The following is a 140,996-nucleotide window of genomic DNA, read 5'->3' on the forward strand; positions in this document are numbered from 1 at the left end:
CAGGTCATGACCCTGGAGTCCCGGGATCGAGTCCCGCATCGGGCTCCCTGCTCAGCGGGGAGTCTGCTTCTCCCTCTGACCCTCTTCCCTCTCGTGCTCTCTCTATCTCATCCTCTCTCTCAAATAAATAAATAAAATCTTTAAAAAAAAAAAGAAAAATAACCTTGCAATATCCTACCCACTTTAAAAAAAAAAAAAGTCCATTGGAGAGAAGCAAGAGTTCAGGGTGGTGATGTTTTTCCATTGGCTGAGTTGCAGGGGCCATTGATTTCTTATAGGAGATGCAATGTACACCTTTCCCTGTTGGGCCCCTTAAGGACTGATTCTTTTCTGTTGAGATTCTTCTGTTAGGTGTCTGTAATTGACAGTTTTTCCTGTTATTGACATTGAGTGATAGGGCTCCCCCTACCAGCCTCCCCTGCTAGCATCTTGAGGCCACTTTAGTGAGATTTCCCTTATTAATTTTCATAATTGCGTACATACTGGCCACTCGAGAAATAACCATGTAGCACATGCAGAAACACACATGGTCTAATATTTGCTTATTTAGTTTTAATTTTAGCTTTTCTGGCCTATTTGTTGCCAGGGAGACCATTATAAATAGACACTCAAGGTCAAACTTGAGGAAGTTTTAAACTGCGTGTTAAACAAACTCAGTTTTAACTCAGTTTTTATTTATTCTTTTTTTTTTTTTTTTAGATTTTATTTAAGAGAATGGGACCAGGGATCCAGGGACCCCAGGATCATGCCCTGAGCCGAAGGCAGTTGCCCAACCAACTGAGCCACCCAGGCGCCCCTATTCATTTGTTTTTTTAAAGATTTTTTTTTTTATTTGAGAGAGAGAGAGAATGAGAGAGAGAAAGCACATGAGATGGGGGAGGGTCAGAGGGAGAAGCAGACTCCCTTCATTTGTTTTTTTTTTTAAGATTTGTATTTATGTATTTGAGAGAGCGAGAATGAGAGAGAGTGCGCGCACCTGAGAGGGGGGAGTGTTGGAGGGAGAAGCAGACTCCCCGCTGAGCGGGGAGCCCGATGCGGGACTCTATCCTGGGACTCCAGGATCATGACCTGAGCTGAAGGCAGCCACTTAACCGACTGAGCCACCCAGGCACCCCTCATTTATTTTATTAAAAAATAGGCTTCATGCCCGACGTGGAGTTTGAACTCATGACTTTGATATCAAGAGTTGAACGCTCTACCGACCGAGCCAGCCAGGTGCCCACAACTCAGTTTCGAATCAAAGTTTATTTTCAGGGCGCCTGGGTGGCTCAGTTGGTTGGGCGACTGCCTTCAGCTCGGGTCATGATCCCGGAGTCCTGGGATCGAGTCCTGCATTGGGCTCCCTGCTCGGCGGGGAGCCTGCTTCTCCCTCTGACCCTCCCCCCCTCTCATGTACTCTCTCTCTCTCTCATTCTCGCTCTCTCAAATAAATAAATAAATCTTAAAAAAAAAAAACAAACTTTATTTTCATATGTGAATTGTACCTTTTGTTACTGTATAGTCAGGGTCAAACCTCTTGGACAGTGGACTTTCACTTTACCAATCTAGAGAAATAATGATCTGAATGTGGGCTGTGTCGTGTGTTGGCTTAAAACACACGTCCTATCAGGATAAAGTCCATACTCCAGGCAGCCTGTGATTATCTCTCTGGCTTCTAGACCTGGAGCAGCTCAAAGGTGTAGCTCCCTCCGAGTCACATCTGAGGATGGCCCTGAGCCTCTAACTCCCAGGACTTTGTTCTCCCTGTGCAAAACTCTTTTCTTCTCATTCCATCAGGACCCACCAAAAATCCTACCCACTGCCAAGTTTCCATTTTCATCTTCTTGATAAAAGACTTTTTAGGGGCGCCTGGGTGGCTCAGTCGTTAAGCGTTTGCCTTTGGCTCAGGTCATGATCCCAGGGTCCTGGGATCGAGTCCCACATCGGGCTCCCTGCTCAGCAGGAAGCCTGCTTCTCCCTCTCCCACTCCCCCTGCTTGTGTTCCTGCTCTCGTTCTTTCTCTCTCTGTCAAATAAATAAAACCTTAAAAAAAAAAAAGACTTTTTAAATTAGTGTGAGTAGAGTGCTTGCTCCCTGATTGACACTATATTTGTACCCCACTTACAGCACTGAGAACAGTGGGCCTGGTATCCTGGAAACCATGTCCCTAACTGGTTCATTTACTATCAGTCCATTAGGCAACAGCAGCACTCAAATGTTTGTTCCATTGAATTATTGACCTGAGGCCCCACCCTTTTATTTGCGCCTGGTCTAGAAACATGAAGGTAATTATACTCAGTCGTTTAGGTTTGTCATAGATTAACTGGAAAATTTTTTTTAAGATTTTATTTATCTGAGAGAGAGTAGAGCGATCAAGTGAGAGAGGGAGCACGTGCGGGGGTGGCGGCAGAGGGAAGAAGGAGAGGGAGAAGCAGACTCTTTGCTGAGCAGGGAGCCCGATGTGGGGCTCAATCCCAGAACCCTGAGATCATGACCTAAGCCGAAGGCCGATGCTCAACCGACTGTGCCACCCAGGTGCCCCGATTCACTGGAAATTTTTATCAGCAAAGGGGACACTGTGGCTCTATTACCCTTGAACTTTCAACTCCTCTTCAAGGGAGATCTTTATGAACAGAGCAAAAAGATGTCCTTTGCCCTGGGAACATATTTATTTTAAAATAACTGCAAGACAAAGATGCTTTAAAAACAAAACAAAACCCGTGTAGAGAACGTCTGATTTCAGAACACTGTTAACAGTACTGAGCAACAGAGCAAATCCCAGGAAAAGAACCCCTACAAGATGAAAACGTCATTGGAAATCAGCTCCCCTGGAGGGTCTACTCTCAGAGCTGATGGGAGTGGGAACTGGTTGTTACCTTGCAGGAGGGCAATGCAGCAACAGGTATCAAAGCTTTAAAAGCGCTCACCCCTGATACCCCCGTAACTCCATTTTGGGGCGTGTAGTCTAAAGAAATCAAGCTGTGAAGATTCTGGTACAAACATCCTCAGCCCAGCATTGTTTCTCAAATAGGGACAACTCAACTGTCCAGTAACACATACCCCGGTTAAGGGCCATGTGCATAATGGGAATGAATAGTAAACGACCATTAAAAACGTCCTAAGGATTCGGCATTTCTCCATTTTGTTTAAAAGATGTCATTACATAATAAAGAAACAATCAAGAGGGACCTCTGGCTGGCTCAGTCCGTGGAGCATGTGACTCCCTGATCTCAGGGCTGTGAGTTCAAGCCCCAGGGTAGGCATGGTGCCTACTTAAAAAAACAAACAAACAAAACAAAACTGACAGAAAATACACCAAAATATTGGCACCTTAATGGTCTGCTAACAGAACGTCATCTCCAGAAGTTGGTACAAAGCGTAGGACTAGTAAATGCTCAACGCACTGGAAACAGAAAATGCATAGGTAAAGGAAGAAATTTCAACACATTTTTGGCCTAATGAACAGAAGTTATCTTTATTTATTTATTTATTTTTAATTTTTTTTAATTTATTCATGAGAGACAGAGAGGGAGAGAGGCAGAGGGAGAAGCAGACTCCCTTCTGAGCAGCCCCAGAAGTTATCTTTGAAAAATGGTACAGTGTCGGGGCGCCTGGGTGCCTCAGTCGTTAAGCATCTGCCTTCGGCTCAGGTCATGGTCCCAGGGTCCTGGGATCGAGCCCCGCGTCGGGCTCCCTGCTCGGCAGAGAGCCTGCTTCTCCCTCTCCCACTCCCCCTGCCTGTGCTTTCTCTCTCGCTGTGTCTCTCTCTGCCAAATAAATACATAAAATCTTTAAAAAAAAGTGGTACAGTGTGAAGCATTTCCTTCTTTAGAGTTTCAGGTTCCGAATTTTCTGTAAGAATCTCGTCTTCCTGTATCAGGGAAGGCTAGTCTTAGGCCCTTCGCCAGGAGGCACAAAGATGGCGGTCGGCCCGCCCCCGCGCCCTCCCTCCTCCCAGCCGAGCGCTCCCGAGCGCTCCCGAGCGTCCCCGAAGCCGGCAGGAAGCCCGGGAGCCGCGCGGGCAGGAGCGGCCCCGCCCGGGAGCCTGGGAGCGGCGCGCCGGCGCGGGGGAGGGGAGACCGGATGTGAGTGGAGCGGCCATTTCCTGTTTCTCCGCAGTTTTCCCTCAGCTTTGGGTGGTGGCCGCTTCTGGGCTCCGGCTTCCCGTCCGCGGAGGGCTAGGCGGCGTGGACAGCGGCCCCGGCACCCCGCGCCCTGCCGTCCGCAGCCGCGCGCCCGCCCGGCCGCCGCGCCTCGAGTTCGCCGTTTCTCGCGTCAGCGCCCGGCCGCCGCCGCCGCGGCCCAGCGAGCGGCCCAGATGCAGGCCATCAAGTGTGTGGTGGTGGGAGACGGGTGAGTGCGCGGGCCGGGAGCCGGGGCGGGGGCCGGGAGCCGGGGCGGGGGCCGGGAGTCGGGGCGGGGGGCGCGGGCCGGGAGCCGGGGCGGGCTCGCGCGCAGCGGCGCGGGGCGTGGGGCGCGGGCCGCCACTCACTCGCTCCGGGACCGGACGGCACGGGCCTGGTTCCGGCTTTTTTTTTTTTTTTTCCCCCCCTTCTTCTTTTCTTTTTAAAATTTTTGGTGGGGGAGGGAGTGGCCGGCCGGCGGCCGAAGGGAAAAGTGAACTCCACCCTCCCGCCTTCTTTCGGGCCAGCCGCGCCGCCACCCTCGCTCGTCGGCCCCTACCTCGGTGGGCTTGCAGTTGCCTTTCGTTAAAAAAAAAAAAAAAAAAAAAAAAAAAAAAAAAAAAGGACCCTTTCTGGGCTTTTACATCAATCTCTCGAGCCCGGTGAGGAGCTTCGTGTGTCCCGGCGGTCGGGTCGACAGGACTGGACGAATATTTGCCTGAGCTGGTTTGGTGACCGTAAACTGATTGACCACGGGGTATCTTCCGTTGTATTTCGCCGCTTTAAAACAAAACAAAACAAAACAAAAAAAATTGGAGGGGTGTGTGTGTGTGTGTGTGTGTGTGTGAGATAATTTTTGCTCTTTCCGTGGAGAAACTTTTGAGATCCGGGCTGCGAGGAGCTGGGTGTGATTAAGACTGTTCTTTTCTCTGAAAGTGGTGCGGTCGTAAAAAAAAAAAAAAAAAAAAAAAAAAGAAAGAAATTGGCTTTCGCTTCTTGCGTGAGGTATGGGATGTAGCAGAACAGGCTCCCTGAGCGGAGCTGCCCTGTGACTCAAGGCATTTCTTTTCATTACTGTCTGTGGTGGTTACAGGCCCTAGAGGAAGACAAGACTTGGCTTATGCAGTTTTTTTTCTCCCGTGGAAACAAGAATCTCAGTGTAATCCGAGCAGAATTGTGTGTCTCAGCAGTGCGCGAGGAGTGTTGGGTGTTAAACAAGGAAGCTCCGAGGATTACCATCAGTTTCATCAAACTCAGTTTGCAGTTGGTACATTTTTCAGGTCCTGGAAAGTCGAAGGAAGAGTTCTGGCGTCGCTCTTCCTTTTGATTAATAGTCCCCCAAGTTGTCATTAGAACTGGTGTGGCCTTTATGCCTCCCAAGTTGTGAATTAGCTTGTTTAGATGGTCGTAAGTTAGACATTCGAAATTGTTTCTACAGCTAATTCAGCCGCAAGGACAGTTGAGCTGATTTTTAAAAGATGCCCATCTGTGTGATCTGTCAGGGTCAGCGTGTGAAACATTAACACTTAATGGTTCTGCGTGTATAGCTAAAAATGAAAACTTCACCTTTTTAGGAATATGTATGGTTTTTTTTTTTACACCCCCCCCCCTTTTTTCTTAAACCCTTCAAAAGAAAGCTTTACTTTCATTTGGGGCAAAAAATATTCAGCTAATTAGTTTAGTACGGAAATAAGTAAATTGGTTAAACGAAATTTGATCCTTTTGTGTAATGAGTTAACTAAACGTGTATCATATTGTTTTAGGAACACTGAATTTACTTTAAAAATTAAAAATACTTAAAGAGTATGAAATAATACTGTTTTTTTAGCCAAACTGCTGATAATTCAATATCTAACTGTAGTATGTAATATTTTTTTTTAAAGATTGTATTTATTTATTCATGAGGGACAGAGGGAGAGAGAGAGAGAAGCAGAGGGAGAAGCAGGCTCCCAAGGAGCAGGGAGCCCGATGCGGGACTCGATCCCAGGACTCCAGGATCATGACCTGAGCCGAAGGCAGTCGCTTAACCAACTGAGCCACCCAGGCGCCCCGACCTCTATTTGTATTAGCTTGTTTATCTAGTTAACCTACTTGTTGAATGCCTACTGTGGGATCTGGATCCCTCCTTCAAATCCCCACCCCACTGCCTAGGGGGAATCCCTGGGCAAATCATCCCCCAGGACAAGGGGCCTCAAGTTGAAGTTGTGAGGATTAAACAAGATGGTGGATACTAACTGCCTCCCCGGTGCTTGGCCCCAGCTGAGTAAGTGCCTACAGCCAGTCTTATTGGTGCTGTTTCTCTTACTCTCAGGCACTGCTGGGCTCTGTGAGGGGAGTGCAAGGCATAAAACACAATTCGTGGCTTTAAGTTTTCAGCTTTTTTTGTACTGGATTTGACATTGTTGTAGACTGGGGCTAAGCCCTGTTAGAAGTGGAATAAACAATTTAAGCTCTATTTTTTAAATATTTGTTCGTTTATTTAAGTAATCTCTACACCCAATGTGGGGCTCAAACTCATGACCCTGAGATCAAGAGTCGCATGTTTCTCTGACTGAGCCAGCCAGGTATGCCCTCTTTTACTTTCTTTTTTTAATTTTAATTTTATTTTTTTAAGTAGGCTCCGTGGCCAGCGTGGGGCTTGAATTCATGACCCTGAGATCAAGACCTGAGCTGAAATCCAAGATTCGGATGCTTAACCGACCAAGCCACCCAGGCGCCCCCTCTATTCCTTTAGGGGACTACGTATAGCAGACATCATTACTTCAGTGAAAAATTTAGATACATAATATTCCATACCAAAAATATTTTTCTGCTTTTACCCAAACAAAGCATGCCTGATGGTATAACTGGAACGTTCTTTTATTCAAAAATTGTTAAAGCCATAAATGTGGCTCTAAATTTTGTGGGGCAAAGAACTCAGTGCTATGGAATTTGAGGCAATTAAGGGCAGTTTAAGCAATAAAGGCAAATTGATTGAAGTTGCACAAATTGCAAGCTCCCTTATCTAAAATACATTCTTGGAAAGTATGGTTAAAAGCTATGTTACAATCATATAAGTAGGATCAGTTAGCCTATATTCTTCTTACGGATTTTTTCCTAAATTGCAATTCAGTTGCCATTGAGTATAAAATATGAAATGAAATTTTGATACTTTTTAATTCTGCAAATCCTTCTGTTGGTCCTAATTCTGTTAGTCCTTCTTGAACACAGGGTCTGTCACTTTTATTTGGGGGATCTCTGCCCCCAAGAATTTCTCCCAGCTTTACTTAGGTAAGACAGCATCTCACGTTCAGATATTTCTAAACCATTTTTTTTTTTTAAGATTTTATTTATTTATTTGACAGAGAGACACAGCGAGAGACGGAACACAAGCAGGGGGAGTGGGAGAGGGAGAATCAGGCTTCCCGCCGAGCAGGGGGCCCGATGCGGGGCTCGATCCCAGGACCCTGGGACCATGACCGGGGCCGAAGGCAGACGCTTAACGACTGAGCCACCCAAGGCGCCCCATTTCTAAACCATTTTTAATAGTGTTGTTTTGACTTTGGTTGACCAGAAGGCTGGGAGTGAGTGACTTGAGCCCTCCAACATTCACTCCAGATTGGACTAGTGGTCTCTTCAGCCCAATGTCTAATTTAGACGTTGCTGTCCAGGAATTTTTTTTAGTTGAGTGTGAAAAATACCTTCCGTGATGATGTAGGATTCCTTTTTAGGAATGTACACTACTTACTCCCCACTCACGTCCATTGAATAATCAGTGAAGGTATGATCCATGAATTTAAGTGCTTCATGAAATGTCTTTGTGTATTTTTGTCTTGAGGCATGGGGTTCCATATTTTTGACCTGTTGTAAAGATGTTTGAATTCTGCACTGGCTTCTAAATTTGGGTTTGTTATTTGACTCTGATCTTGGTGGTTAAAATTATACTTAATGTCTTTTTTTTTTTTTAAGGAATCCTATTGTTTTTGTTTATTTTTTGTTTTTTGAAGATTTTATTTATTTTTGACAGAGAGCACAAGCAGGGGGAACAGCAGAGAGAGAGGGAGAAGCAGACTCCCCGCTGAGCAGGGAGTCCGATGCGGGGCTCGATCCCACGACCCTGAGATCATGACCTGAGCCGAAGGCAGACGCTTAACGACTGAGCCACCCAGGCGCCCCAATGTCCTTTTTTTTAAACTTTAAAATGATAATCCCAGTAAAAGTTTGAGGTTGGGTTCCGTACAGGAGTATCAGTAGTTTTTAGAAATCTTAAAGCCGCTTTTTATAATCTTTTGCATTAATCATTGAATGTATTAGTACTTACTACTTTTTTTTCACCTCAGCATCACCCACCAGGTAGTTCTTGTCATTTTAGTCTTACTAAAAAGGATATGTTTTACCAGGAATCTTGCTACCAAGGCAGTTACCACATGTCATCAGAGGACGATTTTTCCTGCCACATCTTAATATGAAAAGTTTCACACATACAGAAGAGTTGAAAGAACTGTGCAATGAACACCTTCCAGTTAGATTTCATAATCAATATTTTGCTCTATTTCTGTATCCCATATCTTCCCATTATCAGGGGTTTTTTAAGATTTTATTCATTTGAGGGGCGCCTGGATGGCTCAGTCATTAAGCGTCTGCCTTCGGCTCAGGTGATGATCCTGGGGTCCTGGGATCGAGCCCCGCATTGGGCTCCCTGCTCTGTGGGAAGCCTGCTTCTCCCTCTCCCACTCCCCTTGCTTGTGTTCCCTCTCTCACTGTGTCTCTCTCTCTCAAATAAATAAAATCTTTAAAAAAATTTTATTCATTTGACAGAGGAAGGGAGAGCACATACAGGGGGAGTGGCAGACAGGGAGAGGGAGAAGCGGACTCCCTGCTGAGCAAGGAGCCACGCAGAACTCAATCCCAGGACCCTGGTATCATGACCTGAGCCGAAGGCAGACACTTAACCGACTGAGCCACCCGGGTGCCCCTATCGGGATATTTTAAGAGGATTTGATTTTGAGGGAGAATGAGGGTGATAAGTAGATAAAAGTTCTTGTTTTTGAACTCTGTCTTCTGCATATCCAAATATCAAGTACTCCAGGGTTAGACTTGGTGGTTCTAGAAGGCAGGGGTCTATAGACTGAAGGCTACTTCAGAATTGAACTCTTAGAGATAGCATCTTCAGCTTCGGGGGTTTTTGAAACTACATGGGTTTTTTAATTTTTTTGAAGCCTACAATGGTGATAATAGTTTTCTGTAAGTTGGTTGTGGTGTCCCTTGTTAGTGACAGAATATCAGATTAGAGTTTGTGGTTTTGTAGCACTAAACTACTCTTCATTTTCTAAATTTATTCTCTGCATGGTTATGCATTTACTGAAGGCCTACTGTTGGAGAGTTCCCAAACCCCATTTCACAGGGCAAATTGAGGACTTTCATTCAGGGTCTTTCATTTATGCAGTAAACATAAATACATATTTGGGGCGCCTGGGTGGCTCAGTTGGTTAAGCGACTGCCTTCGGCTCAGGATATGATCCTGGAATCCCTGGGTAGAGTCCCACATCGGGCCCCCTGCTCAGCAGGGAGTCTGCTTCTCCCTCTGACCCTCCCCCTCTCATGTGCCCTCTCTCTCTCATTCTCTCTCTTTCAAATGAATAAATAAATCTTTAAAAAAAACATAAATACATATTTAATACATGTAATTCACATTTCAGTACATTCTATTAATTGATTTTTTTTTTAAAAGATTTTATTTATTTGACAGTGAGAGAGGGAACACAAGCAGGGGCAGTGGGAGAGGGAGAAGCAGGCTTCCTGCCGAGCAGGGAGCCCGATGCGGGACTCGATCCCAGGACCCTGGGATCATGACCTGAGCCGAAGGCAGACGCATAACGACTGAGCCACCTAGGTGCCCCTAAAGATTTTATTTTTAAGTAATCTCTATACCCAGCTTAGGCTCAAACTGACACCCCTGAGATCAAGAGTCAAATCAGTCAGGCACCCCTCCTTTACTTTTCTAACATGAGGAAGTTGCCAGTTTTCCAGATTTATTGATTGTATGTGCTTTTTTTTTTTTTTTTTTTAAGATTTTGTTTGTTTGACAGACACAGAGAGAGGGAACACAAGCAGGGGGAGTGGGAGAGGGAGAGGCAGGCTTCCCGCGTAGCAGGGAGCCCAATGCGGGGCTCTGTCCCAGGACCCTGGAACCATGACCTGAGCCGAAGGCAGACGCTTAACGACTGAGTCACCCAGGGCACCCTATTGTATGTGCTTTTAAAGTTTTGGCTTATAGATTTTGGCAATATTGAAATCTACCCTCCAAATTTTAAAAGTTTCCTTAAAGTTCTCCTAATGGAAAAACAAAGAACATAATAGGAACATAAATTATTGGGTTTAATCTTGGTTATTTCTACAAGATAGAGCAGGACAGGCAGATAGGCTAAAAAAAATGTGCTCATGTGAACTTTCTTCCAGTAGACTCATGTTCATTTTTTTAACGTTGTGGCAGCCTTCAAAGATTAAAAAGAGGTTGAACTGAGCAGTTAAGTATATATATAAGTTGGAAACTCCAAAGCAGATAGTAACTTCCAGCGATTCTGCTGCAGCCTCAGGCAAGGCTGTGACCAGATGTGGCTTCCATTCTCCGCGTGAGGAGCTCTGGTTGCCTGAGCCTGTGTGTGTTGACTTTGGCCTCTAGAGTTAGTTTGTGGAGTGTGTTTAAAAGGAGTGAATAAGTAACACTAATGGGAGGTAAATAACCGTTTCCTTTTTCTTTTTATCTTTTCTTAAAAACTAAGTAAATATTTAAGTCAAAGGTTGGATGTGTACTTAATTAAAAAGACAGAATTTTGGGGCATCTGGGTGGCTCAGTCGGTGAAGCATCAGACTCTTGATCTCAGGGTCAAGCCGCACATTGGGCTTCATATTGGGTGTGGAGCCTGCTTAAAAAAAATAAAATAAAAAGTCAGAATTTTATAATTTAATAATTTCTTACAGAACTTAGATTTATAGCAAATACTGTAATGATTGTTAAAAAAAATTTCAGTCAGTGTCAGGTTATGCCAGTACCTTGAATTCCTTTACAGTTAAACCTTTCAAAAGATGATGCGTCAGCTAAAGATGAAGTTTCAGGAAAAAAGTTTTAGAGCATTTTAAAACAGAGTTGGTCATATTTTTTTTTTAATTTTTTTAAGATTTTATTTATTTGAGAGAGAGAGAGAGAGAGCGCGCGCGCGCATGAGAGGGCGGAGGGTCAGAGGGAGAAGCAGACTCCCCGCCGAGCAGGGAGCCCGATGCGGGACTCGATCCCGGGACTCCAGGATCCTGACCTGAGCCGAAGGCAGTCGCTTAACCAACTGAGCCACCCAGGCGCCCCAGAAAAAAACAGAGTTGGTCATATTTTTAAGTAATGGCTTTGTTCTTCATACATATGGAAGAGATTTAGGGAAGTGCTACTATGACGTTTTAACATAACCATTAAAACCTTCATAGCTGCTTATTCTTGACATTAAGAGGCAATAAGTATTTTTTTAAAGATTTTATTTATTTGAGAGAGAGAATAAGGGATAGCACGAGAGGGAAGAGGGTCAGAGGGAGAAGCAGACTCCCCGCTGAGCCGGGAGCCCGATGCGGGACTCGATCCCAGGACTCCAGGATCATGACCTGAGCCGAAGGCAGTCGCTTAACCAACTGAGCCACCCAAGCGCCCAAGAGGTAATAAGTATTAACATTTTTACACACTTGTAATTTGGAAAGAGGTTCACTGATGATGGCTTTAACTCCACTCTCCTCCCTCAGCTACCACATCCAACCCATGGCTGAGCTGTCTTGTTCTGCCTTGTGCCTAGGAAGCTCTTGAAATGGCCCACTTCTCTTCACCCTGAAGCCCCCTCGTTGGTTCACACCACTCTGCTTTTCCTGCCTCCAGTCCCAGCTTCCTTCCTCTGTCCTCTTTCCACACTCAGTCAGAGGCTGCTTCTAAAAATGCAAATTTAATGGTTTCTCGGCAACTAAAAATCTTCTGGGACTTCCCGAGTAGGATCAAGTCCCATACCCTTAACAAGAAGAGATGACAATTTCCTCATTTTCTTTTGCTGCTTCCCCCTTCTTTGTTCTTCAGGTATACTGGGCTTCCCCATAAATGCTGTTGTTTTGCCTGGAATGTTCCTTCTGTCACGGCCCCACTCTTCTAAGTTTCAGTATACATTGCAGCCTCCTCTGTGGGCCTCCCAAGACTAGGTTAGATCCCTTTGCCGTACATTTCCAGAGCATCTTTTTTTTTTTAAAGATTTTATTTATTTATTTGAGAGAGAGAGCACGAGAGAGAAAGCGCACCAGAAGAAGCAGCCTTTCAGCTGAGCAGGGAGCCCGACGTGAGGCTCGATCCTGGGACTCCAGGATCATGACCTGAGTCGAAGGCAGCCGCTTAACTGACCTGAGCCACCCAGGTGCCCCTCCAGAGCATTTTTAATACACTTATCACACCTATAATTTTATGTAATGACAGCATTCTTCATTTTTTACTTTAATAACCTCACGGATTCCATGAGGTCTTGTTCACTGCAATATCTTCAGCACCTACTATTCTTCCTTGCATAGCATACACTTTGTTGGTATAGATTGAAATAGAATTAATGCCTTCAGTAGTTTTGTGATGGAGTTGGTAGTCTTGCATCCATTTTACAGTTGTGAAAACTGAGTCATAAGGAAGTTGAAACTTACTAACAATTCCAGCCAATAAGTGATAAAGTGATAAAGTGTCTCTGGGTCTCAAATCCAGGGTAACAACTGCAGATCTTAGCCTCCTGCTTACAGGGGTTTGACATTGTAAGCTTTTAACAAAACGTTTGGCCAGGGAGTCATTTTGTTTAGAAAGCCTTTAGGAGTTGGAAGCTACTTCCTGATGATGTAATGTTTGACTCCGTGAGGTCTTTGGGGGTGGGGGAGTTCCAACTTTTAAGCCCTTAATAATGTTATGAGTAAAACAAGTATTGGCAAGACTGGATGGGCCTGTAATCTCTCTTAGCGGAGAGGTTTTTGCCTTCAGCTAAGAGTGCTACAAAAATAGCAAAGCACTTAACTTCTTTATTGTGAATCCTAATTCATAGTAGTTGAGATTGAATAACAAAACCTTACAGCTCAGAACTTCATTGTGTGATAAACATGACCTTGGTAAGGCAAGAGAAGACAGCAGGAGATGGGCTCGTTTAGGGAGCGCATTTAGTGAATCCTTAAGCCAGGGACACAGGCTTTCAGAAGCCCTTGAAGTCACCATAAGAATGTAAAATTTGGAAACCATTTTTTGGCTAAGGGTGCAGTGATCTTAATTTGTAGTGGATATTCTCATGAAAAAACATTTCAAGCAGTTGGGAGACTTTGAACCACCACTCTGATCTCTGCCTGATGGTACACTGTACCCACTACCAGTTGTGCAGGAAGCCCTTCTGTCTCTGGAGGATTTCTACACGATTCTTTTAAAGACTTTCTCCTCTTTGCAGCTGCTTGGAAGTTTATGCCAGCATCCCTGAGCCATTAATTAATTGTCTGGAATATATTGTTTTAGTTGCTCTAAAAGCTTATGGTGGTATGTGAGGATGGGGGTTGGGGAGGTGGCAAATGAATACAGATGAATTAAAGCGAGTTCTGTGTGGCTCTTTGTGGTTCACAGTTTGTGTGGTGGTTAGTGACTAAGCACTCTATTAAGAGAACAGTCATTACTGATGCCAGAGGGAAGGCTTTAAAAGGTGGTGGGTTTGAGCTACCACTCTGAGGCAGCAAAATATATTACTTAGCAACCAAGTGGAAGTTGTAGAGGAAGGCTGTGTTCCAAAATGATTTGAGGATAGAATTGAAGGTTCTTGGATGAAAGACTGGTACAGATGTTCACAGAAGAGACTTTCAATTTAAAAATCTTGTTCCTCTTCAACCTGGCTTATTAAACAGCTGTTTCTGACCATGAATGCTAATGCTGTACACCTAAACAGAACGTGAAGCCTCCTTTTTGAGAAATTCGAGTGTGTTTACTATAAATTTCAGGATAAAAATGTGTAGTGTTTAACTAAAAGATTATAGAAACCGTTCAATGCTAAGTACTTGGTGTATACTCCTTGATTTTTCTATAAATTTAACAGAATAATGAAAGAATTACATTCATGTTGACTGAGCAACTTACACCATTTTTTTCTCTCTCTAGAGCTGTAGGTAAAACTTGCCTACTGATCAGTTACACAACCAATGCATTTCCTGGAGAGTACATCCCCACTGTGTAAGTATCCAGTTAAACTGGGAATTAACTTGTCTGTGATGTGTTTTTTTTTTTTTTTACCTTTGACCAATGTTTTCGCTATAAAGGCATTCTTAATTTGTGCATGAACAGAACTAATTAATTTTCCATCCAAACATTCACCAAAGTCTAATTATAAGGTATTTGGGCTTTTTAAAAAATAATCTAATGTAAAGTTTCTATATTGTGACAAAACACACAGCTTTTCTAATTGGTTTGTAGACATTCAGGAAACAAAGTTAACTAACTGAAGTATGAAGACTGGATAATAGAAGAGTCTCAGATAAATTTGGCTCTCTGGGCTGTGTGTGTGAAGGATCAAAGAACTGGAACATGAAATATGCTGTTACATTGTAATTGGCCTTTTCTGGCAAGGAATCTGATGGTTGCTTGTCACTGTTGAGTTATCAGGCTGTTGAAATGAAACCAGGGTGTGTGTTGGGGGCAGTTATGGGAGGACAGAATTGGCTACTGAGCTGCTTAAACCCTCTTGGCAGCAGAATTGAGTGGAGATGGAAAAGTGCTTTTCTGATGATGGGGTTACTAGGGAGCCCCATGTAGCCGAGCCTCATAACGTATCGCCCTGTAGCCATGGTGTCAGTTCTGTCTTGACGGCTGCCATGCTGGTGGAGAGGGAACAGCACAGGTCCCACCTGTGCTGACCTCGTCAAGCACAGCACTGTATGCTGCAGAGGTCTCCACAGTTGTGTAGAAATGGGATCATACTGTCCATGTTCTGGTCTTATGGTGGGGACTTTCCTAATCTACACATAGGGTAGAGTTAAATCATTGTCAGTTGTCAGTGACTTTGAACTACAATACCTGGTAACACCACTGGTCGTTAGGTCTTTTTTTTTTTTTTCCTGTGTTAAAAACATCATTGCACATGTCTTATTGCACATGTGATTGATTTTTAGAAGTGGAAGTGTGCCAAGTCAACAGGGAATGGATATTTAAATTTTTGATAGATACTACCCAACTGCTGCCAAAAAGGCTGTCGCTTGGACCAGCTGTGACTGAAGTGGCCCCCTCAACTTAGACCATGGGCAACAGGTGTTAAAAGTTACCTTTTCATTTGCATTTCTGATCATCAATGAGGTTAAGGTCCCATGAATGTTCACTGTCCATTTGCAGTGTTCTGTGAATGGCCTGTGGAAATCCTTTGCTTGTTTTTCTACAGAAATTTTTTCTTACTGGTGGGACTTTTGTACATAAGGAATATTAACCCCTTTGTCTCATTTGTCTGTGAACTTTGTTATATGGGGTCTTTTGCCATAAAGAAGTTTGGCATTTTTATGTAAATATGCCACTCTGCCTTCATGGAGTTTTAAGTCTTACTTAGGAAGACCATTCCTACTTCAGTGATACAAAAATATCCTCTAGTAGTTTTTCTAGATTTTTGTGGCTAAAGTTTAAATTTGTTTAGATTTGATTTTTTTTTTTTTTTTTTTTTTTGGTATAGTAGGACACAGGCATCTGATTCTTTTTTCCAAGATGGAAAAAAGTCATGATACTGTTTACTGAATGATTTTTCCTTTTCTCACAGAAACAGAATTGCAAAACAGGCTTTTTTATGAAATCTAGTTGACATTCCGTTCTGTAAGCTACATTGCAGGCTTACTCAGACCATGACTTTGCTGTTGCAGTGTAGCAAGACCCTAAGTTTTAGTGTTGAGAGTATGTGAAAATGAATTCTGAATTTTATCTTACAGGCTGATGTATTGTGTCCTGTTTGGTACTTGCCCAGGTTTGAATTGCAATGCTAGATTTTCGTTTTAATGAAGTGCTTGGTGGTACTTCAATAATTTTTTTTTTAAATTTTATTTATTTGAGAGAGAGAGCGTGAGGCAGTGCATGAGTGGGGGGTAGGGGCAGAGGGAGAAGCAGATTCCCCTCTGAGCAGGAAGTCCAACTCCAGGCTCAATCCCAGGACCCCGGGATCATGATATGAGCCCAAGGCAGACACTTAACCAACTGAGCACCCAAGCGCCCCACCCCTTTTTGTTTTATTTATTTATTTATTTAAAAGATTTTATTTATTTATTTGAGAGAGAGAGAGAATGAGAGATAGAAAGCATGAGAGGGAAGAGGGTCAGAGGGAGAAGCAGACTCCCTGCTGAGCAGGGAGCCTGATGCGGGGCTCGATCCCGGGACTCCAGGATCATGACCTGAGCCGAAGGCAGTCGCTTAACCAACTGAGCCACCCAGGCGCCCACCCCTTTTTGTTTTAATGTCCGCCTTATTTTCTGCCCATCAGACAGGCTTTTCTGGACTGTCTCTTCTTACCAGTAACTACTTTTTGTGTAGCAACTTTAAGTTAATTTATGTGTGTAATTCGGTACACTCACTCTGGAAACGTTGTACTATAGCTTTTCAAATTAGGTTTGCTCTCTGTTACCATGTCCCTTTGGTTGCAGGCCTGGATGACCAGGGCTTGGTTAATTTCACCCTATACTCAGTGCGGGTGTTCTGGAACACTCGGTGTGGCCTGTGTGCCACCTTGTTGAAGATGAGTCCGATACGTACACAAAAAAGTCAAGTGGGGTTTGAAAGCGGGACTAATTTTATACTTTATTTCTTCCTGGGGAGAAAAATTCTTTTCTTTCTTCCTTCCTTCCTTCCTTTCCTTCCTTTCCTTCCTTCCTTTCTTTCTTTTCTTTTTTAATTATTCATTTGAGAGAGAGACAGAGAGCGCATGAGCAGGGAGAGAGGCAGAGGGAGAAGCAGGCTCCCTGCTGAGCCAGGAGCCTGATGTGGGGCTCGATCCCAGGACCCTGGGATCATGACCTGAGCCGAAGCCAGACGCTTAAACATCTGAGCCACTCAGGTGCCCCTCTTTCTTTCTTTTTTAATTGACTAATTATGTATTTTTATTGGACAGAAAGAGAGCATAAGCAGGGGAATGGGCCGAGTGAGAAGCAGACTCCCCACTGAGCAGGGAGCCTGATGCAGGGCTCCATCCCAGGACCTGGAGAGCGTGACCTGAGCCAAAGGCAGACACTTAACCAGATTAAATTTATGTATGTATGTATGTATGAATGTAAAAGATTTATTTATTTGACAGAGACACAGAGAGAGAGGAAACATAAACAGGGGGAATGGGAGAGGGAGAAGCAGGCTTCCCGTCGAGCAGGGAGCCCGATGCGGGACTCGATCCCAGAACCCTGGGATCATGACCTGAGCCCAAGGCAGACGCTTAACGACTGAGCCACCCAGGCGCCCCCCAGTTTAAATTTAAATAAGCTAAAAACTGAGCCACCCAGGCGCCCCATGGGAGAAAAATCTTAATGTTCTCTTTATTAAAAGCAAAGGTTTTCTATTGCTGACAGTAATTTGTTTCAGTTAAATGTAATAGCTTGTCCTTTGTTTCTCGGGCATGTTTCTTCAGGTGCATGTTTTTCTCCTTACACTGCAGCCGGTTTTCCCTCCACTTCTTAGGTCCTCAGGCTCCTCATGCCTGCGTGCTGGTGCATCTGCTGCCCTGGAAGCCTCCAGGCCACTCCTGGCCTTGGCACACCTCTGGGACCCTCACCACGACAGTAACTCAAGCCCCCAATCTGTGCTTAATGTTCTGGAGCTGCGGACTGACTGTTTTCTCTCCACTCTACAGCTTTGACAACTACTCTGCCAATGTTATGGTAGATGGAAAACCGGTGAATCTGGGCTTATGGGATACAGCTGGACAAGAAGATTATGACCGATTACGTCCCTTATCCTATCCGCAAACAGTAAGGATCATGACTGATTTTTAACGTGTCCTTCGGAATGTATTATTTTGCCTGTGTAATTGGGTATTGCCTATGGGTTTGCTTATACAGTTGGCACTTAAACACACAGGTTTGATCTGCAGAGGTCCAGTTAGACCAGGACTTTTTTCCATAAATACATTACAGTACTGTAAGTATATTTCCTCTTCAAAATTTTCTTAGTAATATTTTCTCTGGCTTATTTTAGTATAAGAATGCAGTATATTTTACACATAACATACAGAATATATATTAATAGACTGGTCATGTTATCGGTAAGGCTTCCAGTCAACGGCAAGCTGTTTATTAAAAGTTTTCAGGGAGTCACAGTAATACACGGAGTTTTGACTACATGGCAGGGGGGCAGTGGCCCTACCCTCCTGCGGTGTTCAAGGGCATAAGTAGTAGCAAGGTTAAGTTCAATAGTGAATGTCCTCCTAGATGCGTGCGGACCAAGGATTTGTTTCCTTTTTTTTTTTTTTTTTTTTTGGTAGCATTACCAGTTACTTACTGTGGTGCTATGCTTTTAATTTCAGTTTCAGGACAGCCATATGAAATAGGTACTGTTTTATTCTTGCAAACCAGTTTCAACAGTAATTAGTTTCAAGGTCAGTTTGCTTTGTAACAGTTTGGTACCATAGAATCGAATCAAACAGTTAAGATTAAGGTTCTTAAAAATCAAGTTAATGACTTGTCTTTTGGGTTTAATATTATTTTTCTTAAAGATTTTATTTATTTATTTATTTATTTGAGAGAGAGAATGAGAGAGAGCGAGCTTGAGAGGGGAGAGGGTCAGAGGGAGAGGCAGACTCCCTGCCAAGCAGGGAGCCTGATGTGGGACTCGATCCCAGGACTCCAGGATCATGACCTGAGCCGAAGGCAGTCGCTTAACCAACTGAGCCACCCAGGCGCCCAAGGTTTAATACTATTTTTCTATAAAACATGCTCATCTTTTATGGCTTTAGTACCTAAATCTCAATGTGGATTCAGGTCTTTTGTAAAGATATGTCCACTGTGTCCAGTCAGAAAAACTTCTAGATTAGTTTTGCTTCCATTTTAGACAATTAAATGATGTATATACCAAAGCGAATCAGATCAATAGCTGGTGAAAATATGCTTAGAAGCCCTTTTCTTGAAATAAGCAATTGTCTTATTTGTACCATTTGCTTATCTTGTTACATGTTTGTTCATCATTTTAAAAGTATTTTAAAGACTTTAAAGAGATTCAGGTGAGATTCAGGTGACTCACTGGTCAAAGGAATACACAGGTGACTCTGCGCTCAGTGCAGAGCCCAATGTGGGGCTCCATCTCATGACCCTGAGATCATGACCTGAGCTGAAACCAAAAGTCAGACGCTTAACCGACCAAGCCATCCAGGTGCCCCTAAACTTAGTTTGCATGTGCACAAATAGGGGAGAGGGGCACAGGGAGAGAATCTTCAAGCCGACTCCCCACTGAGTGCAGAGTCCTATGTGGGGTTCAATCTCATGATCTTGAGATCACAACCTGAGCCAAAATTAAGAGTCGGACGCTCAGGACACTCAGGACACTCTGGACTGAGCCACCCAGTTGCCCCCCCCCCCGCCCCTTTTTTCTCGTTTTAAGCTTTTGAATACAGCTTTTCTATCCAATAGTCATTGCCTTTTGTTATTTATTTCCTGCTGGAGGAATTACCAAATACAATCTCTTTGAGCCGTGGATTTTTGTTGATTGTCCTTTAGCTGAATTATAGTAATAGTGTTAAACAAAGACCAAGACTATAAAATGGGAGGTCTGAATGAGTGATGTCTCAGTTAATCTCTCCAGCTAAAAATTAACTGTGATTAAGTTTTAAAAATCAGCTCGTAATTACCAAATGGTGTGAGGTCTTCAATTATTCTAACCCCAGTGGGTGCTTGATAATTCCAGATTTTAAGTGGATTTGCTAACCTATTGATTGGTAGAGTAGGAGTCTGCAACCCACTGGATACATCTAGAAGGGCGGGGTGTCACTTCTGAGAAATGAGAACCACCTCCTGTGACTCAAGGGGTCCAGGCAGGGTGCGGCCTTTTTCTCTGAGGGAGTCACTCACAATAAGTCAAAGGTGACTTGGCAAGATTCCCACTCTGTATGCTAGAGAACACACTAGAGAACGCGTAGATAAAATAACAGACTGAAGCAAGCCGCAGGGTATGAGGCCTGACAGCCAAGCGGGTGGGGTGTTATCCTTCTGGGGCAGGACTTAAACTATTTATGTCCCATCTGTGTAAGGTGCTATTTTCCTGTCAAATACTTGGCCGTCTAAAAGGGGGTAAGGCATGATTCTTGCTCAGGTGGCTCCCGCATGTCGTGTGTAACAAACCACGCACCAGCACGGGGGGGTGTCATGGTGCTTAGAGCAAAGAGGGGAGAGCAGCCATCTGGCAGTTAAAGATGCGCCCGCTGGGGATGAGGAAGTTTTCTTGGCTCCTGGGGGGCAGGCCCCAAATGCCATCCTACCAAGAGGAGCAGGCTTGGTGGTTCCGGCTGGCACCTTGGCAGAGGGGACGCCTTTAAACTTTGCACTAACTGAAACATGGTCTCCAGTTGTTGACTCTTTGGTCTACAGGCCTAGTTATGTTTTGCTTCCATTTTAGACAATTAAATGATGTATTATATTAGCTCATCCATGTATATAGCTCAATATGTATTATTATAGCTCATCCATGACTGGGCTCAGACCCTCTCCCGAAGGGATCTCACCACTACTTAGGGCTTTGTGACCCAAAAACAGACATTCTATTTCCTGTGGTCATTTAACACAGCATGCTGTCCTTGTTTGTGGGGTGGCTCTGGGGAGCGGAGTTAAATCTGTGTAAGGCATTTGTTTCTACTTCTTCTCCAAAAGATAACGAACAGGTGGTACTTTTTAGTAGAAACTGTTCACATTTTTGTTTTTTTCAATTAAGTAATTCTTCAGCCTCTTCCATCCTTGAATAAGTTACCTTTATACTCTTTTTTTTTTTTTTTTTTTAATACTCTCTTTTTTAAAAATACCCTGAGTTCTGCACACTCATCTTCAGTGGCCTGCTCCCCATCACGGTGTGGTCCGAGCAGTGCTCAGGCCCAGCATTGTGCATTGTGTCCGGCCCACCGTATTTGTCTTTTTGTTCCAGGATTTAGTGGTGTGAAGGGGAACCTAGGTGACTTGCCAGAGTCACAAGGCCTGAGCTCTGTGTGGGTTCTCAGAAGCTCATGGTGCCCCACCTGTCCGCCGATACACTGGGCCTCTCCTGTCCTGGGCAGCCGGGTTCCTTCTGTGTGAGCTCAATCTGGAGAAAGGGCTAGACTGCTCCACATTGGTCAAAAGGAAAAACAATAGCATTTAGCTTGGCTGCTTTGATTTGCAAAGGCTTTCTACAGTTGGCTTTTACAGGATCTGTGTCCCCTGGCCAAAGGTCACTAGGAACACACCTGTGGCTAAACCAAATTGGGTTTGTCCTTGTGTCCCCAGTGAGACACACACCTTCGGGGCTCTGGGGTGTGCGATTCGGGTGAAGGCTTGAGGAGGCAGGGCTTGCTGTGGATGGGGTGCTCGTGGGAAGCAGGGTAGTTTTAGGGGTGCTCTAACCCATATCCTCTAGAAGGCGGGGATGAAGTGTGGCCAGAGCTGTGACTGGTGCAGACATAAGCACACAGTCTCGTTGGCTGGGAGAGGGGGATGTTTGGTGTTTTTAGTTTGCACGGTGACCTTTCTCTGTAGTCAGACAAGATTGTGAAGTGGTCTTCTATTTATTGCTTTACTTTTGGTCTCATTCCAGCCTGGTCACAGGCTGCCTCCCAGGTGTCAGGCTGCACCTCTCTCTCCAGAGCTTGTTTTCTTAGCAGCTCCCCATGGATGCCACAGGCACAGTGTCTTTGCCCTGTTTGTATGTATACGTTCCTTTTCCTGGTTTGTAGAATGCCTGTAGTGAAAAATGTTCCAAGCCTGAAGTAAAACCAGGTGGAAGGTCTTTGGAAGAGGAGAGGAGAGGAGAGAGCAACGCTGGGTAGTATGTTCAGAGCTAGGAGAGCCCAAAGTCTGCCCGCTGCCATTCTGCTAGGAGCTGACTTGTCTCTTGATGGTGCCCTCCACACATTCAGGGAAGGCAGTGGTTTTGAGTGAGGGAGAGCTGCCTTGTGATACACAGGTAATAAAGTCACTGAAGGCATGGTGGGAGCCTTTGTGGTTGGAAATGTCCTGCCAGCTTGGGGAAGGCGGCGTCCCAGCCAGAGGAAAGGTGAGCCTGTGACTCAGGTGGAATAAAGAGGCTCCAGGACACACGGTGACCCCGGGAGGAAGGCTGAGCAGGCCAGGCCATGCCTGGCCCCAGTGGCCTTGTGGCGGAGCTTGGGGGTTTACCAGGATGGGCGTAAACCTGGAGATGCCGCGTAAATACTGAGCAGCACGGACTCTTTGGGGTGTTGGGTTAGAAGGCAAAGGTTGGAACGAATTGCTACTGGAAGAGATAAATATCAGAAATACAAGGCATTTTATTTTTTAATTTACTTTTATTTTTTAGAAGTGCTAGTTTGTGTTTGTTTTTGTTTTAGAGGGTGGGGAGGGGCAGAGGGGGAGAGAGAATCCTAAGCAGGCAGTGCGGGGCCTGATGTGGGGCCCGACACGGGGCTCGATCCCACGACCCTGAGATCATTACCTGAGCCACAATCGAAAGTTGGATGCTTAACTGACTGAGCCACGCAGGCGCCCCTAGAAGTATTTTTTAAAGCCATATTTTGTCTGGGGGAAGAAAGGAGAAAGGAACAGGCAGATGGCATGTTAATGTAGGACAGAAAGTGTGTTTCTTCATCAAAAAAGATGTTCTTAAAAAATGAAAGGGGTAGAACAGATGTCGTTGGAGGGTATTTTGAATTGAGGCTGCATTTTTGTAGCCGATGCCCATGAGTCTGTGTGTCACAAAGATTTGGCATCACGTCAAGGTGTCGGGGGCACAAATCTTCAAAAACAGCTCATAGATTAAACCCAGATAGTTACAGCAATTTTAAATATTCTCACAATTGCAGATCACAGAAGCTTGAGTGAGGTGAAATTAAAATAATTTTTTTGTCCGATTGTCTCTTAAAAGAATTGTAGGTTTTAATGTTGCTTGAAGAGCAAGTCTTTCGATTTTTGTTGGAACAAAGAAAGGAATTGAAAGCACTGTGGTAAACACTAGAAATGCTGTCCCTCTGGGCAGTCCCGTCCAAAGCTGGGGGGTGGGGAATGAAAGGTCTCAGTGCGTCAGTGCTGTTCACTCCAGTAACGCAGGTCCCGAAATTCAAACCGCACTCCCAGCGTGTGGGGGAGGAGAGGACCAGCACGTCTGTACGGGAGACTTGCGGCGTTCAAGGCTCTCAGACCTGGCCGTGCTCCTGGGGAGCCTTTCCTCTCAGAGGCCTGTTTTTACAGACAGATGCTTTCCCATTTGCGGCGGCTTCAGCTGGACTTAGGTCTCAGAGGTTTTTGATGGAGGTCTTTGACAGGTGTGCCTGTCGCTAGTGGGTGTCAGTGACAGCCTACGGACGCACCTTCATTAAGGACGCTTCCTTCACATTTCCTGACTGGCTGTGACCTGTGTGCTTCCTCAGGCATGTCGTAGCGCCTGCTGGACAAGGAGCACTCTGTGTGCTGCCATGGGTGGGCTTGAGTGCCTCCGTCCTGCCCCTCCCCCCAGCATTGGCCTGACCTCGTGTCTTCACCATCGTTGACCTTCACAGGGTTTGATGGAGTGCTTGGTGGTGTTTGACATCATAGATGTTAGATAATCATCTGCTTTCAGATCCTTTGGGAGGGTTGAGACCGAATTCTGATGAAGAAATAATGGATTATATTGACTTTTATCTTCCTCAGTTTTTACTAAACTCAAACAAAGTTCTCATGCATTACTAGGTTGCAGAAACGTATGGTAAGGATATAACCTCCAGGGGCAAAGACAAGCCGATTGCCGTATGTAAAACTTTCAGTCGACTTCAGTTTCAAGCTTTATCTGTTCTCTCGTTTCACTTAGTTTTCCCAGGATTTCCTATTGAGCCTCACGTTCCTTGAGTGTTCTGTATTTAATTCACTCAGGGCTGGGTTTTGCTTGACCAAATGTGCTTTCAGTAGAGCAAGGCAGTTTACCTATTAGCTTGAATTAAAGCGGTTTGTGAACTGCTTGCTCCCCTCCTGAGGGAAAGGAGGAACTATGAAGGGGCCTTTCTGGGCGGGTTGGAGATGGAGGCGTGGAGGCTCCACCCCGGAGCCTGTGCTTGAGCCGGAGTGGGACTAACCGTGGCTGCCGGGCCCTCCTCCCCCCGCTTTGGTGTCCCGGTGCAGCGGGCCTGTCTGGGGCATGGCTGTGTGGTGCTGGGGAGCTAACCCAATCTTGCTTTGAAATGACGTAATCAGGTGCCCAAATGCCATGGTGATTCTTGGACAAGCCTGTGCATGCGCCAGCATTTTTTAAATGTCATTTATAAAAAGCTGTTGTGTGGGATGTTTCTCTCCCTTTCCAGGTACAAGATATCAGCTGGATGATTGAAAGTGTTAGCTTGGGAATTGGGTACATTTCACAAAGTAGCATAGTTGCCTTTTTCCAGGAAAATGTCTTAAAAGCCTAGCATTTTAGAAAGTCCTAGGCATTTTAAAATATAGGTAAATCTTTAAATTCAGCTTTTTATACAGTACAGAGTGGGACACATGGTTTCCGTTCAGTCAGAAATTCTTCCAGGTATTTACTCTGCACCGACTTTTCCTTTGAACCTCTACTTCAGCTGCAACTACCCTGTGCTGCAAGTCCTCCAGAGACCCTGCTTGGGTTTGAGAAGCTGACAGCCAGGAAGATGCCCCTCACACGCTAGACCATCCTCCTTCACGGTGGAATGTGCTCACGTAGCAAACAGCTGAGCCCCACTTTGTGCCAGGGACTCTGGTGGCAGTTCTTAAAGAAGCAGTTTAATTGCAACCCAATGGTCAACTAAACGTGTATTGAACGTGCACATGGGGAGCTTACTGAAAAGCATGCCATTGGTAAATGGTTTTAAAATAGACTCTGCTTTTGATAAACTGAGACCACATTTTACAGAAAAATCGCAGTGGTATCTTGACACTTGATTTTATCCCTATATGTAAATAGGGCCATTAAGTTCCTGGTGGGAGTTGGGAATGATGGAAAAGAAGCCTTTTGCGGGTCTGATTTGAGGCCTCCCTGGCCTCCAGTAAATTCTAGCACATTCCAGTAAATCTCCCTTCTTCTCCCAAGTAACTGGCTGCTTCATGTGCTGGCCCTGCTTTGGGAGCCTTCTGACAGAACTGAAGGGGTAACGAGGGGGTAAGCTTTAGACACAAGCTGCTGGTACATAACATGCATTTTGTCTCATGATTCATTCCCAACAGCATTTACAAAGCAAAGTGCATTTGTCATTGTAAGGCCATTTCTAAACGCCTCCCTGTTTCCTTTTTATAGGATGTATTCTTAATTTGCTTTTCTCTTGTGAGTCCTGCATCATTTGAAAATGTTCGAGCAAAGGTAAGCGGGGATGTTTTAGAGAAAGATTTTGTTACATAATGTCATTCTTGGGAGGCAAAAATACCATTTAGTGATAGGAGTTTTAATTATTTAAATTGATTTTGTAGTTCTATTTAGGTAGCGAATCAATTTTTGAAGTATAGGACTTCGTTATGTAGAGTTCTAAAGTTTTAGGGTCTGATTCAGAAATGCTGTGTCCCTTGTTAAAATGACAAGCACTTTGGAGTCAGTCTGATGGGGTCGTCTAATAAAAGTGGCGACGATGATTTTGCACTCCTGCATCTCACACGCTTCCTAGTGAAACAAGACACGGGCAGGATGTCCTTAAGTTGTGATCAGGGATGTGTTCGGTGGGGGTCATGGTAGCAGAGCTGAGACTTCAGTCCAGGTGGAGTTGACTCTCTTCACTGGATTTAGGAAGGATTCTCGGAGATGATCTAAGAACTTGACTCATTTTACCAAAAGGTAGTTGTTTTGGGAGGGGGACCTTCACTTCTCCCCTTGCTCTTGTTGATGAGTAGGCTCGTTAGTCTTGGGAGTCCCAGCTTGCTAATTGAATGCCCACAGGTAGGCCTGTGGTTCTGGAAGGTATTGCAAGGGGGGGTGAGCAGGGCTGGAGGGCAGGGTGCCGTGTCCTGCTGAGGGCTCTGCAGGGACTAAGGTGGGGTGGCTGACACAGTTTGGCGCCCGTAGAAATGGAATTTAGGCGAATGATGTTCAGGGAGGGAGTGTGTCATGACTTTTTTCCTCTCTTGAATCTAGTGGTACCCCGAAGTGCGACACCACTGTCCCAACACCCCCATCATCTTGGTGGGGACTAAACTTGATCTCAGGGACGACAAAGACACGATCGAGAAGCTGAAGGAAAAGAAGCTGACACCCATCACCTACCCGCAGGGTCTAGCCATGGCTAAGGAGATCGGTAGGAAATCCGCATTCTCACATCTGCTTTGCACATGCTTTTATTTCTGTGGCAGAGATGAGAGTCTAGTCTGGGCAGGTAGAAAGTGAGTCTTTCTGACTCAGGCTCCTGTTGACCTCTGGGGAGCCAGCGAGGCAAGGCCCTCGGTGTGAGCCTTCAGGAGCCGGGCACAGGTCAGGGGTTGCTCTGCTGCACCCAGTGGGTCAGCAGGAGGCAGGGCCTGGGGAGCCGCTTCCCGCCCTCGTGGTGGTCAGAAGGGTGGCTCTGCACGTGGCCAGGTGGCTGTACAAGGCTGTGTTTCTCGGCAGGTGCGGTAAAATACCTGGAGTGCTCGGCACTCACGCAGCGAGGCCTCAAGACAGTGTTTGATGAAGCGATCCGAGCGGTTCTCTGCCCCCCTCCCGTCAAGAAGAGGAAGAGAAAATGCCTGCTGTTGTAAATGTCCGGGCCCGCCCCCGCCCCGTCCCCCTCGGAACCTTTGTACGCTTTGCTCAAAAATGGTGGAGCCTTCGCACTCGATGCCAAGTTTTTGTTACAGATTAGTTTTTCCATAAAACCATTTTGAACCAATCAGTAATTTTTAGGTTTTGTTTTAAGTGTAAGATTTCAAACTTTCACGTTATATTAAAATTTAGGCCTAAAATGTCAAGCTTTCTTAAAGCCTTATTTTTCAAAAGCCCCTGTTCTTGCTCAGATTAAGAGTTGCCAAAATACCTTGTGAACTAAGTTGCGTTGTGCTGAGAACACTAAGCACTAAACCGTTCGAGAGCTGTGTCTTTCAGAAGAGCCGGCAGCTCAGGTTTGCCCCGCACACACTCCCACGCTCCTTTCTGGTAGGAAAGAAGCACAGCCTCCTCCCCCAGCTGCGCCAGGAGGCCATCTAACCCCGCGCCCTCCCCTAACACTGTACTGTACGTCCTCGTGGAATGAGTGTAATGGCTCAACTCTTCGAACCAATCTTTTTGATTTTGTAGTGAGATTTTTTTTGAAAAGTTAATGTATTCGCTTTTGCTGAGATTTTGAACAGACCTCTTCTTCCCGTGTCCCTTCGGCGAAGTGTCCACTCCAGCTGTGGGCGCCCGGGCCAGGGGGGTGTGCAGCACGTGACGCGATCAAAGAATGAAGACAGTATTTTGACAAAATACAGAGGTTAATTTACACTACATTGTACACGTCCTAATTAAACTGAGTAAAAGTGTCACGGGTAAAATATTAAAGGTTAACTTCTGTCCAATGCAGTAAATGACGAAGGTCGGTATTATCACTGTTTAAGCTTTTCCTTTTTCTTAGACCTGCCATCCCTCCTGAAATTGGGCATTTAATTCATCTTTGAACTGGTCGTTCCCATAGTTGCTAACTTAGTGCTTTTCTTATAGAACCCATTCTTAATGAGCAATATGCCTCCTTGTATTATAAAATCTTTCTGATAATGCATTAGAAATTTTTTTTTTGGTAGATTAGTGAAAGTGCATTTCTGCTTCCTTGTTACTTTATTCAGAGCTAATAAGCGCTTTCCTTAGTTTTCTAGTAACTAGGTGTAAAAATCATGTGTTGCAGCTTTACGGTTTTTGAAATATTTTAGATATTCCTAAACTATGAACTTTCTTAACATCACTGTCTTGCCAGATCACCAATACTGTACCCTGACTAATGCTGGCCCTCCTCTCTGCCTCACCTCCCTGGACACACGCTTCCTCTTGCTCTGCCTGACCATGTTCCCTTGGGTCTGTGAGGTTCTGTAAGCCCGTGCTTGTGCTAACGAAGTTCTGTACAACTTACCCACTGGCAAGAATATAAGGTTGGACCTCTCAACCACTAGAACATTTTTTAAATTGACAGTTGCAGGATCGTGGAGTGTTTTTACATTGATCTTTTGCTAATGCAATTAGCAGTATGTTTTGCATGTACGACTTAATAAATCCTTGAATCATATGACTGTAATACTTGAATTCTTGAGAACAACCTCCTGGGGTATGTGTTTGGTTGTCTCACCTGAAAATCTTGGGTTGTTGGAAACAATTTCTAGTGCATGTTTTTCATGCTGGGGGGACAGGGAGGGCCCCCCAGGGGGGGAGCTGGAGGAGTCCGCAAGCACTGGTGCTGGGGGGCAGGTTGGGTTTTGCACCTGTTAAATGCTGGGGAGATGGTGACATGCGCACAAGGGTACGTGTGCATGCACATCTTGGGCCCGAGCTCTGGGCTGAAGAGGCAGATTTTTGGGAGGTAGGGAGGAGGCTGAGTAGGACCTTAAGATCCTTACCAGAGCCTGAAACTGTACTATGAACTTGTCATGTTAGAATCAATTCTCTAAATTATCCTTTTTATTGCTCTGAAGATTGCTTTAGTTTTGAGCATTTTTTTTAAAGATAAATACGCAGTTTAAAGACCTCGTAGTTCCAAAGGTTTGCTACAAAAACATCAGCCTTCTCCCTTCACACCCTCCCCAAAGGCAACCAATTTGAATTCTTTTAACTAATCTTTGTTATTTACCTCCATATGCCTAAGTGACATCTTTTTTTTTTTTTTTTTTTTACCTACTAGATCACCAGTTTGTTTTTAAAGGATAGAATTCGAACAGCCCGATGGAAGAGATGCCTAGGGTCAGGTATGGGGGAGGGACACAGAGCCTCCACACCCTCTCCAGGAGCCCCCTCCCCAAATCTCCACATGTTCACCCACCTGCAAGCTGCACTCCCCACCGCGCACCCCCCCCTTTTCTTTCCCTGCAGGCTTTGTTACATAGCTGTGCCTATTAAATGACAGGCGGTTTGTTTGATTCAATCTCCAGCCCCTCTCCCCTCCCTGGGTGTCAGGCTAAGTCACTTTATTGCTGGTTGCATTTTCAGTTTTGGCTGTTACCACAGATAATCTGTGCATGGCAGTACCCGCACCCCGCCCCCCTCCCCCGACACAAGAGAATGATTTGGGTTGGTAGTCACTATTGAGTATGTTACTGTGTGAATATTCCTAGCCGAGCCATGGAATAACAATTTGGCTGCACAAACTTCTGGTTTCTTTAGGGATAATTTGTACTTTATCTGCTTCATTTTCTGTGTGCTTAATGATTTAAGTGAACTTCCATCTGCAGTCTAAATCTCTCAAGATGATTGTATTATGTATTTCACCGATTTTTATTTTCCTAAAGTCTCAGAATCCTCTGGCCACCATTTCCCGATGTGCTGATCTTTAGTATAATCCCCACGCCTAACCTGGGGCTCGAACTCACGACCCTGAGATCAGGAGTCGAATACTCTACTGACCGAGCCAGCTGGGTGCCCGACTCCTTTTTAATTTGCTTCATCTTGAACAACAACTCCAAGAGTTTCCTGAGAAGTGTGTGGGAATCTGTTTCTCAGCCCTTGTGTCTTTGAAAAGAACTTTGTTCTCCCTTGGTCCTTTCTGGCTGGTTGGAAATTCCGGGGTGGAAATGCGTTCCCCTCAGTTTGGAAGGCAACTCCCATGGATCTTCCTTGGCCGTTGCTGTTACGTGGGGTGAACTTTTGTTGACAAGTTCTGTGGGCTTTTTTTCCCCCGTTTTGCACATCCTGGGCTGCTTTTCTCCTTTGTGCTTGGGTGGGCTCCGTCTGCCACCATGCAGCTATCTACCGCCCAGCTGCTCTGGAGGTCCACCTGTCATGCTTTTAATTTTCAGGCATTCTTTATTCTCCACTTTTCAGGCTCACGCTCTGTTTTGTGGTTACAACACTTTCTCTGTTCCCAAGCTGTGGCCAGGTAGTTTCTCCCAGTCCCTTGTACTGCGTGTGCCCAGCAGTCATTGGCCCATGCTTAAGGTTGAGAGCCCATAAAAGCAGATTGCGGGGGCGCCTAGGGGGTGCAGGTGGTTAAGTGTCTTGACTCTTGGTTTTGGCTCAGGTCATGATCTCAGGGTCCCGGGGTCGAGCCCTTGCGTCGGGTTCCCTGCTCAGCATGGTCTGCTTGGGATTCTTTCTCCTCCCACCCCCTCCTCCTCATGCTTGCTCTCTAAAATACCTTAGTCTTAAAATTGGGTGGGGGCGAGAATGGAAACTGGGCACCATGGTGGTGTCAAGGGGCGTCCGAGAGCTCTTAGCTTTCTGCCACTAGGAATGTACAGGAATTGTGTTTAGAAACAAAACTTGTGGCAGTTGGACGCCATGACATTTCAAGAGTTTTTTAAATGGGCTTTTGCAGGTACTCAAGAGGCTAAGGTGGTATTGGTGTGATGGCCGAGAGGCCCCGAGGGAGGGGTCTCTAGAGGTCAGGTTGCCCTGGAGAGTCTTAGATGTCTGGCATCTTCCCTCAGTGTGAGAAGCTGAGGAGCACCATCCCCTTGCCTCCCACCGCGCTGCTGTCCAGGGCCCCCTCCCCCACAGAGCAAACCAAGGGCCAGACTTCCTCCAGCTTTCAAGTAAGCCATCTCACTTTCACTCATCCCCTGCTCTGCTGGGGGGGAGGGGTCGGAGTTGTAAACCAGGGTAGTTCTGGTCTTTCCTCCTCCACTTAGGATTCTATTTACCTCTAGTCAACCAACTGTTGCTTTTCTTCTTTCCCCATCCTTGTGGGTTTATGCTTTTAAAGAGATCCACTTACGGGGGGGCGCCTGGGTGGCTCAGTTGGTTAAAGAGATCCACTTACTGTCATTTTCTGGCACTTCAGTGGGGTTAAATCAGATGCCCGTGTGATCTCCAACCTTTGGAGATCTCCAACCTCTTGGAGCCCAGAGCTCCAAGAAAGCTTAAGGCTGCATTTTTGCTTACAGTAGATAAAAAACTTCTTTTAAAACAGGATTGCTATACAAACTACCCAGTAAAATAGACCTTCCTGGAAAGGTCCAGTGGACGAGTACATCACTGTCCAGACACGAAGGACACATGTGAGTGCTTTATTAACTCCCTCTGAATCCACTGGCTGGCCTCCAAGAGCCAGAACACTATGTGCAAATGAAGCAGTGAGCTTGATGTGGAGACAGTGTTCAGGGGCAGGGGTCCCAGTTCCCAGCCCGACCTCAGGGCCACCCAGGAGAAAGCCCATCTGTGCAGCCAGGAAAATCCAGTTTGCAAAATAAATTGCACAGCTGTACGCGCAGGTCAGACTCCTCTCAACAATGGTAAGACCCTGTCAGTCAGTGAAAACGTGGTGTCGGGGTGGGAAGCTGATCCATCAGGGTCTTAAACCTGGCCTTGGCTTCCCACCCTTTCCTGGGGGCAGTTCTCAGATCACCAAGGAATGGCCCTGGAGCTTCCTGGAGCTTCCCGGAGCTTCTGGCGGGAGCCCCATCCTCCGTGCTCTGTCCTGATAACTGATCATGTTAATACTGCGATCAAAAGGACTTCCCAAATTATTCAGTGACTTTAGAAGACCATCCCATTCCTGCCGGTGGACATCCAAGGTACTGCCATCACGGGAATCACTGATTCTGTCAGTTTTAAGAAGTGTCAGTCTGTCGTCCTGGAGCAGTTTGCATGAGCCCCAGTTACACCACGTCCACATTCAGGCTGCCTCGGGCTGGGCAGAAGACGGAGCCGGCCCTGTCCGACACCACGCTGTCCAAGGCTTTCATCAGGACATGGGGCATGTGGTCTGTCAACATCTTGGGACCGATGAGTATTTTGCTGAATTGTGATTCGTGTGACCACCTGGCACTGTACTGGGCAGCAGAACGCCAAAACCTGGGAAAGACAGAAGGTGAACTGGCAGAGCGGCCCTTTAGGCTGAAACCTGTGCATTTTCGACCTGTGTGGACTGAGCCCCGTCTGCTCCGTGCCCATGAGGCCTGCACTTACCTCCCTGAAGCACCTTCTTCCTCCAGGTGGATGATCCTGCCGGGAGGGTAGAGAGGCGGGTACTTGGTGGGGGACTCCAAGGGGGAGTCACTGGAGAAGCTGTAGGTCGGGGACCCGTGCGTCAGCAGGCTCTGCTCCCCCAGAAGCGGCTGCGTCAGGTCTCCCTGGGCGCCCCCGTCCAGCTCCGTCGGAAAGTTATCCGGGCTTCCTCCAAACAGCTCGTACCAACACCCGTACAGCAAAATCTGGTACTGGCCGAGAGACCCAAGAAGGCAGCCTGCTCGTTACTCTGTGACGCTTTCACTGTCAACACAGACCTCTGCCCCAGAAGCTCGTGCCGGAGGACGGTGACCCTCAGAGCTCAGACTAACGGTCTTTCTAAATCCTGGATCTCGGGGGCGTGGAGGTCAGTGGCCTAAACTCCTGCGTCTCTTGGGCCATGAAGCCGTATCAAACATGAAGCAATATGTAAAAACCAAATCCTGCCGACGAGCTTTACTCTTTCCCTTCACGACATTTATTAATTTTTAAAACTCGGTGGCGGGGGATAGTTGGGGGTAAGGAGAAGCTTATTTTAAATAAAAAGAATTTGAGTAACAACCATAAAAAATGTCAGAAAACTGGTTAAAGTCACTTCTAAAAACTCTATATCCCCTCCCTGCCTTAGGGGATATATCCCCGAAGAATCATTTTTAAACCTGTCCTTTAAAAAAAAACAAACTTTTCAGTACATCACTGCTATCTTTCTCTAGTGGTCAACGAAAACTTACGTCACCATTTTTAACGACTATAATATTCCACAGTACACACACACTCGTACTTCTTCAACTCTGTTCAGCAGCCTTATTTTCTAAGCTTTGGGACCAAAAGCATCAAAATATTGTTGGTCACAAGACAGGGCTAAGAGAGTATGACAGAAAGCAAATCACATAACTAGAACAGGGATGGTTCTACTATAGTATTTTCTAACTGTGGCATTTCATGACTGACAGCCATTTGCTTTCTTCGGCGTCATCTGTAGAAGCACACGAGTCTGTGTGGAGGGTCAGAGAGAGGTTCAGGCGACGGCATCAAATGCCCCGCTCGAAGAGGCTGTGAGTTTACAAAACTCTCCTTGGCGCACAGCCTCAAACTCCTTAGACCCTCTTACGGGGCCCCGCAAGTTACCTTGGGCTTGTTACAGTGAGCAATCACTCGCAAGATTCTCTTCTTCAAATCTTCCAGGTTAGTCACACTTAACCTGTTTGTTAGCAAAAGACCAGATTGAGCCTCAGTACTTGGTCTTTCAGCTGCTGCAAGCCCAGATGAAGCATCCAGTTGACTCACCTGGGAATGACATCCTTGCCTAGGACAAGTGACACGATGAAGTTCTTAGAGTATTCATAAAGGGATTTGCTGAAATTTCAGGGAAAAAAAAATTAGTGAAGTTTCAGGATTATATTGCCCACAAAGAACTCCAAAGGGAAATGAAGTAACTTTGCCAGGTCAGTGAGCTAAGTTTTCAGAGTATAAAACTGTTCTCTACCCTTTAAAGGAAAAGAGAAATAAAATGGAGATACTCTGATCACAGCAACTCGTTTGCCAGATTCTAGTAAAGCCACAACATGCACCAACCAGATCAAGATGGCAGACCGAGCGAGCCTATGCTTGCATCCTTTGACCCAGCGACCCCTGCTCGGAGGAATCTAACAAAGACGCTCGAGACGCAAAAGGCTATTCACTGCAGCTCTTACTGCTTGTCCTAGCAGAGGCTCCAACCCCAAATATCCTTCTGTGGAGAACGGTTCAATTCACAAACCCCGGCCCGCCCGCAGAGTACCGAGTCCTTTGTGCTCTGGGGGGTGATCCCAGGATGTGTGGTCAAGTCAAAACAAGCAGATGCACAAGGGCATGAAGTGTATGCTACCTTCTATCTAAGAGGGGAAGGGATGCAAAAATAAACATACTTGCTTTCATATATAAATGAGAATAATGGAAAACTAAGTCAAACACTAATGGCTACCTTAGGGAACAAGGACAGAAAGGGACATTTCTGAATGTAACTTGTTTATAGAGTTATCTGTGGAACCATGTCATTGGTTTATTTAATTGTAAAAATTAAAAGCAATTCCTAAAATCAAAAGCCAAATGAAACAAATGAACCTAAACAGTGCCATTAACCAAATAAGAATTATTTCAAGTGACTACAACAACAGAAATCTGGCTGTACATCCCTAGTGGGAATATCACGTAAGAACAAAACGGCAAAAAAAAATCTCAAACTGCCTTCAGCAATCATTCTGAAACTGATCCATCAGTCTGTTTTCTAGGACATACAGCCAACAGTGCAGAGGAACGTGTTAAAAGTGACATGGTGAATATGCAGGAGAAATCCAGAATGTGGATTCTCCAGAACTAACCTGGTTTCAGAAATAAAGAGGGAACTGAAATATCTATACATTAAAGGAGAGTTACATAATTTCCATGTGTGTGTGGATCCCTTGTACACATGCTTTTAAATTTGATTTAAAAACAAAAATACAGTTCCAAGACAAACCCACCGCTGAGGGGTGGGGGGGGGTGGAAGGAACCAGTGGCAAAGGGACACAGGACATCCAATCCAACCTTGTTTGGAATTTAAAGAAATTAACTGTAAAACATTTATGAGATAATGAGGAGAACACGATCAATTATTGGAATTAAATTTTAAGTGCTCTATGCTTTAGAGACACATTAGGGTATTTACAGATGAATGACAGGTCTCAGATTTGCTTCAAGGTACTCCAGCCACAGGGATCTGTGGGAAGTACGGTGGGGTACACTAAGATTGGTCATGTTAACAAATTATTGACGCTGATGAAATGGTGGCTTTTTATACTATTTGGTTTGAATTTTTAATTTTTGTATGAAAATTCCATTATAAGGCAATAGTTTTAACAGATCATCATAAGCACTGAAGAGAGAATCAGTGAACTAGTAAACAGATCTGAAGAACTATCCAGATCGTACCACTAAAAGCAAAGAGACAGAGGTGTGAACGAGAGTTAGAGATGCGAAATAAGAGCAAGGGGCGCGATGCCTGATGGGAGGCTCTCAAAGTGGGAGAACGGAGAAGAGGCAGTCACATGTGACTAGGCCTTCACAGATTTGAGAATCTAAAACTTTGAATCGAGAACACTGAAGACGATACACTTCAGATTAAAGCAAGCACCCACATAACCTGGATGCATCTTACTGAGTAAAAGAAAATGCAACACAATCCTGCATACTGTAGGATTCCATTTTTATGACCTTCTGAAAAAGGCAAAACTACAGTGACAAAAAAATCCTTGTGCACCTGGGGGGGGGGGGGGTTGTGTGTGTGGAAGGGCCGGATGGCAAAGGGACACAGGACATTTTAATGGTGATCCTGTCAGCCCCGAAAGGCAAAAAGACAAAACTGTCATTCATGAAATTATACAGTTTAAAAAAAAAATCTGCAGATGAATTATAATTAATAAGCAAATTTAACAAGGCTGTTGGATACAAGATCAAAAGACAAATTTCTATGAGATTAATACATGTCAGCAAAAGATGTGTAAGACTGGAGAAAATCATTAAAAATTGAGATATTCAAGAGTCCCTAAATACCTGAAAACTGACTTCATGTTCAAAGGTGGGAAAACTCAATAATACATCACTTACCTCTCAACTAGAAAATAAAGGCAGTTGAAATAAAAAGTCTAAGCTTTTTGTTTATGGAACTTGCAAAATGATTCTTGGGCTAAGAATAGCCAACAAGGCTTTTTAGCCAAAAAGAACATCACAAAAGTGGAAACTCCACAGCCAATAAATACATGAAAAAAGCCCCAATTTCATTAACCATCATGGACACGCAAATCAAACCACAATGAAACATCACTGCACACCCATTGCACTGGCAAAAAAGTTTTAAATCTGAGATTAACTGTTGGTGGGAATGTGGGGCGTGGCGAACTCAAATACACTGCGGGCACACGTACGCTGGCGCAGGAGCACGGGTGTGTCACACGCGAAGGGGGGGCATGTGCACACGCGTGCTAGTAATTCCCACCTCGATCTACACCCAGAGGGGATCAAACAACCGACGTCCCTTAGCAGCGACACAGACCATTTGTGATCCATGTACGATGAGACAGAACCAGAACGGACAGAATCATGTCTTACAGGTATCAAACAATGGGGAACAAAAAAGGAAAGTCACAGAATAAAATTAAGTACAATTCTAGTTCTGTAAATTAAAAAAAAAAAAATTTTTTTCAAAGCCAAATTATTATGTGGAGACCTGCATATACGTGGTAAAACTACCTTAAAGCAAAGGAAGAATTTTCAAAGATCAGGATGGTAACGCTCTGTGGACGGGAGAGGAGAGGATGCTCGGGGAATTTCGAAGGCGCTGACTGCTCTTGTTGCTCAACCTGGGTACAGAGTTGTTTTGTTTTGTTTCGTTTTTGAGAGAGAGAGCACGAGCAGAGGGAGAAGCAGACTCCCCACTGAGCAGGGAGCCCCTTGTGGGGCCTGACCTGAGCTGAAGGCACATGTTTCACCGACCGAGCCACGCAGGTGCCCTGAGTGTGTATATTTTTAAATCGGCCTTACTGAGGTACACACCGCAGAACCACCCACTCTTAAGCGTACAATGAGTTCTGACAAATGCATATAACTGTTTTAACTACCAGCACCATCAAGATAAAGAGCGTTTCCATCGCCCCCAAAAAGCTCCCTGTGTCCCTTGGCAATCAATCCCTCCCCCAACCCCAGACAACCACTGGTATGCTTTCTGTCATCATGTACTTCTGTCTTTTCTAGAAGGTCACATAAATGGATTCTTACAATAGGTCTTTTGTGTAGGGCTTTTTTCAGACAGCAAAATGCATCCAAGCTGTATGGATGTTTGTTGCTTAGTTTCAAAAATATGTTTTATGTTGTTTCACAATTTATAAATTCAGGTATTTTTAAAGTCACTCATGTCTTTTCATATGTACAAGTATATATTTTAAAATAGAACTTAGGGGCACCTGGGTGGCTCAGTGAAGTGTCTGCCTCTGGCTCAGGTCATGATCCTGGGGTTCTAGGATAGAGCCCCACATCAGGCTCCCAGCTTAGCCAGGAGCCTGCTTCTCCCTCTCTCTGCGCCTCCCTCCGACTCTTGCTCTCTTGCACATGTTGTCTCTTGAATAAATAAGATCTTTAAAAAAACTTAAAAAGAACTTCTAAAAATTTAAAAAGTACACCAATATTTATATATAACAGATTTACAATAATGAGAAAAATGAATGTAAATATGCATCAGTACACTAAATAAAAATGCCATAACCAGATGATAGAATACTAAGCAGCTCTATAAAAAACATGTTCTCAAACAATATTTAAGGATATAATGCATACAGATTATGTTAATTTGTAACACACACAGCTGAAAGTAAACAAATAGTTACAATGGTGAATTCTGGGTAGAAGATCTTTGATCTTTCAACCTTTTCATATTTTCCAAAATTTCTGTGTTGGATACAAATTTATTTTTTCCTCCCTTTTTTCCTTCTTTTCAATTGTAGCACAAATTTCGTTTAGAATCAGGGCAAAGATTATACAAGATTAAGTATGTTGAGTAAGAAAGGAAAAATGTACTTTTCAAACTTAAAATAATCAGTAAACAAATTCAATAAAGTTGTAGGACACAAATCAAGAGAGACAGCTTGGGGGGTCTTGCAGGGCCAGCCCCAGACCGCTGCGGTGAAGCAAAGACTGCAGCACAGCGAGGCAGATGGATTGTTTGCTTTCCCAGGTGCGCGTAAGGTACGTTTACACCACACTGAGGTCCGTTAAGTGTGCAATGACGTGTCTAAAAAGCCAATGTACATACTTACATTAACAAATATTTTATTGCTAGAAAATGCCAACCACCATCAGAGCTTTCAGCGAGTCAGTCATAATCACGGGCCCCCCCAGATCAACATAACAAAATACGAAATAATGAAAAAATTTGAAATATTGCCAAGAACTATTAAATGAAACAGAGACACAAAGTGAGCAAATGCTGTTGGAAAAATGGCCCCGACAGACTTGCTTTTAAGGCAGAGTTGCCACGAATCTTCAATTTATTTAAAGAAAAAAAGAAAAGAAAGAGCAGTACTTGCAAACCACAATGAAACAAGGTATGCCTGTCTGCAGAAATCTGCATAATGAACTATCAGAAAAATAAGACATCAATCCCACTTAACAGTTGCACCAAAAAAATATGAAGGAATAAATTTAGCCAAGGAGGTGGAGACCTGCCCACAGTAAGACGCTGATGAGACAAACTTAAGACACAAATGAATGGAAAGATGTTCCGTGCTCATGGACTGGAATAACGATACCGTTAAAATGTCCAAACCACCCAAAGCAACCTGGAGTCAGTGCAATCCCTATCAAAATTCCAATGGCATTTTTCAAGAAATAGTCGAAATAATCCTAAAGTTTATGTGGAACCACAAAAGGCCCTAAATAGTCAAAGCCATCTTTAGAGGGAAGAACAAAGCTAGAAGCCTCATGCTCCCTGACTTCGAACTAGATTATAAAGCCACAGTAACCACAACTGTATGGTACTGGCAGAAAAACAGACGCAGAGCCCAGAAATACACCCACGTAACTGACAACAGAGGAGCCAAGAATATACGATGGGGAAAGGACAGTCTCCTCAATTGATGGTGGTGAGAAAACTGAAGCCACGTGCAAAAGAATGAAGCCGGACCCCCAGCTCACGTCACACACGCAAAAATTAACTCATGACACATTAAAAGACCTGAATATGAGACCTGAAACCAGAAAACTCCTAGAAGAAAACAGGCAGTAAGCTCCTTGACATTGGTCCTGATGATGATTTTTTAGATTTGACACCAAAAGCAAAGGCTACAAAAGCAAAAATAAACAAGAGGGACTGCATGCAACTGAAAGTTTTCTGCATGGCAAAGGGCACCCCCAACAATAGGAATGGGAAGAAGTGTGCAAATCCTCTGACAAGGGGTTGATACCCAGAATATATAAGGAATTCACACAACCCAACAGCAAAAAACCAGTAAGATTAAAAAAATGGGCGGAGGATCCGAACATTTTCCCCAGAAAGACCCGCACGCGACCCACAGGGACGTGAGAAGGTGCGCAACATCACTACTTAGCAGGAAATGCAAATCAAAACCACGGGGAGATCTCACCGTCACACCTGTTAGAATGGCCAGGATCAAAAACAAAAAGCCCCCCGAGCCCAGAAATGTCAAGTGCGCGTGAGGATGTGGGGAACAGGGAACACTCATGTGCTGCTGGGGAGAAGAGTACGCAGGTTCCTCAAAAAGGGAAAAGTAGAAGTACTGTAGCAACTGGCAATGCCACTTCCAGGTCTGCACCTGAAGGAAATGAAAATACCGACTTGAAGAGCTGTCTGCACGCCCATGTTCACTGCACCATTATCTGCACTAGCTGACGCATGCAAAGCACAACGTAAGCGTCCGTCGGCACGTGAACGGATCAGACAGGGGTGTGTGCACATACGTACACGATGGCCATGAAGCAATGAAAACGGAATAAAGCAGAAGGAAATCCTGCCATTTGTAACAACGTGGATGGACCTTGAGGGCATTATCCTCCACGAAATAAGTCACACAGACTTCTTTATCCTTACGAATACTGTAGGATCTCACTTACATGTGAAATCTAAAAAAAAAAAAAAAAAAAACAAAACCCAAAACCCAGCTCACAAATCTAGAGAATGAGGGTTGGTGTTGGCGGCTGCAGAGGTGGGGCTTGTGGGACAGAAGGGAGTCAAAGGGCACAAACTCCCGGTTATAAATACAAAAGTCACAGTCACTGATGGGGACAGAATACACAGCTTGGCAACGCCAGTTCACCTGCTGTGCATCTGAAAGTTGCTAAGAGAAAAAATCTTCAAGGCTCTTACCACAAGAAAAAAAAAAGTGAACCCCGTCACCACGAAAAGTGATAGATACGCTCTTCTGCATCACTTGCAATCACGGCGCCGTATGCAAATTCCAAATCGCTGCCTCGTGCAGCTGGCGCTGCTGCCAGGCCATATGCCCACCACACCTCCGTTTACATTAGAAGCTCGGCACCCTCCGCACCGTGTAGGAGAGCAGAGTTCCGCTCACACAGACCTATGAAAGGCTCTCCAGCGTGTCTCCAACCGAACAGGGCCTGAAACAAACCGGTGCCGCGGACGCGCGAGCAGAATGAAATCACAGAGGCAAGAGCAGCGCGGCGCGCGTGCCCCCGGCCCGCACGTACGTACCTCAGCAGGCCCCTGGGCGGGGAGAAGGCGTAGCAGCGGATCTGCGGGTACGAGCTCCGGAGCATGATGGCCAGCAGGGCCGCGGCGCCCGCCCCCAGGCTGTGCCCCACCACCACCAGCCGGTACTCCTGCAGGCCAACAGAGAATGCGGCACGGTGAGGGCAAAGGAGCAAACTGTGGACACGTGACAGACAATGAGAGAAAAGACAAATTAGAATCTCACGGGAGCAATGCTGAATGCTTGGCTCAAAATCCCATCGTTGACGAGGCGCTGGTAAACGTATCTGGCGGCTTGAGAAATCCCCTAAAAATGCAGACAAGAGAAGGCGGCTGTTGGTCATAGGACGAGGGAGGTTCTGTCCCATGACAGGGGTACGCCGTGCATGCTTCTGCGTCTCCCCAAAGCCGAGGTGAGCATCAGGGGATCGGCGGCCGCAGCTACTGCGCCCCGCCGTGCTCCTGGTCCCCGGCGCAGGGTTGGGCGTGGAGCAGGTGCTCCAGGACTAGTTCTGGGGACAAAGGAATGGGTGACATCCACACCTTTCCAGCCAGCAGATCTTTCTGTGGCTTTTCTGTAGCCACACGGTATTTTGCTGTATGCACGGACCACAGTTTACTTCAGCCAAGTCCCGATGGCCGGTCCCATTTAGATGATAAATGACTGATCTTTTAACAAGATGTTAAAACATAAGGTTCTGAATTGGTGGTAACTGATTAAGCATCCGGTTTCTGCAGAGGCAAAACGAGGACCACTGGAAGCTGAGTTCTAGGGAGGTTAGGTTTTAATTTCAGAGAATAAATAAAACCTAAAACCTAACAAATACAGCTGCCCTGAGAACCAGGCTTCCTGAAAGTGAAGCCATCTGCACGGAGGACAGAGCACCCTGTGGACGAGATGGGCCTGTCTTCTCTCCCAGCACCGAGCGGGAGCGATCCTGGGCCGAGATGGGAGACTCATGGCTGCCTCAAAAACTCCTGCCAATTCCCGAGTCAGTCACTACCGAGGTCCATGGGAGAAGGCTGACCCTGGCCACATCCAGGAGAAGCTAAGAGGAGGTCTGACGTGTTTACCGTTTGGGAAGAGCACCTCTTGCCGGACCACCGCGCTTCCCGGCCTCCCCTGCGGCCGGTTGTGCAGCCACCTCCCACCCGCCGCGGGGACCGACCACATGTCCGCCTCGGGACAGCTGAAGCCAAAAGGGACCTGGACACAGCAGCCGTGGCGGAGGCCCTGGCCTGCATCCCACACACAGACAGCCCCCCCGCCACCCGGAAAGGCCAAGACTGCGTTCAGCGGCACAGCTTCGAACTCCGGACTGCTCTGGCCGGGGTCAGAGGCGGAGCTCAGGCCCGCCGCCACCACTACCACCGCCTTCCCGGCCCGAGGGAGCTACCCCCCGTGGGAACCCGGCTGGAGGAGGCCAGGCCCAGCGCGCACCTGGTGCACGCACAAAGCCTCGACCTGCGGGCTGATTCTAGGAACACAGCCGCAGCCCAGGCCACAGGATCCTGCCGGGTATTGTGTGGTTGGCGAGTTGATGTGTCGCTGTAAGAAAGTAGAACATTTCTCTTTGTTTTTCTTCACACGTGCCCAGTAGTGACACTGGAGTCTTCGGTGACTTGAGGCCCAAAAAGACAGTTAAGGGTTAAAGGGGAAAATTCAGATTCCCAGGACTGTCCCACTTCTAACTGGTGGCAGAACGAAAGCCTCCAGTCTGGCTCCAGTCCGGCCCCGTCCTGAAAACCGTCCAGGTGGGACCCCGGGGCTCCATCAGCTACGCTCTGGCTCTGACACACGTTTTTATAAAGATTACACATTTTACTTAAAAAACGATCACCACAGAAGTAATACGGGTTTTGGTTAAAAAACAAAGTATATAAAAACAGCACAGGCCCACTGCCCTCCACCCCAACATCCCTCTCCCCGGAAGGAGCTGCTGGAACCTCTGGGATCAAATCATTCCTTCAAATGTGCAAACGCTCTGCTATGCAGCCTGATTCATCACCCGGGAGACGTGAGCCCAAACCACAGTGAGATACTGCCGCGCGCCCACTGGCACGTCCGGCTGGAAGCACCAAAACCCAGAACGTAAGCGGCGACGAGCACATGCAGAACGAGGGCCTGGCCACTCGCTGGTGGGATGTGAGATGGTGTAGCTGCACTGGAACACAGCCCGGTGGTCCCTCAAAACGCTAAACGCGGCAAACACCACCAGACACGCAACCCCACTTCTGGGCAGGTTCCCTAAAGCACGGGAAGGAGGGACTCGAACAGCTGTCTGTCCATCCCTGTTCTCAGCAACAGCGCTGACAGCAGCCAACGCCTGGGCGTGACCCCCACGTCCATCCGCAGACGAACGGATCAAGCAGAGGTGGTCCCTGCACACAGCGGGGTGTCGCTCAGCCAGAACGGGAAGGGGGCCTCTGACACATGCTACCACCTGCATGCACCTCGAGGACACTGTGCTCGGTGAAAGGACAAATAGCTGCATGACTCCACCTCTGGGGGGTCCCAAGAACGAGCGCCCTGGGGGGCACTAGGTTACCAGGGGCTGGGGGTGGGGTGGGGGCGGGGCCATCACTCACGGATACGGAGTTTATGTTTGGGGTGATGAGAAGGTACAGAGCCTCCTGCGTGTCTCCGCCGCCACCGAATCAGATACTTACAAAGGGAAAGGGTTGCAGTGATAAACATCACGTCACATAATTAAAACCCTTTTAAAAAACAAGTCCACCTGAGGCAGGCCGTTTCTGTCCCGCACAGTAAGACTGAAAGGAGAACCTTGTGTTGTTGACACCAACGGAGGGAGCCGGCCGGGCCACAGGGAAGTGCTGGGGGCGCCTGCTGCTGGGGGGTGGGGGTGGGGTGGGGATGTGGGAGGGGCTCCCGGGTGGGGGGGCCTGTACTCAGCTGAAGCTTCTCTTCTCCACAATATAGGACTTCGGTCAAGGGAAGAGCGTTCGACTGGGGTTCAAATGCCAACTGACACTATTGAATAACTGTGTGGCCTCTGGCAAGTCCCTCGATGGTTCTGAACCTGCTTTCTCTTAAAAAACCAAAGCAACCTCATGAGGTTGTCATGAGAATTTCTACGAGAAGAATGGAAAGCACTTACTTTGCACAGCACTTGGCACCTGGTGGCTATCTGCTGTGTGGTTTTAGCATTCCCGGGAGAGAGTCAGAGTTGGAAAAATCCTGACCCCTTTAAGCTTCACCTTAATGGAACATTCCTGAACACACACCCCAGGGCTTGTACCTTGTGTGCCGAACAGTCTTGCACCCCACACTCTAAGTTGAGGGTCTCATTCTCCGCTGACAGGTCCGTGAGGATGTCCTACAAAGAGCGCATTGGAAGAGACCGTCAGGACGAGCTGCGCACGGCGGCCAGGGGGCAGGTCCCTCTGAAGGACCGCGGAGCGCTCCGGTCTCCTGGGTCAGACTGCTGAGGACTGAACCTGACACCTGACCTTGGGGGGGAAACCCAGGTGGCTAGGAAGCTCCTGAGGGACCCACGGTCGGCAGGGAGGGGGTGTGGGACGTGGCTAAGACACACCTGCTGCCTTCCCTCACTGCACACCTCTTCTAAGTACCCATGAAGCACAGAGCCCTGTAGCTGGGTTCTGAACAAAGCATGCTTCCTGTCCTCAGGGGGCTATCAACAGCTCACTGAAAGCTAAGGGAGGGTAAGAGATGCATCAGAGGGGAGAGGGGTGTGTACTGCAGGGCGGAGATGGGGGTGGGCTTCCTGGAGGAGGTGGGACCTGAGCCAAAGACTAAAGGGAAAACTTGATTTCAGGGAACAGAGAGAGGTGGGCAACCCCACCTAAGGGGCCAGCAGGACCCGAGGCAGAGCGTCTGAGCACAGGAAGGAGACACAGGGCCAGGCACATGGGTGCTCAGAGGGGCCGCGGGCAGAGCCCGAGAGGCAGGTGCGTCCCCAGGACCCAGTACAGTTAACCCGCTGCGGATGGGACTCCATAGTAATACCCTGCAAAGCTCAAGGGGACTGCGGCCCATTGGAGAACCACCAGCAGGCTGAGCTCGGGGCGGGAACCAGAAAGGCAGGCTGGGGTCAGGTCACAAAGCATCAACGGAGCTGTGATAAGACACGTAAATTTTCTATTAAAAAGTAATGGGGGGGGCACTTGGGTGGCTCAGTTGGTTAAGCGTCTGCCTTCAGCTCGGGTCATGGTCCCAGGGTCCTGGGATCGAGCCCCACATCGGGCTCCCTGCTCCGCAGGAAGCCTGCTTCTCCCTCTCCCGCTCCCCCTGCTTGTGTTCCCTCTCTCGCTGTGTCTCTGTCAAATAAAAATAAAATCTTTAAAAAAAACACCAAAAACTAATGGGGTGAGGTGCCTGGGTGGCTCAGTCAGTTAAGCATCTGACTCTTGATTTCGGCTCAGGTCAGAATCTCAGGGTTGTGAGACTGAGCCCCGTGGCGGGCTTCGGAGTGGGTGAGAAGGCTGCTTAAAATTCCCTCTCTCTTAGCCCTCTGCCCCTCCCCCCGCTCACACGTTCTCTCTCTCAAAAATAAATAAAATCTTAAAAAAAAAAAGTAATGGGGGGGCCGAGGGAGGTTTCTAAGAAGCACTGATAACATCTGATCCATGTTCTAGAAAGAGTTCTCTGTGGACGGTATGAGGACTGACCGGAAAGATAAGAGACCAGAGACAGGGACCAAGGTAGAAAACTGCTTCCCAGGCCCGGGATGGGGGATGGGGCCACAATGGGGGCCGCGGGGGCCATAAATGGACAGACAGCCGGAGGGACGGGGCCGGAAGCCAGGAGAGAAAGCGAGGATAACTCCACGGTGCCTTCAGGGGCTAGCTGAGGGATGCTGCAGAATTACTAGAAACGGGGGCCAGAGAAGGTGAGGTGTCTGCTTTCCTCGGTGCCCCGGGCAGAGCCCTGGGCAGGTGCAAAGTCCCCGCCAACACCCCGAGCGGCAGGCCCTGCCCCGCAGGGCGCCGAGGGCCCACACTGTGGTGTCTCGCTACACTTTCTGGGTCAGCAGGGAAGTGAGGACCAGAAAATGAGATGCAGCAAGGGCCAAGAACAGACCAGAGAGCACGACACGGAAGGAGGGCAGCGGCTGCCCACTCATCTGCACGGGGCCGAGAAGGTGGGGACAGGCCAGCTGGCACAGGGCTGGCTGGCGGGTGGACAGACAGACACGGCAGGCCCCGCGCCCCTGAGAGTCAGGCGGGCGCCTCTGGAGGAAGTCCTCCAGCGGGGAACCCGAGCCTGCTGGTCTGTTTTTTTTTTTTTTTTTTAAAGTTGAGTGTGTTGGTTCATTGATTCTTTTTTTTTTTTAAAGATTTTATTTATTTATTCATGAGAGACGGGGGGGGGGGGAGAGGGAGAGAAGCAGAGGGAGAAGCAGGCTCCCAAGGAGCAGGGAGCCTGATGTGGGACCCGATCCCAGGACCCCGGGACCATGACCTGAGCTGAAGGCAGACGCCTAACCATCCGAGCCACCCAGGCGCCCTGCTGGTCTGTTTTTGACACTTCTCGGTGAAAAGGAAATGACTCCCTCCATTTCTCCAAAGGCAGCATTTCACAGCCCTGGGTCTGCTTCTGCACTTTCTATCCCGGTGTTTCTGGCTACACCTGCTGCTCTAACCAATGAGCGCTCTACCCTCCGTTCCAGCAAAGGCGGGTCTCCTGGCACCTGTGGCTTGCTGTTCGCCCTGCCCCTCGTCCCCGGACCTCGAGCATCAGGCCCCTTACCTGCAGAGACATGGTTCCTCTCACGGCTACCACGACAGATTCTTTCCTGTGGTCCAGAGCCACTAAAAACGGAAGCTCGTAGACCTGAGGGCGAGGGAAAGAAGCATGAGTTCTCAACAGAGAGAGCGCGCAGCTACGGGGCCGAGTTCAGCCGGCCCGGCGGCAGTGGGGCTGGGCTGCTCTACCACAGAAGGTGGGCTGCGTAAGAATCCAGGATGTATCTCTACAAAGATTTCCGGCTCCATCTTGTGTTAAACCCATGTGGGCTTCAGGGGGCCTGGGAGCCCCCTGAAACAGCATGCAAACCGTGCGTGTGTGTGTGTGTGCACGTGCGTGCATCTATGCTCATTGTCCTTGGGGAGATAATTTATAACTTCCATCACACTCTCAAAGGACCCTGCGACCCCAGAGCAGTGACGAGGCACCGCTGTACCGACCTTGTCATGAAAGCTTATGTGAATGAAGTCCCTGTACTGCAGGCCCGTCGTGTGCAGGATGGAGCCGAAGTGACAGTGGAGCTGGTCTCCTCCGACCAAGTCGTATTCTGTCGTCCTGCTTCGACAACTAAACACACAGGCAAACGTGTCAGTTATGGTACTGACCGGGGAACATCAAGCTCACCCCCCGCTTCCCCAACAACCATGAGCACCGAGCTCACAACATTCAGCCCTTCCTCTGGCTCCCGTATAACGGCCTTTACTATTTCCGGGCACACCTCTCACTAGAGTTCTGACTTCTGAGGTCGTATTAATGTTTTACATATTCAAAAAATAAATCATATTAAGAACGGGAGAGACTCTAAAATCTCCAGGAATGGGACAAACTGGCATCTTGTTTCCTCCTATGATGGACCAAGAAGGGCAGGACGTACCTCCCGAGGAATTCCTGCCAAAAATGTGTACTCGACTCCAACCCAGAAGAAACCATCAGACAAATACAAACTGAGGGCCATTCACAAAATACGTAGACTACCGTGCAAGGCAATGTCACTAGCACGCAAGACAGAAAATACCATGAACTGTTCCAGACAGACAGCCAAGCGCTATGCGTGAGCCTCACGCGGAGGAAACCTTGCTCTGAAGGCTCCTACTGGGACAAATGGGAAACTGTGACCAAAACCTAAGGGAGCTACTGCGTAACGTGAGATGTGCTGGCGCAGGGCGTGCGGAGTATGTCAAAGGAGGCCCTCGATCTCAGGAAACGCGGGCGGGGGCGTGCCCTCTGCGCGGGAAGCCAGGCAGGAAGCGATGATGAAGCAGCACAGCTCCAGATAAGCGATCCATGGGCCTTCTCGGTACCGCACTCACAGTTTTGATATATTTCAAAACAGAACGTTTTTGGGAAAGGGGAAACGGGATTATTTTTAGAAACTACAGTGGGGCGCCGTCGGAGTGACGGGTGAAAGGCGGGTGGGGGCCCAGGCGCGCCCACCTACCAGTCCCCGCCAATCTTGCAGAGCCCGGTGAAGGGGTTCTGATAGATGTAGAGAGGCCACCCATAGGCCGCTGCTGCAAACTGCATGTAATGGTGACAGTTGGCTAACTCGGCGTCCAGATCAGCTTCCTGAAGAGAAGAAAAACAGCTTTTTGTTTCAGGGAACGCATTGCGGACGAGACCAACTCACGAAGATCATAAACCTGAACTCGAACTCCTGATGCCTTTCTTTCCTCACGGAACAGACCTCAGCAGACTTCCACAGGGGAAACTCGTCTTTAAACATGGACTAAAACAGACCCCTCACTTTACAGGAATGCCGCAAGTACGGTGGAAATGAACAGCAGGAATCCCTGCTGACTTTTGGGGCCCCTGCTGGAACGAGCCAGGGACTGAGTCGGAAGCGCATGAGGACAAGCGGAGCGCCAGGTCCCTGCAGCAGCAGAGCCGGAAGGCCCGGGCACCTGCGTGAGGGGCAGAGAAATCCATCCACCCGCGTGCAACCTTCTCCTTCAGAAGCCTGAACAGCTGTGGCAGGAAAACTCCTCCAGCAAAACCCAACTGTTCTGCTCCCTCGTTCCAGAGAAGAGAGCAAACATGCCCACGGGGAATCAGGCCCATCCTTCAGCCAATTTCCTAAAAGAGAATGCTTTAAAAATACAATGGAGGAGGGGCGCCTGGGTGGCTCAGTCGGTTAAGCGTCTGCCTTCGGCTCAGGTCATGATCCCAGGGTCATGGGATCGAGCCCTGCATCGGGCTCCATGGTCCGTGGAGAGCCTGCTTCTCCCTCTCCCTCCTGCTCTGCCTATCTGTGCTCTCTATGTCTCTGTCAAATAAATAAATAAAATCTTAAAAAAAAAACAACCCCCACAATGGAGGGTGAAGCGGCCAGGAATGGGCTCCCTCTACCTGAGGGACCACAACTAGCAAAAGCCACACATCAGATTCCAAGCCAACTGTCCTGAAATTGTTGCTGGCCAGTCTATTTTGTTTTTTGAAGATGTATTAATAGGAGTAAATGTCAAAACTGTACAAGGCACCAGAAAGACACTTACCTGGGGGTGCCCCGGGGAATGGCCGATCACCCCGTCCGGCTCCTGGCTATTCCTGATACTGTCCTGTTGCTGATGGAGAAGGGTGAGGCCCGCTGCTATGTCGCTGGGCACCAGGTCTGTGTCCTGGATGTGAACAGTGGCTTGTCATAAACTCAGCAGGGATGGCCCATGAGTTCCTTTTTAAAAATCCAGTTTTTTTACAGTTCATACGCACTCACACACAGGTATGTGTAAAGAGATTCCTTAAGAGTATTTTCCTTTCAAGAGTCCTTCTATATGTGAGCTTGATGATTTTTACTATCCTGCCCTCAGACAAATCCACTAGAGAACACAGAAATGTTGCTGAGCTTTTATTTTCAAATTTCATTTCAAGTAACTTAACTGACTTCACAGCTTTTGTATAGTTGGGAGCAGATGGCTAAGTAAGTTCACCATCTTTGTAGTAATGGCCAATTTTAGCCCAAGGTTAGCCTCTTGCTCAAGATACCCTGGTTTTGTTCAAAGAGTCCCTAGTAGAGATTTAAGAGACTGAACTTAGAATCACTGGCTACAGCAAGCCTCCAGAAGAACCTCAAACTAGGACAGCAACAGAGGGCGTCTCCTGTGCCTGCCTTCCCCCTTCTCTTTCAGGCAGGACTCCTCGGCTGCCTCCAGGCACTTCTGGTCCACAGGCACGGACCAGGCACTGGCCACTCGGCCTCTGAGCCAGCGGTTCTCCCAACTGTCTTAAGACCAGACTGAAGCACTCCTTGAAGGTTACTTTAGGGAGACACACTTCTCCAGCCCCTCCACGGAGGCTGTTGCGGCCACTGCTACCAGCCTACAGGGCCAGCCCTGGGCCCTGCAGACGCAGACACTGCACAGAGCAAGGAGGGACCGGCAGCCGTGCAGGACGTCATGAGAACGCCTCTCCCTTACCTGGTCTCAGTGCTGAACACAACAGTTTACCAGAGAACATTACAGGAAAACGCTGGATGTGAAAGGAAAACGAGTATTTCCAAATCACTGAAGAAACTGCTCTAGAACGAAAATGCCTTCCTACATTGTAATAACATATTCAAACTCTCCTCCAAAAGCAGAATAATCTATCATTTCTATCATGCTATAAAATAGTAAACAAGGTCTGATACCACCCTGGATGCATGACACTGCCCATACCTGGTGCCTGCAGAGGACCAGCTGGATGGAGGACAGACGATTCAGACAACTGGCAAATCATCCCCAAAATATGCAGGTTCCATCATTTAGCTCCTTAAAAATGAACTAAAGGGTGCCTGGGTGGCTCAGATGGTTAAGCGTCTGCCTTCGGCTCACATCATGATCCCAGGGTCCTGGGATCGAGTCCCGCATCAGGCTCCCTGCTCCTTGGGAGCCTGCTTCTCCCTCTGCCTCTCTCTCTGTCTCTGTCTCTCATGAATAAATAAATAAACAGTTTAAAAAAAACAATGAACTAAAAATCCTGACAGTGTAACAAACAGGTGGCAACACCAGGACGCAGAGACCAGAGAGACGGGGTCTGCAAGCGCAGGGTCCTGGGTTAACGCCCCCAGTCTCCCCCCGACTCCGTCACACCACAGACCACACGTGGGCAAGAGCTCTTTGACGTGAACAGGGAGATCAGCTCCAAACAGAGTATTCATCTTTTTTTTTTTTCCCAGAGTATTCATCTTAACATAAGAGACATTTACTTAGGAGAAAGAGACGAAAGCAGACCCCCTTCAGCTTACTGAAAAGTAGGTTGAGAAAAGCTCTGCCGTACTCGAAAAAGCAACTCGAGTATGGTCGTCTTTCCCGACGCAACAGCACAGGAACTTGATTCTGGTTTCCCACACGCTGGTAGCTGCTGTCTTGAGGCTGTTAAGTAGCTGGCTCGAATCATGACTATCCAGGTGGTTGGGGCCAGAGGAGGGATATGGAGCCATTTTCCCCCCGAGTGGGTCAAAGACGATGATGATGGTGACCACGGTGGAGACGATGATAATCCAGCTGCAAAACAGGGAGAGAAGGCGTGATGACCCTGGTCCCACATCCAGATGCGGATCTCCCAGAACCAGGTTGAGGTGAGCAACTTGTTTCTTCTAGAAAGTTTTTTTTTTTTTTTTTTAAGATTTTATTTATTTATTTGTCAGAGAGAAACAGAGTACAAGCAGGGGGAGCGGCAGGCAGAGGAGAGGGAAAAGCAGGCTTCCCACCAAGCAGGGAGCCTGATGCAGGACTCGATCTCAGGACCCTGAGATCATGACCTGAGCCGAAGGCAGATGCTTAACCAACTGAGCCATGCAGGTGTCCCTAGAAAGTTCTTTATGAGCCTGTGGCTGACCCATGCCCCACAAAAATCAGAGCCTTAGAAGTGAAGATCACAAAAGAAAAAAGGAGATGCCTGGTAGGCAGAGTTGCAGCCTGGGCACAGAAGTAGCTGGAACCTGTTCTCCATGGTCCACTGGCCATGACCTAGGCCCTTAATTCCTCAGTGCCTTGGGGTTCTTCTCAGTAAAACCGAAAGAACTGTGCCACATCGTGGGAAACTCTGATGGGTCTTTCATTCATACGTGTGAGGCACAACATGCCAGACACTGTGGTTCCTGGATACGTGTGCCACGGGAAGACGCGCCTCTGCGAAGGGGCTCTGCTGCCCATGCGTGTGCAGCATGGGCAGGGCGACATCAGCACAAGTCTCCAGATTGTTCCTAAGACTGTGAGCCTGGAAACTGTGAAAACCCGATCCCGTGCATTAGTCCCTGTCACGATTCCTGACACCATGTTTCTTCTCATCCTGCCTTTAGTTTTTGCCCTTGAATTGGTCTTTGGGTTTTCTTCCTTCTTAAAACAGAAGGGATAGAATGCAGAAGAATGAGAACCAGCAAGAAAGAAAATGGTATCAATAAATGCGTTAACGGGAGATGAATTGTTTCTTATATATAAACGCATGTCTCTCAATTTTTATGATTTACTCAAAAAGGTCCAACTTCTAATAATTTTAGGAAGCCCGCATGACTTGGGGCTATCTGCAGTGCCTCAGAAAGGTCTGCTTCCTCACATCTCAAATGCATCCGAGACAAGGAACCGAAAAAGACAAAGACCTCACCTGATGATGACGGTGGCAATGATGCCACTCACCACTGTCCTGTCACACTGCACGTCATCTGCTATCCAGGCAGCCCCCAGAGAAGCCCAGACCATTTCCGGAAGAAAGAGCGCGAGGCGGAAGTAAAGCAGTTTGGACATAGATTTCCGTGGTCCGGGATTACAGATGGTTCCTGAAACACAGAAGATACTCAACCCGGGCACCTGGCTTCCTCAGAGACTTGCTTTCCACAGAAACAGAGCGCGGAGAGCATCTGTGAGTACTGTAGGCGCGCCTGGTGGTTTCTACTCATAACTGGAAACCAAGGCCCAAGGGAGGGGTGGAGACAGGACAAAAAGCCTCAGATTCATTTCCTAGACTTACTAGGGTTTCAAGATACTTCAGGGTTCAAACTGGGATGACCATCTAGTCACTGTCCAAATTGGGACACTTCTGAGAGAGGAAGGGGGTGCTATTAAAAATTATGCTGGGACAACCAGCACAAAACAGAGCTGTCCCAGGCCAACAGGGATACACGGTCACCTGAGTTCTAGGACATAACTCCACCATCTGGTGAGACCTATGGCGTTCAGGCACCATGTGAAACACTCTATACCCATTATTCTGTAATCCTCACGACTCCGAAGATAGTCACCATCCCATTTTACAAATGAGGAAACTGAGGCTAACTGGGCTTAGTAACTACTTTCTAAAACCTCACCCAGAGGGTGCATGATGGGCGGTAGGGTTGATTAAGCGTCCGACCCTGGATTTCAGCTCAGGTCATGATCTCAGGGTCGTGAGATCGAGCCCTGTGTCGGGCTCTGTGCTCAGTGGGGTGTCTGCCTGAGATTCTCTCTCTCCCCCTCTCTCTGCCCCTCCCCCGGCACTCTCTCTCTCAAATAAATAAATAAATAAAATCTTAACGACAACAAAAAACCCCACAATCCAGGTCTGCCATAGTCCCGGCTCTCTGCCTCCCCAACGTCTGCACTCTTGGGAAGTGAACAATTCTGACGCGTGAGAACGCTTGAAGAAACCTAACATGCAGACACAACCTTTTCACCGTATGTCTCAAACAAACCCAAGTATCTCACTGAGATCTGTGTGCTTTAATTCCTGATGTAAAACATCAACTCTCTCCGTCTGTGAAAAAGTTGTGATAAATACTAATTGAAGCAACATAAAAATGCCACATGGTTAAAACAAAAACAGCGAAAAGAACCCCAAAACCCGAAACAATGAGTGAAGACATTTCTAAGATGTAAAGAATGATTTGGTGAGGAAGCAGCTTTTATGTTCCAAAAATCACCTTCCATTAAAATGGATTACTTAGGGGCGCCTGGGTGGCTCAGTCGGTTAAGTGTCTGCCTTCGGCTCAGGTCATGATCCCAGGGTCCTGGGATCGAGCCCCGCATCGGGCTCCCTGCTCGGCAGGAAGCCTGCTTCTCCCTCTCCCACTCCCCCTGCTTGTGTTCCCTCTCTCGCTGTGTCTTTCTCTGTCAAATAAATAAAATCTTAAAAAAAAAAAAAAAGAATGGATTACTTAAGAGTCACGTTTTAAAATGTTAAGACACTCTCCAGTTTCATGTTTGGCACAAAGACAAAATACAAGGTAACCAAAACACCACTCTCTCTCTGAGGGACAGTGAGTGCAGACATAAAAACTCGGCGCTATCTGGAGCCTGCTGCTAACAACAGCCGATCACCCGCAAAACAGGCAACCCGACCCGGGCGGGCGCCGTGAACACCGACAGCACCTGGGCCCAACGTTCCAGGAATGGGATAAAGTCGGAAATTAGGAAGCACAAAACGGAGTTCTAAGATTCCAAAAAGAAATCAAGATACTGAAAAAAACCTCCTTTATATAGTCATACCCGCCAACGAAAACATTGTCATTTACTTAGATAAGAGATTTTCCTCTCAAGGCAAAGAGGGGACCGGTGTGCACCCAGATGCTCCAGGGGGCACGGTGACACTGAGAACCCAGAACTGAGGAGCTGGACGGAATGTCCTCAGCGCAGCCCGGGTCTTCATCAGGCAGAACCATTCGGCCAGAGACCACAAAAGGCAGGCCTGCGTCACAGAATCTTTGGTTCAACACCCCTACACACTGCAGCAATCTTCCCCGGCGTGAGATGAGCAATGAACTCCTAATACAAACATGGAGGTGATGCAAGGAAACATCCCAGAATCACGATCAAACCCAGCGAATGGCACACCCTGGAGGTTGAGGGTGTTGTGCCAGGAAAACGTGGTAGTCATGAGGCTGGACCTTCCCCTAATCAAACCTCCTACATGGTAGGAACAGTAGGATTTCACCAGGGAGGTTCTCAAATCAAAACTAGAAACTGCCACAATATCAAGACTCTTCCCAACTATGCTACACTGATGACCAAGAAAAAGAGCAGAGGTAATTACACAAGCATCAGTGTCTGGGGTAAAGATGACTGACCCCCACTGGTCCCAAACGTGTGCAGCCTGTGGTGTTTCTTTTAGAGAGTAATACCAGTGTAAAGCTACAAAAACATGGACTTTCTGCATAAGTGACAGGTTAATTACTGAGATGCCTTACGGAACAAAAGGGGCAACAGAAGTCATCCATGGATCAAGAATAAAACTAACAAGGACGCCTGAGTGCCTCAGTCAGTTAAGCATCCGACTCTTGATTTCAGCTCAGATCATGATCTCGGGGTTGGCACTTAAACTAACATAATTTATAAAATATTGTTTTTAGTTCAGTTGTGGTATCTCTAGCCACAAGTAACGAAAGTTTAAAAACGGGAAGGACCTGGGACCGCCCTGACTTCGGGGACTGGAAATGCAGAGCTGGCACAGGCGTCATGGCTCTCCGGCCCCCCCACGGCTCCGCCCTCCTCTGTGTCGGCTCATCCTGGCGGTGAGCGGAGATACGGCAGGAACTCAGCAGCTCCTCCCTCCACAGAATCACCCAGACTGAAAACAGCCTATTGCTTCTGGATCTTTCCTAGAGGAGCAAGGAAAGACTCCCCAGAATTTTCCAGAAAACTCCTGAGTTTCACTGGCTCAAACTGGGTCACACGTCCATTCCAGAACCAGTCACTGACACATGAGGATCATTCCTGAGCTGGGTGGAGAGTTGGCTTCTCTGACGCACTTACTTCATATGTGAGGGATGGGGGATGTCCCAAATAAAACTGGGTTCTGTTTGGAAGAGGCTGCTGGACAGGCAACCCACCCATAACACAAACAACTGGCACATGACGCCTAACACGTACACCGTCAGATGTTTTCTGAGCTCTGACCGTGAGTGTGAGATGGGGCAGGCCTTAGCAAGTGCTTACAATAGGGAGCCTCAGTGAACATGGCCATCCATCATGGCGTACATGCCCTGACACCACCAAAAATACCTGAAGCAAACCATTTAAGGGAAAAAAAGCTTACATTCCTGCTTCAGATCTGAACCCACTATTATAGCGGCATACTGGGTCTCCTAACCAGAACGGGACATGAACAGAAAAGGCCAATAAATGACATGATACCACAGCTGCAGGGACACCAACCAAAGACTCCATGGTGCTGGGGCGCCTGGCTGGCTCAGTTGGTTAAGCATCTGACTCTCGGTTTCGGCTCAGGTCATGATCTCAGGGTCACGAGATCAACCCCTGCATCAGGCTCCATGCTCAGTGCAGAGTTTGCTTGGGATTTTCTCTCTCTCCCTCTGCACCCCCCACCCCATTCTCTAAAAAACACCACCGTCCCAACACCAAAACCACAACTCCACAGTGCTAAAGCCACACAGAGGGCACTGACACAGATCACAAAACTGGGGCCTTCTTCGCTCGAGACAATTCACGCATGCGTTCCTGTTTTCAGGGGCAGGCTAAATTACACAGAGCTCTCTTTCCATCTATTTCTCTTTAACTGGGCACACGCCACACCTCTTGGTCGTCCAGAACCCTGCGGTCTTTCTCATGAAACACTTGGCCACTAACATTTCTCTATCAGTCCCCATGAGCTCTCCCCATCTTTTCAGTTTCAGCTGGTCATCCCACACCGTCAAGATCATGACTCTGCCGCCCAGTGTATCGGCTATTCCCTCCCAGTGCTTTCCCCATCGTCTGGAGTATGTGGGCGGGCCTCCCACAGCCCCACGCAAGCAATGAGGAAATGTGCTGGAGGGCGGCTTGCCATTCAGCCCTGCCTCTGACTGCGCAGTTGTTGTTTTGTTTGTTTTTTTTTTTGACAGAGACAGAGAGAGACAGCACAAGTAGGCAGAGAGGCAGGCAGAGGGAGAGGGAGAAGCGGGCTCCCTGAGAGCAGGGAGCCCGATGCGGGACTCAATCCCAGGGCCCTGGGATCATGACCTGAGCCGAAGGCAGCCGCTTAACCGACTGAGCCACCCAGGCGCCCCGACTGCGCAGTTTTTAGTTACTAAGGCACCACGATGCTCGGCTCCTCCTATGAACCTGAGCACTCATATAGGGAGGCTCCCAACATTTTCAGCAAAGTGACTGCAGAAAACTGTAACATGGAGAAAAAAGATATCATTAAGAATAGACGAACTGTTACAACTCATTAATAAAAAAGGACAAATAACCCAACTTAAAACGGGGCAAAGGATCTGAGTAGACACATCCCCAAAGATGATATACGAATGTCCAGTAAGCATACAAGAGGATGCTCATCAAGGAACTACAAATCACAACGACAGTGAGATCCACCAGGACCGCTAGGATCGGAAAGTCAGACAAAGGTAAGTCTGCTGACGATGGGGAGAAATGGAAACTCTTTATAAACTGAAAGAAAAATGGTGTAGCTGCTTGGAAACCAGCCTGCCAGTTCCCCGGAAGGTTAAACACAGGGTTACCACATGACCTAGCCATTCCACGCCTAGGCACACATCCAGGAGAAATGAAAACCTCTGTCTATACAAAAACACACATGTGAACATTCATAGCGGCTTTATTTGTAAAAGTCCAGAAGTGTTAATAACCCCAATGTCCACCAACTAATAAATGGATAAGTAAAAATGTGGCAAACCATTCGATGTAATTATTTATTTTTTTAAAAGATTTTATTCATTTATTCATGTGAGAGAGAGAGAGAGAGAGAGAGAGAGAGAGAGGCTGAGGGAGAAGCAGGCTCCCAAGGAGCAGGGAGCCCGATGCGGGACTCGATCCCAGGACCCTGGGATCATGACCTGAGCCGAAGGCAGACACTTAACCATCTGAGCCACCCAGGCGCCCCAATGTAATTTTTTAAGAAGATTTTTTATTTATGTGTGAGAGAGAGAGAGAGAGCGCGTGTACATAGGAGCTGGGGAGGGGGGTTGGGGCAGAGGGAGAGGGAGAAGCAGATTCCCCACTAGGCAGAGAGCCTGACGTGGGGTTCGATGCCAGGACCCTGGGATCATGACCTGAGCTGAAGGCAGACGCTTAACTGACTGAGCCAATATTATTCAGTCATAAAAAGAATCAAGAGCTGACACACACTAAAAGGTGAACAAACCTTGAAAACATTATGCTAAGTTTATGAAGCCAGACCAAACGGCCACATAGTGGATGACTCCACCTGTATGATCCAGAATAGGTAGATCTACAAAGTAGATTAGTAGATGGCTGGGGCTGAGGAAATTGGGGAAAAATGGGGAGGATTGCTAATAGGCATAGGATTTTTTTTGGGGTGATGAAAATGTACTAAAATTGTGGTGATGGACGCACAACTCTGTGAATATACTAAACATCACAGACTTGTACATTTTAAATGGGTGAATTGTATCGTACATGAATTATATCTCAATAAAGCAATTAAAAAAGAACAGATATCAAATAGAAAAGGCTACCCCTTACCTTTCATGCTGACACACACAATGGCGGACACCGTACATATAATAACTGCTAGGAGAACAAGAAGAACGATCAAGTAACTGCTGAGCAGGGTGCCGCCTGCACAGTCCAGCTTCCCTCTGTGCATGAGGTACAAAGTCAAAATGCCAATCCACCTGCCGAGAGACAGGGAGGGTCAGAAATGGAAACCAAGGAACTACATTATAAAACATTACAGAATGAAATAAAAGGAGTTAATATTTAAAAAAATTTTTTTAGTTAAAAATTTTTGAAAAGCTAATATTTCCCAAAACAAGGCGAAGTTTGCGTTGGAATATAATTTTCTTCGATAAAAGATCTACTAAAAGAAAACAATAAAAAATCTACTAAGTCAATTACAAAGCGTAAGCTTTTTTAAAAAAATGAGTTTTATCCTTTCTGTGCTTACATGATTGTTCCTAATTCTCCGCCTCCTTTAATATCTAAGAGGCATTTAAATGCCATAAGCAGGCAACTATAATGTGGGCTGATGAAAAACAGCAGCCCTACCATGACTCAGAAACATGCAAGCGTAAACCAACAAAATACACGCTTGCTAAAATATTAACAAGATAATGTTCACTTCTGGGGATTAACAAGAAACTGACAAACACACTCTGTCATCTGCTGTGTGTAATGCAAAAATCAGGAGGTGGTAATCAAGTTATGCCAAGATGTTCCACGGTGAACACTGATAAGCTTGAAAGGCCCCGTACTGCAGACTTACATATATTTTGTAATTAGGTGCAGAACAAGGAAAAACAGCACCAAACATCGCAAAGCAACAGTGACCATTCACCCGAGGCATTTCTGCAAAGGGCAGAACATCGCCGGCAAGAACGCTGTTATTAAGGATACAAGCCCAGGTGTGGAACTGGGACTAGAGAACATTTTATGCTTTTGTCAGTTTTGTGGTATCAGGACTTTGGGTCTGGAAATAACAATGGGAAATGATATCGGAGAGACCTGGCTCTGAAAACTATGAAACTACTGAGGAGCCGCTTCCAATATTTCACGTTCTTATATTCCTTTCTCCTCGAAAATGCACTCTTATTCCCTGCCCAGCCCCTCTGGGAGCAGACTTGAGGCGCCCACTTCCACTTCCCATCGGTTGCACACTTTGTGCCAAGCCTGGCTGCTCGTCGGGGAATTCGGCCACAACCGGCTCCAGGACGACAGGCAGGCTACTATTTCCCACACTTTCCTTTGGTTGACACTTGATGCCCCGAGTTTCCATGCCGAGCGCCATAATGATGCAAGTGGCTGTTCCTGCCTTCAGGAAACAGTTCCCGGAGGCCACGGCCTTTGGTCGGCAACCCCGTCCCGGAGGCTCCTGGGGCCAGGCCTCGGGGCCGCACGCGACTGGAGACCCCCTGGGGGACCCCGGGCCCGGTATCCCCGCTCCAGCCTCAGTGTGCCCTCCGAGAAATGGGGAGAGCGGCTGCACGCCCGTCCTCGGAGGCCTTGCGCGGTGGAGAGGCCCAGACGAGGGAACGCGGGCACCGCGTCCGTGCGCACAAAGCCGGCGACACCGCCACGCTTCCCGGGCCGCTGGAACCCGCTCCCTCCGCGCCTCGGCCGCCCGCCCGCACAGCCCACCGCCCTTACCACACCACTCGCAGGGACAGCTCGAAGAACCCCGGGAAGACCAGGTCGTCGCTGGCGATGGCCCAGCGCCGACCGAAAAGCACCATCCCAGGCATTGCTGAGGCCCCGCTGCCCGGCCTCGGGCCGGCCCGCCGCGCGCCAGAGGCCACTCGGAACCCCGCGCCCTCCGGGATCCAACGCCAAACTGACTGCGACTCGGCGCAGGCGCGCGCGAGGGTCGGGCCCGGCGCACGCGCACTGAGCCCCGCGCGGCCCCTGGACCCTCCGCGCCTGCGTAGAGGCGCTGACCGGAAAGGCGCGGGTCAGCTTCTTCGCTGGATTGCACGTGTGTGAAGTCCGTTCTGATAACGTTCCCGTTTTGTAGATAAGGAGTCTTCGAGGCGCGGAGGAATGAGCACCTCCTGAGGTCCACGGGTGTTAATGGTAGATTTGGGACTCCTCCCAGGTCTGGGCCTCCAAGCGTGTGACGAAGTTCACCCTCGGTGCTACCCGCGGTCAGGAGTGCCGCTTTAGGACGCCTCTCGAGTTCAGGGTTTGAAACCACCCGGCGGCTTGGGGCTGGGGCGTGGGGAAGATCCTGATCCTCAGAGCCCACGGCACCGAGCACTTAGCACCTCCACTCTGCCCCACCCTGGTCCGAGCCCCCTTGAGACCCCTTCGTCTCGTGCCAGCCCGGGTCTCCCCACTGCGCTCCCTCATTCTGCCCTTGCCTCCCACCCCCCGCCCCCCCGTCAATGCATTTCCCCTGCAGCAGCTGGGGCGACCTTGTTGAACCGTCAGAGCAGGCCCATCCTCCGCTTAGGATCTTGCACGTCTGCACTTTGTGCATGAGATTGACTCCAACCCCCCCCCCCCCGGGAAAGGCTCTTCCCTGGTAGTCACACACCACAAGTCTGTCAACGCGTGTTTCTCTGTCTCCTTGGGTTTGGGTTACCATTCTCTCTCTCCATCACCTCACTGCCTGCCGCCTCCCCGCCAAATACATCAAGCTCACTCTCGCCCCAGGACTTTTACATTCTCTGTTTCCTCGGCCAGGGATGCTCCTCCCCAGTTATTTACATGTCTCTGTCTCAGGTCATTCAGGCCTCAGTTCAAGTGCCCCCGTTTCAAAGAGGCCTTCCCTGGCCACCTTACCTAAACAGCACACCCACCTGTTCCTATTCCCTCACTCGGCTTCAGTTTTCCTCCCTGATACTTAATCACTCCCTGACATTGTACCACATTTATTACCTTTCTCCTCCCACCTTAGGGTGTAAATTGCATAAGCAATTTACCTCTCCGGTCTTGTTTACTGCTATGCACATAATGGAGCAAATTACAGGCACTTATTCAATACTTGATGAATAAACAAACTCATTGAATGTCAAGGTTTTCTAAGTCTGAAGTTCCTTCAGGGATCTGCTGAAGTGCAGGATTTCAGAGTTAAAAATAGTATCGAAATTATATTGATGGTTGCGGAAATCATACAGAGAATTGTAGATGGGGAAGTCACAAGGTTTCTATAGAAAAGAGAACCGTTCATTATAAAATAAGTATTCATTGGGTACTTGGTGTGGCCAGAAGTGATTTAATCCGAGAGGTCAGGGACGACTTCCCTGAAGAAGATACTAAAATGAGATCTGGAGGAAGAATAGGAATTCAGTGGAAGAGGGTGATTCAGAGGCTAAAGGGCTGTGCCTATGATCCGAATATTCTCAAATGTAATAGTTCCCTTTTGAAAACAGGATTTGTAAGGGTTAGCAATAAGATAATTCTTCTATATAAGCTTTTGTTAGTAAAGATAAAGATACTGATGACTTAATGTTACAAACAATAACAACCCACAAAACTATGATTTCAAACAGGTAGCATACACATTAAAAAGAAAAGAAAATGTGTTTTGTGTAGTTTTTTTTAGATTTATTTATTTATTGGGGGGGTGTGAAGAGGCAGGGGGAGAGTGAGAGAGAATCCAAGCTGACTGCACTGAGTGCAGAGCCCAACAGGGGGCCACAATCTCAGGAGCCTCAGCTCACGACCTGAGCCAAAACCAAGAGTCAGATATTTAACCGACAGAACCGCCCAGGTGCCCCTGTATTTTATGTAATTCTAATCTCTGGGAGTATGTTTTGCCATTTCCTTGTAACATTATTCCATTTGTTGAATTAGAGCTGTTTTAAAACATTATTCCATCATGTGGGTATCTCATACAAAGCATATTAAATCCCCTTATTTTAGACAAGTTTTTCAATTTTCTATTAAAAATAGCTTTTTTAAAAAAGATTTTATTTATTTATTTGAGAGAGAGAATGAGATAGAGAGAGAGCATGAGAGGGGTTAGGGTCAGAGGGAGAAGCAGACTCCCTGCCGAGCAGGGAGCTCGATGTGGGACTCGATCCCGGGACTCCAGGATCATGACCTGAGCCGAAGGCAGTCGCCCAACCAACTGAGCCACCCAGGCGCCCCCCAAAATACCTTTTTTTTTAAAAAAAGACTTTATTTATTTGAGAGAGTGAGAGAGAGCACAAGCAGGGTGAAGGGCAGAGGGAGAAGCAGATTCCTGCATCGGACTCCCTGCTCAGGGCGGGGAGTCGGCTTCTCTCTGTCTCTCCCTCTGCCCCTCCCCACTGCTCGCGCTCTCTCTCTCTCTCGCTCTCTCTCCCAAATAAAATCTTTTAAAAAATAAACAGATCTTTTAAAAAGATTTATCTTTAAAAATAAGTACAGTTGATCCTTGAACATTGTGGGGGTTAGGGGTGCCGACCCCACACAACTGAAAATCCGAGTGTAACTTATGACTTCCCCAAAATTTAACCAATACCTTACTGTTGACTGGAAGCCTTACCGGTAACAGTTGATTAATACATATTTTGAATGTCATATGAATTATTTACTGTATTCTTTTAAAAAAATACTTTATTTACTTGAGAGACAGCAAGCACAAGGAGTGAGGAAGGGCAGAGTGTGAGGGAGAAGCAGGTTCCCCACTGAGCAGGGAGCCCCACATGGGGCTCAATCCCAGGACCCTGGGATCATGACCTGAGCTGAAGGCAGCCACTTAACCAACTGAGCCAACCAGGCGCCCTTATATACGGCATTCTTATAATAAACTGGAGAAAAGAAAATATTAAGAAAATCATAAGAAAGAGAAAATACATGAACAGTTCTGTATTGTATTTATCGAATACGATATCAAACCCATGTTGTTCAGGGTCAACTGTATTTTCTACTTCCAAAATATCCAAGTCAAAGTACAGCTCTTGAAAAGGTAAATGGGTCATCATGACTTTTATTTATTTTTTATTTTTAAAGATTTTATTTATTTGACAGAGAGAGACACAGGGAGAGAGGGAACACAAGCAGGGGGAGTGGGAGAGGGAGAAGCAGGCTTCCTGCTGAGCAGGGAGCCCGATGCAGGGCTCGATCCCAGGACCCTGGGACCATGACCCGAGCTGAAGGCAGACGCTTAACGACTCAGCCACCCAGGTGCCCCATCATGACTTTTTTTTTTTTTAAGATTTTATTTATTTATTTGAGAGAGAGAGAGAGCACATGAGAGGGGGGAAGGTCAGAGGGAGAAGCAGACTCCCCGCCGAGCAGGGAGCCCGATGCGGGACTTGATCCCGGGACTCCAGGATCATGGCCTGAGCCGAAGGCAGTCAGTCGCTTAACGAACTGAGCCACCCAGGCGCCCCCATCATGACTTTTAAATGATGAAAATTTTCAGATACAGAGAAGATGCCTGACACCTAAGGATCTACCATCCAGATGTAACAAGGGATAACATCCTGCCATGGATGCTGTATCTTGAATTTTTTGGGGAAAAAAAATCTTTGGTATCCTTCTCTGCTTGTTCTTTCAGGTTAATTTCACTATGTATTTGCAAAATACAGTAAGTATTCTTCAGAGACTTTCTTGGCTTTTCATTTTACCTTCATATTAACTTGGAGAAACTGTGACCTTTACTCTTCCGTTTTTCCAAATCAGTTGGCTCATTTCCTCCCCTATTTCTCCCTTTGGGACTTAATTTTCTTTGATTTGAGAAAATGCTGTGTCCTGAGTAAAGTTAATATCCTTGCATTTAGTCTTTGTCAGGTGGGGGTGGGGCAGTGTTAGCCAGGTGATCTTTCAGGAAATTGGATAGTTGTTTCTCTAAGCCCTTCTTTACAGCCCTGGGATCTTCAAATTCTCAGAATTCGAAGTAAACAAGTGACTTTTTTCGTTTCAGGGCACACCAGTTTCCCCGTTACCCAATCAGTTTTTGTCTTAGATCCCTTATTAGAGGAATAAATACATTCCACATTTCCATTGTGTTAGAACAGAGTCAAGCGTAGCATAGTACTTAGAGACTACAGACTCTCACCTTTTCAGTGCCCAAGGGGAAACTAGAGGTAGAGACTTGGCGCATCCTAGTATTATACAAAAGTATCCCCGTCATTGTTTTAAGACATTAGTGCTGTATTATGCTGCAACTTGCTTTTAAATTGCAGGGGTAAGTGGGAATGGTTTCGGAACCCGAGGACAAACGCCCAGAGCACCCACACAAGTCTCCACACAACAAAGGCTAGCTCAGAGGGGTGAAAGAGTGTGGCGGGTACTGAGCACAGTGCGCGTTCCTTGCTATTTCCATATTCAATCACTAGAGGGCGAAGCACACAGGAAAACCCCACCCGGAGCCCCAGGCCAATCAGCCCTCAGGAGTCGTCACTCAGGTGGTTTGGGGTAGGTACTTAGCGGTCAATGTCTACAGATGCATTGCTCTCCCAACAAGGGCAAAATTCACAAATATCATCAAGTAGGTCACAGGGTCTCCTGCGAGAAGTGGTTTCCAGCCAGCTTCTGAGGCAGCTGTCCCAAACTAAGCACAAAGGGAGGGGAAAAGGGGTCATACCGGTGCTGAGCACTTAATGTGTGTGCATCAAGCCCTAATTTGAGCTTCACTAACATGGGCTCATTCACACCTCACAAAATCCTGTGGCAGGAGTCTCTGCAGGAAACTGAGATGGAGACTCATGTTAAACCAGGGTCACGGAGCTAGAGTGGGAGGAGTGACCCCAAAGCTTGTGCTTTCCTTCCTCAGGGTTCCCACCAACCACTCATGATTTCTATTGAAACGAAATCTTTGCTTGACCTTTCCACGAAGTCGTCCAACCTAGTGGTGTCTTTGGCAAGGCTGGGCTGGATCCTCTCCCTGCCACCTGCAAACTTTTTGTCCCCCTCGCCTATTTACCTACTCCTCTCTCAACCGGCTTGTAAGGAAGCAGGAAGCGTTATTCTGACGCTGTGATTGAACTGGATGGGGAATGGATTGGTGTCTGTAAGCAGCCAACTTAGCCCACTTAGAACTTTCTTTCTCCTCATGCTTTCATTAAAAAAAATTTCACACGAATAAAACAGCTGGATAAAAAAGTATTAATTACCTGATAACCTTTATTGGAGAAGTGAAAGGAACTTTGAAACAGTGCTTTGTAAGGCGCATGATACAAGGCCTTTGTTTCCTATGTGTGTGAGGACGCTGCCCCAGTCCCGCACTTTCCCACTCAGCCACCCTATTTAAGACGTCATCCTGGTTGGGCGCAAAATCGTGGTAACATCTTAGCCAGTTTCACTTTTACATGGGCAGGATAACTAGAGAAGACACTGATACTTCCGAAGTCAGGCAGCCTGCTGAGGTCCCAGATCCTCGTCTGCGTTGTGCTCTCCCACAATGCTCCCAGCTTGTGTCTAATTTACACGCACAGAAACGGTGTGAGCCCCCCACCCCGCCCCCAGTGTGGGCGGCAGTCTGCTCCACTATACCGAGACTTCCCGCCCTGCCTCCACGCTCTCATAATCTTCCAAGGAGGATGAAAACAGAAACTAAACCAAGACTAGAATGCTGGGAAGATACAGATACACAAAAAGGACAACCATGAGGCACGGCGGTGGGGGGGCTGCGGGGGGCGACGGGACGGGGCACAACAAAAAGATCAAGACAAGAGGTTCAACTCTGCAGGCACCCTGCCACTTTAGAAAGATGTTAAGAGACACACTAGATAAAAATAAAACCCATCTAGCTCCCTTCTTCACAAGATGTTTTAATGCAGCAAGCAAAAATACTACATCCTTCTTGTAGTAAGCACTGTTAGTTAGTATTCAACACTTTAACATTTATAGTGCATCATATAAAAACAAAGTCATATGCTTTTGCACAAATCAAAAAAATGTAGCAAATCAATAAAATGGCAAAATCAGGAGGAAAAATTCCAATTTTCCCTTAAAATACAGAAAGTTTTAGATTAATTTGTGGACAATAAATGCTTGCGGCCCTATACGGAGCTTTTGTTGCCAATTGAAAAATGAAAAAATCATCCTGACTTAGGATGTTCCAAAAGCCTAATTCACAAAAAAAGGACAATTTATTCTACATTTAATAAAATGTTTATTTAGGATGGTAACACAAGATAAATCATGCAAGAGCTCAGTAAAAATAAAACAAAAACCAAAAAAAAAAAAAAAATCAAAGAGTATAAGGAATGGCAATTGGTACTGCCAATTAAGAAAAAACTGTAAATCATTTTACTACCCGAAAGTGATATGAAAAACCATTTGAATCTGAGCACGGACACGGTTGTAGTAAGCTTTTGGAACTGTAAAATAAAGTGATAGGTGACTAACTTGTATTCCATTCCTCAGAGGAGCATAGTCCTAGATCCAACATAATCATTAATGTCCCTCACATCCCACATTTAGATGGCAAGCAGCCCAGAGCCCCTGCCCACTGAGTTCTCTGACACCCTTCGGACAGTCTCAAACTCATTCTTAGCGGGAGAGGGAGGCGGGCACCTTTGGTGACTCTTGAACGAGACTCCATCTACATTCAGAATCCGAAAATTTTGGTAATGAAAACCATAAGCTTGTGAGTCATCCTTACCAGCCTTACATGTAGTGTTGTGATGTCCAAGGAAGGATTTCCACATTAGGTGTGAAGAGATTTGAACAAAGATAGATCAAATTGAACATAGTGTCTCAGATTTCAAACAAATAGTACTCATCTTTTGGCAAAAAATAAATATAGTGGAATGCAAGTTTGATAGATGGAAGAATATACAATCTACCAACTGTCAAGGAGTACAATTCCATTGCAGACACAAAGAATCAACAGTTTCAAAGAATTAAAAAAAAAAAAAGTTTGCACTTATTCCTCACAAAATCTTCACTTTTGGAACTACCCCAATTGAAGCTACACACTGAATTTATTAATACAGCATTAAGTTTCTTTTTGTAAAAAAATCTTTGTACATAGTAATAAAAAAAGATAAGGCAAGATGCATTAAACAGAAACCTTCTGGTTCTTTTCCTCTGGGTTCTTACAGAGCCACTGATGACTATTTGCAACAAAAGAGTTAAGGTTCTGATTTTCCGCATCACGCATCTTGTGCCTTTGCTGTGGTAAGAATTCTGTCCGAGCACCCTGAAGGACAGAGGCTGGGGATGGTCTTTGGCACTTACGCTGGCAGACTGAGCTTCTTTCCCTTGAGTACTAGAATTTTAGAGAGAGGAAGAGAAAACAAAAGGTTACTGGTATTGACAAGCTTATAGTTTCTTTCTTCCTGTTCCTAGAGGTCTGTCACACTCAAGACAGCACAGAATAAGGTACAAGGAAACAAGCCTTTGGCATCACGAGTCATTGGATTTTGGTGTCAATAAACAAACCCCCTGAACTATGAGTATGTCACACACACACATACTGGAATTTTCTTCATGTTCCTTGATGTCACAGCAACTGAATTTAAGAAACACAAATTCGATTGAAATTGTCACTAAATTCACAACAGCATTTTCTTCTCATTACTTTCTCCCCTAATCAACATATAGTAAAATATAACTATTAATATGTACAGAGGTCTATGAAATTTTGGACGTTAAAAAAGAGAAGATATATATACCTCTGTAGCTAGCAATTCCACCATTAGGCATTATAATGTATAGCAAGGGTTCTTAGCCTAAGGCTATGGTTGGGTTTCAGGGGCTCCTGAATCCCCTAAAACTATATGCATACATTTGTGTGCACATGCATTAATATGACTTTTTTTTTTGAACAAGGACCACAGTTTTCATCAGATTTTTGTGACGTTCACATGTCCTATACTCACATAAATGTGAAAATATACATATACAAGATAATGATTTAAGCACTGTTTTTGTTTTTTTTTTTCTTTTTGAGAGAGAGAGAGAGAGAGAGAGTGAATATGTGTGAGCTGGGGGTGGGGGCAGAGGGAATCTTAAGCAGGCTCCATGCTCAGTGCGGAGCCTGACGCGGGGCTCGATCTTATGACCCCGAGATCGTGACCTGAGCCGAAATCAAGAGCTGGATGCTTAACTGACTGAGCCACCCAGACACCCCATGCACTGGATTTTAATAGCAGCAAATCAGTAACAGCCTGAATATCCATGAACAGGGGGCTGAGTAAGTAAACTATGGTAATACACATAATGAAACCTTCTCTGTTTACTGAAAACTATGGAGATTTCTGTCTCCTGACTTGAAAAAATGTGAGGGGGGAACAGATTATATATAGAACGGCATGTACAGCTTAACTCGTGTATCTGTGCATATGCATATAGACATATCTGGAATTACACTTATCGAAACATTAACTATGATCTCTGAGTAGTAGGGTTTCAGGTGATTATTTTCAGAATTATAAAAGCTGATTAAATTTCTTACACTAAAAACATATTATAGAAAAACAATAAAGCTACAGAAAAGAAAAAGGCTGAAAGCCCTGACCCAGATTTTTTTGACAGTCATTAAAATGTTTTTCTGAAACCAGTTGTGCTTGATGAGCTAGTGCCACATTAGGAGCATGCTGGGCCAGGGAGCTCCTAAAAACACACAGCTGTAGGAACAAAGCAGGGAGAAGGCAGCCCGTGGTACCTTTTGTAATGTACAGGTAGAAGAAGTCACAGTAGAGAATAGTCTGGACAACACCGGCCACCACAGCAATGAGGTCAAAGAAGCCCTCGAAGTAGAAGCGCCAGATCCAGTTGACAAGATAGAGAGCTCGGTAGAGGCCCAAGAAGAACAGGTAGTGGGTGGTGATGGTCTCCGCCTCCCCTGTCTTGCTGATCATGAAGAGCTGAGGAAGGATAGCCACTGATTCTAGGTAGATGGAGAAGGTCCACAAAATCTGTAAGAGAAACCACAGGCTTCAGTCAGCACCCAGTACCCACCGTGAGTTCACAGGAAATACTCCTGCTTTATTGTGGAGCAGCACAAAGAGTGAGGGAGTCTAGGCATCTGAGGACAAACCAGAGTAGCTCAGCAACGGAATAAATCTCAGAAACTTGAGTTACATTGAAGAGGCACGACATTCCCGATGACAAGCTGGGTAACCCAGACACCTCTGCCTCTGCGAATTTTCATTACCCATCTCTCCAGCATCTCCTTCCCGGTACAATTTTCTGTGAATCTACATATGTGTTTCTCCCGGGTAAGCTTGTCCCACTCCGAATCTAGGGTGCTCTCTGCCACGGTGCACGAGGCTGACAGCCGGGGCCTTCTACTCTCCCACTGCTGCTTTTCCTTACCAGCTGGTCTCCTTCACAGACTTTATCTTGTCTATGTATATTTTCACCATGTTTCTTACTCTTCGGACTTTCTTGGTGTGGTTAAATCAAAGGGGTGAGTAACAAGAACTGTAATTACGTAAACACTCTGCCCAACTTGATTCACGCGGACGACAGAAGGCCTTGCAGGTAGCCCTGGGAGTGTTCTGAAACCACAAGCAGCGGCTTCCCCAGGACGTTAAGGGAAGGGCGAGGCAGGGCTCTGTGGAGTGCAGGGCACCATGCAAACTACTTTTCCTCAACACCCCCAGCATAGCAACACTGCTTAGGGGATTTGCACACAGTATCAAAGTGCAACACGCTTACGTGAAGAACTGTGTTCTTCAAGCACTTGGACAGGCAAGGCACTGTCTTTGCTACCACAGAAGCCTGGTTTATTCTCTGGAGAAGAATCCGGCAAATACCTGGGGGTTTAATTCCTGTCTGTGATTTATTTACACCAAATAGTGTATGCTGCACCAGAAGCTTGCCAAATCCAACAAACAAGCCAGAACCACCCACATTACCTGGAAACATGTCTGTTTCCCTAAATAACCTCTTAACTAACCTCCAGAGGAGAGAAATCATGATTGACTAGAAAGGAGAGGCCTCCCACAGGGACCACCAGAAATTCCACTCGGAAGGTATCATGATTTCCATCGTAGGTCGCCTTAAATTTCATGTAGATCAGGTACACCGTGGCATAGGAACAGGCAATGTAGATGAGCTAAGGACAGAAGAAAAGCACAGGTCATCCATACTTTAAAAATGGCTCCAACTCCCTTGGCCTTCTACATCATCCATATGCTCACAAAAGCAAGATTTTTTTCCTCAGCTTCTTTATTTTGCAATTTAAATACAATAAAGTTCACTTCTGGGGGTATATGGTTTTATTAGTCATATAACCACCACCACAATCAAGACACAGAATAGTCCTATCATGTGACGCCCCCAAAAACCTCCTTCATGCTGCCCTTTGTAGTCAAGCCCTTCCCCCAGGCCCAAAGTCTGGTGATAACTGATCTATTCTTTTTTTTTTTTGATAACTGATGTATTCTTGGTCCCTGCAGTTTTTGCCTTTTCCAGAATACCAAATAAATGGAATCATATAGTATGTCCCCCAAGACTGGCTTCTTTCAAGTACCATGATGTGTTCTCGATCCAACCATGTTGCTGTGTGTATTAACAACTGGTTCCTTTTTACTGCCGAGCAGTTCGCTGTCTGGGTGCAGCACAGTTGTTCATCCACACACTACCTTCAGGACAGGTGGGCTGCTGCCAGCTTGGAGGGTAACAGATAAAGCTACTATGAACATTTACATACAGGCATTTGTATGGATCTAACTTTTCATTTCTCTTGGGTCAATACCTGGGAATGGGATTGCTGGATCATATAAGTGTACCTTTAACTTTATAAGAAACTGCCAAAGAATGCATTTTTTTAAAATTAACATATAATGTGTTATGTGTTTCAGGGGTACAGGTCTGTGATTCATCAGTCCTGCACAGTTCACAGCGCTCACCGCAGCACACACCCTCCCCAGTGTCCATCGCCCAGCCGCCCCATCCCTCCCACCCCCTTCCAAAGAATGTATTTTTAATCTCACTTTAAACTATTAGACAGCAGCCCAAGGGGCGCAGTTCAACACCAGTGCACCTCCCTCCAGCATGAGGCTATTTCTTAGCTAGTGCCTTTCTTTTCTTTTTCTTCTTCTTTTTTTAATGTATTTATTCATTTGAGGGAGACAGTGAGAGAAAAAGAGTGAGGGGAGGGGCAGAAGGAGAGAATCTCAAGCAGACTCCCCATCAAGCGGGGAGCTCAATCCCACGACCCATGAGATCATGACCTGAGCTGAAACCAAGAGTTGGAGGCTTAACTGACCGAGCCACCCAGGCGCCCCTAGCTAGTGCTTTTCTAAAGAGAAGATACAATGTAGCCCACATTTAACTTTATGATGATCATTTTTACTTACATTGTGTTACTTTAACACAGAACATTCAGATCATTCCCATGAAATTCTGTCTGGTAGCACACCAAAAGCAAAACCAAAAGGAAGGGATAACTTGTCAAACATTGCCACCTACAAGGGAGCTCACATAGCAGTACAGCTGTTCAAAGGCTTACAGTCGAGTTATGTTCTTTCGCATTCAAAAGGTCAAACACCAGATAGTCACGCAACCCAAAGGAGAAGTCTGTTATTCTGAAATTACAGCAATTTTCAAAATGCAGGATTTTAGGTCCAAGAACCAAAGGGCAGGTTTAGTCTCTGAATGGAAACAAGTGGGATATCAGTTGGGATGCCCGGTACGACTCCTCAGGAAAACCACCTTACGAAACTTACAGGAAAACATCTAGGCAAACGACTTATGAGGAAAATGAAAGCAATCATCAAGTCCTCATATGCTGAAAAACAAAACAAAGACACTAAACTATCCCTGGCACCTCATCATGAAGTTATATTTGCAAATAAATAGTTGACAGGGTATTAAAATTGTTGGTCATACCCGTACACCGAACTCCCCCCCCCAAAAAAAAAATCAAGATTAGTATCTTATATTGTTAGAGTTCTCTCCACAAATATATGTATACATGTATATGAACAAGATAACATATAAATCTACATGTAACAACAAAACACATATACATTTATACTGAGTCTCCTCCAGCAGAACACCTGGCCAAGGCATGTGGTAGCCGGAGGGTCCCTCGCCAGCGCCCGGAACACGGCCAGCCAAGATTCTGTCCCTAAAGGCTTAGGCAGCCATGGAGGTAAGCAGCTGCTACTCTCTCCTCACCTGTGCCTGGCATTTAAAGTCAAAGCAATGAGCATATAAAACCTGGCTCTCACTCCTCTGATGCTCAGGACATGCTTGGAAACTAGAACCAAGCAAGGATCTTCTGAAAGCCAAGGATCCTGAGGGGATTCTTGCTCACACGCTTGTAATAACCTGCAGTTTTAACTTGCCTGGACAACAAGCAGGGACCTACCCATTTTTTTTTTTTTTTAAAGATTTTATTTATTTATTTGAGAGAGAGAGACACAGCGAGAGAGGGAACACAAGCAGGGGGAGTGGGAGAGGGAGAAGCAGGCTTCCTGCGGAGCAGGGAGCCCGATGCGGGGCTCGATCCCAGGACCCCGGGATCATGACCTGAGCCAAAGGCAGATGCTTAACGACTGAGCCACCCAGGGGCCCCGGGACCTACCCATTTTAAGTAAGCTAATTATTTCCTGAATATGAGGCTCCGGTCACTTAGCGATGAAGAATGAAATGATTATAGGTAACTCAAATTTGTTTCTTAGTAAAGACCACAGGACCAAATATGGCTTTGTCTACTCTGACCTGTGCTTATAAAAAATGCTTTTTAAGTACCACACCAAGAGGCTTCAGGTTAAACATGACTTCCTCAGCTATGCCTACAACACTGCCCCACATGCAGGTGCTCAGTAAGCTATGTAGAACAAATGAATGAAAGAAATCAGACTCCTACTGCACACCCTGAGAGCCCCATACTTCTCCTTCACAGTACCCATCACAAACTGCCGTCATTCACTGAGTATTGGGATGATCCATCTACTCTCCCCAACCAGACACTAAGACTTCTGCTTGTTTTTGGCCCTGTCCTCAGAGCTAGGGAAGTGCCCGGCGCTGTGGGTGCTCAGTAAGTCTAAGTTCAATGATGGCGCGAAACCGAGGCCTTGGCAAGCAGGGAGCATGCACCCCCAGTGGTCCACAAGATGTAAGGTGGTACACAAACATCCTGCATTTTAATATTACACATTTGTTTTCATGTGGATTCAGAAAAAATAGGACACCAAAGCCATGGATACTAATGCTTAGGACAAGTTAAAAGGTTTTAGAAACACATTAAACGAATTATGGTACAGATGTTCTCTAGGCATGGAAAGAGTAATAAAGATGGCACACAAAGAAGTTTACAGAACACGGATTTAGCGGGAAAAGAAAGAAAAGAAGTAGAAGGCTACACATAATCCCCCCTCCCACAACAGCAAAACGAGGTACTGCAGCGAGGAGTCCTGGCTTTCATTCCTCCTTCTGAACCAACCTGCTGGGTTTCCCAGGGAGTCTGTAATTTCGCACTGCTTAAAAACGTAATAGTTAGCCCTCTTTCTTACAGGGTTATCAAGAGCTTTAGAAGTTTATCATACTCAAGGAATTTAAGATTAAAAAATCTCTAACTGCACAGCACTTTAATTAAACAGATACTCCTCTGAAACAGAAAATGTGCTTAATGATAATGCTATTCCCACGTCTATGTACAAGGTGGTCTAAAAGTGCTTAGGTCGAGAACAGCATGTTTAGACATTATTCTAGAAGATGTCTAAGTACACAACTGACACAAACTTAATAGTTTCCATAGGCCTGTGAATTATGGATAAAATGCATTCCATTGGATGCCATACCATACCTTCATAGATGTATTATATAGTGAAATAAATGAAGTAAAAAGATCCAGGTAACGAGTTGTGAAGACCAGTGCAAAGAGAAGCTGGCTTTTTCCAGAAATACCTGAAGAAACAAAAGGAACATATTAGAAAAGCCTCTCTTAGAGAAGCTGAACGCTTCCTGCAGAGAATATCGCAGGAAGTGCAGATACGGAAAGTGGGCTCCAGGGTCAAAGGCTGATGTCTGGGATGACTCCATAAATGAGAGCAGCTGTAGTTTTCCTTTCACTTAACATTCTTGAACATGCTCCTTCACGGAGGCTCTAACAACTCTGCAGTCTTATCATGCTGGGTGGCTATGGGAAAGTGCCTTAATTATGCCAGCGCCACTGTATCAGGATGTTCTGTTCAAATGAATATTTTTCTTTTTTTGAAAAGATTTTATTTATTTATTTGAGAGAAAGAGAGAGTGCAGGTGGGGGAGGAGCAGAGGGAGAGGGACCAAGCCGACTCCGCCCTGACACAGGGCTCAATCTCACCACACCATCCTGACCTGAACCGAGTTGGGACGCTTCCTCCCCGACTGAGCCACCCAAGTGCCCCTGAACACTGTATTTTTCAAATATATGCTTCAGGTAAGAATACTTTCACTAGTTCTACTGGTATTTATTGTTATAACTTGTCTGCTACCTTTCAGCATCTTTCTTTCTACTTTAAAACAGTGTTTCTCATGGTGACAAATCCTTCATGGCCTTGGGATCTCATCTGATGAAGGAGATGAGGAACCCAGAGAGGAACACTGCTACAGGTAAGAGTCTGAGCGTACCACCCTGGAACAGTGGTATGGCCTCCCTAGGCACCTTATTTTGTGAGGGCAGCATTTCTTGGACATGTTAAGATTTTTAAAAATTCCATGTCTTAGATTCATCACACCACCATAAAAAATGTTGCTCTGGATGCCATGGCAACAAGAGGGTAGGAACCTACTATAGTCAGTCCTCAAAAGCAGCAGTCTTTAAAAAAAACCAAAACCAAAACCAAACCACACAAAACAAAAACAAAAACAAAAAAACACCTTAAATCTGCTCCCGCCTCAAACCACCAGTCCACCTCCAGAGCACCGCTGCAGCACGTGAAGATCAGCTGCGGGTGTCGATGGTCACGTAGCATGTGCACTCAGCTTTTCTGACATCTATATTTGGCCAAATATTTATGTGACAAAGGATGTGAACTATGGGTTTCAGATGAAGATTGAGCAAATTCATGAAGGAAACTGAATCTTACTACACGTCAGAACCCACCCACCTTCCTCTACGTTGCAAACTTCACACCATTAAACATTTCAGTAAGCATGTATTTTACAGAAATGTTGCTGCACCAAATTACTGGCAATGCTCCTATGGAATGTGAAAATCACATTGTTTTTAAATGATACTTTATAACACAATTCTGCAGGTTGTTGAAATTAAAAAAAAAGCCTGGATACAAGAATGTTCCTTTCTACATATGAATAATTGCAGTTCTAGTCTATTCACAAAAATACCTAAACAGAACCTGAAGAAAAAGTTGACTCTCTCCTTCTGGATCCATCAGTAGTAACCAATTTCAAGGGTCAAATGTGGAGATACAGACACTCTGCTCCTTTCAGTTTTCCCCAGTAATGGGGAACTTATTTCCTTATCAGAGATCAATGTTCCAAAGGAGAACAATGAGGCTGCCATTCACACAGGGACATGGGAGAGAGAGAAGACGAGATGAAGGGGAAAAGCATGCAGCTCACGTTTGATATTGGCTGAGGCTTTGAGAGAGAAATTCCCAGTTCCTTTCCCATCTGGTTCTTTCCAATATTTTAAATAAAAAAATTATAGGGTACATACAGGCAAATTTGTTATAAAGGGTTTATTCTAATGGAACTTTGGAAGCCAGAGAGATTTGCGATTTTTCCTCATTTTCGGCATCCCTATATTAAAAATCCAGGACTATCATATCACTTTTACCACTCCCTTTGAAGCCCAACTCATATACCACTTCCTGTGGGAAGTCGTCTTTGAAAACACCCTCCCTTGGTACTGTTTATTCATTCAGCAAGTACATAATGGGAACTACTTCCCACCAGCTGCTGCCCCAGCTCCTATTATGATCTTACAATATACACTGCAATTATCCGGTTGCCTGTCTTCCTTCTTCCCCAATAGACACTGAGATCTCCAAAGGTTGGGGTCATGTCTTATCCATTTTGTATTCTCTGTGCTCAGCACTGGGCCTGACACGCAGCAGAGCTAAGAAAATACCTGCCGAATGAATGAACAAAGGGTCAAAAAAAGAGACAGAATTCATTTTATTTTCATGTCATGGCGTAAATTCTCATTTTGTGGTATTTTGGGATAACATTTCCAAGAAGTTTCTAAGTCACACTGTGTCTCTATAACTGTCAATAGGTGATGTTCTGTGGGCTCTGCCCTAATTTACTGCCGACCAGAGGGTGGGAGAGCCCCTGAGCGGAGAAGAGCAAGAGTCAGGCAGTGTGTGGCCTGCAGCTTGTCTCATGGTGCAGAATCCATGTAGGAACTTCCATGCTGGAAATCTAGGTGTGCTCATACAGTTCTACCCTATTCTTCCTGGACTGGGATCCTGATTAGGAAGTAGCAGCTTCTTCCTTGAAGACAGAAAAATTTTCCAGTCTTCACAAGATGGCAGAGATCCCAGCTGAAGACAGAGAGGGCAGGGGCAGGAATCTCCTTCCAGGGAGAGAACCTCCTGAAAGCCTGAGGGGCTCCCACAGTCTCTTTCTCCCTGTTTGGGACCAAAGCATGTGAAGGCTGGCAGGTAACAGGCTCTCAAGAAAACTCATTCTAAATGTTTCTGAAATGGCCATCCCAATACCAAATGCACCAAATATCCATATTAAGGAGTATGACACGTTAAATGGAAATCAGTCATTAAACCTAACACCATTCCTGTCTTTTACATTGGGCCAAGTTAGGTTTAATAAAACCCTACAACTATACACTACAGTGTATATTACCTTAAATTATGCTGCAGGTGAAAGGTTGCATTTCTTATATTCCCAGTGGTTTACAGAACAGAACCCTTGACCAAAGAGAAAAGCTTTCCATGAATTATTTTTGTTCTGGTAACAGCTGAGCGGCAACCGAGTCCCATAGATTAGACCACCAGGACAGTCTGCACTGTCAACAAGGCACCATGCTCCAACCCATTGTCTCTAAGGATGTGGATACTCTCCTAAAGGCCATTAATTTTCCCTGGAACCAGCAGCCTAATAGGAACTGACTCGTAACACAACTCTTGCGACTTAGGGAAAAAGAGCCTCTGAGGCCAGACAGACTGGATTTAAGCTCAGCTCCTGAACACCCAGGGTAAGCCTGGGCCCATGACATACATTGTGCCCCACCCCCAACCTCACTTTCTGCATCTGTCAAATGGGGACAAATTTTGACAACTTTGTGGGACTGCTAAAGAAAAAGTGCTTTATATTATACCTGTCACACTGCAAATGCTTGATAAATGACAGCTCTCACTATGTACTGTTTTGTTGTTTTTTCTTGTTTTCAAAGAAATCCATGCTATTTAATTAAAAATTCCAACTGGGCTAAAGTATACGAAATAAAAACAAAAGGACCTTTTAACATCCCTCCCACCTCCATTTTAAATGCAACTTTCCAGGCTTTTTAAAAGCTCCTTTCTAGGGCGCCTGGGTGGCTCAGTTGGTTAAGCGGCTGCCTTCGGCTCAGGTCATGATCCTGGAGTCCCGGGATCGAGTCCCACATCGGGCTCCCTCCTCAGCAGGGAGTCTGCTTCTCCCTCGGACCCTCCCCCCTCTCATGCTCTCTCTCTATCTCATTCTCTCTCTCAAATAAATAAAATCTTTAAAAAAAAATAAAAAATAAATAAATAAAATTTAAAAAAATAAAATAAAAGCTCCTTTCTATATACGTGTTTGTATACGTACCTGCATATATGTTTGCCCCTTAAAATGGGGCCACAGAATCTTCTGCTTTACAATTTTTTTTTTTTTTAAGATCTTATTTATTTGAGGGAGAGACAAAGAGAGCACAAGCAGGGGGAGCAGCAGAGGGAGAGGGAGAAGCAAGCCTCCTGTTGAGCAGGGAGCCTGATGTAGGGCTCGATCCCAGGACCCTGGGATCAAGTTCTGAGCCGAAGGAGATGCTTAACCAGCTGAGCCACCCACGTGCCCCTACAATTTGTTTTTTTATCTTAACCTCTCAGATTTATCTTCCCCTGTTAATACTTCTAGCTCCTTCTTGTTAATGGCTACATAGTGTTCCATAGTGTAACCATACCACATTTGCACAACCACTCCACTAACGGACATTTGGGTTGTTTACAACTTTTGTTTTTATGAATACTACATGAATATCTTTTTATCTATAAACAGTGTTTTATAGTTATTTAGGTACAAGGAACATCTTCATACCTATAGTTTATTTACACATATGGCAATTTCTGTAGTTCAGATTCCTTACAATCGCTGGTGTAAATATATGAACATCAACTTTTAAGTTTTGATAAGATTTCCCCTAGAAAGGCTGTGCCCATTTTCATATTCACTAACACCAAATGAGAATGGCCTTTTACACCCTTGCCTATGTTACATGTTATAAACCTCTTACTTTTCTCACCCAGTGAGGAAATGATGGTGTGCATTGCTGTTTTACTGTCCCAGTTCCTAACTATTAATGAGGCTGGGCATTCTTTCATGCTTAATGGGCCTTCTGTTATTCTTCTGTGAGCTGTCAACTTTGCCCATTTTTCTATCCTTTTTTTTTATTTGTAGGATTATTTTATTATGTATGTTAGCTTTTTGTCACTTAGATATATTGTAGATTATTTCTCTCAGTTTATTGTCTTTTAACTTTGATGATATTCTGAATCGGTAAGTTAATTTGGGGAGATGAATCATCTTGCCTCCTTCCCAGCCTATCTGGTCCTATTCAGAAGCACGGTTACGAAGATACATTCAGGTCATCTTCTGTGTCCATTAACAAAGTCTCAGACTTTTCCTCACAGAGGTCTTACCTACACCTTGCTGGGAAGTCATGGGAGCCTTCCCTGTGATCCTTCTAGCCACTTCACATCCACAGGATTTACCGCCTACATTTAACACCCTTTATCTTTTTATATATGTCTTATTATTTCAAGTAAATTGCAACTTTCTTGAAAGCAGAGACTTTTGATAGCTATAAGCTGCTGTTCTAAATTGTGTCCCCAGTACCTTGCACTCAATGGGTGGTCAATAGATTTCCTTTTTTTTTTTAAGATTTTATTTATTTATTTGACAGAGAGACACAGCAAGAGAGGGAACACAAGCAGGGGGAGCAGGAGAGGGAGAAGCAGGCTCCCCGCAGAGCAGGGAGCCTGATGCGGGGCTCGATCCCAGGACGCTGGGACCATGACCTGAGCCGAAGGCAGAAGCTTAATGACTGAGCCACCCAGGCGCCCTGGTCAATAGATGTTTGAGAGCAATGATTAGTCAACAGACTGGCACTCAAAAGAACAGAGGGGACAGCTGCTACAAAGAGGGAGCTGGGAATGTGATACAATAGCTTCCTGAAGTACTCAATGACCGCAATAAGAGAGATTTTGTATTCAAAATTATAAGCTGTCCAATTATGAGAAAAGCAGGGGACACTGGATGTTCCTGTCATGTATGGAAGGATAAAAAGTCTACAACAAAACGAACATAACAGCTAACAACAATCAAAGCAATAGATGGGGGAGGAGGGGAGAGACTAGGAGAGGGCGGCTGGGAGTCATGGATCTCAAAAGGACTCCACTAGTAATTTAAGCACAATAGATACAGCACTATTAATAACTATCAGCCAGCCTACAGAAAAATGTTGCTAAGAAGTTCTTCGTCTACAAACCAAGGCTTGTTCTCCCAAGGCTATCCGGGTCAGGGTATAGGACAAGGATAAAGTGGTAACTTGAGTTCACCGTGGATCCAACTGCAACGACAGTTCAGGGATATGAGAAAGTCACCCTTCATTTCGGCACTCCTGTGTAATGACAGTAGCAGACAGAGACACAGAGAGCTAAACCAAGATCAGCTCTCCTGCCCTCACTTTAAAACAGGCCGCTTAAGGTGGTCATTCTCAAATTAGATGGTCAGGAAAACAGAATCTCCAGCTTCCTCACTAACCTGTCTCATCCCTTATCCTAAGGGAAAAAAGCCCCATGGTTCTGGCTGCAGGCATATTCAAAACAGGTGCCCAAATCCTAAAATGAACCCCAATACCAGTATTGTCAAAGTGAGAAACACAACCTGAACGTACAAGTCTCTTATTCCAGTTATTTGAGAAACTCATATCAAATTCCCTTTCAAAAGCCTCTAAACAACTTTCATAATTTAGAATGGAAAAACAAAGCAGCCAATCAAATTTAGCATTTAATTCTGAATAAATGACCTCGGTGATTTTGATTTTTAAAAGGCCAGGAAATCTCATGTATAAGAACTAAAATGATCTTAAGTCTGACCAAGAGAATAGTTTAATAATGCCCTACAACTTCAGGTTAACTGTAGGAATACTTGACAAATACACAAGAACTTAACTACCTACCTTCCTTATTATCTTGGCTGAAGTATTTTCTATTTTCCTAAATGCTCCTAAATCTCCCAAATGAAGATAGTGAATATTAAAAAACAAACAAAATAGTAAACCTCTCACTTTCTCCGTATTACTCAAGGTTCCCTTAAGAATTCTATATGTGGAGGTATACTAGCTTCTCCCCCACATCTTAGTTTACATGTGTTTAAGAGACAGCATGCTTCAATACTTAAGGACTTGACAGAGAACAGGATTCTGAGAAATACACGAAAGAAAATGAAGAGACTCATACAAAAATTTTGGAGCAAAAATCAAGATAAAAGTAACATTTTCTGAGTGAGGGGTGGGTGAAATGGGTAAACGTAGTCAAAAGGTACACACTTCCAGTTATAAAATAAGTCCTGGGGATGTCATGCACAGCATGATGACTACAGTCAGTAACACTGTATTGTATATTTGAAAGTTGGTAAGACAGCAGATCTTTAAAGTTCTCATCACAAGAAAAAAAATGGTTAACTGTGTGGTGATGGATGTTAACTAAACTTATTATGGTGATCATTTCACAATATATACATATATCAAATCATTATGTTGCATACCTAAAACTAATACAATGTTATATGTCAATTATATCTCAATAAAGCGGGGGGGGGGGGGGGGCGTGACAAATTTCCTGAGTGCAATGAAAAGATGACCCGAACTACTGGTCTGGCATCAGAGTTTAAACTAAAATTACTTAGGCCAAAATAGACAGATACTGATTCAAAATCCTTAACTGTACCATTAATTTCCTCACCTCCCTTAAGGCTCAGTTCCCTCCTCTACAGAATGGGGACAATAGCACCCAGCTGTTAAGATCATTTTAAAGACTAGGTGGAAAAAGTTATGTAAAGCATTTAGTGCACTACCTCGTACATAGCACGTGCTGAATTGTCAGCCATCACAACTGCTGCAGTTACTCTGCTATAATTGTAAATCTTACAACTGAATCTCTCAGAATATGTACAAAATGAGAGATCACCTCCAAGCCAGACAACACTGGTTTCAGTACATGGACTTTGTAACATCCATTTTGACAGCTCAAAGGTCTCTTTGTTTTTGCTTACTTCCTCGATCTCAGGTATGTTCTGGGGAGACAGGTGAGCCCTAAACCCAGCAGTCAGTGATGTGGGGTGTTACCCTAGATATGGAAATCTTTAGAAACGGATCAGGGAAATGGGATCTCCTACTGCCTGTGCAAAAATTGAGCTCTTGAATTCAAAAGTTATTTCACTGAGGCGATGGCATCAAAAAGAAGTTTAAAGAAGACACTGCATTTCAAGAAATCATTTAAAAATTTGCCCCTCTGAAGCTTTTAGGGTTAATGAGATGTAAAACTTCACAGCTTTTATCTGGGAAAGATTTGTCCCACTGCCTCGCAGCAATGCAAGCATGAAATGTGTACTCCAGAGGCGGGAGTCGCCCACTCACTGGTGACGTGGAGTGAGGAATTACAGGAGAGCACACGAGACCTCGGCGGCACCCGGCGCCGCAGGTTTAAGAGAACCCGTTACTAGATGGAGGCACTTCAGAGTTCGACAAACTAGCTCGTTTCTCAAAGCAGCACTGACGGTCCCCAAGAAATTCACTTAGGGACGGACACACACACCCCCCCCACCCCCACCCCATGGCAGGCGAGATCCTGGATCCCAGAACTGGGGTGAAGCCCACAGAACTCTAAGGGTCAGGCCTGACCCGACACCCTAACCTAAAGGCCAGTCCTCCAAGGGGCAGGGTAGGGAGCGGGGTGACTTCCCCGCGCCCGCTCCACCTCCCGGCCTGGCCTGGCTGCCACGTCAGGCCGAGCGGGCCGCGCTCCTGCCCATCCTCCTCCCTCCAGTCCCATTGATTCGCGGGCTCCCCGCACCTCCCGACCCGCCGCCCAGGCGCCCAGGCGCGCGGAGCTGCGCCCATTAGAGCGGAGGGCCGAGGGGCGAGCCGGCCGGACTCCCCCGGCCCCCGCCCCATCCAAACTTTTCAGACAGAATGGGGCCCAGCGCAGTCTGGCTGGCGCCTCCCCCGCCCCGACGGCTCAAGTTCGGGAGCCGACCCAGAGCCGAGCGGGGCCCAGCGCCGCGACACCCTGCCCGGCCTGGGCGCCCACCCCGAGGGGCCGCAGGGTACCCCCCCCCCCCAGCCAGGGCCGATCCCCCGCCGGGCCAGCCGAGGGGGTGTGTCGGGCGCCGCAGGCCCGCAGGCCGTGGGGCGGCCGAGGTCGGCGGCTCCTCGGGGCGACCCGGCCTGGCGCCCGAGCCTCTCCGGGACCTGGCCCGCCGCTCACCGGCGCAGGAGCGCGTCTTCCAGATCTTCAGCAGCAGGATGACGATGGCCGCCAGGTGGGACAGGTCCCCCGTCAGCCGGAAGATGTTCATGGCGGCGGCGGTCGGCGCGGCGGCCCGGGGCTCGGCAGCTCAGGCGGCGGCGGCGACGGCCCCTGAGAGGAAGCGGCGAAGATGGCGAGAGCGGGCGCGACGTGGCCAGGGACGTGGCCGAACTGCCGGCGCGCGCGGGGCAGTCTGGGAGGAGGGGGGCGCTGCCATGCCCCGCCCCGGCCCCGCCCCCTTAAAGGGGACGCGCCCAGCGCAGGCCCGGCCCGAAGCGCCCGCACAGGGGCTCCCTCCCCAGGACCCCGACCCCTCGCGAACTTCCCCTTGCCGGTTTCCGGCTTCCCTCGAGTGCCAGCGATTTCCTTTAAATTTTTGAAATGACACTCCCTTGTGAGGGATTCCCCCCCCCCCACACTGATCTTAAGCGCTCTGCAGACTTACTGGATGAAAAAGTGTAAGAGGAAAATGAACATTAATCCGCGGCGGGTTCGCTCAAGATAAGGTCGTTATTGGGGGTGCCCGGGAGGATGCGGCTTTTGCGGGGCGGGGTGGGGAGGGGAGGGAGCTTGAAGCTTTTATCATTCTGGGGACTCTCTTTGAGAGTGCAAAATTTGGTGGAAAAGTGAACATTTCTGTAGGATGAGAAAATAAATCACAAGAAATTACAAGCAGAACAAAGCTGACAAACTGGATCCGCTGCATAATTTGCGGAACCCAGTGCAGATTGAAAACGTGGGGAGGGGGGCGCCTGGGTGGCTCAGACTGTCAAGCGTCTACCTTCGGCTCGGGTCATGATCCGGGGTCCTGGGATCGAGCCCCACATCGGGCTCCGCGCTGAGCAGGGAGCCTGCCTCTCCCTCTCCCCCTGCCTGCCGCTCCCCCCGCCTGCACTCTCCCGCCCTGTGTCAAATAAAAAAAAACAAATCTTTAAAAAAAAGAAAGAAAATAAAAGAAAACGTGGGGTCCCGAGTTCAAAAACAAGAACAAAAAGTGCTGGTCAAAAGTGCGAAAATACCAAGCTTTCTCTTTTCTTTTTGCAGTCTGTCTCAGGGTGTTTTCTGTTTGCTATTTTATGCTGTGAATAAGAAAAAGTCTTAAAACTATGATCAAGAGTTTCACAAATTGTCTTTATATTGGGCCATGTCAGTTTTGAATGCAAACACCAGAACACTTAAGTCCAATGCTTAATCGCTGAAAGAACACAATTCATATTTCAGGGCTTGTCCTAGAGATGGACACAGGACGACCCAGGAAGAGGGGAAGGATGAAGAGGGGGTTCCCCCCAGACACAGGGCAGGCCGGGGAGCACTCTTTTGGGCATGGGGGTACTGGATGAGCTAGTGCCATGAAGCACGTTTGCTCTAGATTCCAGTGGAGTGTGCACGTGGGCCTGATGACTGGCTGCTGGTTCCCTTTTAACCAGCTGATATTTCTGGGACAGGGAGGTCAAGCCAGGAAGCTCCCCTTTCCATGCTCAACCCATAGGCAGAGGGCAACCCTCAAGGGTATTGGAACCTTAATGCCAGGACACATGAGGTGCCTGGATCAGGGGACGGTCAGGCTTGCCCCCGCCAAGTTACCCACTAAGCAGTGGGATGGCCACCTGCTCAGAGAGGCCACAGGGCTCAAGAGTTCAACCAGACCCACTCCAACCCAGCTGGACCCACCCATACCTGCACCCAGGCCCCTACCTAGGTGGAGCATGGCAGTGGTCACTGTCAGGAGCAGAGAGGAGGAGACTGGGCGCCAGGGCACAGGAGAGCAGACAGCCTAGAACCCAGCCGGAGGAGGTAAGGAGGCGGCAAGAGTGGAACCATGCAGGAGCCAAGGCTCCACGTCCCTGCTGTATGTCCCGTTGTCTCATTGGACCTCACCAGCAAAACACAAATTCAAAGATGAAAGTATTAAGAATTTGAAGACGGTGACCACAGAGCATTAAATCTTAATTGTGGGGTCCGTCTGTCCCTGTGAAACTGCATTGGTCGCTCACTCATGAACTCAGCCCTGCTGACAGATGCGGCAAATAGCACAAAATCCTGAAAATATCACAGTATTTTTATTAATAAACAACCGTGTACAATTCTGTAATACCCTTTACCTCCTTTATTCAGTGTATAGTCTTTGGACACCTCTTCTTATGCCAATGATTTTTATGTGTGTCTGTGTGTTGGGATTAAAACTTAATAGTGCAGAACATTGTAATTTTTTTCTATTTTCTATTAAGATATAATTGACATATAACATTATATAGGTTTCAGGTATGTAACATAATGATTCAATATTTGTATGTGTTATGAAATGATCACGACATTTACATCTAGTTAACATCCATCATCTGGGTGGCTCAGTTGTTAAGCGTCTGCCTTCAGCTCAGGTCATGATCCCAGGGTCCTGGGATCGAGCCCCGCATCGGGCTCCCTGCTCCGTGGGAAGCCTGCTTCTCCCTCTGCCACTCCCCCTGCTTGGGTTCCTGCTCTCGCTGTGTCTCTCTTTGTCAAATAAATAATTTTAAAAATCTTAAAAAAAAACCAAAACATCCGTCACCATACAGAGTTACAATTTTTTTCTTGTGATGAGAACTTTGAAGATCTACTCGCTTAGCAACTTTGAAAAGTACAATACAGTATTGTTAACGATAGTCACTGTGCTTTAAATATCATTCCCAGGACTTATTTATTTTATAATTGGAAATTTGTACCTTTTGACCCCCTTCACCCATTTCTCCCGCTCCGACCCAGACAATAATTTTAAAATATTTTCTATAGAGAGAATAGAAAATGATCTTTTCTCCAGCATAATTAATTGAAAAATACATCAGTCAATCAAAAATAGTTCAAATGATAGTTTGGAAATGTTTCTTTCATCTTCCCAAATGGTCATGGATAATATCATGGAAATTTTTAGGACTGTTGTCACATTTGGGAAAACCTCAAGTTACTTCAGGTAAAAGCTGCAAGATTTCGGGGCATTTCTACTTTTCCTGTGAAAGGACTTATATGATACTTTTTGAATTAGTGACGCTAATTAACCAGCTTGTTGTCACTTCTTGCTGTATTTCATGGTTGTGAAATTTGTCCACAAATGACTTGATGGTTCCCTTAAGAGGGGAGCTTAATGCCTCTCTCCTTGAATGTGGGCTGGATTTAGTGACTTGCTTCTAATAAATAGAATATGGCAGGGGCGCCTGGTGGCCCAGTTGGTTAAGTATCTGACTCTTGGTTTCAGCTCAGGTCATGATCCCAGAGTCCTGGGATTGAGCCCCGCATCGGGCTCCCTGCTTGGCGGGAAGCCTGCTTCTCCCTCTCTCACTCCCCCTGCTTGTGTTCCCTCTCTTGCTATGTCTCTGTCTGTCAAATAAATAAATAAAATCTTTAAAAATAAATAAATAAAAATAAAAATCTCCTGGTTCCTGTTTGGCTCAGTCGGTAGAGCATGCAACTCTTGATCTCGGGGTTGTGAGTTCGAGCCCCACGTTGGGTGTGGAGATAACTTGAAAAATAAAATCTTAAGATAAATAAATAAATAAAATCTCCTGTCAACCAGTAAAACCTCTGCTCAAAATGTAAAAAAAGAATGAAACAGTTTTAATATTGGATAAGTGTCAAACCAAACTGACGTGAGTCATTGGCAGTCTGCTAAAGAAATTTCAAAGATAGAAAGAAACCTCACCCTTTTGTATAGCCAAGCAGATACAAACCGTTTCACACGTGTGAGTTGTCTTTGTCTAGAATCAAAAAGAAAACTTGCCATCTTTTTTTTTTTTTAAGTGGGCTCCACGCTGGGCTTGAACTCACAACTCTGAGATAAAGACCTGAGATCAAGAGTCAATATCTTAACCGACTGAGCCACCCAGACGCCCCGTCTCATCTTTCCAACAAGCAGAAAGTTTTAACTTGGAGCCTGGCACATAAGCTAAACTCCCACAGAGGCAGGGAGACAAGGTGCCATCCACCTTGGTGTGTGCATTTCAAAGAGATGGCTCCACAGCCCCCCAAGAGAGACTAGGATGCAAAACTGGCAAGAGATTTATTTAGCTTTTAAAAAGATTTATATACATCTGAAAGAGACAGAAAAGATTGGAGATTACAGGTTTTTTAAAGGAAATGCTGAAAGAAAAGGTGTGTTTCTGGGGGGGGATCTTTCCCTTTTGGCACCAGGGATTTAATTTTTTTTTTTTTTTTTACATTTTTATTTACCCAACCTCATGATACTTCCTGAGCCAGAGGCAGCCAGCTAAGTCAATCCCAAATTTCTGGCCTTCCAAAACTGTGAGATAACGAATATTTGCTGTTTTAAGATACTAAGTTTTGGGGTAATTTGTTACCCAGCCACAGATAACCAATACAGGAGTGATGCATAAAACATGCAACTTCATCCAAAGACACAAGATGTTTGAGTTCCACCAGGGCTCATGCCTCACCCAGGGGTACAGAGGAATTGTGATCATTCTATTTCCCTGGACTTCCATAAAAACAAAAATGAGTCATGTGTCCATAATTGTAGAAGCTGGATAATTGTGCCTATTCAGGCAGGAGAGAATTTCCATTTTTGACCGGGCGTTGTGGAGAACTCACTCCTCCACTTACGCTTTTACACTTTCACTGGCTGGAAAGATTTTTTTGCAGACTAGCTTCTGGCCCTCTACCCTCACAACTTGTTTCTCCCTCACAGAGATGCACGCCCCCCACCCCCACCCCGCACCCCAGATCCCCTTTCAAGAAAGGGCTTGCTGCCCAGCTGTAGGAAGTGTGGTCAAGATCCACCCATCAGCATCTTCAGGGCTGGCCTCACCTACAGGGTGCCACCTCACCCAAGGTCACCACTACCATGGGGCAACCCATATCTGCTTCCAGTGATCGTAAAGGCTTGGCCAGTTCACCTCGGACGTTCTAGCAGACCGCACTTAGTCCAGAACTCCCACCGGGTGGCCAGAAACAGAACTCCCACCGGGTGGCCAGAAACAGAACCCCCACCGGGTGGCCAACAGAACTCCCACCGGGTGGCCAGAAGTTTGCTGGGCCTGTGTAACCATTTGCCTTCTCCACGCCCAGCCCTGCTTCTCCCTCTTCCTTCCACAAGTATAGATTCCCTGTATAGATTCCCTCCAACTGTCTGGGCAGTGGCTGCTTCTGGAGAACCCATCCTGTGACAGTTGGAACAGGGAGGGGTCACAAGAATGCAGGTGATTAGATGTGGTTTTGGAGCTGGCTGGCAGTGGCTACCCCATTGGTGCGTGGATCACAGACAGCCCCTAACAGAAGGTAGACATTCATTTAGGAAAACTTTAACTGTTTTTTTTAATAGGCGGTGGACTCGGAGGGTGTATCAGTGCAAGAGAATACACTGGTGGGTACAATGTCAGGTGGGTACAATGTCAGGTGAACTTCGTGGAGAAAATAGTCGGCACAAGGAGGATGATGGGATTGGGGGGGCCGCCGCTACAAGCCACTGATACTCAACATCTATAGAAAGACAATGAAGAAGTGAGAACAAGTTTAACAGCCCCTTGAAAGGCAGGCTAGAATGCCAACGGATACAATGGCTGTGTGCAGGGAAGCCCCCCAGCGCCCTGCGGTGGGAGGAGGGGGAGTCAGGGCTCAAGCCCAAACCATCATAGACCAGGGGCTGAACTTGAAAGGCACTTAGTGAACTTGCCCAACCAAGACGAGTCTGTGATGTCAAGGGTAGGGCCTTGCTTGAAAAAAATCCTGGAATCCAGACACATAGATTGGAGGTATTTGGGCGGAGGCCTCAACCATTTCTAGCTCCCAGGGCTACCCTGATACTTCAGAGCCTGGGGCCATGCCGCGCTCCCCACCCTCCCCCAAGATCTAGCACTTCTTGGAGCTGGAAGGCCATGCAAAGGCCTCTCCACACCAGGCAACACGTGCTCCTCTCAGGACCAGCCCTGACATGTTTGGTTCATGACCTTGCCCCTACACCAAGGGAGTTGGTACAGGTGTTTCTGGAAGCATTCACCCGCACGGACAGCTAGCAGCCATATAACTACATGGAGAGGATTGTGGGTCCCCTACATATGCCCCACTGAACTTCAAGCAAACATATACGCAATGCAGCGTCCCCTTGCCAGACCCCAAAGTGCCCGTGGTGCCTCCAGGAACACTTAGAATGTGAGGGAAAGAGAGGTAGAGTAGAGACAGCAAGTTCAAATATTTCACTTTTGCAAAATTTGCAAAAGCATATGACCCTGTGAATTCAGTGTTAGAAGCCCCCCTGCCAGGGTCTTGGTAGCAGCCTGGGTAAGTGAGGGCCCCAGAGCTTCAGCTTCACTCCTTCCATGGTAAACAGACTGCCAGGGGACAATTTGTCCTGTTTGTTTGTTTGTTTGTTTGTTTGTTTTACTATATATACCACATAGATAATGTAAAATTGCATCTTGCTTGTAATAGTTTAAAACAGTATAATCATTCTTTCTCATCATTAATTCTTTCTGAACACCACTGTTCCATGGAACTTAAGCTTTTATTATACCCCTTCTATAATAGAAAGGAATGCATGCTTATTATCGGAAATGTGCAAATAGAAAAAGGTAAAAGTAACAGGGGAAAAAAATAATCACCTGTAAGTCCACAACTTAGAGATAATACTAGTTAATGGAGACCTTGTCTGCTCCACGGCAAAAGTTCAGAGAAGATGCGGTGTTGGGTGGGGGCCCCTGCATGACAACCCCCCAATTCCCAGGGAAGGGCCAGAGTTACAGAGTCTTGCCAACTGTGGGGTGGGGTTGGGGGGAATCTAAACCACGTCCTGAACTGGGTGTTCCACAAATACGGACTTGTTTGGGAAGACTGGCAGGAAGCAATGGGATCCCAGCTCCAGAGAATCCTGTGAGCCCCTGAGGGGGCTCCCTGTAGGAGAGGAGCGAGGAAGAAGAAGCTGCTCCTAGGACAGCCTGTCCCTAGTTATCCTAGCAGGAAGATCTCGGTGGAAGGCCTGGGACAGCTCTACCACTGGAGTCTGTAATTGGGGTACTAGCCATTTTTGCTTTGTGGCTCTTTGATGTAGCAAAACCTGAGGGGGGGCGGTGGCAAGGCGAGTTATTCACCTTTCTCCCTCACGAAGAGTGCCAAGTGGTTATAAGTCTGGGGGATGTGGCTGGAGACCTCTGCAGGCTCTGTAGGTGGGAGGGAAGGGGGACCGACTGGCAGGTGTGGCGGAGGGATTTCAGCAGATGGAGTCCAGGGCTGGGCTGGGCAGAGCCTCAGCACCGACAAGGTACTGGGGAGCGTGACCATGTGTGGTAACCCTCAATAACCACACCACCTGGTAGGCGTGTGCTTGTGAGGCCTCTTCTGCCTGGTTCTGGGGTGCACCTATGACTCACGTTAACCCATAGAATGAAACAGAAGGGATGCTGTTCTGACTCGGGGCCTGGCCTTCAAGCGGACTGGCAGTTTCCCTGTCCTGTCTCTTGGGAAACATGTTTTTGGGAACCCTGGGCTGCTCCATCTACCCTGATGGGGAGGCCAGGATATGGGGAGAGACCTACACAGCATGGCTGAGCTGGAAGAAAGGTAAAATATTGTCAAAAGCCAGAATGACAAAGGAGCAAGAATCCAGAGAAGAAAAGAAGGCCTGGATCTAGAATCAGCCCTGGAGGCTTGTGTTGATGGTTCGGGACTCAGAAGGACACAGGAGAAAAAGCATGTACAATATGGCAGAGGATTAGGATTGGAGACCTGCATATAAAGTGGGCCCCTCAAGAGGAGGGATGCTCAGTAGGTACATCAGAGTAGAAATCAAAGAGGGTGAAGGGCTTCTTTTATTTAGCCTTGGGTCTGGGTGAAGGGAGCAAAAAAAAAAAAAAAGTCTCCCTGAGAATTTTTTTTTTAAGATTTATTTATTTGGGGGGGGAGGAGGGGCAGAGGGAGAGGGAGAGAGAGAATCCTGAAAGCAGACTCCCCAGTGAGCCCAGAGTCCCATGCAGGCTGGATCCCAGGACCCTGAGATCATGACCTGAGCTGAAGGAAGATGCTTAACAACTGAGCCACCCAGGCGCCCCTCCCTTGAGAATTCTTAACACAACCCTACCCACCTATGAGTTTGAGGCTGAAATTCATAGTACCTGTGTGGCAAACAAAACAAAACAGAACCACCAAGAGAAATGCATTTTATTTTTTTAAAGATTTTATTTGAGAGAGAGAGCGAGAGAGAGAGTATGAGCTGGAGGAGGGGCAGAGGAAGAAGCAGATTCCTCGCTGAGCAGGGAGCCCAACACGGGGCTAGATTCCAGGACACCAGGATTATGACCTGAGCTGAAGGCAGACACTTAACTGACTGAGCCACCCAGGCACCCCAGAAATGCACTTTAAGTCCAGACTTTAAAGAATTCCCACAGGCAATTTTCCAAGAATAAGAGTTCTCAATACAATGTTGCAAAAACAAACAAAAAGCAAAAAACCACACACAAGGAGAAAGCCACTGTGAGATAGAAACAGTAGAAATGAGACACTGCAATATTGGACTTGCAGAAACTTTAGTTATTAGAATTAGCAGACACATAATAAAAAAATGTGTTTAACATGTTTATGTAGATAAAAGGAGAAAAAATATGAATGGGAACCAAAAGACTATAAAAAATGATCCGGCATAGTTGAAAAAGAACCAAATAGAACTTTGTTAAAAAAAGATTTTATTTTTAAGCCATCTACACACAATGTGGGACTTGAACTCACAACCCCGAGATCAAGAGTCACATGCTTTATGGACTGAGCCAACCTGGCACCCCCCCCCCCGAATAGAACTTTTATAAATAAAAACGATAATAATTGATATTAGAAATTCAGTAGGTAAATAAAACAGATTAAACATAGCTAAAGAGAGAATTAATGAACTAGAAGTTAGATACGAAGAAATTAAACAGAATTTATGGGGCAAATAGATGGAAAATATGAAAGAGACAGCAAATAGAGTAAGAAACAAAATGTCTGATTGGCATTTCAGAAGGAAGAAAAAATGGAAAGAATGAGAGAGAAGCAATATTCAGAAAGATAATTACTGAGAACGTCCCAAAACAGATGAAATATCTGAATTCTTGGATTCAGGAATACCAGTGAATCCCAAGTGAGATAAAGGAAAGAAAATCTCGGGGTGCCTGGGTGGCTCAGTCCATTAAGCATCCACCTTCGGCTCAGGTCATGATTCTGGGGTCCCGGGATCAAGTCCCACATTGGGCTCCTTGCTCAGCAGAGACCTTGCTCCTCCTTCTGCCTGCCACTCCCCCTGCTTGTGCTCTCTCTCTCTCTCTCTCGCAAATAAATAAAGTCTTAAAAAAATTTTTCATTACTGGGGAGTCTGGATGGCTCAGTTGGTTAAGCGACTGCCTTCAGCTCAGTTCATGATCCCAGAGCCCCACATTGGGCTCCCTGCTCACTGGGGAGTCTGCTTCTCCCTCTCCCTCTGCTCCCCCTGCTTGTGTTCTTTTTCTCTCTCTGTCAAATAAATAAAAAATCTTGAAAAGAAAAGAAAAGAAAATCTCTTCTAGACACAGAAGAATGTCAAGAGGAAGGGAAAATTTTGAAATTAACCACAGAGAAAATACATAGAACCCACTGTGCTGGGTCGAATAGTGTTCCCTCATCCCTCACAAATTCACATCCACCTGAGAAACTGAGAATGTGAACTTATTTGGAAATAGGATCTTTGCAAATGTAATTAGTTAAGATGAGATCATATGGGATTAGGATGGGTCCTAATCCAATGACTGGTGTCCTTATAAGAGAAAACAGATGCAGATACACACACACACATAGCACCATCTGAAGACACAGACACACATGGAAAACATTATATGATGGTGGAGGATGGAGTGGTGAGTCTATAAACCAATGGGTGCCAAGGAGTGATGATAACCACCAGAAGGTGGGAGAGACACATGAAACAGATTCTTCCTCAGAGCTTCCAAAAGGAACTGACCCTGCCAACACCTTGATTTTAGACTTCTGGTCTTCCAAACTGTGAGAGAACACGTTTCTGTTATTTTAAATCACCCAGTTTGTGTTAATTTGTTTACAGCAGCCCTGGGAAATGAATACACCTGCCTTTCACAATAAAATCGTCATTATACTGACAGCTAACTTCTCAAGACCAATAATGGAAGTCAGCAAGTGGTAGAATGGTATCTTCAAACCGATGAGAAAATGTAACTGTCAACCTAGAACCACGTACCCACTAAAACCATCTTTCTTTTTTTTTTAAGATTTTATTTATTCATTTGAGAGAGAGAGTGCAAGAGAGCACAAGCAGGGTGAGTGGCAGGCAGAGGGAGGAGAAGCAGACTTCCCGTTGAACAAGGAGCCCAACACGGGACTCGATCCTAGGACTCCAGGATCATGACCTGAGCTGAAGGCAGACACTTAACTGACTGAGCTAACCAGGCCCCCCTAAAGCCATCTTTCAAGAATATGGGTGATAAAAAGACATTTTCAGGGGCACCTCGGTGGCACAGTTGAGCAGCCCACTTGATTTCAGCTCAGGTCATGATCTCATGGGTCACAGGATTGAGCCCCTAGTTGGGCTCCATGCTGGATGGGGTTTCTGCTTGAGATTCTCTCCCTCTGCCCCTTCCCCCACTCATGCTCTTTCTTTCTCTCTCAAATGAATAAATAAATCTTTTTTAAAAAGACATTTTTAGATACAAAAAACAAAGAATTTACTACCACCAACAGGCTCTCACTACAAAAAGTTCTAACTACGGGCGCCTGGCTGGATCAGTCGGAAGGCCATGCGACCCTTGATCTCGAGCCCCACACTGGATGTGGAGATTACTTAAATTAATAAATTAAAAAAAAATTTTTTTAAAGTTCTAAAGTAAGACATGTACTTGAGAAGAGTGAAAGTGATCCCAAGAAGGAAGAAGGGATAACAGTTGAGAAGAATGTGAAGATAAGAATTCTTCAGTGGTGGAAACCGGGAGACCCAGAATAAGACAAGAGCTCAGCAGCCAGCCCTTCATTAGGGCAGAAGCTCTGCATCCAGGAGACAATCAATGGGCCTGATTGTTTCCCAGGACGGAGTTTTCCACTACACCTGAGAAAAAAACTGACAAAATTAAAAATATCTCCTATACCAGTGATCCCTTGTGGCTCAGCAGTTAATCTCCCAAATCAGCATTGTATTAATTGGTGTCCATTTACACAGCCTCTTTCAGAGATATCAGTTCGTACTTAGTATAAAGAAAGGCTAACCAAGGTTTTGGGGTGACTTTCTCGAGCACGTCAGAAATGGCTCTTGATGCAGGTACAAATATTCTCATTTATTTCTGGGAAGTTTAGATCATTTTTGGTAACTAAGTAGTGTGTTTTCTATAAGTATTATGTATTTCAAGTACTTCTACCAACTGGTAAGTAAAAATCCAAGACCGGTCTTAATATTTTGGGTCACCCATTGGCAAGCATAATTTTTTCACTGATCCCCTATTTTTGGACATCCTGGCTGCTTCCGATTTGGCCCACTCATTGGAAGGCGTTGCAAAACAAATTGATTTGTATAGTACGATGCTGCCGATTGTTAAATATTTACATACTGCATACACCTGTATATTTCAGCAATGGGCCTGGGGTCCTATCACCTATTCCTTTTCGGTTTGTTTGTTTTTGCTTTTTGTAAGTGAAAAAGATTCAGAGCAAGCACACAACCACTTTTCATTTCTAGCCACAGACAGATAAAACAGCCTCCTGTCAGGGCAATACAAAGTTATCCAAATACTTTGAAAAAGCCGTCCTATGTTCATCTCTCCTTCCATTTGGGATATAGTGTGTGTGCCTTTTTTGGTATAGAGTCAGCTTTGTGAACTTTTTTTTTTTTTTGGTAAAAAATTATAGCACCTTGGCTGATACTGACAATAACACCTAAGAGATTTATAATTTCTTTTGACTCTTCTGTAGAGCTTATGAGATAGTTTCAGCCTTAAGTAAGCATCATCAAAACCTTGTGCACACATTTCAGTTTGCTACGTAATGTAATGATATAAAATTGTACTTCATTTTCTCTTCTCATTTCTCTTTTTGCACGCAAGTTTGCTGTGAAAATGCAAATCTCTGAATGCAAATGAGGTTATGCCTGAGATTTATTTCTGCATATTATGTATCTGAGTCCATGATGTCTTCAGAAGAATGATGAATTATTTTCTATGTGTGTGTATATACGTATACATACACCTATAACTCAACACATGCACACTGGCATGCGTATACTTTTGAATAATATGAAATTATCTGGAGACAAGAACTTTCTGTGGATTCCTTCACCAGTGAGGATTAAATTAATGATTGCTGGGCACCTGGGTGGCTCAGTCAGTTAAGTGTCTGCCTTCAGCTCAGGTCATGATCCTGGAGTCCTGAGATCGAGTCCCACGTCGGGCTCCCTGCTCAGTGGGGAGTCTGCTTCTCTGCCCTCCCCTGGCTCATGCTCTCTCTCTCAAATAAATAAATGAAATCTTTTTAAAAATAAATTAATGATTGTTTAAAAACCCTTGACAATCTGAGGATAATTTCTCATGGATTGGATTAAATGGCCGAGAACACTTAAAAATGGCAAAACAGATTGAGTACATGCACCTTGCTCTTCTTTCTCTGCAGACTGGTATAGGCTCCTCTAGCTCACCTGGAAAGTTTACATCTCTTCTGTTCCAGAGAGCAGCTGTAAAGAGCCTGAAATCTCTAGATATTTATTTCAGATCTTCTTGGGATGGGTTCTAATTGGCTCAGCTTAGGCCAGGAGTCCACTCAAAGTCCAATACATTGGCCAAGTGGGCAAAGACATACTGTGGAAAATGGCCGCCAAGGGCCCATTGGGTTTATTGGGAGGAGGGGCATTGGGTGGGGTCTGCACAGACAACCAAGCGAGCAGCCCACCACACTCCATGGGTCAAGGGCAGGCTCTCTGGCTCCTGTAAAAACATTCCAGGCATCTTCTGGCCTCAGAAGTCAAGCCAGAAAGAATGGTCATCTTCAGCCCAGTCTAAAGCTTGCTCTAATTCATTTCAGGCCCCAAGATTCACCTTTTCGAGGATGACTGATGGTACGATTTATATTTCCAACAGGAGAAAACCCATCTCCCGCAAAAGCGATCAAATGGAAGTTAGCATTAGGGCACCCCCCCATCCAAGTGTCCACAGTACTCAGTTCTGAGTGGCTGTGCAGCAGACATGGACAAGCCAGACCAAGTGGGTTACCCCGGCCAGCTCCTTCTCCTCCTCTCCTTATCCAGGCTTCAAAAAACTCTTTTCAGCCAAGGTCGTCTTGTTACATCCAATTTTGTATTTTTCTTTTTCACTTATTATATCATAAGCATTCTCCCATGACTTAACACCTCTTCCACATTTTAATTGCTGTTTCATTCCAACATATGACTGTTGTGTATACTTTCACAAATCCTTTGTTTTTGGACATCCTTGTTCCTTCAGATCGACTCCACATACGAACGGACAACTGGGTGCCTCGATGTCTATTTGCATTCCTGACTGTTTCTGTGGGGTGAATTTCCTAGGTACGGATATCACCACCCATTTCACCAGACTGGGGGATATGATGACGCCATGGGGGTTTTTAACTGCTCAAATCACAATGCTTCTAAGATTGCTCTGGCTCGAACTGGTGGGAGTTCTGATCTTTCCCTTGGGTTCTCCCTCCTCAAAGAGCTTCTGGGGGATTCTTTAGGGATGGGGCCATGTGCCACATGTTGTGGTGGCCGCCTGAACCTTGGCCCGGTTCCGCCATTTCTGCCCACCCTGTTTGTATCCCTGAACCAATCCCCTCCTTCTGCCAATGCAACTAAGGCCCGCCCCCCAGGGTGTCCACCCAGCACCCAGTGGGGGAGACAGGACCCAGCTCACTTCTTGCTACTGGGGGGTCCCCAGCTCCACCCCAGTGGGCTCTCCCCTTCTGCATCCTACAGTCCTTCCTGCCCATGGATGCACAACAAGCCAGGCATCCATTTCCTTCTGTGGAAACCCCCACACTGTCCCTACATTGTCTAAGAACACACAATCACTGTGTTTATTCAATGCTGGTGACGTTAAGAATCCAGTCAAACTCTCTTTAGAGAAAACACTTTCCCTTTCCTTTAAAGACACTGTCAAGGTAAAGAGGTAGCTAATTTGCACAACTAAACAGATCCTTGACCTCTTGGTCTGTGGAACCAGCATTTGATTTCGTGGTAGCTCACGGCCCCCCCCCCCCCGCCCCCGCAGAATACTGTGCGGATCTCGCCTTCCTGTGAAAGAAGGGCCCACCGGGTGAATTTCCTCAAACAAAGGGCATCTTCAAAACAAGGTAATCAGCATCTTTTCATCCAGAAACTGGAACTGCCAACTAGCCTCAAACACAGTTCCCTTGTTAAAACTGAAAAACGAATCAAGTCCTTTGTTATGAGGTACCCCCACTATACCCCAGGGCAGTGTGAATGTGCCAACTGGTGCGGATGCTCTATTTCAGGGGTTGTGCACTCACAGCTGGGCTCTATCTGGCTCACATGTTTTCTTTGGCTCATAATTGATACTCTTCCTTACAGTTTTGCACTGGCTGCCAACATTTCACCAGGACATTGTAAATAAAAAATCCGGATTTCTAGCTTCCTTTGAGAAAGCCTGAAGATCCGGCATCACATGGCATGCCTCCCCACAAGGACGTCCACGGGCTGGTTCCCCCTGCAGACAGGGCATCTGCTCCCCAGCGCCCCATGCTCTCTCCTGTCCCTCCAAGTCAACTACCCTCCGTCCCTTGTCTTGTGTTGCTTTCTTGCACCTGCCCACTTCTTGTGTTTGCCTTGCTTGCTCGGCCTCTGTGGACTTTTCCTTTGCACCCCTTGTCTTAGAGCTTCAGATACACGCAGCCAAACCATCTTACAGGAGGAAGGCCGCCATTTTCCTGAGCAGTTTGGGAGCCCTGTATCTGGATGTGATTGCGGTTTGATTTAATGGGCAATGATTGAGTGCTCGCTGCGTGCAAAGGCTAGAAGCAGCCGGGCCAGTGGGAAATCAAGCTGATGACAGGGTTATTGGTGCACCTCGACACCTGGTAGCCCGAGTCTGGGTGTGTGAGAATTTGCCAAGGGAGGGCAAGCAGTGCCCGGTGCTGCTTCAATAAAGGTCAGTTAAGATAAGAACAACAAGCATGCCCCGTGGCTTCCTGTCAGGGAGATAGCAGGTCGAGATTAGAAATACATACGTGTACATTTGTAAAATTGTGTTGAGCAAAACAAAGAAGACATTTCCGCACAGAGGATGGGCTTTCATGTAGACAGGGGGGCTGAGTTTTTGATGCAGAAAGTCACAAACCTTCCTGAGTTTCACTTTTTATTTGTAAAAATGAGAGGACAAAAACCCATCTTAGAGGGTTACTGTGAACATGAAATGAGCCGAAATACGTAAAATGTTGGGCACACTACCTAGTAAACATGTGTGATTAGGAAAGGCGGCATGTAATTAGGCTATGTTATTTGGGTAGTATTATTGAGAAATAAGTAAATTCCTGGGGCATAAATGTTTCCATTCACAGCTTGTCACTTGGTGAGGAGTTGCTGGGGGGACATGGTGCACATATGGGCTCACATATAGGGCTTTGTACCGACTCGGGTATAGAATCACCATGATGTAGAACCCTAGAAAACCAAACTCAGAGAGGCTGACCCACAAGATATTTGTACTCGGTATGGTGCCTGGCACATAGTAGGCAGTCAAAAATGTTGGCCAATGCAATTATGAAGAGCGCTCATTGAGGATGTGAAAAGACTGAACATCCATAACCATCTGTGGATGGGTGTTCTTAGCCAATGCTCTTAGTGTTGCAAGCGACAGAAACCCATTCAAACCAGCCTAACCCAAAAAACTAAAATAAATTTTAAAAGTTTACAAATGGAGGCGAAATGTATTGGCTCAGAGACCAACAAGTCCAGAAGTCTGCCTCAGGCATGGTTGGATCCAGAACAAAGAGATGTATGGAGTGGTCTTCTCTCCTCTTCTTCCCTGTATTGGCTTTATACCCAGGCAAGTGTCCTCCACACAGTGGTCCTCGCAGCCCCATCCAGGGTTCCACCCTCTATACATCCAATGATTTATCCAGAAGAGAGGGAGCCTCCCTTTCCAAACAGTGCAAACTTGGGTCTTAACTGGACTCTGAGCCACCCAGCCAGAGTCACGAGACCATCCTTGTCCAATCAGCACTGCTCAGGGCCTGTGAGTGGGGGAGGGATAATTTCTCAAATGAAAATCAGGGTGCTTTCCCCAGCAGACGGGAGACTAATCAGCCTAGGCAGGTGCAGAGCGTTGCTGTCCCCTGCATGGAGTAGAGTCAGGAGACTAGGTAATGGGTGACTAGTTAAGAAAGAGGGAGAAGCATGCCACCTGGAGGAACTGCAGAGATGGCTAACCAGAACTGAGCTGGCAGGACCGAGACCACTGAGGATTTAGAGGCTGGGATCTGTCCCGGGATGTCTGGCCAAGCGGGCAGGTGGTAGAGTGATGCGAAAATGGCCCTGATTCTCCTGAATCCACACCCCCTGCCATGTGACTTGGCATCGTCTTTCATCAAGAGTGGAGCCTATTAGCCCTCCTCTAGAATCTGGGCTGGCCTTGTCACTTGGCAGGAGACTGTGGTGGAACGGTGGTGTGCCAGGTCTGAGGTCTGAGCTTAGACCTCAAGGGGTTTTCTGTGACTTTGGTTCTCTTGGACCCTTGCCTCCACCATGGGAACCATCCTGGCTATTTGGCTGGGGGTGGGAGGCCCCATGGAGCTGTCCCAGCTGTCTCAGCCAAGGCCCCAGACGTGGGAGAGAGACCTGTATGACTAGTAAAGCTGCTTAGCGAGGGTGGGGAGGGACGGAAGGAGAGGGAGAGAAAGAATCTTAAGCAGGCTCCACACCCAGCACGGAGCCTGACACGGGATTCAACATCACGGCCCTGAGATCATGACCTGAGCTGAAACCAAGAGTCAGACGTTTCACCCGCTGAGCCCCCTCCCCCCGGCGCCCCAGGTTTACAGGGTGGCTGTGAGCTCCCCACTCACAAGGAAAGAACATACATGGTCTCAAAGAGCAGTCTGTGGGAGACTGCCAAGAACTGAATGGGTCCCAAATACTGTCCAAGAGCAACATTAGACATTTGAATGTAGGGAGAGAAAAAGAATCCAAGAGACGAGTTTAAAGCCCGTTTCAGACTTCTCTGGAAGAAAGTTAAGGAAAGAGGCAACAGGAATCTACCTGATGCCCAAAACCACCAAAGGGAGCATGGGAAGGATGGAGGAAATTAACCCATCCTCCCCACCCACAGCACCCCTGCTCCCTGTCTCCCCTACCCGCCGACCTCCCCAGGGCCTCCAGATACACGTGTGAAACAGCCTCTGGGATCCCAACCATGTCCCACTGTGCCATCCAGTCCAACACCTGCTCTGCTCATGTGACCCATTCCAGGGAACATCACCACGACCCAGCCAGGCAACCAGCCTGAGTCCTGCTCACCCAGCACCTGAACATCTTCCCATTCTCCCCGCCCCTACCTTGCCCATGCCATCCCACTCTCAGGCTCCCCAAACTGGACTTAAATTTGTCTGCTGGATAAAAACCCTCAGTTCTCCAGCCTGACGTAGCGTGTCTTCCCAATCCAGTCCTCCCCTGTATCCCTGCCTGGCACCTGTCCTGCCGGCCCTGCTTCTGGGCTGCAGCCAGCCGCAGGTTTTTCCAGCTTCCAAGACCCAGGTTGGGTGCACAGGCCCCCAGGTCCCTGCACCTAGGGCTGTCCTTTCTCCCCCTTTCTTCCAAGCAGCCCCAGGAGGCCGGGGCTGGGTGGGAGACCTCAAGGCCTATTGTGCCCACTGGCATGGCATGTTCCAGGGCGTCTGTTACCCTCTCCAGGCTCCAGAATGCGTGTTCTGCAAGGGCGTCCCTCCAGCCCACTGCAAGCAGGCTCCAAAAGGAGATTCGGATGTCCTTGCTTGGGGCAGGGTGTGCTCTGGCCAAGCTCGGAGGGGCAGACAGCAGACGCCGCCCCAGGGTAGGGGCCGACCCACAGTCCCCTCACGGGTCACAGCCCCGCCACCCCTCCCTGGGACCAGACCAGAGTCCTGAGGGTGTGCACAGCCAGCACCTGCTGCAAGGCCCAGAGCGAGGCGGGGCAAAGCCAGGCCTCCCGGTGTGAGCACGCCAGCGGGCAGCCAAGGTTCACATTCCCCGGCGAGTTGGCGCCTCCTCTCTGCCCCATACCCCCGGTGGGTGCCACAGCCAGGGCCAAGGCCCACAGAGGGGAACCCAGCGGACCCTGCACTTTCCCGGTGCCCAGAGCCTGATGGCTGAGGTAGCTGGAGACACGGGGAGGCCGGGCCCCATCTCCCACACCCAGGCCGCTTTGGGCTGCTCCAGGCCACTGGAACGGGCCTCAGGCAGGACAGCTCCGCAGGTCACCAGGCCAGGGGTGAAACCATCCCTGAGCTGCGTGGGCCATCCCCAGCCTCCAGGTCACTGAGTGCTCGCTGGGGAGGAAGGGGGCACATGGGAGGGGCTGGTCAGTGGTCCCAGGAGCCCCTGACCCCTGCCCTGACTCATCTCCGCCCTCCACCCCCCAGAGAGCCAGGGAAGAGATCTGTTGGCCCCGTGGGGGTCACATCACACTTGCTGGAGCCCATTTCCTGATCTGGGCTTCATGGAGGCCCCCGCATTTGACCTCTGGAGGGACTTCTAAGAGACCCCTTATGCCTCCCATCATGGCTCACCTCGAACTTGCTCATGAACTCTGCAAAGATGCCAAAGAAGGCCTCGGAGGTGGTGGCTTTGGAGTCCTCGCCGAAAAAGGCCAGCGCCCTGCCCAGCTCCTCCATGGCCTCGCGCTGCAGCCCATCCAGGGCCCGCAGCACCGGCTGGGCCGTCTCTAGGAAGGACTGATCGGCCTCCGTTAAGGAAACTGCCAGGCACCCTCGGGTTCCCTAGCTGCCTGGCTCCCGCCTGCCCTGTGCCCTGTGCTTGGCCGGGAACCAGGCTGTGTCCAGGGGCTCCAGTGCCTTGGCACGCTGCCCTCTCAGTTGCTCCTGGAGCCTGCCGCATCCAGCGCAGCCCCAAGGCCATCTACTTGCCTTCTCTGTAGGGCAGCCCTCTCCCCATTCTGGGCTTTTCTCAGATGCCATGACCCCCTCCTCCAACACCCACTTACAGTGGCCCCCTGGCACTCTCTTGGCTTTGATCTCTTTCTTTTTTTCCCTGTAGCCTTCGTCCCTAACTGTGCTCAGTGGCAACGTGCCCGTCTCCTGACTGCCTTTGGCTGGCCAAGGCCTGACAGGTCACACCCTTTATCTTGTGACCTAAACCTGGGCTCTCCTGCCCACAAGGACAGATGGGGCAAGGCAGCGGCTTTTGGACAGTCAAAAAAGCTCCTCTTCAGTTACACAGACCTGCTGTTAAGCGCTTGGCTTCTAAATCACCAGGGTGGATCCTCTGCCGGGGCCCCCAGACCCACCCACAGCAGCCTCTGCCCAGAATCTCTGCCAGAACATGGGGTCTGCGGTGGCCGCTGGAGCAACAGCTAGTTCTACTCGGCTACCCCAGGGTCCACCCTGGTGCTGGGACAGGCTGCTCCCTGGATACCGTCATGACCACAGCAAACTTGTCCTCACTGGAGGGGGACATGCTCTGGCAAGCAGCCTGTATCTCACTGATGGTGCCATGGAGGTCAGCCAGGTCACTGGTCAGGGCCCGTTGGTTCACTGCAGGGCAGGGAACAGAGCCGCATGAGCACTGACCTCCCAGCCCAGGACAGCTTCCACGCCCACCGCCCATCCACTCAGCCTACCTTTGGCAGCCAGGGGCACAGTGGGCAGGTCCTGAGCAAAGCCCAGGAGTTCTGGAAAGTGTTGGCTCAGTGATTTGGCAAGGATGTGCAGGAATGTGGACTTCCCATCCACAGTCTTGGTGGAGTTGAGCTGCAAGTGATGCCCAACATACATCCTCCTCAAGGACCCCATCAGATTCCTGATCACATGGGTCTGGGTACTCTTGGCCCCACTTCTCCTGGACTGTGGCAGCAATTCCTGGCCCTTGACACTCACCAACTCCAAAGCTGCTAGTATTCCTCACTGTGAAGCTCTGCTGGGATGCCCAAAGGCCTCCCCAAAGCGTTCGGAGGGTCCCTGGCCCAGATCTTTGAGACACCACCCCCTGCTCCCACCCAGGAACCAGGCCCATAGCCACCAGCTAGAGGAGGCCACCAGGTGTCCTGTCCTTGGGAGCATGCCCTTGTCAGCAGATATAGTCCAAGATTTCCTGACCTCGGGGGGAGCACCACTCACATATCTTTGCTCTTGTGGTTTTCGGGAACCATCTGTGGCCCATCTGTGCCTCAGACATCCTAAAACATTCATATCTACAAATGGAATTTTTCTTCCTCTCTTTTAAAACAACGAAAGGTACCCTGGGAAAAGGTCCCAGAAAGAGTGGGAAGGCTGGATATTCGTGCTGTCCTTTTTCAGATCCTAGATTTTTTTGGGGTAGGACAACTTGGCAGTGGTGGTGGTATTAAGGGCACAGAACCTACCAGGTGGGATTCCCTCCTTCTTCCTAGAGTCTTCTCTCCCTGCCCCCCCCCCCCCCTTTTTCCAGATCCTGAGGCTTGGCTTGGAAAAAGCCCCCACCCCAACCTTTACAGCAGTTACATCCTGGCCTTTGGGCAGCCAGGTTTTCTTCCTGGGCGGGGGGGGCCCTCCGTGGTCATGATATTCTCTCCTCTCCTCTGCCACAACTTGGGTTGGGCCTGGCCTTCCCAGCCTTGATGGTAGAGCAAGCTCATCGATTACTGCCAACTGGTCCCCTCACCTCTGTCAGGAAGTTGATCTTGAAGCCAGTGGTCTTGTTGGTTTTGGGCTGTCCATCGTTGAGATAGTTGCCCATGGCCAACACAAACTGTGGAAAGGAAGATGGACTTCCTGCCCAGGTCCTCACCCCACCCCCCCCGAACCACTCTCAGGATGGGTCTCCAAACTGGAAGCCCCAGAGGGCAGACAGGCAGGTGGGGTGACCAGAGAGGGGGTGCACCCTGACCTCCAGGATCTTGGCGAGTTTCCGGCTGTTCTTGAGCTCGAGGGAGGCCTGGCGCAAGCACTCCAGGCTGCCCCGGATCTCCTCTGTCTTCTCTTGTAGGGTGGCTTGGAAGTGGAGGCTGCGCAAGCGGGTTTTGTATTCGGGAACCGATAGCATCTGTCACCAAGGCAAGGCCAGGATTCACCCGCCCCACCAGGAGACCCACAGCCCCACCGCAGCCTGGGGTGGGGCTCAGCTGGCTGCCGGACATTCCCTCAAGAAAAATAAGCACAACCCCAACATAAGCACAAAAAATATGCTCAATTCCCTCTACCTTGGGCCCCAGGTGGGAACTGGCCGTTAAAGGTGTAACACTGGGACTCAGAGGCGCGACGCAGTGGCGGTAGGGGAGCGGGACCCACGCAGCCCCGGTCACAACGAGCGCCCTGAAGGAGGCGGCCGAGGCCGCTGGGCAGCACCCCCTGACCCCCGGCGGCCGTCACGGCCGCAGCACCTGCAGGACGAACTGGTCCGGCTCGCTGAGGCGGCCGGGCGCCTCGCGGAAGGCCTGGTAGCGCTGCTCCTCGTCGGCGTCGGGCGCGAAGAGCAGCAGCTGCGCCAGGTGCGCGGGCTCCAGGCGCCGGGGCTCCATGCTCATGAGCACCTGCCGCAGCTCCGCGGGGCTCAGCTTTAGGTGAGCCAGCAGGATGGCTGCGGGCGGGGCCGCGAGGGTGAGCCGGGGGCGGGGCCAGGCGGACGGTGGGCGGGGCCCAGAAGTCCCCCGGGGCGACTGGGTGGAGCCTGGGAGGGGCAAGGAACCTGGGCGGGGCAGGAGCCGGCCCAGAGGTGGAGAGGGTCCTTCCCACCTCCGAATAAAGGCGAGGACAAGGTTCTCGAAGAGACACACCTCGATAGGGTGGGGCCTGTGGGGGCGGAGCCGGAAACGGGGGAGGAGACCGCGAGAGGGAGAGTAAGCGACGGCTGGAGGCGTGGCCAAGACCCGGGAGCCCCTCACACGTGGGGGCGGGGCCAACGAGGGACGGGGCCGGTGAGGGTGGAGGCTGCACCTGGGTGGGATCTAGAACCCGAGAAGCCGCCTTCACCCAGCCGGTGTCGGGCCCCCAAGACCTAATGTGTCATCCACACAAGTGGATCCAAAGCTCTGCGGCCCAGAGAGGGGGCCGCCTCCTGTCCCCCACAACCCCTGGGACTCCCCAACCCCTCACAGGTGTTGTAGGCCTTCTTGTGAGACAGGATCTCCACCACCTCTTTCTTCCTGAAGGGCTCAGGCCCAGGCACCGGCTCTAGAAGGGAAAATGGTTTAATGAGAGGAGGCTAGGCTGGTTGCAGGGCCCAAGAGGGGGGTGGCCACACCTAACAGCCCAGACAACCCCTGACATGGCCTTCACTGAATCAGCTCCAGGTGTCCCCAGTCCCCTCCTTAGTCTCCCACTCAGGGACTCTCTGGCCCGTGTAACATACTCAGCATGCATGGTGGGTGCCTCTCCCCCACCCTCTCTCCCCTGGGCCCTTGGGGTTGAGCTGCCCAAGGAAGGTGAACCAACCACCTCTCCACCTTGCAGATGCTTCTTGGATGGACAAGGCCTTTCTCTTCCCTCCTGCAACCACCTTCCACACACAGTATCCCTGGCTGCCTGGAGCCCCACCTAACGACTACAGGGAGATACCCAGAGGAGGGTGGGGACGACAGAGAGATTGGAAGGGACATCTAGTTGCCTAGATATGGATGCCTCCTCCCTTATTCTGGCTGTGTGACTTTGAGCAAATTATCTAGCCTCTCTGTGCCTCTTCACCAGGAAGTTAGGATAATCACAGTCCCTACCTCGTAGAATTGTCACAGGATTAGTTTAGAAACAGGGGTGTTTGGCGTTTGGTGAGCATGCAATAAACACCAGCTACTATGATTATCTCCACTTTCAGATGGGAAATCTGAAGCTCTGAGAGGTTAAATAACTCAGGGACACAGGAAGTAAATGGCAGTCAGTGCAGACCTCTGGGACTCTAAGCCCTGGGATGCCACAGAAGGCAGCAGGTGGGCTTCCATAGACAGGCCTGGTATGAGGGTTCCCCCAGGGCCATAAGGCCACTCACTGGCAGGTTTCTGGGTGCCAAAGTGGAGCTCCAAATCGAGATATTTCACCATGTCGCTCAACTTGTCATAGTCAGAATCTTCCCCGAGCTGCAATGGGGTGAGGGGGGGAGGTTCAGGGGGATGAGGAACACTGGCAGCTGGACTGCCATCCTCCCCCCACCCCCCATCCTCTAAGCCGCCTGGGGAACTACCGAGGGAGAGCCCTCATCAGGCCCTGGGAGAAACCTGAGGACCAGAAGAGACTGCAGGAGAAGCTAAATCATCCGAGTGATGAGGCGGTGAGCCAACTCCTTGTGAGGTCAATAATGCACACACACCTGGAACGCTCCATGCAAGGAGGCAGCAAGTTGCACTGGAGCAGGGGGATCAAGGGACTGCAAAGGGGCTGCAGCCAACCAAGGGGGCTTAAGGAGGTGGCCGAGAGGCCTGGCCCTGTCTTGAGGGGTCCTTTGTAGGGGGTGAGTTCATCGGAGCTGCCCTGGGCTTCTGATGCTGGGGGAACGGAAGCTGGGAAATGCCAGGGTCTAGAAACTGGACAGGGTCTTGTCTTCAGTGCTGCTGCCCAGGCCAGCCTCCTCTGGTACAGGGCACCCCCAGACCCCCGGTCACCTACCTGACCCCAGATGGTGCCTTCCGAGTTCTCCACCTGCTCCCACCGCAGGCGCTTGACACTCATGTGGCTGGTCTCACTTCGGCGGTGGCCCAGGCCCCGGGACAGCATGGGGGGTGCACAGGGCACCGGTGGGGGCAGGGGTGGCGGGGGCGGTGGAGGGACTGGGTGGCTGAGTTGGGTAAGGGGCTTGGCCAGCACCTGAGCAGGGCCCCGGGGACCATCAGGGGTGCGGGAGCTGGGCTTGGGGTCATGGAAGGGCAGAGGTGGTGGAGGCGGGGGGCTGAGCGGGGGTGGGGGGATGTGGTCCGAGATGGAGGAGTAGGTCAGGGAGCTGCCTTCCTCACTGCTGCTGATGCACTCACTAGCGCTGCTCCGTTCATTGGTCACAAAGCTTCCCTGGTCATCGTGGAAGCTCATCTGCCCGGGGCAGAGCAAGGTGAGGGAGGGTGGGCTAGCTTGGGGCAGGGGGTGGGCTAGCTGGGGACAAAGACAGGCTAGTCTGGTGGGATAGCCTGAGGCTGTGGGTAGGATAGCCTGACAAGTAGTCAGGGAGAAGGAATGGGGTAACCTGAGACAAGGAATATGGGGGGGCCTTGAGTGACGGGTGTTATAGCTGAGTCAAAGGGTGGGATAGCTCAGCCAGGGAGAGGGGTGCCTGGGACAGATTCTAGGATGGACTGGGGCAGGGAGAGGAGTAGCCTGGGGCAGATCCAAGGGCAGCAGGCCTCTTGCAGGAGCCCTGTTCCCCTTCCAGACCCCCCATGTCACACCTGGGCCCCTGGCCCTCCACATCTGCTGGCATGTGCTCACCTCCTCATAATCATTCTCAGGGCTCAGGAAATCATCCACGACAGTGACCCGGGGGCCCAGCTGCTCACTCAGCACATCCAGGAAGCGGTCAGTATCCCGGCTTCGCACGGGGCGGGAGAAAGTGAAGAGCTTCCTGCGGCTGGGTGGGCGGGCAGGGTCCGGGCTGGGGGGGCTGTCGGAGCGGATGGGCCCAGGTTCTGGCTGTGGGGAGGGCGCCCTGCTGCTGTCCAGGCTGGCGTAGGGGTGGGACTCAGAGCTGCTGGGGGAGGCCAGGCCCCCTGAACACAGTGGGTAGTAGCAGGGGGAGGGCAGGAGCCGCTCGCTGGGCCATGAGACGCTGGACAGGGTCCTGGGCCCTGGGGTGGGGGATCAAGTGTGAGGACCCTTCTTCAGTCAGTACCTGGGTTCCAGGTGCAGGCTGGAGGGGAGGGGCCTGGGGCAGGTTGGTTTTGTATCCCTGCGCACCTTCCTTTCCCTCTCTGGACACAGCACAAGACGACCCTAGATGACCCTTCCTCCCCAGGCCCATGAGGGAAATCAAAGGTCAGAGTAGGTGAGGCGGAACACTACTTAGCCCCAGGACAGGCCAGACCCCTGCTCATCTTGGAAGGGACTTCGGGGTCCTACCTGGGACCAACTCGACACAACTGAAAGGGCAGAGGAGCCTTCTCCAGGTCCCAGATCAAGAATCATGAGGCACCTCCCACACCCAACAGGCCCTTGGCTAACAAGAACAGTGCCCAGGGGTCCTGCCTTCTGAACTGCAGAGAAACCATCTTCCTAGTTGTGCCATTCACAGAGCAATGCATGCACTTAATAATTGATCCAACAGCCACAGGCTCACTTGGGGCTCCTTTGGGGGAGGACCTTTGCTTTTTCTAAATCTGCAGTAGGGGTAAGGATCAGAGGGGGGCATGGGAAGGCCTGCGACAACCCTGACCTCTATGAACCTTTGCCATGCAGGCTGCTGAGGTTCCCCACAACTCAATCAAGTGGTCACGGAGCAAAGGGGAGGCTCCAAGGATGTGCCCCAGATGGGGGCAACACCCAGACAGATAGCCCAGAGGCCAGAGGCCAGTGCTGCTCCCGGGAACCAGGGCTGGCTGAGCCCCTACCTGCTGGGCCTGCCGGGCTGGGCCCTGGTGGGGAGGCACGGGATCTGGACGTGGTCCCCACCTTCCCTTTGAAGCTGCTGTTCAGTCGGGACTCGAGCTCCGCATAGACGGCTGACATCTTCAGGGAGAGGAGGCCAGGGTGAGTCCAGCCCACCGTCACCTCCTCCAAGAGGCCCTCACATGGCCTCAGAGGCCAGGCCTGGGTGATCTGGGAGGCAGGCATCTGCCCCAGCCCCATGGGACACCTATTCCCAGGAGTCACATGAACCACCAGGAGGGTAGACAATGGGGTCTCACCATCTTAGGATTGGGGGTCTCGGGGAGGGATGTGCCGTCGCCTGCCTGGCGCTCGCCCGGGATTAGAGGAAGAGGCATCTCGGGGCAGTCGCCGGGACCTGCCACGGGAATCGGGGAGGGTGGAGTCCACCATGGGGAGATGTAGTGACTCCTCTGAGCTCTAAGGCTTGGGTTCCAGCCCAGCCTCGTGGACAGCCATCAAGAAAGAACCAGCAAGCCCCGTAGCCCCAGGAGGGCCATCACTCAGCCCTGCCCAACGTGTTCTTGGGCATTTCTCATCCCACCAACCCCATTCTGCAGGCGGGAAGACAGAGCCCTGGTGGCACCCTCACACCCTGTCCCGCCTTTCAAGCCAGAGCCTCACCGCAACTGAGGCTGGCCTCCAGGCCCTGGGACCGGAGGCTGCGGCGACACATGGACGAGGCTCTCAGGGAGCTCCGCCGCTGCAACTCGGGCACTGGCTCAGGCTCGGGCTCGGGCTCCGGCTCCAGGTCCGGCTCAGGCTCCGGCTCTGCTGTGTCACATGAACAGGAGATGGGCCCCTTGTCCTCTCAGCCAGACAAAGAGCCTCCAAACACAGGAGGGGTGAAGGCAACCACTGTCTGCACCAATCTGTGACCCCAGGCCCTGCTTGGCATGTGGCCTGAGATGGAAGATTCTGGGTCTAGGCAGACCTATGGAACATCTGCTGGCCAGCCTATACTCTGAGCCTCTTGCTAAAACCTTTGAGCTTCCCCCAGCACACTGTGGGTCCCCAGCACGAGGGATAGTGGGCAGCCGAGGGCCAGCTCACGGGAGATGTGTAGGCTGTGACGCAGCAGGTGCAGAGTGCCTAGAACAAGTGCACAGTGTTCGGCACACTTCTGATTCCTGTGGCCTAAATGGTGAAGTACATGGTTTTCTGGGCACGTGGGGCCCGCTGTAAGAGGTGTGCAGCAGTGGGAAGCTGAGGCTGCACATGGCCCGGCGGGCCCTAGTGTGCGTCTGTGTGCCTCAAGGCCCACCAGCCAGGTACGACCTGGCTGTGTCCTTGTTCTCCAGCTCTATAGATGGCAACCACGTGAATTTCTTGATCTGTGACACATTTCTTGGCGTGCAATGCACAGCCATTGAGGCCACTCCCATTTTGTGGGTGCAAAGCCTGGGATTCTGGGCAGATAGGTGGGGTGTCTAAAGTCTAAGGTAATGTGGCAGATGCTACTTAAGCATTGAGAGGGAAAGGCACATCTGTGGGGCCAAGTGTGAGACCAACCTGGGTGCGCCCGGCATGTATCTGCAGGCTACGGGGACGCATCTGTCTGTGGGAGAGGCCCAGGTCAGCTGTCATCTGAGGACAGGTGTCTGGCTCCTCACCGGGTGGGCTGGGCAGGGGGAGAGGCTGCTTACCTGTCATGGCCGTGTAGCCCAGGAAACATGCAATTTTCTCCTGGCAGAGCTCCTGCTCCTCGTAAGTCAGCAGCTGGTAGACGAACTGCCAAAGAACTTGTTTGGCAGGTGTGTCCAGCACTGGGTAGACGTCCACAATCAGGGTGTCAATGTTCCTAGGGGAGGGTGCAGGAGCAAGGGGTTCACGACTCAGGGGCTCACCGTGGGGGGGAGGGAGAGATGGACAAGGGGGCTCTTCCAGGCCACAGAACCCACCCCTGCCAAGACAGAAAAGTGGGGAAGGTAGGAAGGCAGGCCCTGGCGATGGGCTCCCCTCCCCCCGATTCAAATCCTGGCTCTGCCACTTACCAGCCAAGTGACCTTTCTCAAGTTACTTAATTCCCCTGTGCCTCAGTTTCCTCTTCTGTAAAATGTGGATAAAAATAGCATCTACCTCACAGAGTCACTATCTGATGAAAACACACAGAGTGTATTGGGTAAACTGACTCACTATAGCAGAGATTGGCAAATCATGGCCCGCAGCCCAAAATCTGGCCCACCTTCTGTTTTTGTAAAAAAATTTTTATTGGAACACAGCCATGACTGGGTGTTTACCTATTGTCTATGGCTGTTTTCGAGCTACAAGGGCAGGGTTGAATAGTTTCTATGGAGACCATATGGCCCACAAAGCCTAAAATATTTACTATCTGGCCCTTTGTAGAAGTAGTTTGCTGATCCTTGCATATATGGGAAAATAAAACTGGATCCTGGGGCACCTGGGTGGCTCAGGTGTTAAGCGTCTGCCTTCGGCTCAGGTCATGATCCCGGGGTCCTGGGATTGAGCCCCGCATGAGGCTCCCTGCTCAGCGGGAAGCCTCCTTCTCCCTCTCCCACTCCCCCTGCTTGTGTTCCCTCTCTTGCTGTGTCTCTCTCTGTCAAACAAATAAATAAAATCTTTAAAAATAAATAAATAAATAAAACTGGATCCTCACATAACACCACACACATAAGGATGAACTCTAGGTGGATAAAAAACAAAGTATGAAAGATACAATGGTAAAATTAATAGAAGACAGTGTAGGAGAATATTTTTTTGGCCTAGGGGTAGGGAAGGAGTTCTTAAAATTTCAAAAGCCAAAGCCATACGGCCCCCATTTGTATTGAATTTGATTTTACAAAAGCAGGCATATCTGTTCAAAGAAGCCCAACTTGGACACAATGATATTACATATAACAGAATAACAAGTAACAAATGGAAGAAGATGTAACAATGTCTAAAATCAACGAGGACTCAGTATCTAAAATATACAAGGAACTCCTGCAAATCAACAAGAACAAAAAGCCCAATGAAATGAAAATGGGCAAAGGGTCTAAACAAGTAATCTAGAGGTAAAGAAACAGAAAAGACTGACAAGGATATTCAAAGATGTTTAAAATAGTCATTTCAAAACCCCAAATAAAATAAGAAGATGTCACTTTATGCCTAAAAGACTAGCATGAGTAGAGAGCTGGATGGTGCCCAGTGTTGGTGAGGACGTGGGGATGGGGGGCCCAGGTACACTGCAGGTGAGAGACAGCAGTGCTCTGGGAAGCAATTTTGGATGACCTAGTCAAATTAAATAAACAAATTCCTTAATATCCAACAATGCTGCACTTAGATATAAATTCCAAATGAATTGTACACAGCGCCATGGGGAAATGTGCACAATGATGTTCATCACTGCTATCAAGATGGAAGAGAGTGGTGACAAGCCTGTGTCTGTCACTGGCAGGTAAATAGATCAGACCTGGACCCTTGATCCACCCACAGGAATTTGGCTGTAGTTGTAAACAATGTATTACATGTACACGGAACAACATGGACAGATCTAAACACATAGGGTTTGGTGGAAAAAAGGTCACAGAATGTGCACAGGATAGCCACAATTCTAATGTAGACCAAAAATACATCCCATGGGAGGCACCTGGCTGGCCTTTGACTCTTGATCTCAGGGTCATGAGTTCGAGCCCCACATTGGGTGTGGACATTACTTAAATAAATGAAACTTAAAAACAAACAAACACATCTACAAAACAGCAATGCCCATGCTTCAAGAATACGTCAGACCAAAGGAGGCCTGTTAAACTCATCGGACTGGTGGCCTTGGGAAGGGGAGGGACACAGAAGAGAGAGTGGAGCTAAAAGGGAAGGAAAGGTGGAAACAAGCCAAGTGTCCATCACGGATGAATGGACAGACAACAATGTGGTCTGTCCACGCAATGGAATGTTATTTGGCCATGAAAAAGGGAAGAAGTAGATGCTCTAACTTGGATGAACACTGAAAACATGATGTTGAGTGAAAGAAGCCAGACATCAAAGCCCGCATACTATAGGATCCTATTCACATGAAAGCCAAGAATAGGGAAAGCCACAGAGACACTAAAGTAGATTCGTGGTCATTGGGGGGGGGGGGAGATGTACAGGGGAGGGAGGGGCAGAAGAGGAGGGGGTGATAGTGAAGAGCTGCAGGGTTTCTTTTTGAGTGAAAATGTTCAAAAACTGAGTGTGGTGATGGGTGCACAGATTTGTCAATTAAAATCCAGTGCACCGTACGTAGTGAATTATACCTCAATAAAGCTGTTTAAACAAAAAAGGAAAAGGGCATGAACAGGCAAGGGGTTTGCACGGACCATGACAATGACCCTATGCACCGAAGAGTATGACAGACACAGCCTGCTGCTACTCAGGTACAAAAAGGAAAACACCAAACCAACCCCAACAGGCTCAGCAGCCGGTGGCTAATGCCCACAGGCTAGTGGTCCTGTGACTTTCCCACAAACAGCTTTGCGGAGGTCACTGCTTCACCTGACAGGGGCTGGGTCACGTGGCTAGGAGGTTTCAGAGTCAGGTTTTGTGGTGGGGCACCTTGACTGCCCACCACCCGGGGGCCCCTGGTACCAGCGGCTGCTTTCTTTGAGTCTCTCCCAGGAGCAGGGCGCTCAGGAGGCACAGGCAGGGAGACCCGGATGGTGAGTCTGGGCAGGATTTGGGGCCCACCCAGGGCAGCTCCCACCACGGCTCTGGCCCAGCCACCTGTGCTGGAAGAAGCTCTCAAGGGCCCGGCAGACCCCATAGCGCTCGGGAGGCGTGAGTAGGTGCTCCAGCTGCTGGCTGAAAGTCCTCCCCTGCACCCGGATGCTGGAGGGCAGGATCTCTGCCACCCACTGCAGGGAGGTGAGCGCCGAGGACGGGTTGGGGGAATCCAAGGAATCGGAATCTGTCAGGGCCACAGGCAGGAGAGGCGCAGGTGACCCAGCATCCCCGGGCCAGATGCCATTTCTCTGGCAGCTGGGGTGAGTGCCGGGCATTGGGAGGCACACCTACTGCCCGCTGCTGGGGACAGGGATGGGGAGACAGCCCCAGGCAGGGCCCTGAGGCTGCCCCACTGGAATCTACAGCACCACCTGGGGAGGGCAGCTGCAGGTTTGGGGGAAAAGCAGAGTCCTCTGCAGACTCGTAAGTCCCACACGTGGAGGCCCTGGCAGGGTCTCTGTGGGCCACAAAGCCAAGTGGCCGTGGGTGTCTCACCGCTGGCAAATGGGACGAGCCCCTCCTCCACCACCAGTGTGGGCATCGCGCCACTACCTTGAAGCATGGATACCACCTTGTCATGGGAGCAGTTCCTGCCAAGAAGAGATGGCCCGGGAGGGCCTGACCAGGATGAGCGATGTCCACGGTCACCCATCAGATCTCCCCGTCCTCCCTGTAGAGACTGCTCAGCAGGGCACAGCTGGGCCAGGACCGGAAGTCAGGGCGGGCCCTGCCTCTCCTGCTCATTTATCTCCTCTGCAGGAGAAGCTCCAGGCCCAGGACAAGCTGGACACTTCTGGGTGCCGAGGGGTTGTGCCCATGTCATCCCTAGGCAGGGCTCCCCCTCAAGGGCAAGACACTCATGGTCCATTTAATTCTGTGTTGCCTGGGAGCCTGGTTGGCTCAGCCGGTAGAGCATGTGACTCTTGATCTTGGGGTTGTAAGTTCAAGCCCCACATTGGGTGTAGAGATTACTTAAAAATAAAATCTTTAAAAACAAAAACGGTGGCACCTGGGTGGCTCAGGTCATGATCCCAGGGTCCTGGGATCGAGCCCTGCATTGAGCTCCCTGCTCGGCAGGAAGCCTGTTTCTCCCTCTCCCACTCCCCCTGCTTGTGTTCCCTCTCTTGCTGTCTCTCTCCCTCTGTCAAATAAATAAAATCCTTTTTAAAAAAGAGTCCTTTAAAAAAACAAAATAAAAAATAAAAACAAAAACGAAACAGCAACAACAAAAAACCCTCTGTGTCCCTTGCATGGACCTGGGGTATTTTCTAGTTGGAAGGCTAAACTGACATCCTGTCTAGTCTGAGGGTACAGATTCAAGAGATCCCACAGGAAGAGGGGCAGACCCTGGGGACAAACTGGTCATAGGAGATCAGGACCCTGGCCTAGGTGTCCCAAGAGCCAGGAGTCTCGGAGGTTGGTTTGTCACCAAGCTTTGATGTCCCCAGTAGCCTCTGACCTCATGTCCAGTCCATTGAGGAAGAGGATGCGGTCGCCTGACTTGAGGGATGCATTGTCAGCTGGGCTCCCTAGAAGCAAGAAGAGAGCATGTGCTGGTCAGCTGGGCAGAGCTGCACTCTGTGAACCCACTTTACAGGTGCCAAATGGGATGAGTGGCCAAGGAGAGCCAAATTCAGGCCAGCAGATCCCACATTAGACCCAGCACCCCTCTGCTCTCAGCTGCTCTGAGCAGGGAGTGAGCCCCTGGGTGGGGGTGGGAGGGTTTGGGGCTCAGTGTGGACCGCTGGTCAGCCCTGAGCTGTTGGAGAAGGGGGGGAAATAAAGAAGGTCTTGGGAGCCATTTTTCTGTAGAATCTGTGCACCTGCTGAGAAGCCTGCTCCATACTGTTCTCTGCCCCACCCATAACGGTTCACATCCTATATTCCTCTGTGCCTTTGTCATCAGGAGAAAATGCACCTGCCTACAGGGAGGCAGCTTCCTCCCCCAGGCTGGGAAACATGGTGTATTAATCATGCTTGTCTGTTTCTGTACTTCCTGAGGCTTTGGCATCTTGGGGCCGTTGCTGACCCTGGAAACACTGCCCTTTGGTGGCTAGCCAAGCCCTACATGGTAAATAACTGGCTCCGAAGTGTGCTTGTGTGGCCGTGCGGGGTGTGGCTACGCCCCCTCCTCTTGGGGACTGTGAGTTACAAACTCTTTTTCCAATGGCCATCATTTCCTGATCTGTTGGCCTCACCATGCCTCAATACTAGTAAAACCTGTGTTTTAAACACAAAGGAGCAGCTGATTCTCTGCCCTGGTGGCACTGAAGGTCAGACCTAACCCAGTACCTAACCCCTAGGGATGGGGCTGGTAGTTTGCTCCTGTGGATGCTCCTGTGGATTTCTGCCTCTTTTATCAGCTGTTCCTCTAAATTTGATTCAGAAACAAGTGGGGGAAGTGACAAATGCCTAAAGAAAATGTACTCTCAGATTGTGAGGCATTCTCTCATGAGGCTGTGGGTACTGTCAGGGGAGGAAGACAGATGCTCAGGGAAGACCTGCTGGGGAAGGGGAGTCCTTCCCCCCTACCCCCAGACTGAAGAGGCGGGGAGGGGAGAGGTGATGGTGGTGATGAATCCAATCTGGCCTGTCTGGAAGCTTTGGTCAGCCTGGAGTGGAAGGGCCAGAGGGGTTGTAGCCGGGGATTCAAGATCACTGGATCAGGAGTCAGGAAATCCCAGGTTCTGGTTCTTGCTTTGCCAGAGCCTCTAAAGGCCTCAGTTTCCCCATCTGTAAAAGCTCTCAATGAAGCATCCGTTTGGCTTTCCATGACAAGGAAGCCATGGGGTTACCAGCCTGGAGGCTGGGTTGGGGACACTAGCACCCCTGGATCTTAAACACGGCCCCAGGCAAAGTATCCCTGGCTGCGCCCCACATGAGGGTGGTGGGAGCTGGTGGTGCTCGTGGTGGCACAGTTGGAAGAGACAAAGAGGAGAGATGACTCCTTTCTAGAGGACGAGCCATGGGCCTTTTCCCTACAACACTGTGTCAACAACTTAGTAATGCACAAATCCGAGGAGAACTACAACATGTCAGTCATCAGGATTCGGTCTCAAAACGATCCGATGGGTGGAACAATAATGCAAAGGCACTAAGGCACTTTCCTGGGGATCAGAAGATGTCCAACCCACAAATCCCTGCGCTGGAGGTGTGAGATGAGGGAGGGTAGAAAGGACTCAGCAATGGGGATGTGTCACCAGGAGCATCATCCACAGGTGCTGGGAGGGTATGGGTGCAGGACAGAGAGAGTGGGTGACCCGGGTGACCAGGTGGTTACCGGGAGGGAGAGTTCAGTTTAGCACCAGGAGCCATTTCTGCCCCACAGAGACCTTCCACAATGGAATGTGCTGCCACAGGAAGAAATGAGTTTCTCTCCACACTCCCCCCACCCACCCTGGAGAGGCAGGAAGGAAGAATTCCTGCACGAGGAAGGCTCTGCTTTCTTCAAGATGTCACCGTTCCAGGAGCAAAAAGAGGCAGGCTGGGTGGGGGTAGGAGGAGAGTCAGATTGGGGGTAGGGGACTGGATAGTGGGCAGAGGCCCTGAGGGCCTGATGCCTCTCTGAGTCTGGCCGGCCCAGCCAGTGCCAAGTTCACAGTGGGCACTCCACACAGGGCAGGTTGATTGGGTGCAGTCTGGGTAGGTGTCAGGTGTGTCTTGGCTACCCCAGTGTCTGGGGCAGTGCCCTCAGCCCTCCCTGGGGACATAGGAACGGTCTGGGGATGGAGAACTTGGCTCTCTTGGCTCAAAGGTGACCCTGAACTTGAAGGGGGTTTGCCCCAACTTGGATGGTCCCTCTGGGATACTTAAGAGGACACGGGCTACATGAGGTTAGAACCTGGGGGCAGAGGCGGGGGTGGGGGGAGATGGGCTACTTAGTATGGGCCCAAGAGGGTCCTTCACCCCATCCTGGACAACCCGCCCATCCCTCACCAGGCAGGACAGACTCGATCCAGACAGGCCCGTGACCGCGCAGCGTGAAGCCGAAGCTCTTGTTGCCCTTGTAGACTCGGACTGTCCTGGGGAGAAAGAAGGGGCGGGGTGGGGCGGCTGGCAGCGTGCCCTGCCCTGGGGAGAGGGAGGCTGGGGGCCGTAGGGGATAGAGACGTCCCGTGTCCTGCTCTCCTTAATCTCTCCTGACCCCCACCCCCAGGTGTCCACGCCCCGACCCCGCGCCCTCTGCCCAGATCTTCATTCCAGCCCACTGCCTAGGAAGCGTCCGCGGCCCGTGCCCGCGCGCCCCGGGTACCTGCGCGTGCCCCCCGGGCCCGCGCGGCCGCCCAGCAGCGAGGCAGCCTTGCGCGGGGGCGGCTCGTCGGGGCGGCGCGGGGCGGCGCTGGCTCGAGTGGACACCAGGAGGCGCTCGGGCCGCTCCTCGCTGCGGCTCCGGCGCAGCCGCTGTGCGCCCTGCGCCCTCCGGGCGCGGCACAGCTTGCCCAGCAGACCCTGCGACACCACCTCGTCGAAGCGCGCCCGGTGCTTCTTGGGGATGAAGATCCTGCCGGCGAGGACCGCAGAGTCGGGGCGCGCCCCCAGACCGCGCCCCGATCGTGCCAAACCGCGGCCTAAAGGCTCCTTCTTGCGGGCGCCACCCTAGGCTCTCCCGCCCCTACACAGGGGTAACAGGGGAATCAGCAGCGGGCACTCCAGTCTCCCCCCTCGGTGTCGGGACTTGCGCCCCAACCGGCCTGGGCCACACCAGAACCACGGTGCCCGGCTCTCCACCTCGGGAAAGTCACAATGGGACCATCCCCATTGCTGTGGCCCTGGAGAACCTCAGAGCCCCCAAAGCCCGTCCGTGGACCTGTTCCCCCTCCTGCCTCCCTCTTCCCATTTCTGGCCTCTCCCCTACGCCCTCATTTCATGCCCTTGCACCTGCCCAGCCAAAGCCAGCCAGGAATCCCTGGCCACCCATCTTCTTACCTGATTCCAGGCAGCTCCGGTGGAAAAAAAATGAAGCCACAGCCTGGCCGGGATCAGACTTCCCCCAGACCCTCATCACACGCCCCGCCTTCCTGCTCGCTTCTCTGGCCAGCCCTTTCTACAGCTGCCGCCTCAGAATTTGCCAGGACTGCCACATCCAGTCCTACCTCTTACACTCTCGCCCTGCTGTTGTCCTTGCCCCGTACACTCTCTGTTTCCTCGCTACACTGGGCTCGACCTTCAACACCCAACGCGGGCCTTCCTTCAGTTCAATCCCACATGCTTCAGTAAGACCCTGCTGTCCGTGCCATTGGGTTCAAAGCTGAAGGCACTGTGGTTCCTGTTCTCAGAGGAGAAAGTGATGAGAGGCAGTGGGAAGGCTTGGGTGGACTCTGTGTGGGGTCTACACCCTGGGATGATTCCCTGGTGCCTGTGGGTGTCTCCTGCAAGGCTGGAAGCTCTCTGAGGGCTAGGTCTGTAGCTTGGCTGGGAGCCACAGTGACCGGTCAGGGTTTGACACAGGGGAGGGACTCAGTGACTCAGTGACTCAGTAATCAGGGGGCCCACCAGCAGCACAGCCATACCTCCCAGTAATGGCACAGTTAATATCCTGGTGGACTCCCCTGTCCATGGCAGAGGATCCGGGGGGCTCAGAGGAGATCTGTAACTTTCCAGGGTGACACAGCTTGGACAGAAAGCCAGCCTCTGAGCCTCGGCACAGTGGCAGGACTCTGCCGAGGGCCTCTGAAGTTCTGGTGTCTAGTGAGGCCTCCCTGGCCGCATCCCAATGTTCTCTTCCATGTTCTCTGTACCAGGAGCCAGTGCCAAGGGCATGGTGGGGAAGAGGGAGGAAGACGGGAACAATGGCTCTGCAGCCGGCTGAAATACAACCCCTCTGAGGTCATCCAGTGGCCCCCAATCGGTTTCCCTGACCTCTGTGGGTAGGATTAGTAAGACAAGGCAGGCAGAATAAGCTGCCTGGTGGGAGGGAAGAGATGTGGGTCCTCCAGGAGGAGGGTGCATCAGGGTTGCCCCTCAGTGAGCTCTGCTCCAGGTCTGAATGTTCTAGGTGACCAGGAGGCCAAAATGAAAGGCCTGCTCAACTCTTCCAGGAGCATTCTGGCCTGATGTTCATCCTTGTCCACCCACAGCGATTCCCGAAAATCTAGAGCCTCAGCCACATTCCCCAAATGGTCACTCAAGGTCTCTGGAGCCTGACACCTCCATCTGCCTGACAAGCACATTCCCCACACCCTCCCAGTCCCACCACATGCCTCATGCCCAGGCAAAGGAGGGATGACAAGCCAGAAATTGTCCACCTCACACTTTGGGCTCCAGCCCCAGGCTCCAGAAGGCCCTAGGTCCAACCTGGGCAGGGGCCAGATGACTGTCCCAGCTCCACCCTCCAGCAACAATCAGAAAAGACCTCCTGCCACGCCACCCCCCCTCCCCCTGCCCCAGTGTGGTAACCATGGTGAGTCACCAACTGCACAGGTGGGAGAAGATTGGTGGCCTTTTCTCTGCTTGGTGTCCTTGGGACTAAGCCAGAGGCCAAGGCTGCCTTGTGAGCCAGATGCCCTTCCTGGCTTGTGTTGGCCCTCCATGCAGCTCAGTCTGCCAGGCACCCCAGCCCTGGGTCTGCTCTGAAACCACTGGCCCAGAAGAGCCAGGCACAATGGGGCCTCGTGGACCACTGTGGCAGATCGCTGCTCCTCTGACCCTGACAGCATGGCTGCCCCAGGACTCCCAGGTCCCTGCTATGCCAACTGGCTTCTCTGAGACCACAGGAGGCTTCCCTGGCCACACAATGACGTTCCAGTCAGTCAGTTCTGTTCCCTCTGCCTGGTGGGGTCAGGTGTAAATCCGTGTCCAGATTCCTCCTAGGGGCTGCCCTAGGGTCCTCTCTCTCTACCACATTCCCTGCCTCGGCTCTCTGGCCAGTTCCCTTGACCTGCCCAATTGTAGGAAGGAAAGACAGCTTTTCAGTCGCAGCCCTTGGTCCCCCCTCCGATCCCCATCCCGACCCCCAGGGGCGCGTGCAGGTTCCAGGCATCCAACGCGGGGAACTCGCCCCCTTGTGCCGGGTGGGTGTCCACCTCAGTGCCCCAGCCCCACCCCTTCTCAGGCCGCCCGAGGCGGGTCCGCCGCGCCTAGGGCGCACAGTTCCCGGGGGCGCGGGGCGCGGTGAGGAAACTACCGAAAGTGCCGAGAGAAGCCCTGGTCCTTCCCCATCTGGAGCCGGCGACGGCGGCGTGGCAGGTGCCGACAGGCAGGGGTGGCCGAGCCCGCGAGCACAGCGAGGGCGCCGCGACTCCACGAGCCTCTGCGGGGCGAGCGCACTCCGCCCCTCCCGAGCCCGCCCGGCCCGCGGCCCCGCGCCCGCCCCCTCCGGAGGCCCCGCCCCGCCCCGCCCCCACGGGGGACCCTACAGCTAGCTCCGGGGGAACTGGGGGCGGTTCAGAACTGTCAACGTCGCTTCCTCTCCTCTCCCTCCATCAGTCCCTCCTCAGGTGTCTCGCCTCCTACCTATCGGGCCGGGGCGCCCAGGTCCCCTGCACCGTGGCGAGTCCCGGCCCCTGGCTGCAGCGAGACTGAACCCCACGGTTCGGAAGAAGCCCCGACTTTCTTTTGTAGAGCATGGGAAGGCTTTCCGGAGGGCGTGGCCTTTGCGCTAGGTTTCAGGGAGGGGGGGTCAGCGAGGGGAAGCCCCCCTCACCCACCCGGGGTGAAGCGCTAATCAAGAAGCGGTTAGTGAGGGAGGCCTTGAATGCCACTGCCACTGCCAACCGCTGAGACTGTACTCAGTGAGGAGGGGGGGAGGGTCTAAGGATTTAAGGAGAGGAGGAGGGACCCCAGAGGTTTTGGTGCGGCCAGGGGAGTGGGTGAGGCTGGGAGGGGAACAGGGAAGGGTGTGGGGTGGGACACGTGGCAAGATTCTGGAATCACAGAGGAAGGAGATCGAATGAGATCTGGTGAATGAGTGGAAATGAGGAGGGGCAGCCAGGCTGGGGCAACTTCCAAGTGGGGGTTGGGGATGGAGGCCTCCTACTGGGAGAGAGGGAGCTAAGGGTTGGAGAGAGGGATGACAAGAAAGGGAGCCTGAACCCTTCCTCTGGCTCTGCGGCTGCTACTCCCAGAAGTCAGAGCGGGAGTAGACCCCGGGGAACCCACTGCGTTGTCATTTTGTCCCTGATCCTGTCCTGCTTGCAGGAAAGGGCACGTAGATACCGGAAGCCAGCCCAGGACTTCCTGAGCAGGGGCTCCTTGGGGGACATCAGCATAAGGCTCTCTCCTCACCAGGAGTTGGCCATTACCCAGACAGACAGGAGCTGCAGAGGCAGAAAACCCTGGGACCCTCCCTCTGTCTCAGTCACTGGGAGAAAGGGACATCTTACATGGTTCTGCCTACAGGTTCCTGCAGCCGGTCAGACCTGGTGCTCGGTTCAGACCACGCCGCCCAACACACCTCGGCCCCGCGTTCCTGGCCCCAGCAAGACCACCGCCCTCCCATGATCAGCCAGGGCTGCTTTTCTCCCCTGCAGCAACAGCAAGCCAGAACCAGCACACATGCCGCATCCCCCCAGGCCTTGTCCTCAGCCCCGTCGGGGAGAGAAATGCCTGAAAGCCTCTACAGTGAATACGGCTCCCTTACATCTGCAGGGCCACAGCCGTCCCATCATGACAAAGCCACTTTGGATAGTTTGGTTCTGGGTACAACGGCCCAGCATCCAGAACCAGGCCAGCCCAAAGGCTACGAAGACTGTCCACCTCACTGTGGGCGGAGGAGGTGTGAGCATGGAGCAAATGCTCACGCCTGCATCCGGACAGAGGCAGAAGTGCACACACACTGCCTTGGGGCCCGGCGTCCTTGTCACCCCCTATCCTTGTACCTGTCTGTCTGCACCGTACGGCACCCCTCCGTCCCAGCGCCCCAGCACACAGGGAAGGCATCAGAAGGGGATGGCAGCTGGTGTATCAGATAGCCCAAGACAAGGAGGGGGGCGGGTTGGGGTCAAGCAACAGATGGAGTTTGCGGAAGTGCCCGCCCCCGTGAGAGGGTGCTACTAAAGGCAGATCACTCTGGGGCAGAAGCTCTCAGTTGGGGATTTTGCCCCCCAGGGGACATTTGGCACTAGCTGGAGACAGTTTTGACGGTCACAAAATGACAATTGGGATGGGGAGTGTGCTACCAGCATCCAGTGGGCAGAGGCCAGAGACGCTGCTAAACATCCTACAACATACAGGCCAACTCCCAACCACAGAGGATTATCGGGCCCCAAGTGTCAAAAGTGCCATGGCTGAGAAACCTGCTCTAGGGAGAAAGACACCTTCCATAGGCGAAGCCCACGCTAACTGAGCACATACTATGTCCCATGGTTTCATAGAATTCTTCCGATCACTTTGTCTTATGGTGTCTCCGACACTGGTCCCTAAAGCAGAGGAGGATGGAGGGGGTACAGGTGTTCCCTCGCACCCTCCCCCCGATTCTCAGCTAATCTCTTTTCTGTGTCCTGCTGGCAGGGTCCATTTCTGTGATTGCCTACCAAGCACTGTGCTGGGAACACGTAAGGATGACCCACCCCGTTTTATAGACAGACTGTAGAGGTCAATGAACCTGCTGAAGGTTGCACAGCCCGTGAGTGGACTTGGGGGTCAGAGCGAGGCCTGTGGGGATTCCAGACCCCAGCTTCCTCCAGCACTGTCCCTGCGCTTCCTTCTGCCACCTGCCGGCTCCTCCCTCTCCTTCCAGATTTCCTGAAACACAGCTGCCTTTGCTTTCCTGCTCCCTCCTAACCACGTCACACTTCCCAAGCTGTCTGGCCTGGCCTGTCCTAATTAGAAAGTCATTTTGTCACTTCATCAAACTCCGATCCCCTTGGGGATAGACCCAAATTAAGCTCTGAGCTGCAGGGTGAACTGCCGTCATGGAGGAAGATGAGACCCTTTGCTTCCATTACCACCACTGACCCAAATCTTACGCTCATAGCAGCACTGTCCAAGAGAACTTTCTTCGATGATGAACATGTTCTAAAGGTGCACCATCCTGCACTGTGGCCACGAGTCATATGTGACTAGTGAGACTGAGAAGCCGAATTTCAAATTTGATTTAGTAGTCATTAAATTTAATTTTAAAAAGCCACATGTGGCTCCCGTGCTTCATGGTCTCACTGCTCCTTCTCCTTTCTCCCCGAGCCTTCTGATTTGGCCACTGGGACCACCTCTCGGAGTCCACACAGTGACTTGGGTGGGTTCCAGCCTCTGCCAAGCTCACACACACACACACACACACACACACACACACAGCTTCACGCACCGTTTGCGCTCACTCATGTAAACCCTGTCTCTCCTCAGTGGAGTATCCTCAGGCCAAAACTGTCGCTCTTTGTGGCCACCCATCCTAAGCAAGGTGGTTCACAGCCCAGTACTGTCGTGTACTCAGTGTTGGGTACTGAGTGGCACCACTCCCCGTGGCAGTGTCCACTTCTGTGGCTAGATGCCCGGCCCTGATGAACTCCTCTTAGGGTCTGTCTATCCACTCCATAGGACATACTGCCAGACAGACTCTGAGGGTCACTGAGCCACAGCAGTGGCACCTGCTGCCTCCTCCAGGGAGCCTACCCTGATTGCCCCCCTGCTAAGTTAGCCCTAGGCTGCTGGCACTCAGCCTTCAGAATCACAGATGACTGTGTGCCTGTGATTCCTCCCTGCACCCTGAGAGCTCTCCCCTAGAAAGTTCTGCATGCGGATCGCTATTGAAACCCTGGAACCCAGCATGTGGGCCACCAGAGCCTGGGGGTGGGGGTGGGGAGATGGAGGGGAAGGAGGTGGGAGTTGGGGTGGCTGAAGCCGCGCTGCCAAGGTACCCTTCTCCCTGCAGAACCTGGCTGGGCGCTGCCCCCCTTCCAGCATCCTCCCCAATTTTCCTGTCACACTTGACACACGCTGACAATAGAGGTTGCTGTTTCATCCTCCCCAGCAGTGCCCCAGGGATGCTGCGGGTACCAGGCATCCCCCCGATGTCCAGGGTTCCCGCTTCCCAGGCTCTAAATCCAGTGCGCCCAAGGGGGTGCCTCCCCCACCCTGCTCTTCCTGACCCGCTGCCAGCGGTCGCTTGGGGACAACTGCAGACGGGAAAGCAGGCGTGGGGAGGCAGACAGGCTATCCCGGGAAGCAGAGGCGACACAGACGGAAGCCAGGGCAGCTCCGAAGGGAGATGAGGAGGATCGGGAGGGCCTCCAGCTGAGTCCGGCTGCTAGCAGCCTTGCTACACGCGCATGCCAACTTCCCAGGGGACAGCCAGCCGCCCGCGCCCCTGGCCCAGCCCTGGTAGAGATGGGTGGGGTGGGGGCCTGTCCATTCATCAACACGCCCCCCCCCCCCCGGGAGCCCTCAGCACGAGCACATCATCTCCACTGCAAATTAGGCTGTAGGAATAACTTTTTTTTCCTCTCTGGATTTTCGTAGCAAGGGGCAGGCCCCTAACTCACCCCAGGCAGCTCATGGTGGCCTCTTTCCGTGGCCTTCTGTGCTGGGCTGCAGAGCCCAGCTGCTGCGCCCGCCCGGGCTTTGGAGGGGGGTGGTGGTGGCCAGCCCCGTCCCTGACATTGGCCAGGCCCAGAGGGAGGGGCAGGCTGCGGGGTGAATGGCAGCAAGGGGAGGGGGCGGGCTGAGTCCAGGAAGGGGGAGGGGGGAGGAGTCTCAGGCCCTGGAGGCAGGGTGAGGAGAGAAAGGCGCCCCCCCCCCCCTCCAGGATCCTGACAGGGAAGGCATCACTCCGGCCCAGTGGGGGGCCTGATCAAAGCTGTGCTGTGCTGGGCAGTGATACCCCGGCAGGAAAGTGGGTGGGTGTGGGGGGCTTGGGAGATTCAGGGGCCACTCCAGGTGTCAACTCACCAGGAATTTTTTTTCCTAAAGGATAAACTTACAGGGTCCAAAGCTGAGCAGACGAACAGAAAGTGCACAGCTGGTGGGTTCACGGTCCTGTGACAGCCACTCATTTGCTGTATGACTTTTGGGCCAGCCTCTTAACCTCTCTGAGCCTCAGTTTGCTTCCGGGAAATGGGGATAATAATAGCACGGAGATGATCCAGCCAGAGAATGTTCCTCTAGGGCCCTGGTGAGGTCCTTGGCACACAGCTGGCATCATCAAAGGTCAGAGAGCACACACTGTTTCTAGCATGGGGATGTCCTTTCCGCAGGAGGTGGGTCCTCTCTGCAGCCTGTCCCAGCCCAGCATCTAGCAGCCCTTCTGTTATCACTCACAGCGATGCCCTGGGAGTGGGTTGGTACTGGGGCCCCATCCGGTAGCAGGACGCGCAGTGCCGGGGGTGGTGGTGGGAGAGTGGGCACCCCCGAGCGAGACACACCCTGCCTGCCCCTCCCTCCCCGCAACCGAGGTACCTGAGGTTGTCCAGGAGTGGCGTGCGGGCCTCGCGGGGCAGCTCCAGGGTGAGCGCCCACACCAGGTCATCTACCCGCTGCTCAGCCGCAAACTGCTTCAGGGCGGCGAACACCCGTTCCTTGGCAGTGGGCTGGTCCCCCAAGATCTCATCCACCTGCACGGAAGGGTCTGGTGAATGACCCCAGGGGACCAGAGCAGAACACTGCTCACCTCCTTCCCTTCCTCCCTCAGTTTACCTCCATGACAGCTGACATGGGAGCACTGCCTGAGCTCTGTGGTGAGCTCTCTACCCAAATCACATTACCCACCTCCTAACAGACAAACAAGGGGACATGGCTAATGTCTTCATTTACATCTAAGCACACGGAGGCTGGTGTAGGTGGAGTGACCTGCCCAAGGCCACGGGGTCAGGACTCAAACTCAGAGACAGCCCTTCTACTGAGTATTGTAAGGATCAAAGGAATCAATACAAGAGCTTTACAATGTGCCAGGTGCTCAGTAATTGCTAGTTACTATTATTATAACACTATATTCCTTTCCACCACACTGTGCGCTGAGAGATCCCACAGAGAACATTCTGGCTCCACAGAAAAGCCCTGGAGTGTGTGCCTGGCCCTGAATTCGGACTCCCTCAGCGCTCCCTTGGGACTTCTGTTTTCTTCTGCTGTGTGTACCAACCAGCTGATACCAATCAAGGTACATCTACTCAGAGGAGTCCATGAATCCGCTGGAAAGGGACATGCAAGTAGGCACCGTGTCTCTGGAGGCCAGCCTTGGTAAGTGCGTCCAGAGCCTGAAAATGCGCGCATCATCTTACTCAGTGATCTAGAAATGTATCCTAGAGATGTCCCGAAAGACAGGATGACGCACAATGATATTTGAGTGAAGAGGCTCACCTCTGCGTTGTTCATAATATGGAGACATTGGAAGCAATAGAGATATCTGATAATATGGAATAAATCATTTTAGCACATCCATTTGGGGGATATTTGTAGTCCTGGCTATTCAGCTAAGAAAGAAGGAAACCCCAGGCTACGTGGGAGGCAGGATCCTGGCAGTTATGTGGAAGCCTTGGGCAGTTGGAGGCTCTGGTCTAGAGTTTTGGCTCTTGAAGAAATGATGCAGAGATGCGGGGACAGCAGAGCTTGTTGAGGGTGGTAGCCAAGCCCCACGGTGCACCCTGAGCAGACTCTTCCTGACGGGGTGATGAAGGACAGCTGGGCTCCAGGTTGCCGATCTTGTCCTGGTTCTAAGGCTGGATCTCCAGTGCGGATTCTGCAAACTGTTCCTCCCACAAATCCCTTTCCTGCCTAAGTTAGCAGAGTCAACGTCTGTTGCTTGAGAGCCAAGTTCACTTGATACTCTGTAGTACCGGATAGTGTTGATTCTGGGGTGAGCATTTTTTCATATTCTAAAATCTCTGAAATCAGGATGTATCTTATGGCTAGCTGCCATGCATATGGATGTGATCGTCAGTGTTTATATTGTTACTTACACTGACTTATGTGCATTGCTGGTACTAAATATGTTCATATAAGTCTAAAGTCCTTTTCTAATAACTACTAAATTAAGTGACAAGTAGGTGATAAGGAAGTATGTGTCATGGGTTTATTGCCAGGGGCATTTCTCTTTTTGTGATAAAAAAATGGGATGCCTTGCAATTGACAATGTTTTCAATTTGATGCAATGTGGTACTTTTGGGCCAGAAAGAATGATGCTGTAGATATTTATTGAAAACAAGGAGGGGCTGAGGTCCCTGGGTGGCTCAGTCGGTTAAGTGTCTGCCTTTAGCTCAGGTCATGATCCCAGGGTCCTAGGATTGAGTCCTGCATCAGGCTCCCTGCTCAGAGGGGAGTCTGCCTCTCCCTCTGCTTGTCTCCACCCGCCCCCCCGACTTGTGCTCTCTGTCTCTTGCTCACTCTCTTTCACTCAAATAAATAAATAAAATCTTAAAAACAAAAACAAAAACCCATGAGGGGCACCTGAGTGGCTCAGTCAGTTGAGTGTCCGACTCTTGATTTTAGCTCAGGTCATAATCTTGGGGTCCTGGGATTGAGCCCTGCGCTGGGCTCCACACTCAGTGAGGAGTCTGCTTGAGGATTCTCTCCCTCTGCCCCTCCCCCTGCTCTCTCTCTCTGCAAAATAAATAAATCTTAAATAAAAAATAAAACCGTGAAATGGAGAGTGATGGCCAAGGGTGTGGGGGTTCTTTTTGGGGTGACTAGCGTGTTCTGAAATTGATCATGGTGATGGTTGCACAAATCTGTGAATATACCCCAAACCACTGGATTGTACACTTTAAATGAGTAGATGGTATGATATGTGAATCTATCTCAATAAAGCTGTTATAAAATATACAGAAAAATGTGATAAACAGGCAAGTGAGAAAAACAGTTTACAAATGGAATACACAGTGTTATATTTTTAGACATATATGATTACCCATATATCTAGGAATTGGAAATATGCACTAAGTTTTATATTAATTTGGAGTTTTTTTAAATAAGTCAATGGTTTCCATCTTTTCTATAGTGAGCTTATATGACTTATATAGTCAGGAAAAGGAAGGCATGTTATCACTGTTCCTTTTTTTCCCCTTTATTTTTTACTGTGGTAAAAATGCACATAACATACAACTACCATTGTAACCATTTTAACGTGTACAATTCAGTGGCATTAAGTACCTGCCACGGCGTGGTGTAACCATCACCACCATCCAGTTCCAGAACATTTTCATACTCCCCCAAATGGAAACTCTATACCCACAAAGTACTCACTCCCCACTCCCCTCTTCCCCAGCCCCTGGCAACCACTAATCTGTTTTCTGTCTCCATGGATTTGCTTCTACTGGATACTTCTTGTGAATGGAATCATATAGTGTGCGGCTTTTGTGTCTGAAATGGTTAGTTTTTGTTTACGCAGCAGTTAAGCATTGTCTGTCTGTACTCCAAGAGAGCCCTCCCTTGATAGTCAGGGGTTCTGGGGTGTAGCTGGACACCGATGCCCTGAGCTGACCCTGAAGCACAGGTGGGCGGCTGGGCGACGGAGTGAGTGTGTGGGTTTGCCGTGCCTCTCTCTCAGGGGAGGGTGGGCGCAACCTCCGCCAGAGCTAGGGCTGTTCATACCACATTCATCGCCTTCTATCCACCCCCAACGTCCACAGACAGCATCCTTCCCCACCACCCTCCACTGTCAGAGAATGAAGAGCTTCCCCCTTCCTGACCAAGGTCGGCCCTCCAGTCCACAGACACCCCACCGCCTCACCCGTCCGCACCTCCTTTTCCTCCACCTACTTGTCACTCGGCTCTCAGCTCGTGAAAGTGAGCTCCTCGGGGAGCCTTCCTGACCACTGTGGCCAAGCAGCCCCCATCTCTCTCTCTCTCATCTCCCTGTTTATTTCTTCACTTCCTTGATCATGATCCCCAGATAGCTTGTTTATACATTTGTCCACTTCCTCGCTGGCTTTTTTCCCACAGGGACACCCGCTGCATGGGAGCAGATTCCCTGCCTGTCCTCAACACAGCTATCTCCCAGGGCCCCGGGGCGTCACAGGTCCAGTCATCAATGATGGCAAAACACATGGATTTCATTGTCTCTACTGCCTCCTTCCCTTCAGCTTATGTAAATGTTCGAGTCTCTCCCAACCTATAAATACATGAGTACATAAAGTCCTTCTTACCCTGCAACCCGAGCATCCTCTTACTTTTCCTGGCCCAAAGCTGTCTACATTTGTTATTTCTATACAACTGCCCTGACCCACTGCAGGGCACCCCCTACTGGCAACGCTCCATGTCAATTCTCTGGGCAAGGACCCCAAATGGTGACTTCTGGACCTCCATCTCCAGCCCAGAGCTTGCGCTGGAGCTTCAGAACTGCATGTCCAACTCCTTCCTAGATAGTTGCACAAGGGGGTTAAGGCTGGCTTTTCAGAGGCGGTGACAGAAGCAGGGGGCTTCGGGGGCCTCATGCCTGAGTCCTAGCACGTGCACCCCACAAAGTCTGTGTTGCTATCTGTCTCCTCCACCTGACATGACCTGGCGTGACGGCCTGAGACCCAGACCTGAGGTCTTGCTCCTGCCCAGCCCCAAGCACAGGGCTTGGCACATAGTAGACCCTCTGTGAATGTTTAAGGAGCTGAACCCAAGAGCCACAGATGGCTGGCTGTCCTCTCGCTGCATTTCCTGCTGACCTCAGTTTCCCCGGCGGTGAGTAGGGCAGTCCACAGAACCAGAAGCCCCACCTCATGCACCCACTGTGCCGAGGAAGGTTAGTGGTTTTGCGATCAAAGTCAGCGGCAGCCTCAATTCAAAGGAGAACATGGCTAGCTGGAAAGACTTTTATGTAAGAAAGAGGAAAAAATAGTTCCTCCCCCCTGGGGCCTGTGCCACAGTGTGGTTTTGGTGTCAGCTATTACCCAGATGCTCTCAACCTACATCTAAGCGTGAGGCACCATCACGGGACACTAATGGATTTTCTCTTAAATATCAGAATCTTCAAGGAGAAAAAACGGGGGCAGGGAGAGCACCAGTGAGAACCCGGGAGCTAATTGCCAGAAAGCCTTGCCTTGTCCTGAGGCAGTCTCTTCTGGGGATTTGCTCTCGGTTTTTGGAGGTACTTGGTGAGCTCAAACGAGAACCCACCACTCCCACTCCCTCTTGACAGAACACACATCCTGGCTGGCCTGGGCAGCCGCTCACTACCCTGGCCCTGCCTTGCAGCCAGGTCTGCAATCCATCCTGCCCTTCTGGGGGCTCTCACCGTGCCCCCTTCCAACTCTCCAGGGGTCAGATGGAGTCTGGGACAGGCCTTGGGTTCTGTAGCAGGTCATCTGGAATTATAGCAGACATTACCAGTTGCTGCGGTCTGAATGGTGGTGCCCCCCCCCCAATTCATATGTTGCAAACCTACCGTCCAATGTGAAGGTATTAGGGGATGGGGCCTTTGGGAGGGGATGAGGTCATGAGGGTGGGGTCCTTGTGAATGGGATCAGGGCCCTTATGAGAGAGAGCCCAGAGACCTCCCAGTTCCTTCCCTCCTGTGAGGACATGAGAGGTCTGCCACCCAGAAGAGAGTCCTCGCTCCACCATGTTGGCACCCTGATCTTGGACGTCTGGCCTCCAGAGCTGTGGGAAATACATTCCTGTGGTTTCTAAGCCACCCAGTCTGGTATTCTGTTACAGCAGCAGGGATGGACTGAACCACTCATGCTCATCAATATTGCCAGCTCCCCTCCCCTCCCTGGGCTCACAGAAGATGGCATTTCCCGGCACCCTTTGGGAGCAGCGGTGTGACTAGTTCTGGCCAATGAGCGCCAGCTGCAGGTGCAGCGCTTTGCTCCCTCTCTGAAGTCCTTGAGAGCCAATGGGCATGTTTCCACGCTCTCTTCCTCCTCTACAGAAACTCCTGAAGCTGCACTTTGAGATGGGGGCGCCTGGCAGGTCGAGGCCTCGTGCAGAGGTCAGCCAGCCTGGAGAGTGCCTGAACTTTTAGAGGACTTTGTGTGGATGGAGAATAAACCCGTGGGGTGTGCAAAGGCACCACGATGTTTGATGTCTGTTATAACAGCAGAGCCTGTTCTCGGGATAGAAAGAAAGCCACATCTTCTGAGGAGCTGGACACTGGTGAGGCCAGAGTTGAGTCATGTGTGTCTGTGTGAGTGACTGCATACACTTGGCTACAGAGGCTGGCCTGCTCCGGGGCCATGGGCTGAAAGGCTCAAGCTGGGGTCCTGCCCAGACAAGGGGTCATGCCAGGGTACATGGTGGAGGTGAGGCTCCTGAGGGGGTTCAGTTTAGAAGGAGGGAGGACTGGACCAAGCTTGGGCGCTGGAGAAGGCCAGGTGAATGGAGATCTGATACCTGGGCAGTGGACTGGGAACCAGTTCTCTAACAGCAGGGCTCCCAGCCCTCTGCCCCCCCAAACCTCATGGCCACGCTCTGCCAAGAGGACGAATGAGCAGTGCCCTTTCCATGGAGGACAGGGGAGGGTGTCTGTGAACTCAAGTGTCCCAGTCATCAAACTGAGTTTCCAAGATCTTGGGCTGGGCACTCACATCTGAAGGCCCTGGAGGACAGGCATATGAGGGCGGAGAGCCTGGGGTAGTTGCTGCGGTGACACCTTCCAGGGGGCCCCAGTAGACCATACTGGTCAGCCTCTTCCCTGTGTTACATCCAGGTTTCTTGGATTTCCCTGGATTTGTCCAGAAAAGGGCCAGGTTTCTGCAAATCGGGGATTGCTCAGGATTCTGGCCTGAGGACAACTCCATCCTCAGATGTTCTTTTCCAGCTCTGGGTCTCTATCTCTCCTGGTGGCCACCCCTTGCTTCCCGTAGGTGACTCAGACCTTGGACTCCTCTTGTGGCTAAGGATGTTGGCCATTCCAGGATCTGACTCTCAGTCCTCGGGGAAGCCCTAACTTTCCACCTGCCACCCCTCAGGGTCTGTTCCTGCCAAAGTCTGATAGGAAATGCCTTTGGAAGGTCAGGGACTTGAACCAGGGCCTCCTGTCGCCAACTAACCAGCCAGACTACTGTGTAAGGCAGGGCCAGAAGCCAGTTTTGTGGGGGCTTGAAACAAGTGTGGCTCTTAAAAAAAAAAACACTATGTGCTATTGTCTGAATGTTTGTGTTCCTCCCAAATTCATATCTTAAAATCCTAAGCCCCAACGATGATGGTATTAGGAGGTGGGGCCTCAGGGAGGTGCTTTGGTCATGAGGGTAGAGACCTTATGAATGGGATTAGTGCCCTTAGAAAAGAGACCCCGGAGAGCTTCCTTGCCTCTTCCACCGTGTGAGGACACAGTGAGAAGCCCCCAGGTGTGGACCAGAAAGTGGCTCTCACCAGACACTGAATCCACTGGCCCTGAGATCCTGGACTTCTTGCCTCCAGAAATGTGAGAAATACATTGAAATAAATGCCTGTTTTTCCTAAGCCTCCCTGTCTCTGGTATTTTGTTACAGCAGCCGCAACAGACTAAGACACTGTTAGTAATTTGGCAATAAGAGGAATGACCCCCGGCCACATGACATGGATGAAAGTCACAGCAAAATGTTGAGCACAAGAATCTCGGCACCAAAGAGTACATGCTGTGTATTCAGTAATATAAAGTTCACAAACGGGCAAAAGTCATCTACAACGACACAAGTCAAAATAGCAGCTACCTCTTGATGGGGTGGACAGACAGAGAAAGGAGCACGCCGGAACTTTCTGGAGTGAAGGAATCATTCTGTTTTCTACACTCTATCTATATTCTGTCGATCTGCATTTTGATCAGGGGGTGATTACAAGGGTGAGGGCATCTGTAAAATCCTGTAAGCTGTACCCTTAATGTACTTTACTGTACACCTGTGTACCTCGATAAAAGAGAAAAGCAACCCCCACAAAACCACGCAGAATCACAAAATTAGGTACAGGACCTTGAAGCTTGCACGTCATTATATTTCTGGCATGTCCCTAGAAGACTCCTCAGCTCCGGGCCCACACTAGGCCCCAGAAGAGGTTGCCCATCTGCCGGGGGACCCTGCCAACCACGCCCCACCCCTCGTGCGTCCTACCTTGCGGCTGAACTCCTGGGCCTTGCGCCTGCGCTCGCGGTGCACGGCCTCGGGGCGTTTGCGGAGGGCCAGGCGCAGAAGCTCTCGGCCCAGGGAGAGGCCTCGGCCGGGGCGCGGGGGTCGCAGGGCTGGGGTCGGGGACGCACGGCCGGATCCCGTGCCTCGGTCGTCGCCCTCGGGGCCCGGGAGCACGCCGAGGCTGGGAGGCACGCGCGGGCAGCGCCGGGCCAGGCGCACGAGGCGCTCGCGGCTCAGGCCACCCACGGCCAGCCCCTCCACCTCCAGGATCTGGTCCCCGGGCCGCAGACCCCCGGCGTGTGCGCTGCTCCCTTCTGTCACCTCCAGGACGAAGCAGGGGCCCGAGCCGCCCAGCCGGAAGCCGAAGTCTTCGGGCCAGCCCTGGTTGGTGGCCGGCATGGCAGCGCTGGAGGTGCGGCTGGAGAGAGAGAGAGAGAGAGAGACCGCACAGCGGATTCATTTTGGCCCTGTCCGCCGCGCTGCAGGCCACTTAAAGACCCAGGAGATGCGCCGGTCTGGGCCTCTGCTTCTCTCTGCCTCTGGGTGGAGGATTAGGTCTTAAGATAGTGTCTCAACTCCTGGATCCAGCTGTGCCTGAAATTCACCAACGTCCATGTGACAAAAGGACTTCTCAGTGACATGAGCTCACAAATTCCTACTGACTTTGGCGGGTATTTGCCCTTTGAATTGTATGACCCCCCTTTTTGACTTCCTTGGGGAAGCATGGTATGGCTGATTTGGAGGTCTCTGAGCTCCTGGGTCTAGGGGAGGGGGTGCCTCTATCCTCCAAAAGAGGCCAGATTGTGTGGGCTGGTGAGGTGGGCTGGAGACACAAAAGTGAACATTAATAAAGGGAGACCTCCTAAAACGGAGTCAGGAGGCCAGAAGGGGGAGCCATACAATTCTCCCTCAATTACAGTAAGGATTATCTATTCCAAAGCCCAACAGAAGAATCATCAAACAGAAAAGAATCACCCATTACAAGTCCAACAGGAAAAGATGTGCATTGCCTCTCCTACAAGAAAAGGACCACCCCTGCAACTTAGCCAATGAGGAACCATGATCACCCCCATCTCTTGCTTCTCTCCGATGGACTTCTGTTCAAAACCACCCCTCCCAGCTTCCTTGTGCTTCTCTCTATATAAAGTTCCTCTCTTTTGTTTGTTGGACCCATCTATGGCTTTTGCCATAGCTTACTTGTCCTGAATTGCTATTCTCTACCATTCCTGGGTTAACCCATTTTTTCCTGGAAAAATAACTTTTATTTTTTAAGATTTTGTTTATTTATTTGACAGAGAGAGACATCAGCGAGAGAGGGAACACAAGCAGGGGGAGTGGGAGAGGGAGAAGCAGGCTTCCCGCGGAGCAGAGAGCCCGATGCGGGGCTCGATCCCAGGACCCTGGGATCATGACCTGAGCTGAAGGCTTCAGACACTTAACGACTGAGCCACCCAGGCGCCACCAAAATAACTTTTATTTATTTATTTTTAAGATTTTTTATTTATTTGCGAGAGAGAGAATGAGAGACAGAGAGCATGAGAGGGAGGAGGGTCAGAGGGAGAAGCAGACTCCCCACTGAGCAGGGAGCCCGATGTGGGACTCGATCCTGGGACTCCAGGATCATGACCTGAGCCGAAGGCAGTTGCTTATCCAACTGAGCCACCCAGGCGTCCAATAACTTTCATTTTTGAGGTTCACAAACTCAGCCCAAGGAGGCGAGGGTGACTGTCCTGGATGGAACAATCTATGTGTGTTCCTGTAGGTCTCTTTAGGGCAGGGGTTGTTCACAGTCCACGGACAGCCTCTGAAACTGCAGGCCGTATGTGGTGTGAAGGCTCCGTTTTCCAGGGAAGAGTCCTTAGTTCTGAGGACTTCCTGACTCTGGCTTTGGAGAATGTCTGAGGGCTGGATTTGAAGGCCCTCCACATGGAGTCATCCGCCCATAGCTCCCTCTCCCAAGACACCTGAACACATCTTAGCAGCTGGGGAATTGGGGCGAGGAGGAGACCCGGGGTTCCAGCAGCATCGTGGACTAGGAAGAACCAGGGACACTTAAGGGACAACCAGGGAGAATTGGTCTCACTGGGGCACCAGAGGACAGTGTGAGCACTCCTCACCTGGGTGTGGTAGAGGCTGTCATACCCCAAGGCTGGCCAGCTGCCTCCCGAGCCCATCCCAGGGGACCTGGTCCTCCTCTGCCAGGTGGCCATGATGCCCCGGGGCCTCGGGGACACTTACTCTGTCACTTGGTGGCTTTGCTGGACTCCTGGGTGCACTGGGCCCAGATGGGGTGGGGGCATCACCACGTCTTAGAGGAGCTTGAGGTCAGTTCTTGTACCATGAGAAGTAGTCACCTCCTCCACAACCAAAGAGGGGCTGGCTGGCAGCTCTGAATTTGGGGCTGGGGCACAGCTGTGGCAAGGCTGCCTCTCAGAGGCCAGAGCAGACAATGCCTAGCACCTTTACACCCAGCCTGTGGAGCCCACAGATCCAAAGGGGCTGCCAGCACTCGGACCCCGCTGGACTTCTACACCAGGTCAAGCCCTCCCGTGTGTCCCCAGCCCTGCAGAGTGACTTAAGTCCTCTCCCACCCACCCCGAGCTCCTGGTGTGGGCCGCTCTCTGCTCTCTCACCTTCACCCAGAAACTGGAATCCAGGCTCCTGGCAGGGCTGATGGACTATCTCAGGGCATGAGAGGGAGGCATCCCAGGGCCGCCCGTCCCAGAATATTGGGAGCCAACCCCCCGCGCTCCCAGGTTTGCTCACCTTCCTCACTGGCGAGTTCAGTGGTTGCAGGGACAGAGCGCAGGGCTTGTGGAATGCCTGGGGACACTAGCTTGTTGCCAGCCCTCTGCTGCTCAGGGCCTTGGCGTCAGTTACTGAAGCACCCGAGGTGACAGCTGGAGTTTCTAAGGCAAAGTGATCCTCCGAGTAACCTGAGAAGGCCCCAGTTACCAGGCAGACCAGCAGGATGGCTGGACAGCTTGGCCAGGGCCCAGAGTGGCCGGGCCCTGCTGCGTGGTCCTGGGGGGCAAGCAATGATGCTCAGACGGGAGTGAAGGCTGGCTGGAGCTGGGCCATGGGCTGGGTCCACCCGTGAGGTCATGGAGCTTGGCAGGTGGGTCGAGAGGGTTCATCTAGGCTGTTTTGAGGTGAGGGGGTGTCCCTCAGTCCAGTGATGGCAGAGGGGACTGATGAGACTCAGGAGGGCATGGGGACCCGGTCTCCATGGAGAATATCACTGCCGGAGCCCGGACGGTCAGATGTATCATCAAAAGAAGGGGAGATCCAGCCCAGGAAAAAAGGTTTGGATGGGTAAAAAGATGCTCACTGGAAGTAACTTTGGAAGTGAGTGGCATCTGCAAAACTAAAGGCGTATGGAACTGCACACACCACCTCTAGCTGGGGAAGCTATTTCCCACAGGGTACGGGTGAACAATTCTGAAATCACATATGTGCATGCTGGAATCGAACAATTAAGTAAATGGACTATGGCAGCCAGGTTTCTCTCTGGTGGAGTGGGAGGTTACAGACAAGCAAAGGGGAAGGCTAGAATAATCTGCGAGGTACTGGATTAGAGTCGGGGACCTCAGTTATGAACTTATGCTCAGCTTACTACAGCTGCAGAGGGACACATATAGAAATATTTATAGATCTGTGTACATGCATAGGTTAGTATATGAACGTATGTCTGCTTATTCTGTCAGCAAGAGGGCGTGGAAGCAAGGTACCCCGGCAGCAATGAGCACATCTAGTGCCAGATCTTGGCTTCTTTTTTTTTTTTTTTTTTTTAAAGATTTTTTTATTTATTTGACAGAGAGAGACACAGCGAGAGAGGGAACACAAGCAGGGGGAGTGGGGGAGGGAGAAGCAGGCTTCCCGCAGAGCGGGGGAGCCCGATGTGGGGCTCGATCCCAGGACCCTGGGATCATGACCTGAGCCGAAGGCAGACGCTTAACGACTGAGCCACCCAGGCGCCCCCAGATCTTGGCTTCTAATATCATTCTCCAATAAAAGGAGCCCGGGATGCTTAGAGAAATGACTGATTCGAGGCCTGGGGCAGGAAGGACACAGGATGAGCGTAGAGCATCTTCTAGTGCCAGAGAGTACACAAGTGCTAGACACACACACACACACACACCCTCACCCTCAAGTGCATGCACCCATGTACGATGGGGTTTGTCAAAGGGACACAGGAGCCAGCTGAAAGGGCTCCCAGGGACCAGTGCTGGAACAATTTGAGCAACAAAGTCAATAAAATAGTGTTGGATTATAACCCAAATAAAATGAATATCCACCGGTCCATACTGATACAGACAAAACATTCTTGACTCTTCAAAACTGCCGAGGTCAACAAAAACAAGGAAAGTCTGAGAGACTGTCACAAGCTGGAGGGGCCTAAGGAGACATGATGACTAGATGCAATGTGGGATCCTGGGGCAGAGAAAGGACATTAGGTAAAAACTGAGGAATCCCAAAGGTGCTCCAAGTTACTGTGTGTGTATGAGGGAGAGAGAGGGAGGGATGTCTCTAGTCTCATTTACATTACAAACTCTGCTAGGGAGATTACAGTATATCCTCTTTGGGAGAAAACCCCCAGAACTGTGAGTGAACCAGTGTCCACAAAGCATGGTCAAAGACTGACTGATGCTGGAATAGAATACATCTTTGAGCACAGCTCCAAATGCCTACCAGACCATGTAATTGTTGTGCTGCATGGTAATTACACATAAACTGTGATAGCCCCACGGGTGGCTTTACTTGGCATGCTCTTTTGTCTTTTTTTTAAAGTAGGCTCCATGAGCAGTGTGCAGCCCAACACGGGGCTTGAACTCACAACCCTGAGATCAAGACCTTAACTGACTGAGCCATCCAGGCGCCCCTCTTTTGTCTTCTTGATTAACAAACTGATGTTTCTCTAGATGGTAAAAAATGGCATCACCTGACCCTGCTGATGGGGATGTGAAATGGTAGAACCATTATGGAACACTGCTTGATGGTCTGGCTGGCTTAGTTGGTAGAGCACTTGGCTCTTAGTCTCAGGGTCATGAGTTCAAGCCCCACGTTGGGCATGTGGCCTACTTAAAAAAAAAAAGCTAAATGTACACTTATCATGCAAACCACCTATCCTAGGTATTTATGTCTCCAAGAGAAATAACAGTGTATGTCCACATAAAGACTTAAACATGAATGTTTATAGCAGCACTATTCACAATAGCCCTGGAAACAGTTTATACATTGATCTACGGGTAAATTGGATAAACAGACTGAGGTAATATCTATGCAATGGAACGTTACACTACTCTATAACAAGAAGAAATGAATTACTGATACACATAACACGAGTGAGCCTCAAAAACATTATGCTAAGTGAAAGAAGCTGGTAACAAGAGGCTCTATGATTCCATTTATATTAAATTCTATAACATGCAAACTGATCTGTAACATCAGAAAGCAGATCAGTGATTTCTGGGGCCAATGCAGAAGCAAGGGTGAACTGCAAAGGACCTTGAGAGAACTTGTACACTTAATATGTATACGGTTTGTTGTATATACCTTAATAAAGTTGATTTTTATTTTATTTTTTAAAGATTTATTTATTTGAGAGAGAGAGAGAGAGAGCGAGAACATGGGGGTGGGGGAGGGGCAGAGGGAGAAGAGAATCTCAAGCAGACTCCATGCAGCACAGAGCCCTACACAGGGCTCGATCCCAGGACGCTGAGATCATGACCTGAGCTGAAATCAAGTGTCAGATACTTAATCGACTGTGCCACCCAGGCACCCCTAAAGTTGATTTTTAAAACTTGAATTACTTGAGGGGTATACTCCTAAATCCTCTAACTTAAAGGAGATGGGGAAAATGACACACTGAGCCAGACCCGATCACGGGCTAGCAATTTTCATATATTTTTAAATCCCATTTGTTTGTCATGCTCTCCTAACAAAGTCAGAATTGTTACCTCCAGTTTAGAGAGGAGAAGCTAGAGCTTCAGAGAAATGAAGGGACCTGTCCCGAGTCACACTGGCTTCTGAGCAGCTGAGGTAGGCTTTGACCCTCCCCAGCCTCCACCCTCTGTCAGCCCTTGGGAAGACAGAATTCCAGGACCCTGGCATTGACCACAGAAGGACGATGCAGTCCAGCCTGGATCCTTGCTCCATGTTTCATGTTCTGCCTTCTTTAAGGCTTTGCCCAGGATTACCAAAAGGCTCAAAATGTGCCCTGGTATTTCCCACCCCAGTCTCAGAAGGTTGAGCCAAGCTGTGGATTTCCTGGGGGGCAGGAAGGGGTGTCCACGAATTTGGGAAAAGAGACCCCTGGAGACGCTTGGGTGGGTGCTGCTGAGAAGGGCTGGTGTCCCTGACTCCTCACTTTGTTGTACAAGCCAAACTCAAACACTATCCAATCCTATGGATGCTACCTTCTACTTTTGAATTACAACCAGAACCCACCTGCTTCTCTCCACCGCCACTGCCACCACCGTGGTCCAAGCCACTATCGTCCCTCTTCTGGACTGGTCTCCCAGCCTCCTCACTGGTCTTCTCTTTGTCCCTGCAGTCAACATAGAATCCAGAATGATCAGGTCAATCCAAAGTCTGATCCTGTCACTCCTCTGCTCAAAACCCAACCCATCGCTTAAGTCCTCACCATGGCCTGTGGGACCCTACCCAGTCAGGCCTCTTGCACCTCTCTGACTTCTTGCGCAGACCTCAGGGCCTTTGCACTGACTCTTCCCTCCACCTAGAATCTGTCCCCACCTCCCGAATCTGTGCAGATGTCTCCTGTTCCATTCTATTTCTCCTCCCTTCCCTGCTTTCTGCTTCTTCCTAGTACTTCTCACCATCCACATGCCATGTGTTTGCTGATTTATCTTGTTTCATGTCTGCCCCTGCCCATTAGAATACAGGCCTCAGGAGGGCAGAGATTTCTGTTTTGATCATTGCTATACCTATAGTACCTAGAATAGTAATTGGCACATAGTTGGTGCTCAGTATTTGTAAAAGGAGTGAGTACATTAATAAACCTTACCCTGAGGTCCCAGCCCTATAACAGAAGGAAGTGCATTCTCCTCCCAAGGCTACCCTAAGTGATTTTTTTTTCAAGATTTATTTATTTATTTGAGGTGGGGGCAGAGGCAGGAGAGGGGAAGCAGACTCCCCTGCTCAATGGAGAGCCCAATGCAGGCGCGAACTCACAACCCTGAGATCATGACCTGAGCCGAAACCAAAACCTTAACCAACTGACCCACCCAGAGGCCTCTGCCCTAAGTGATCTCATGGGAATCTCGAGGAAGGCCCCCAGTGTGGCACGTGGTATGCATTATGTGATTATTATTATATTCACTATAATTATGTCCTTCTGACAATTCAATTGTGTTCCCAAAAGCTACAGACCATCTTTTATTTTTTATTTTTATTTCTTTAAAGATTTTATTTATTTAACAGAGAGAGACACAGCGAGAGAGGGAACACAAGCAGGGGGAGTGGGAGAGGGAGCCTGATGCGGGGCTCGCTCCCAGGACCCTGGGATCATGACCTGAGCCGAAGGCAGACGCTTAACGACTGAGCCACCCAAGCGCCCCCAGACCATCTTTTAAAACATAAGCTTTTATTTTAGAGTAGTTTTAGATTCACAGAAAGATTTCAAAGACAGTACAGAGTTTTCATATACACATCCAATGTTCATTTCACATCCAATGTCCCTTGCTGCTGACATCTTGCGTTACTATGGTACCTCTGTCACGATTAATGAACTAACATTGATCCATTATTATTAACTGATTCAGAGTTTCTTAGTTTTTACCTAATGTCCTTTCTCTGTCCCAAGACCCAATCCAGGATGCCACACAGTTACCATGTCTCCGTAGCCTCCTCTGATATGTGGGAGTTTCCTTGGTTTTGATTACCTTGACAGGTTCTTTTTTAATAGCTTTTAACAAATTTATTAAATATGATCTTTAGTACTCTTCTTGTTCTTCTCATTCACTTCCTCTTCCCTCTCCCTCTCTCTCTCTTTTTCAAAGGACAGTTTTCAGGAGTATTGGTTAGCTATTTCACAGCATGTTCTCCGTTGGGTATGCCTGATATTTTTCTCATAGTTAGACTGGTTACAGTTTTGGGGACGAAGACCACAGAGGCAAAATGCCATTCTTGGGGCACCTGGCTGGCTCAGTCGGTTAAGTGTCGGACTCTGATTTTGGCTCCGGTCATCATCTCAGGGTCGTGGGATCGAGCCCTGCATCAGGCTCTGCACTCAGTGATTGTGATTCTCTGCCCCTCTCCCGCCACCCCATGCACTCTCTCCCACTCTCTAAAGTAAATAAATCATGTCATATCAATGGCACAGGCTATCACCCTGATTTACATGCTGTTAACCTTGATCACCTGCCTGAGGTTGGGTTTGTCAGTTTCGCCACTATAAAGTACTCTGTCCCCCACCCCTCACACTGTCCTCATTGGAAGGAAGTC

At 49.0% G+C, this 140,996-nt stretch overlaps 4 protein-coding genes and 1 long non-coding RNA gene across 12 annotated transcripts; 2 read left to right on the forward strand and 3 right to left on the reverse strand.

Annotated features, from left to right (window-relative positions):
* The first annotated feature begins 3,863 nt into the window (after window positions 1-3,863).
* On the forward strand, window positions 3,864-44,258 carry RAC1 (Rac family small GTPase 1). Of its 4 annotated transcripts, XM_088016726.1 has the most exons (7): window positions 4,013-4,332; window positions 14,260-14,331; window positions 17,960-18,077; window positions 23,985-24,041; window positions 25,540-25,602; window positions 26,365-26,524; window positions 26,833-27,173. In XM_088016726.1, exons 1-7 carry the CDS (start codon window positions 4,298-4,300, stop codon window positions 26,961-26,963), a joined length of 636 nt encoding a protein of 211 aa, XP_087872852.1. In that variant the 5' UTR covers window positions 4,013-4,297; the 3' UTR covers window positions 26,964-27,173. The 4 variants fall into 4 exon arrangements, with proteins under 4 accessions (XP_087872850.1, XP_087872851.1, XP_087872852.1 ...); XM_088016723.1 differs by lacking the exon at window positions 23,985-24,041 and having other exon boundaries at window positions 4,018-4,332; XM_088016725.1 differs by lacking the exons at window positions 23,985-24,041; window positions 25,540-25,602; window positions 26,365-26,524; window positions 26,833-27,173 and adding exons at window positions 30,807-30,911; window positions 31,289-35,593 and having other exon boundaries at window positions 3,865-4,332.
* LOC148162884 (uncharacterized) lies at window positions 4,418-7,350 on the forward strand. Its single transcript, XR_015766415.1, has 2 exons — window positions 4,418-4,860; window positions 6,718-7,350. It is a non-coding gene; the product is annotated as an uncharacterized LOC148162884 (long non-coding RNA).
* On the reverse strand, window positions 31,370-59,498 carry DAGLB (diacylglycerol lipase beta). Its single transcript, XM_028088490.2, has 15 exons — window positions 59,303-59,498; window positions 57,680-57,831; window positions 51,870-52,041; window positions 50,512-50,770; window positions 48,785-48,907; window positions 47,731-47,858; window positions 46,733-46,859; window positions 46,296-46,379; window positions 43,822-43,899; window positions 40,788-40,868; window positions 40,565-40,692; window positions 33,613-33,681; window positions 33,454-33,526; window positions 32,287-32,537; window positions 31,370-32,172 (listed from the first exon to the last, which is right to left on the reverse strand). The coding sequence occupies exons 1-15, from the start codon at window positions 59,395-59,397 to the stop codon at window positions 31,977-31,979; spliced, it is 2,016 nt and encodes a 671-aa protein (XP_027944291.1). The 5' UTR covers window positions 59,398-59,498; the 3' UTR covers window positions 31,370-31,976.
* Window positions 59,499-64,683: 5,185 nt separating this feature from the next.
* Window positions 64,684-82,384, reverse strand: KDELR2 (KDEL endoplasmic reticulum protein retention receptor 2). Of its 2 annotated transcripts, XM_028088494.2 has the most exons (5): window positions 82,186-82,384; window positions 73,302-73,402; window positions 69,441-69,599; window positions 68,202-68,454; window positions 66,678-66,803 (listed from the first exon to the last, which is right to left on the reverse strand). In XM_028088494.2, exons 1-5 carry the CDS (start codon window positions 82,274-82,276, stop codon window positions 66,769-66,771), a joined length of 639 nt encoding a protein of 212 aa, XP_027944295.1. In that variant the 5' UTR covers window positions 82,277-82,384; the 3' UTR covers window positions 66,678-66,768. The 2 variants fall into 2 exon arrangements, with proteins under 2 accessions (XP_027944296.1, XP_027944295.1); XM_028088495.2 differs by lacking the exon at window positions 68,202-68,454 and having other exon boundaries at window positions 64,684-66,803.
* Window positions 82,385-100,040: 17,656 nt separating this feature from the next.
* GRID2IP (Grid2 interacting protein) lies at window positions 100,041-132,929 on the reverse strand. 4 transcript variants are annotated; one of them, XM_028088489.1, is made up of 22 exons: window positions 132,513-132,929; window positions 124,960-125,114; window positions 116,885-117,133; window positions 116,569-116,654; window positions 114,092-114,161; window positions 113,128-113,222; window positions 112,633-112,816; window positions 109,581-109,735; window positions 108,559-108,708; window positions 108,195-108,292; window positions 107,898-108,015; window positions 106,783-107,138; window positions 105,973-106,389; window positions 105,359-105,446; window positions 104,473-104,550; window positions 103,761-103,957; window positions 103,268-103,423; window positions 103,043-103,129; window positions 102,024-102,153; window positions 101,819-101,937; window positions 100,954-101,118; window positions 100,041-100,713 (listed from the first exon to the last, which is right to left on the reverse strand). In XM_028088489.1, the coding sequence occupies exons 1-22, from the start codon at window positions 132,927-132,929 to the stop codon at window positions 100,642-100,644; spliced, it is 3,642 nt and encodes a 1,213-aa protein (XP_027944290.1). In that variant the 3' UTR covers window positions 100,041-100,641. The 4 variants fall into 4 exon arrangements, with proteins under 4 accessions (XP_027944290.1, XP_087872847.1, XP_087872846.1 ...); XM_088016721.1 differs by lacking the exons at window positions 124,960-125,114; window positions 132,513-132,929 and adding an exon at window positions 124,047-124,060 and having other exon boundaries at window positions 108,559-108,705; XM_088016720.1 differs by lacking the exons at window positions 124,960-125,114; window positions 132,513-132,929 and adding an exon at window positions 119,756-119,790 and having other exon boundaries at window positions 108,559-108,705.
* Window positions 132,930-140,996: the final 8,067 nt, after the last annotated feature.

This window comes from Eumetopias jubatus, unplaced genomic scaffold (assembly GCF_037043125.1).
Source record: "Eumetopias jubatus isolate StellerSeaLion01/CBP00866 unplaced genomic scaffold, mEumJub1_p1.0 scaffold_12, whole genome shotgun sequence".
Classification (NCBI taxonomy): domain Eukaryota; kingdom Metazoa; phylum Chordata; class Mammalia; order Carnivora; family Otariidae; genus Eumetopias; species Eumetopias jubatus.

Excerpts from the sequence above, each read along its gene's own strand:
- KDELR2 (XM_028088494.2), bottom strand. The coding sequence starts at position 82,276 with ATGAACATCTTCCGGCTGACGGGGGACCTGTCCCACCTGGCGGCCATC. Across the intron at positions 73,403-82,185 it reads GAAGACGCGCTCCTGCGCCG|GTATTTCTGGAAAAAGCCAG; the intron begins GTGAGCGGCGGG and ends TTGTTTCTTCAG. Across the intron at positions 68,455-69,440 it reads ATGATTTCTCTCCTCTGGAG|ATTTTGTGGACCTTCTCCAT; the intron begins GTTAGTTAAGAG and ends TTTCTCTTACAG.
- DAGLB (XM_028088490.2), bottom strand. The coding sequence starts at position 59,397 with ATGCCTGGGATGGTGCTTTTCGGTCGGCGCTGGGCCATCGCCAGCGAC. Across the intron at positions 57,832-59,302 it reads CTGTCCCTGCGAGTGGTGTG|GTGGATTGGCATTTTGACTT; the intron begins GTAAGGGCGGTG and ends GTCTCTCGGCAG. Across the intron at positions 40,869-43,821 it reads AAGACTGTTCGGCACACAAG|GGGATTTCTCAAGCCGCCAG; the intron begins GTACAAGCCCTG and ends CTGCATTTTTAG.
- GRID2IP (XM_028088489.1), bottom strand. The coding sequence starts at position 132,929 with ATGCCGGCCACCAACCAGGGCTGGCCCGAAGACTTCGGCTTCCGGCTG. Across the intron at positions 113,223-114,091 it reads CTCAATGGACTGGACATGAG|GAACTGCTCCCATGACAAGG; the intron begins GTCAGAGGCTAC and ends TCTTCTTGGCAG. Across the intron at positions 100,714-100,953 it reads AGTTCATGAGCAAGTTCGAG|CGAGCACTCAGTGACCTGGA; the intron begins GTGAGCCATGAT and ends CTTCCTCCCCAG.
- RAC1 (XM_088016724.1), top strand. The coding sequence starts at position 3,899 with ATGGCGGTCGGCCCGCCCCCGCGCCCTCCCTCCTCCCAGCCGAGCGCT. Across the intron at positions 14,332-17,959 it reads GGAGAGTACATCCCCACTGT|CTTTGACAACTACTCTGCCA; the intron begins GTAAGTATCCAG and ends TCCACTCTACAG. Across the intron at positions 18,078-43,884 it reads CCTTATCCTATCCGCAAACA|GTCCGTGAGGATGTCCTACA; the intron begins GTAAGGATCATG and ends CTCCGCTGACAG.